The 144,179-nt window shown below is 41.1% G+C and overlaps 1 protein-coding gene across 2 annotated transcripts; it reads left to right on the top strand.

The window, feature by feature from the left end:
• The first annotated feature begins 33,465 nt into the window (after positions 1 to 33,465).
• LOC131253335 (AMP deaminase-like) lies at positions 33,466 to 97,674 on the top strand. 2 transcript variants are annotated; one of them, XM_058254303.1, is made up of 20 exons: positions 33,466 to 33,893; positions 39,507 to 39,676; positions 48,010 to 48,217; positions 51,588 to 51,766; positions 51,877 to 51,928; positions 52,046 to 52,173; positions 52,285 to 52,464; positions 52,612 to 52,679; positions 52,770 to 52,912; positions 66,110 to 66,171; positions 74,349 to 74,462; positions 92,146 to 92,286; positions 94,390 to 94,542; positions 94,742 to 94,795; positions 95,195 to 95,305; positions 95,453 to 95,626; positions 95,700 to 95,780; positions 96,621 to 96,719; positions 96,989 to 97,115; positions 97,308 to 97,674. In XM_058254303.1, the coding sequence occupies exons 1-19, from the start codon at positions 33,488 to 33,490 to the stop codon at positions 97,055 to 97,057; spliced, it is 2,592 nt and encodes an 863-aa protein (XP_058110286.1). In that variant the 5' UTR covers positions 33,466 to 33,487; the 3' UTR covers positions 97,058 to 97,115; positions 97,308 to 97,674. The 2 variants fall into 2 exon arrangements, with proteins under 2 accessions (XP_058110286.1, XP_058110287.1); XM_058254304.1 differs by lacking the exon at positions 74,349 to 74,462 and having other exon boundaries at positions 33,467 to 33,893.
• The last annotated feature ends 46,505 nt before the right edge of the window (positions 97,675 to 144,179 follow it).

The raw sequence follows: 144,179 nt of genomic DNA, 5'->3' as shown, positions 1-144,179 counted from the left end.
TCCTGATAGGCGGAGTTGTCCCACATGAGCGCATGGCACGCACAGGATTAATGCATGACTGGACTGTGTGACTCATGCATCTTGCATTGTGTGATTGTGATTACTGTTCGCCCTAGTGACATCAGGGTTGTAGCCTCCGTAGTTATAGCGTGGACGATAGAATTGAATACCACAAATTTTGTTTAAGCACGGAAGACGTGGCCTCCTAGTATTCGGCCCTCATGCACTCATACATCCACTCGATCTAAGCATTGGAGCATCCTCCATGGTACCATAAGGGTTTGGGGACTTTCACCTAGGACATCCTATGTGCCCCTGTGCTTAAACAGAATTTTTAGTATCCAATCCTGCCGTCGGAATGGGTCCGCTATCAATGAGCCGAGCCCGATATTGGCAGGCGGATAGTGAGGTCTCTTCCACTTACCTAGTTGTGCACTTGGATAAGGGCGGCAAGTTAGCGTAGAGTGTAATAGACCCTAGAGATATCCCAGAGATGAGCTGTATGATTATGTGGATTCCAATGAGGATTGGTATGCTTGAGTTGCATCTCGCATCGCATGGCCTTGGTATGGCTGATAGCATTCATGTGTTGCATCACATAGCCTCGGTATAACTGATAGCATTCATGCCTTGCATCGCATCATAGCCTTAGTATGGCCGATAACATTCATGCCTTGCATCGCATAGCCTTGGTACGACTGTTCGCATTCATGGATTCACCAGCATATTTTGAATGACGCTGATATTACATTCTGAGCATGCTTATATTGCACACACACTTTCACCACCCTCTAAGCTTTCTATAAGCTTATGCACAATAGATGTGTGCAGGTGATGTGAGGATGAAACCGTAGCTGAGTAAGAGCAGGAGCATACCGCAGAGCTTCTGGAGTTTTTGGCTATTATTATCATTGTATTTCCCTTTATGTGCCTTGTACTCAAAAGTTTTTTATCATAGTGGATTTTGTGGTGGTGTTCTTATGGTTATTGTTCGTGGGTTATGCTATGGTTATGCTTATTATGAAATGAATTCATGTTTAAAATCCTCCTTGTAAGATCCCAAGATCGGAACCTTATATAAGGGTGTTGGGAGCCAAGAATGGGGTACTATGGAGGTTGTCAGTGATCGGGAATTTTGTGAGCCTGGTTTCCGAGTTTGAGGCGTGACACTTACCTTAGTACCTACACAAGGTGACAAGTCCTACACAAGGATACAACTATGAGCCTACACAAGGCAACATATGCCTACATAAGGCAATACGTCCTTTATAAGGACAACATGTCTTACACAAGGACAACATATTCTCCCATCGGAGGCCTACAAAGAAGTCTTAGCAAGTTTGTTACTCAAACTCTAAATCCCAATCCTACACAAGGAAAGGGCATCAGACTCAATCGACTCCTTATACTTACAAATAAGTGAGTGAGCCCCTTTCTCGTACAATTTGAAAATCTTCAATGTTGACGAAGAATCTTCATCTCCCTTAAACCACAACCACTTCTAATGCTTCAATCAATGCTCCGAGTTTGTGAGGTTTAGGGTTTGGTTGTTCTTCTCTATATAGTTAATATGATTTAAACACATAGAGAAGATTCCCATGAGATATGCATTCAAGAGTTCCAACATAAAGATTTACCTATGATGAGTGTTGTTGGAAACTCGTTGAATTTTAGAGTTCATAATTCAATCCAAGCAATGAAGATGTTGAGTAAATGCTTATGCCAAAGATTGAATGATGAACTCTAATGGGAAAGAGGGAATAAGGAAAAGGGTCTAAACTCTTGCAGCAACTCTCTCAAACTCTCTTAAATTGTAGCTCATTTTGCAAGAAGCAAGCAATGTGTATTTATAAAGTTGAAATCTCAATGGTAAAAAAAAGGGAAAAAATCTAATATTGTCGATAACATCGAAGGATATTCGATGTCATCAAAATTTGAATTTTGATGTCATCGAACCTTCTTCGATTGTATCAACTTCCTACACAAGATATTCAATTTGGTATAGGATAGATTCTGTTCGATCTCATCAAGCATCCTTCGATGTCATCGACGTGCACTTCGTTGCCATCGGGATTCCTTTTTTAAAAATACACAAAGGTTACTGGACAGTTTTATCCCTTTTTCGATGCCATTGATCAAACCTTAGAGTTAGTGAGATTTGAATTTCGATGACATTGAAAGGTCTTTGATGTGCTCGAAGAAAATTAGATTACAAGCTTGCTAGACAAACTGGAGTTAATTTTGATGCAAATGAGTAGTCTTCGATGCCATCGATAACTTAATCTTGATGCCATCGAAAAGGGTTCGATACATCGAGGAGCACTAAGTGTATATTTGGTTTTTGGAAGAAGTAAGCCCAAGGTCGATGCAATCGAAAGGCGTTCGATGTCATCGAACAACATTCGATGCAATCAACAGCTCCCAGTATGTTTTCATTTTGTTGCTGGATAATATGGACATGTATTCAATGCAATCGAACGATGTTCAATGGCATCAAAGATTCCTTAATTGTAGCTCGATGTAATCGATAGGGCATATGTTTTACCTGTTTGCTTTTATACTTTCTTTAATACTCAAAGTGCTAGCAACTCAAACTAACTAGAAGTTTTCACGTAGTTTAGGGTAAGTTGGGTTCTTATGGGGGCATATACCTGTCAGGGTTTGTTTTGGGTTTCATGAGGCTTAGTTTACCTGTTAAGCACAATCATATGCCTTCATCTTGATGAGTCTTGGGCTTGATGTCTTCAACTTAGGGCTCACTTGACTGACAAACTCAATACTCACGTATATTGACAAACAAGGGCGCTTTTAATCTGTGGGTGGTATGAAGTGCTCACTTTATGAGAGATGTCATATTTCTTCAAAAGTGTAAGCCTCCATCACTAATGATGACTCGAGGTGTTCTGAACTGGGAAATGATGTTTTCTTTTAAAAATCTAATTACCATTTTATGATCATTGTTCTAGCTCAGGATCGCTTTGACCCATTTAGTGACATAGTCTACTGCCAACAATATGTAAATATTTCCAAAGGATTAGGGGAATGGCCCCATCAAATCGATGCCCCAGCAGCTGAATGCTTCAATGATAAGAATTTGGTTTAGTGACATCATATTTTGATAGGACAATCCTCCCAATTTCTAACAATGCTCACAAGCTTTGCAAAACTCATGAGCATCTTTGAACATAGTGGACCAGTAAAAGCCCCACTGTAGAATTTTAGTCGTAGTCTTTTTAGCAGAAAAGTGACGACCATATGCCTGAGAGTGATAAAAGGATATTACACTCTGATGTTCATTGTCTAGGACATCTCCTAAGAATTTGGTTTAGGCAATATTTAAACAGGTAAGGATCATCCTAGAAAAACTTACGTACCTTGGCGAATCATTTCTTTTTATCTTGTATAGTCCAATATGTCGATGGGAAATTGTTGTAAGATAGTTCGCAATGTCAGCAAACTAACATAATTGGGAGAGTTTAAACAATTGTTCATCAGGGAACATATCATTTAATGGTGTCGGCTCAAGAGAATCAAGGAGATCGAGTCTCGAAAGATGGTCAACCACTACATTCTATACTCTCCATTTTTCTCTCATATTTCTATGTTAAATTCCTGAAGTAGAAGGATCCATCTTATCAGGTGAGGCTTGGCGTCCTTCTTAGAAAGAAGGTACTTTAACGCAACATGAATAGTGTAAATGATGATCTTGGATCCGATCAAGTAGGACCTAAATTTGTCCAAAGCAAATACTACGGATAAGAGTTCCTTCTCCATAGTAGAATGGTTCACTTTAGCAGAATTTAGAGTTTTACACGCATAGTGAATCACATAGGGCTTCTTCTCTTTTCTTTGGCCTAACACCACCCCAATAGCATAGTCAGACGCATCGCACATAATCTCAAAAGATATGTTCCAGTCGGGTGGCTTCATGATAGGAGCAGTAGTCAACATGCTCTTAAGCTTAGTGAAAGCTTCATGACATTGTTCAATCCACTCGTATGGTGCATCCTTTTGAAGTAGATTACATAAAGGATGAGAGAGATGGCTTAAGTCCTTTATGAATCGTCTATAAAATTCGGCATGTCCTAAGAAGGATTGCACGTCATGTATACTCTTGGGTGGAGGTAGGTTAGAGATAAAATCAAGTTTAGCCTTATTTACCTCAATTCCCTTGGATAAAATTATATGTCCAAGCATTATTCCCTTAGGAACCATGAAATGACACTTCTCCCAATTCAAAACCAAATCTTTTCTTCGTATCACTTCAGTACATTTTTAAGATTCTCCAAACACTCACTAAAGGGTGGACTAAAGACGAAGAAGACATTCATGAAGACCTCTAAATATTGCCCACCATGTCAGAAAATATGCTCAACACGCATCACTAAAAGGTGGCAAGGGCATTACATAATCTGAATAACATCCTTCAGTAAGCAAAGGTGTCAAAGGGACGTGTGAACGTTGCATTCTCTTGATCTTCAAGGGATATCTCTATCTGATTGTAGCCCAAATATTCGTTAATGAAGCAATAGTAAGAGTGACCAACTAGCCTTTCGAAAATTTGATTGATGAAAGGCAAAGGAAAGTGGTCCTTCCTTGTGACTATATTCAACTTTCTGTAGTCAATGCATATCCTTCAACTAGAAGTGACTCTAGTTAGCACGAGTTCATTGTCGGCATTGGCTATGATAGTGATTCCGGACTTCTTAGGAACCACCTGAGTTGGACTCACCCATTGACTATTGGATATAGGGTATATGATACCCACATCCAACAACTTAAGTACCTCAGCTTTAACCACTTCTTTCATATTTGGATTTAATCGACACTGTGGTTGTCGGGAGGTTTTTGCATTATCCTCAAGATGAATACAGTGAGTACAAATCAAAGGATCAATTCCCTTGAGGTCCACAATCGACCATCCAAGGGCTCCTTTATGCTCGATGAGAGTATAAATAAGCACATTCTCTTGTTCTTTCTCAAGGTGGGAATAAATCACCACCAGGTATGTCTCATCTTAACCTAAGTAGACATATTTAAGATCAGCGGTCAACAGTTTTAAGTCAAGCTTTAGTGTTTTGAGGTTAGACGGTAGAGGCATAACATCGGTTTATGGTAAAGTCTCAAATTGTGGCCTTCACCGGTTAACTTCAAGTACCGGTGCAGCATCAAGCATGGAATCCATCTCCCTAATCATGTCATCATCCAAATCAGGGGAGTGGGCCAAGCACGTCTCTAGAGGGTATGGGAAGAGTTTCTTTATGAACTCCCTTGTCATGTCGTTCCATACCCCAATGGATCGTGGTTGTAGTGAGTGCAACTACATCTTAGCTTTCTCTTTTAAGTAGAAGAGAAAGAGTTTCAGCCTGATCGTGTCCTCGGACATATTACGGAAGTGTAGAGTGGTTATTATCTCATCAAACTCTTTCATGTGTAGATATGGACTTTCATATTCAAGTAAATGGAACTTCGGAAGGAGTTGGATCACTCCTGGCTTAATATCCATATTTCTTATATTGTCTGGAAAAACCATGTAGGAAGGTGTGCTCACCCCCGCTGGTTGTAAATAATCTCGTAGAGTACGAGGCAGGGGTGCATGGTGCACCTCATTTTCATCCTAGGCTTCCTCAACTCGGTGTTGAGGTTAATATGAAACCATCACTTCTATTGACTCGGAGGATCTCAAGTGGTGTCTAATCCAATGATGGATAGGCAACCCTTTGACTAATCCTCCTTCACTCAAAAGATGAAGAGTGTTATCACGGACCCACTTGGGCATGAAACACTCTTAGCCCTCAAATAACTTAAACAACTAAACCTTTAAAAAAAACTATAGAAAATAAGAAATCATAAAAGAAAGAGAGAATTGGAATGAAGTTACCAAATAAGAGTCACTATGTTAGGATCCTACAAAACAGAAAACAATGTTAGTTCTAAAAATAATTGCAAAAAATACTAATCTAGAAACAAAAACTTAACCCTAATCCTAAACTAATTCCAATATTAATTAATATCAAAAAAATGCAGCCATAATCCCCGGCAATGGCACTAAAAACTTGTTCATAATAGCAAGTGTAGGGTCGCAATGTAGTAATAACTTGGTGACACCGAAGTCGAATCCACATGGACTAAACTTGTACGTATTCTGAAAGTAACTAAAAGTAGAACTAGAATAGAAAACTAATCTAAAATCTGGAATAGTTGGAGTAATTATGAATAATGTCGACTTAAACTATCAATTAAAAGGTCGGAACTAGGGTGCCAAGGATCCACTTGTAGCTATCAAGATGCTACCTTACTTAATTCAAGTAACACAACTGGAATTGGAGTCCTATCCTATCCAATGGAAGATAAACTATTCAAGTACAATCTAAACTTTTATTAAGATAATTCATACATGAAAATCCATTACATTGATTGGAAGGGATTCCATCATCCTACGATGCCCAGGAGACAATGGTGAACAATAGGATTTACTAATCTCCACAACTCAAAATAAATTAGGAAGATATCAAAAGCCTTTACAGAATCTATGTAATTTGAGTCACAATAAACCATAGAAAACTAAAAATATTCCTTAATTCAAACTAGAAACCAATGAAGTACAACATAAACATGAATCAAAGCAAGATAAACATCCCAACGCAGTACAAGCTTCACCTCTTAGCTAAGAGGTTTAGTTAACCATCAACATAATTAAAACCAAATCTCTCAAACAAAACATGAAAATAAACTAAGGAAGAGGAAGAAAAACTCTTGGGAAGGTACTCCACCCTTTGGCTCTGCTCCTTGAACCATAATTCATTTCTAGAACTCCTTAAAGAACCCATATTTATAGCCTTTACTTGGACCGACTTTGAAACCGCCTCAAATTTACGCAACAGAGTTACTCATCGGTCGGACCGAAGTCACCTTCAGTCGGACCAAAGTCGAGTTCGAGTACGATCTCACTGAGCTTGGGATTGGTTAGACTAAATTATCCTTCGGTCAAACCGAATTAAGTCCTTTCAGCACTAAAATGTTTTATGCACTTTTGGCCACACCGAATCCTCCATTCGGTCAGACTGAACTTGGTTTCGGTCGAACCAAATTATCCTTCGGTCAAACCGAATTAACTCTAAATTTCATTATTGGTTGTTGGACTATTTTGTGCAATTTCAATTGAACTGAACTTGGGTTCGGTCAGACCGAACTATCCTGTCACGCCCCAAACCTGGAAACCAGGCTCACAAAATTCTCGATCGCCAAATTCAGTGCCGACAGCCTCCGTAGAACCCCATTCTTGGCTCCCAGCGAATACACGCCATATTCCGATCCTTGGATCCTGCAAGGAGGATTTTTCAACGTACATTTATCTCGTAAGAAGCATAACCACAAGTTTACCCAAATCACAAAGGCAACATCATCATCACATATCCACTAATATAAATATTTGAGTACAGTGCCAAAAGGGAAATACATATATCAAAAATCAAACTCCATAAGTCCGTTGCATGTTCCAAGCTCAATGCTGCTGCAACCTAACATCACCTGCAGGCATCTATCGTGCATAAGCTTATAGAAAGCTTAGAGGGTGGTGTACATGTATGCACAAGTGCTAAGTATTCAATACAGTGCCAAAATTATATAATATCAGCAATACTGACAGGATCATAAATCATACGATATCAGAGTAAGCGGAAATAATGACAAATCCATAAGTCATACAATTTTAGAGTACGCAATACGGATCAGCTATACAAACGAGGAGCTATAAAGAGCCAAATATCATATGCCAAGGATGCAATGCAATATACTAGACCATATAAATGCAGAAACATAGTAACCCAAAATACTATATGCCGTGGATGTAATGCAATATGTGGTGCGAATAGGATGACCATGCTGGAGTGTGAAGTCAAGATGATAGTATGTAGTATCATATACTACGGGGTCCACCACAAGGGACTTCTATCCGAACTAGTCTCATACCTAATTTGGATAGTCAGACTCAATGTGGTAAACTCTTGATCTCAGGTTAGTCCATGCTCCAACCAAAATCCTATCCATTGTGAAGGCACACGTAACAAATATTTGCACACCACCAGTCCGAGTGGATAGTGAATGAATGAATGAATGAGTATGCAATGTCTGCTCCACAAATCCATACTGTACATCTCTAAGATCATCACCGGGGTCTAGTACACTCTACATGCAAATCGCCACCCACTGACGCGCAACCATGTAAGTGGAAGAGACCTTAATATCCAACTGACCAGTAGTCAACCAATATCTACCCGACACATTGATAGTAGACCCATTCATGATCTGGTCAAACTCAGCCTAGCTATACCCCCTACTCTCAGGTGGGTAAGGCCACACCCCCTCCCAACCGACCATGACACAGTCGGAGATGCGGTCTCCTGGTATTCGGTACTCGGGTGCTCATGTATCCACTTGGTCTCGACGTTGGGGCATCTTCTGGCCACAGACGTTTAGGGACTTTCACTCACAGACATCCAAAGTGCCCAGATGCTCGAACCAAACATTTATGATGTCCCATCTAGCTATCCACGGCATGCCTGTGGAGGCTACGGCCATGATGTTGCTATGGCGTACAGTAATCACAAGACACAATGCAAGATGCATGAGTCATACAATCCTGTCATGCATCAATTTTGCGCATACTGTGCGCTCATGTGAGACAATCTCTGCCTATCAGGGTGTAAGACCCGTGTCCTAGTCCGTACCATTCCGTATGCTTCCGCGATCCTACCGGTCAAATTCCGGCAACCTTCGCACCATAACCGATGTTTGCGCGCGATCCTAAACCAAGTCCCGCACACCGACAACGGCTCGAACCGAAACTTATATCATAGCGACCGCATTGTTGCCGTGGTTCCAACGCCGTGACTTGCACACCGAATCGATACCCAGGTTAGAAGATGTCGACCTGCGTTTGTTTCGAAGAAATACCGCGCGTTGCAAATATCGAGGGAATCTCTACAATATATCCAATCAATCAATCAATCAATCAATGTCAAGTACAAGTCAAGTCACACCTTACCCAAGTACAACAACCCATCCCTCTTTCTCCACAAAGTCAACTCTCTCTCTCTCTTCACCCATTCCTCTTTTCCCAAAATTTTAACCCAACCCATACCTTTCCTTACATCACCCATCACCCATCACACCTTACCCATCCATATTACTCCCATTCTCTCTCATTTCTCAAATCTCCCAAGCAACATCCCACGTCCAAGCTTCCTCTCTCCCAAACCACAAGTGTGGCCCACCCTCTCATCTCTCATCCACACCATCAATCTCCCATCAACCTCCATCAAAAGACAAGCTAAGGAGCATTGGAGTCTAAGGGACCAAGAAGAAGGAAGATAAGGTGGGTGATCTACCGTTGTTTTCAATTTTAAGGGCCACATGTTGTGGGACCCACTTGATGTATGTGTTGTATCAATGGAGCGCCCATAGTGGCGGGGTCCCTCCTCTCTATCACCATATATCTTTCTCTCTTGTCTCTCTCTCTTTCTCTCTTTCCATTGTGATGGTGTGGACCCCACCAAAATATGTTATATCTACTCCGTCCACCAACATCAGACGGTATGACGCACCCTATTACAGGTGATGATCCACACCATCCATTATTTAGATGGACCCAATATACCATTACTTCTATATATTATATATGATATATATGATATATAATATTATATATATATACACACACACACACACACACATGCAGGTGGGCCACGTGTATGTGGGACCCACCATGAAGCTGTAGCAGTCTAGCGTCTCTGGACGCTGGGCTGGGGTGGCTAACACGGATTGTGTGTACTTACAGGGTATGTACTTTCAAGCTAACAAAAAAAGGGGGGGCTTTTGGGATGGGCCACGCATACAGGCCCCACCTTGATGTATACATTTAATCAAGCCATCCATCCTCTTCCTCAGATCATTTTAGGCGTTGAGCCAAAAAATGAGACTGATCTGGTTTCCTGGCGGGCCATGGTATAGGAAATAGTATCCCTACCATTGATATACTCCCTGATGCTCCTGTACATCAAAAAACCACCCAATATTGGACTCGATGGGATTGTATCGAGCCACAAGGACCATTGGCTGGGTTGGATTCGTCCGAGGTGGGCCCCACCTACCAAAAACCATTGATTTTCATTTTGTAAAAAAAAAAAAACAACGCAGCAGCACTGCCGCTGTCAGTATGCAGCAGGCGCTGCCTGCGGTTGACGAGCGGGCGGACGGGCTGGGGTTCACGGCCCCAGCTGTGGGCCCCACGTGATGCGTTTCGAACATCAAAACCATGCATTTGGTGGGTCCCCACGGACCAGCCGTCCACCCCAAAAATCAGTCGTAAACGAAACTCAGGCGGGCCATACTATCTAAAATCATGTAAAGACATACCTAAAACATATAAAATCATTTGGTGGGGCCTACCTGAGTTTTGGATGTGATTGAAACTTGGTTTGGACCTCTAATCTTGTGGGACACATATAATGGACGGAGTAGATCTGGTTAATGTGGGTCCCACGTAGGATAAAAGAAAAATAAATAAATAATAAATACATATGTATATACCTTGACGTCCAGAGGAGTCTGGACGTCCAACGTTAAATAAGGAGGGCCCCCTTGGCCCCAATTGTGGACCCTACCATGATGTATGTTCTACATCCATGTCGTTCATTTAATAGGTCCCCTTTTATGATGCGTTGGTTCCAAAAATCAGTCATAAACAGTTCTCGGATGGCCCACACCATCACCTTTCATGCGGTGGTATGCCAAGCTACATGGAATCAACTACTGGGGTCCACATGCAGCTTAGATCCACCTAAAACTCAGTTTGGACCCTTAAATTGGTGGGACACACATAATGAATGGGTTGGATTTGTGAACTACATCACGATGGACCCCAGGACCACATAACCGTACCAAAAGTTTGGTTGACAAATAAACATTATAGTGGCTCTGTCCACGTGACCTTTCAACAGGGTAGATGGGAAATGAACGTTTCAGTGGGCCCTTGCTCACGTGACCCTATCAACAGTTGGGTGGAAAATAAACATTATGTTGGGCCCTAAGTTGGGTGGAAAATAAACATTATATTGGGCCCTAGGCTGGGTGGAGAATAAACATTATGGTGAGTCCTACTTAGAACCCACCTATGTATGTATTGTAATCCACACCCTCCATTAGTGTGGGCTCCATCATGATGCATGTGTTTCATCCAACTGTCCAACCGTTTTGGAGATAATTTAAGGCCCATTGTTGAGGCCCATCTTAATGTATTGGTGGTCCTTGTTGAGGCCCACCTTGATTTGTATTAGGCCCATATTATGAGGCCCATTTGATGTACTGGAGGCCCATGGGTCAAGGCCCAATAGGACGTACATAAGGCCCATTGTAGTGTGATTCCACTATGATATATATATATTTATTTTATAGTGGGCTATACCTTGGGAGCAATGATGGTTTGATGTCCACATTGTGCGGATGATGTTGGTTAAATGTCCGCATTGTCACTCTGTCCCTAGGGCTCATTAATAGGCCCATACCTGTAGCATATAGTCCGTCTAGGCCCATATTCGTTTTGATCAGAACCCATCACCACATAACATGCTTAGTATAGATTCATGATTCATGATCATACGCATTATATGTATGCCTGATATGAGAAGTGATTAATCATAGCATATGCCTTCAGGCATATCGTTTATGGGCTCCCGGATAGGCGAAGTCGCCCCACATGAGCGCTCAGTATGCGCAGGATTATTGCATGTTTGGTTGGGTGATTCATGCACTTGCATTTGTATGATCATGATTATTGTATGCCCTAACAACATCAGGGTCATAGCCTCCACAGACTCATCGTGGGTGGCTAGGTTAGATACCGAAAATGTTTGGTTCTAGCATACGAGGGTCATAGATGTCCCTGGGTGAAAATCCCTAAACCCAATGGTACCAGAGGATGATTCCAACGTCGAGACCGAGTGGATATATGAGCGCACGAGGGCCGAATACCAGGAGGCCGCGTCTCCCACTGTGTCGTGGTCGGTTGGAAAGGGGTGTGGCCTTACTCGCCTGAGGGTAGGGGGCAATACTAGACTAAGTTTGACCAGCTCGTGAATAGGTCCGCTATCGACATGCCGAATAAGTATTGGCAGACTATTGGCCAGGCAGATAGTGAGGTTTCTTACGCTCATTTGGACTGTGTGGCTTGGAGAGCGGCAGTGCCTCTTGGAGTGTACTAAACCCCGGTGATTATCCAGAATGAGAACTGTACTGATACATGTTAAGTATTAGCATGCTTGAGTTGCATCTCGCATCAAATGGCTGTGTTATGGCCGATGGCATTCATATCTTGCACAGCATAGCCCTGGTACGGCTGATCACATTCATGTACTCACCACCATGACTCCGCATTACTCTGATCTTGCATTCTAAGCATGCTTATATTGCGCACACACTTACACCACCCTCTAAACTTCTATAAGCTTATGCACGATTGATACGTGCAGGTGACGCCAGGGCGCAGCCATAGCGTAGCACCAGCAGGAGTGTGAGGTCGAGCCTTGGAGTTTTTGTTATTCGCATTATCTTGTATTTCCCTTCAGACGCACTGTACTCAAAAGTTTTTGATCATAGTGGATTTTGTGGTGTTCTTGTGGTTATTGTTCGTGGGTTATGCTTTTGGTTATGCTCATTGCAATTGAATTGATGATTTGAAACCCTCCTTGTAGCATCCCAGGATCGGAACCTGGTGTATAGGTGCCGGGAGCCGAGAATGGGGTACTATGGAGGCTGTCGGCGCCAGATTCGGCGATCGGGAATTTTGTGAGCCCGGTTTCTGAGTTTGGGGCATGACACAGGGAGTCTCATAACAACCTGTCCAAGGACTTATGCAATGGTCAACCACATCTCATAATAAACACGCAGATGATGCGTATGGGCATGTACAAGATGCTACGCTGTCACATACTCATAATTGGTATTAACAATCGGAATCGGCTTTGATGAGAATGGGCCTAACAAGGCCTAAGGGAAGGTCACAATGTGGACGTTCAACCATCATTGCCGATCGATATGGACATTTAACCAACATTGCTCCCAAGGAGTGGCCCACATCGAGCCAAACATAAAGTGGGCCCATGGCCTCATACAAGGGCCTAATATATATCGCAATGGACCTCATACAAGGGCTACATACACAACAGGTGGACCCTGCACATGGGTCTCAAATACATTGCACGGGCCACAACCCATGGGCCTCAAATACAACAAGTGGGCCGCATCAATGGGCCGCACCAATGGACCTCAAATACACAACAGGTGAGCCCTGCTCATGGGCCTCAATACAACATGTGGGCCCTACAATGGGTCTCGTATGCATCAAATGGGTCATGTATCTGTGTCTCGAATACATCAAATGGGCCACGTGTCATGGGCCTAATACACATCATAATGGCCACACGATAAGGGCTTAATACACATCATAAGGGGCCTCGTGTTCTTCAAGTTGGGCCTCATATACGCCAAGTGGGCAGCATCAACGGGCTACACCAATGGGCCTCATACATCACATTGGGCCTTACCACTTAGGCCTGATATACACCACATATAGGCCTTACATATGGGCCTCAAATATACATTAAGTGGGCCACATCACATGGGCCTGATTTAAAAGCCATAAATACATCACAATGGGCCTTACACAAGGGCCTTTTCATATCGGGGTAGGCCCTGCACATTCTAAATGGGCTCCATACACATCATCTGGGCCTCACGTGGCAGCCAAAACGGATAGACGGCGTGACTATGAAGTACCTCAAAGTGGGTCCCACCATCAAATGGGCAGTGAGAATATTACGCATACATCATGGTGGGCCACACCTGTCCAGCAAATGGAATGGACAGCATGGTTGAAAATACAAAACGTCAAGGTGTGCTCCACGGCAGACGGACAGTGTGGAATACATTACATAATCAAGGTGGGTTTCAACAATGGGCCTTATACACATCAAGGTGGGCCTCAACAACGGGCCTCATATATCCCATCGGGCCTTATCAAATGGGCCCTAAGTACATCACATTGGGCCTTACCAAATGGGCCGAATCAATGGGCCAAGTCGAATGGGCCGAGTTAAATGGGCCAATTCAAATGGGTCGAACACAATTCATCTATTTTTAGAGATAAAAAAATGAATCATATCAAAAGATCAACTGGATTGCACTCCAAATAACAGTGGTGACAATGATTTCCACCATTAAAATTCTCAAGGCCCACCAAAACATTTATGTTCCATCTAATCTGATCATAAGGTCACACAGACCTGAATTAAGAGGAAAAACAATTCCCTTATTAGTCCAAAACTTCTGGAATCCAAGGGTTTCAATGGTAGATGTTCAATCCCACTGTTTCTATAGTGTGGTCCACGTGGTACTAAATCTGTCTTTTATTTTATCTCAAGCCTTAAAATGAGCTTTCAAAATGGTTGGACGATTTGGATGTAACACATGCATCATGGTGGGTCCTATAGACGGCATGGATGAAGCAGGTGGGACCCACAAACTTGGTGACGCCACTATAGCAACTATGTAGCTGGAGTGAGGTACACCAGCCGTCCCACCTCCCACACGTGGGGATGGAGTGGGTAAAACACTTACATTAGTTGGTCCCATGTGGGGCCCGCCATAACGTTTATCTGCCATCCAATCTGTTAATAAGGTAACGTAGACCCAGATGAAGAGGAAAAATAAATTTGATAATGATCCAAAAGTTCTGTGACCCTAGAAGGGTGTCAATGGCAAATGCTCAATCCCCACTACTTTTTGCTGTGTGGTCTACTTGATAGGCAGATCTGCCTCATTTTGTCTCAAGCCTTAAGGCTAGCTTGCCAACTGGATGGACGGTTTGGACGTAACCCATACATCAAGGGTGGGGTCCACTAGCCATCCAGTAGCCCAGCAAAATGGCTAGATGGCTTAGATAAAACACATCCGTCATAGAGGGTCCCACCGTCCAATAGGGTGGACGGTGTGGGTAAAACACATACACCATAATGGGGTGTGGATAAAACACATGCACCATGGTGGGTCCCAGCGCTGGGACCCACGGTCCCTGGCCCCTTTCACACCCCGCGCAGCAGGACGCTACGCATCCTTCGGACAGTAGCAGCGCCTGCTACACATCTGCCTCATTTTTTTATTTTTTATTTTCATGGTTTTCTCAAGGATTTTCATAAGTGGGGCCCGCATCGAGAGAATCCACTCCATTCACTAGCTCCTATGGCTTAAGACAAGCCAAACAAGCCCAATATTCGATGTGTTTTGGTGTATAGAAACATCAGGGTGGATTTCAACGGTAAAAACATTGTTTTCTATGCTATGGCCCGCTAGATAGTCGGATTGGCCTCATTTTTTGGCTCGATGCCTAAAATGATTAGGGGAATGGGATGGACGTCATGGATTTGATCCTTGCATCAAGGTGGGGCCTATAGGAGTGGCCCACCCAAAAAGCTTAAATTAAATATTTTATTTTCTTTTTGTTCGTACATCCATTATCTGTTCACACTTCACAACGTCCAGCGTCCAGGGACGCTGCACGTGGACGTATTTATCAAGGTGGGTCCCACATGGACGTGGCCCACTTAGATCAATCTGATATTTGTGTTTTTCCCATCTCCGTTAAGGTAGGGCCCACATGACTTGGACGGTGTAGATCCAACAGGTCCATCAAGTGAGTCCTACGAAGGTGGACGACAAGGATGAATTGCATATATCAAGGGGCCAAAATTAAGAGAAAAGGGAGAGAGAAAGAGAGGGATCGAGTGATGGAGGGACCCCGGCACTATGGGCCCTCCCTTCTGTACATCACAACATAAATCAAGTGGGTCCCATTACATGTGGGCCCACCGATCAAAATCAACGGTGGAGATCCTTTCTCCACCAAAATGAAAGGTCTAGATGACCTCTTTCAAACTTAAAAAGTAAACATCATGATGGGGTCCATGAAGATTGGCCCCATCATGGAATGATCATGAGAATCATAGTGGGCCATCGGCCACATCTAGGGTCCAAAGTGAGATCCATACCATCAATCGGTAGGCCCCACTTGGCCCATCATCAAAAGAATGAAATCTAAGCCTATAGAAGCACCCACCTTTGATCATAGACTTCTTCTTCCATCAACGCATCCTAGAGCTCCAAAGGATGCATTTCAACGGTGGAGATAGTCTTTGCATGGTGGGATTGAGTGGTAGGAAGGTGGGCGACACTAGCTTCTCCTCTCTCCCATGGACATGTTGGATGTTGGTTGCTTGGAGAATGAGGGAGAGAGATGAGAGAGAGAGGGTTGTAAGAGAGAGTGATGGGGAGTGATGGGTGGAGAGAGAGAGAGAGAGAGCATTGACTTTGGGGATGGGTAATTGTACTTAGAGATGGGTGTGAGTGATGGGAGTGATGTGTACTTGATTGAATGATTGATGGGATTAATGTGATGGATTCTCTTGAGATTTGCAACGCGCGGTGTTTTCCTCAAACTAAACGCGGGTCCACATCTCCTGGCTCGGGTATCGCCTTAGTGTGTGAGACGTGGCATTGGAACCGTGGCGACGGCGCAGTCGCAGGGATATAAGTCTCGGGTCGAGCCAACTCTGATATACGGGACACAACTCAGGATTGCACGCAAATGTCGATAACAATCGCGGGTCACCGGAATTCGACCGGGATGACTGCAGAAGCATACGGAACGGTACGGGCTAGGATATGGGTCTCACATATCTTGTTTTCTGCTACAGACTTTGAAATCTTTTCAGTCCTTTTTTCATCCTTTGTACTTGGTTTCCTTGAATCTTTGGCATGTGAATTTTCCATTCTTAGTCTCCTAAGATCCATCCTTTGCCTTGGTGATTCTTAAGCATCAAATCCATGCTTTTAACATTCTTTTCAATACAAGCTCTCAGACTTAACTCGCAATACAAACATGTGTAAAATATATCCATTAAGCACTATCATGTTCATAAAACCAAGATATAGACAGGGGGAAATATGCAATATTTGACACTTAACAGCATCAACTTGGAAAATTTTTTAGTCTTCTTAGTCAATCAAAGGGGGATAGAAGCGAACCTTGATAAGATCTGAGCTTTATTAGAAATGGGCTCCCCTAACAGGTTCATCTCTCGGGCGAAGGACAAATGCTTGCCATTTTTTAAGCAATCGAAAGGAAGTAAAAGTTGACCTAGAGGAAGAATGCAAGAAAGTGTTTCAATAGCTCAAAATACACCTGGGGTGTTCACCATTGCTCTCCAAGTCAAAGCCTAGGGAGGAGTTGTTGTATCTAGCGGTGTCGCCTATGGTGATCAGTTCAGCCCTAGTGTGAGAACAAGAAGGCAAACAACGACCGGTTTATTACATAAGTAAAGTTGTGGCTAATGTAGAGACACGGTACCCAGAAATAGAAAAGCTAGTGTTAGTATTAATCATGTCGTCCCAACATCTCCAACCTTACTTCTAAGCTCATACTATCGTTGTACTAACCAATTAGTCATTCTGTGAAGTACTGTAAAAACCTGAGTTGTTGGGGCGATTGTCCAAATGGGCAATCGAGCTAGGTGAATTTAACATCACATACCGACCTAGGGCAGTGATTAAAGGACAAGTTGTTGCTGACTTTATTGTCGAATTCACTTATTCTGCCCCTCAACAGCCAACCGAAGCCGAACAGGATGTTAGATCACAAGTGTGGACCCTCCACATAGATGGGTCGTCGAATTCATGAGGAAGTGGAGCAAGGTTGATCCACCAAACCAAGACAACATCGAATATGTTTTAAGATTCGGATTCTTGGCCTCGAACAATGAAGTTGAATATAAAGCACTCCTCACTGGTTTAAAACTAGCTAAAGTAATGGGAGCCAAAATATTTAAAATCTACAGTGATTCCCAGCTGGTGGTATACCAAATTACTACAGAATATCAGACTAGAGGAGAAAAATGATTGCCTACCTATAGAAATCTCGGGACTTGTTTGAAGAATTTGAGAAGTACGAGGTCATACTGGTTCCCAAGTCGGAAAATTCCAAAGCCGACGCTCTAACTAAACTGGCTTCAGCCGTCAAGGATGACCTCATCAAGATCGTAGCAATTGAATTCTTGCTTAAGCCAAGCATCAACCAGTTCAACCAGAAAGAAGCTTTCCTAATAGATCGATCGTAGAGCTGGATAGATCGAATCTTGCGCTATCTACAATAGGATGTGTTACCCGAGGATAAGCTAGAAGCTTGGAATATCAAGTATTGATATGCTTGGTATACGATATCAGGGGACGTCTTATATATATATAAAGGGTTCTCACTACCCTATCTGAGATGTTTATGGCATGATGAAGCTGAATACGTATTGAAGAAGGTTCACGAAGGCATTTGCGAAAACCATTCAGGTGGAAGGGACCTAGCACATAAGGGAATCCGACAAGGATACTATTGGCCCACCATACATGAAGATGTGAAACAATTCACGAAGAAGTGTGACAAGTGCGAACTCTTCGCAATAGTATCATGATAGCCACCTGAGCGAATGACACCAGTGCGTGGCCCTTAGCCCTTTGCACAGTGGGCGATCGACATCATAAGACCTTCACCGATGGGTAGGGGACAAACCAAATTCGCCATTGTTGCCATCGACTACTTTACCAAATGGATGAAGGCCTAGCCTCTGGCGAGGATCACCGAACAGAAGACTACTAACTTCATGTGGAGAAATATTGTTTGCACAAGTTCAGCATCCCACAGACCATCGTTATCGACACTGGCATGCAGTTTGATAATACTCATTTTTGGGGATTGTGTGAAAAGCTCAGCATTCATAATGATTTCAGCTCACCTCGACACCCCCAGGCCAACGGACAAGTAGAGGCAATTAATAAGATTATAAAAACCCACCTCAAAATCAAGCTCAAGAAATTCAATGGGGCTTGGGCGGAAGAGCTACTACACGTCCTGTTAGCATACCGAATCACTGCTCATTCAACAACTGGGGAAGCCCCATTCTCCCTAGCCTTTAATGCAAAAGTTGTAGTCCCCAATAAAAATTAGAATACCCTTAGGGCGAACCAAGCTATTCAATACAGAGGAAAATGATGCGCAATTGATGTTGAGTCTTGATTTGCTCGAGGAACTAAGGGAAAAAGGCACAACTAAGGGTAGCCACCTATTAGCATAAGGCTGCTTGGAATTACAACATAAGGGTCGAAGTACGAGATTCCGAGAAGGAGATTTGGTACTCTGAGAAATCTTTTAGAGCACCAAGGAGCCTGGCTCAAGGGGGGGGGAGTGGCTAGGACAATATAAAATATTTCGATATAATGTGAAATAAATAAACGAATACTCTCAATTGCTTAGAGTATTGAAATCTTGATTCCAAATAGTTCATAGGACAACCTTCACCTAAAATATTTAGGCAAGACAACCTTATTTCACGACATATTTGAGATCAAAACATCAAATTTAGCAAGAGACAATCAATCACAAGGAAAGTAATAAAGAAATAATCAATCATCACTAATGTACAAAGAGTTATAGTGGTTCAGTGCTTAACCCCACACCTACTCCACTCACTACCCACGTAATTTTGGCTTTCACTATTTCAAGGTTCTCACAGGTTCACCTTAACAACCTTTTACAGTTCTTATGATTTTCATGGGCTATTACAACAAAACCCAATTTGTGATTTTCACAGGCTCACTACAAAACAACCCGCTTAGATTTTTAAGCTATCTCAAAAAAACTTGAATGAAATAAAAGTAAATACAATACTTATCTTTAGATGCCGAATCGAAGACGTAACTATAGCTTTAGTTGCAGCAATCTTCTTTCTTGAGATATTGATGAAGACGAATATGTGTTCAACCCAAAAAGAATATAGGGATCTAATATATTTTCAAGTAATAAATAAAAACCCTAATACTGCAAATTCAATTCTCTAATTCTCAAGTAGAGTATGGATTACTCTATTGAAAATGATTAAAACTAACTTTAGATAAAGAATAGTATAAGCTAAATTAAATATCAGATTTATCACACAAATAGCTTAAGAAGGCCCTAACTTTCTCTCCTTACTTGAGTATATTGCTCACAATTTTTCATTTTTGAAATGAATGAGAGAATGCATCTATTTATAGCCAAAGGGTTTGAAAATTTGGCTGGCCTGATTTTCGGTTCGGCTAACCAAATTCCAATGATATCATTCCAACGGCACTTGGATTTCACAGGATAAGATTTTTCAAAAATTCCACTGGCTGAACCTCCAGTTCTGCTAGCTGAACACAGGGTTTGGCTGGCCAAATCTCCCTGAGATCTGAAAATCTAAAGTTGCTGGAAACTTGACCGAACACTTCGGGCTGGCTGAACTGACAGGTTCGACTAGCCGAACCCAAAGTTGGGTTGGTCGAACTCGACACGGAAAAACCATATCTTACTGTATACTTGCCCGAAATGTGTTGGGTGGGCCAAATGTAGTTAGGCTAGCCGAACTAGAAGTCTGGCTGGCCTAACTTCAGTGTATTTTACTTAGAATTATATTTATCATGTCACCATGTGAAATACACCTAACCTATGGTCTTTTTAAGATTATACCACCTGATGGTTGACGCATACAAAATGCTTCAAACTTCAAACCATGCATATTTAAAGCTTCAGATGTTGAGTCTTCCTTAAGATGTTGATCCAGTCTTTACATAGTCTTCATGAGTCATCGAAGAACATCTTCATGAGTTCTTGTGATCCATTCAGGACTATGAAATTTGACAATCCTAAATGTGCTTTAAGTATAAGCACTTATAGAAGGATCCTATAGGGTCACCGGTGTGGTCCGCCTAGGGACATACTAACTGAAAAACGTGCAAGTGCCACCCTTACCCCATCCATGGAATGTTGAGCACCTAAAGATCTACTATCAATAGAAGGGACCTGAGGAAACCTATATCTTAGTGTGATGAACCAACTCTTCGCCTTAGATATTAGCTATTGACCAACAATTGATTGCTACCTATAAAAACCTTCCTTTACGAATGAAAGGAAAAAAAAATTCATGCTCGACCATATTCTACTAAGTCTCCGTGCTCGACAATCAATCTACTAAGGTTATTTACTAAGACGATTAAGTCTACATGCTAGACTATCAACAAATGAAAATATGTAAACTACACCACACACCAAACGTAGGATAACAAGCTGAGAAAATATTCCTTTTCATCAATAGAGAAAAACAAGACTACTGAATAAAATACATTGATACAAAGATAAAATATATATGGGAGTTCGCCGTCCTTAGGAGCAGCGAGATTAGAAGCCTTAATGGAATCCTCATCTAGACACCAAAATCAAGCTCAGGATATCGACGTCAAAGACCTTCTTGGCAATTCTAAAAGTCAGCACTGAACGTCTCCTCCAATTTAGCCGCATGTTCTTCAGACGCCTTAAAGGCCTCCACCACGACCACCTCTCTTCCATGAATCATGCCCTTGACCTCCGCCAACTTGGCTTTAGCATCCGCAAAGTGCACCTTCGCCTCAATTGCCTGAACTCCCATCTCAGCTAGACGGGACTTTACTTTGAAGGCCCTTGCTTCCAGTTCGGCGGCCTTGGTTATCAGGTTAGCTTTCTCTCTCTACTCAGCAGCTAGGGGAGAAGTGATGGCCACACGATCCTCTAGGGAAACCCTTAAGGCCTCCTAGAGAACCTCCACCTCAGTCACTTCCAGCTCTGCAGCCTTCGCCCGTAGCTTGGTCGTAACAAACCCAAGCCTCTGGTTAACTTCTTCCAACCAGGCCTTCAGATCGGTCGAAAGGTGGTGGAGGGTGAGGGCCTCAAGAGCACCCTGGAAAAAATTAAAAACAAAAGGGATGGAAGTTAGTACATATAAAAATATATATATACCAAAAAAAAGACCGATGACAACCTCTGTAACGCCCTGAAAATTGGGGGTCGAGCATAGACTTAACTCTCGAGTTCCAACGCATCACTTATGCAACATAGATAATGATGATTAATGTTGTCCACGTTAGTGCCTTAAACATGAATGAGATTATACCAAAACAACATATCATACTCTAGAGGTAATTAAAGTGCGTTAGCAGAAGATTGTGATGTGTATATAAACTGTACAAAAGTAATAGCAAGCCCTCAGAGTATGAATGTCACTAGGTTAAATATTTACAAGTTTGATTCAAAATATACAAAATCAAAATGTGTAATGCTCTCTATCTAAAACCCTGTAGCCCCGACAGCACAACTCTAGGCCTACATAGACCCACCAGAGAGTTACATATAGGAGAACTTCTCCTCGTCATCGTAATAGTCCAGTTCTACCTCATAAGCATCACCATCACCTGCAGCTAAGACAGAGTCTGGTTGGTGTGTATAACACTGTCCCAGAACGTGGGAGTGAGTGATCAACTCAGTGGAGCTATAAGGCAAAGGTTAACATGTTCTCAATTCAATCAAGCAGTAATGATAAAGCAATACAATCAAGCATCCCTAAGTACTCTGGTTAATGTAAAAATGATATGTATTAATGATGCATGCCCTCGCCTACACTCCCTCTGCGATCTTCCTCTTACGGTCGTGGCATGCACCCCTTCCTCTATGCTTAACACCAACGCCAAAGGCACATGCAATGCAGTGCATGAGCGTAATTACCGAGTTCTTATTAGACCTTTTCATACAACAAGATTGGGAAGCTACGGCACCTCCCTTTATATCATAACCCAAACATTGATCCATCTAGGGTCGTCAATCCTAGTAGTCACATACGATAGATGGTTGCCAGGTCACTTCGGAGAGGCTCGTCACCATCAGTGTAGGCCTGGTTTATACTCTAGTTTACTACAGAAAGGCTCGCCACCTCAATGTAATTTCTAGTGTATGCTCGAGGTCACTACGGGCTCGTCACCTGATCATAGGCCAACAGCTCGAATACAGTGTCTCATACCGTCGTATTCGGCTCACAAGTTTGGGTTGCTCACTGGTCACTACGGGGAGGCTCGTCACCCCAACGTAGGCTGACAGCATGACCACGGTGTCCCATACCACCATGCCCGGCTCATGAGTCTTAGCGGATCAAGGTACCAAGGTTAAATGGGTTTTGGCACTGGTAAGTTGGTACCTTAGATTCAAACAGTAGTGTCCATACATGGTGAACATACATCGGGTCAACTGGGTTACTTGATAAGCTTGACTGGTATGAACGTACGTCGAGCTAATCGACATAGAGCGCATAAGCACTCCGTGTGGCCTAACCAATGCCAACAAGCAGCGTACGACTCAAATTCATCCGGTGTGTCTATCATGACTAAGTAGCATGGCCACCTATCGTAAACCATTACCGATTGCCTGGACTACCTCGTAGCCCCAATCACATTCCAAACAATAGTATTCACATATAGTAAGCCAAAACAGCATGTGGCAACTGAAATCAAAAACAGATCTCACATGAGCATTTCAACAAACACATAGGGTACATGTTAGCATACATAGGCATTTCAACCATAAAGCACGTAGTAGCGATATAGGTCACATAAAGGAAACTATAGCTATAGTTAAGGGAATTGAGAATCCTATCTCAACACCCTCATTACATGCATTTCAACAAGTATTTCCTCATTGAGGCATTTTATCAAACACTTAGACTACAAATATTACATACATGTAATAACTTAGTTAAAACACATATTATAATAAATCCTTTCACAAAGGAGATGCCCCGTATACAACGATCATGCATTTACAATCAATAATCATGGCAAGCATGAATCATAATTCCATATTCCTTCAAACATATCAACAAACACATGGATTTCACTATATTCAACATAGTTCATATATATGTGTAAAGTGCGGGAAACACCGTATCTAAGCATATGACAGCATTCAAGTCAATCATAAATCATTAACTGACATTGAAAGCCTTGAAAGCCATAACCTAAACTTTCATAGTCCGCGCCTTTCGCCGATAGACTCGTAACGAACTCAGTTTAAAAGCTAAGTCTTTGTCTATAGCACCACAACAACCTATAATAGGGAATAGGTTAGCTATTCCACCACTTACACTATTGGAAACCCTAAAACAGATTAGGGTTAGGTTTCCTTACCTAAGAACGGAATCGGAATCGCTAGAATAACGACACGGGAAGGGTGGTTGAGCACGTGGAGCGGCGGGATTAAATCCCAGGAACAAACTCCAGCTTTCCTTTTCACTTTCTCTCTTTCCTTCTCTTTTCTCTCTCTTCTCTCTCCTAGGGTTAAGAATTCGTATGGAATGAGAGAGGGGTGGGTTTAGGCCCTTATATAGGCCCAGAAGTGATGAGAATGGCCCCAGGGCCATGGTATACTTAGGTTATAACCAAATGCGGACCGTTTCAATCCAACGGAGCACATATGGGCAGCCCTTTTCTATATGCGGTTGGACTTAAGCTCCTTGACATTGGATCTAAGTCGAGTTAAGTTTTTGATCCGATCGGATTTAAAGATCGGCTGTGGCGGACCAATTTCAGTTCAACGGTCACCGGTACTCGATCAGGGCCACAAGTGCACTGACATGTGTTGAATACTTTTTCTAATCCGAGGGTGTAATTGGGTCAGATTCCGACGGTCTGAATCATTAGATTTGGCCTGCAAGTGAACGACTCAATTCACTTAAGTTTCAATTCATTTCCTAAAGATATTCGCATTTCTCACACACTTCGCTCCAGGCTCAAGTTGTGCGTTTCTGGGTACTATTAGGACTTGATTTCTAAGATGGTAGTCAAGCCTAGCAAGGCGGTCATAACCATATGGTTTCATAGTATTTGAATTTTTGATGTGCGGTATAGGTCCGATATGAAGTTTCGGTGTGCTCCCGAGAGCAATCGGGTTTAGAGATGGGTCCCAAGTTTTAGGGTAATGCAACGTTAACGATTCTACACGTTTTGAGTCTTGCAGTTCGTGTTGACAGTGATCAGTGCTAATTTCAAAGGTAATCTGGTTCAGCACTAGATAATTCTCATCTAATTTCTAAAAGGATTTGGTCCTTAGTGATTTCTGTCTGAGGTGGTACTCGGGTCTTTGTGCGGATTTTTCCAAGACGTTACAACCTCACCTTAATGTGTATGGATGTCAGGCTGTTGAGAAGGAGGTCAGGATGCAAGGAGAGCATCTTAGTCACTTCCTTCTCAAGGGCATGGTCCCGTCCCTAGTTAGCCAGCACGACCATTGCCTTGGGAGGGGTGCAGATGATGATGCCCCCACTGTAGTGCCCCTCTTGGGAGCCGAACTTTGGTGCTCAAACATACCCTCATGATCTTGAGCAGCCTCAACTTTGCCTTCCTTAACACAGGCAAGGGAAGACTCCAATTCAACCACCTCCCTTGGGGGCATGCTCAAGGGAGGTTGGCCCTATGCCATTGGAGCAGGAGACACCCCTTGATACTCCATAAGGGTTGTTGTAGTGCGCTCGACAGGCTAAAGCTCTCCCCCTAGACCTACCTGCACGATCGGAGGATGCAACTCCACCCTTAGCCTCGCCTACATGATCAGAGGACCTCGGGAGCGACCTCACTCACCGCCCTTTCTACCATATGCTCAACAGAACCACCTGCAGGGGCGACCACGGGCGTACGCCTAGCAAGTGGTGGTAGGGCATTCTTCTTTGCAATGGCTTTCAACCGCTTTATCTTCGCCATGAAGGGGAGTCTCATCTTCTTTGGCTGAGGGCGATTAGACATCTTTGTAAAATAAAAACAGACAGTCAAACTTGATCAACATTACTGCACATGAGCATTACTGTATATGTATAAAAAAATCGCAGTAAAGAGAGAATCTCAATCACCTGATAGGTTGACCATAGACTGATCGACTTGTTGCAAGGCTTCTGAAATGATTAGCCTCCTAAAGTCCCACAAGCGATAGCTCATTCTCGTGCGATCCTGACCTGGCGAAGGAGCGAGGCAGAGAGTTTGGGTTGAGATCTGGTAAAGCTACAAAAAAAAAAGAGTCAGATGGCCATGTATTGTAAAACAGAATAAGATAAGTATAACACAGTGGCTCGAGTTTTGACCTAGGAGGGCGAAGGAGGTAGGGACTCTGGCTTGCAGTCTGCCCAGCTCTTACACAGAAGCCTTCCACTCTACCGATACGAAGAACCACCCATCCTTTTAGCCCTTGTTGGAGGATGGGTTATTTGTTATGATGACCTAGCCATTGCTCGGCCATGAGGAAAAGTAATACCAGCCTCAAGAACTAGGGCTACTCTTAGCTTGGTACAGGTAAAGGAGCTCATTGACAGAGAGCTCAGAGTTGCCGACCTACTGTCATGAAGTGTAACATCCGAAGATAGCTCACCATACATTAGGGTTGAGTTGTCCTGGAGTAAGCTTCAAATGGTGGAGCATGTCTCTTACCAATGAATGGAAAGGCAGCCGCATGCCCCAAGAAAAGAAAATGTGATACAAGGCCACCTCCCCCATGGAAGGGTGGCCTAAGAGCTCCCTAACTTGTGGAAGTCGTAGCCCCACTGAGCTCGGGATCTCGAACTCCGATCGTAAACAAGAGAAAAATATTGACCGATAAGGTCACCTCCTTGAGAAGACGTGGAGGTCGCCTCTGCCTGAGGCAAAGAGGCTTCCTTAACATGAGGTGCCATCATCGGCGATGGTTCACCTTGAGATGAAGCTAACAGAGAGTCTGTGTTATCATGTACATACTCCCCATAGAAGGCCCCTGAAATGGAGCCTCCCCTCGAAATTTTTCCTAGAAGACATAAAAAAATGTAGAGAAGGGAGAGAGCAAAAGGAAGAAGACACTACAAAGGACATGCATACCAGGAATTTTAAGCTCCGAGTGCTGTGAGATGATTGAGATGAGATGCATAAGGTATGAAGGAAAGACGAAGACAGGTAAGGAATCAGGTCGGCAGAGCTTGAGTCTCACAAAATCTAATAGGCGCACAATGAAGGGGGAAGCCTCTATTTATACAAACTCAAGTAGATGGCCATTTAATGTTTATGGCATCCATGGAAGCACGATGAGGTACCTCGATTGATGTCACGCCCCAAACTCAGAAACCGGGCTCACAAAATTCTCGATCACTGAATCCAGTATCGACAGCCTCCGTAGTACCCTATTCTTGGCTCCCAGCGCCCATACGCTAGATTCCAATCCTGGGATCCTACAAGGAGGATTTTTCTAATGTATGTTTATCTCGTAAGAAGCATAACCACAAGTTTACCCAAATCACAAAGGCAACAACATCATCACATATCCACTAATATAAACAGTTGAATACATTGCTAAAATGAAAATATACATATATCGAAAATCAAAGCTCCAGAAGACCGCTGCACGCTTCAAGCTCAACGTTGCTGCGACCTAACGCCACCTGCATGCATCTATCATGCATAAGCTTATAGAAAGCTTAGAGGGTGGTGTAAGTGTGTGCACAAGATAAGTGCCAAGTATGCAATATTAGAGCAATGCGGAAACATACTGGTAAGTCAAATATCATATACTGAGGATGCAATGTAATATGTTAACCCTGACGAGTCCACGAATACCGTCAGCCATATCTAAGCCATATAAATGTAGAAACATAGTAACCCGAAATGTCATATTCTGCAGATGTAATGCAATATGCAGATCCTGGCAAGTCCATAATACCATCAACCTTATTCAGGCTATGCAATACAGAAGCATAGTAAACTAAATGTTGTGTGCCGAGAATGTGATGCAAACGTGGTGTGAATAAAATGACCAAGCTGGAGTGTGAAGTCGGGATGATAGTACATAGTATCGCAGGCTACGGGGTCCATCACAAGGGACTTCTATCCAAACCAGTCCCATACCTAAATTTGGATAGATAGACTCAATGTAGTAAACTCCTGATCTCAGGTTAGTCGCGCACCCCAACCGAAATCCTAACCATTACGAAGGTACACATAATAATTAGTTGCACACCACTAGCCCGAGTGGATAGTGAATAAATGAATGAATGAGTATAATGTTAAGTACGCAACTCCTGCTCAGTAAGTCCACATATCAGTACTGTACATCTCTGGGATCATCACCGGGGTTTAATACACTTTACACGTGATCGCCGCCCACTAAACGCGCAACCATGCAAGTAGAAGAGACCTCACTATCTTCCCAGTAATCAGCCAATATCTACCCTGCACGTTGATAGCAGACCCATTTATGAGCTGGTCAAACTCAGCCTAGCTATGCCCCTACCCTCTGTCGGGTAAGGCCACACCCCCTTCTAACCAACCACGACAAAGTGGAAGACGTGGCCGATTAATATTCGGCACTCGGGGCTCATGTATCCACTCGATCTAGACATTGGAGCATCTCCTGGCCACGGAGGTTTAGGGACTTTCACCCAGGGACAACTATGGCACCCCATATCAAAAAAGATTTTCGATGTCCCATCTGGCCATTCACAATATGCTTACGAAGGCTACGGCCCTAATGTCGCTAGAGCGTACAATAGTCATATCCCAAAATGCGAGATGCATGAGTCACACAATCCAATCATGCATCAATCTTATGCATACCGTGCGCTTATGTGGGATGACTCCACCTATCAAAGAGTCCTATAAACAACCTGCCCTGTGGCATATGCAATAGTCATCCACATCTCATAACAAACATGCAGATGATGCGTATGGGCATGTATCATGATGTTATGCTATCATATACTCATAACCGGCATCGATAATGGCATTAATAATCGGCATCAACAATCGGCCTCAATAATCGGCCTAACAAAGGGCTTAAGGGAAGGTCACAATGTGGACATTTAACCATTATTACCCATCAATGTGGACATTTAACCAACATTGCTCCCAAGGAGTGGCCTTCATAGGGCCAAACATATAGTGGGCCCATGGCCTCATACAAGGGCCTTATACACAACATAATGGGCCACATAAAATCTCAATAGGCCTCAAACAATCATAATGGGCCTTACTATATGGGCCTCACATATCACAATGGGCCGCATCACATGGGCTTCATATACAACACATCAGGCCTCATCATATGGGCCTCATACACATCAAGTGGGCCGCATCAACGGGCCACACCAATGGGCCTCATAAACGTCAAGTGGGCCGCATCAACAAGCCGCACCAATGGGCCTCATAAACATCAAGTGGGCTTCATTAACGGGCTGCACCAATGGGCCTCATAAATATCAAGTGTGTCACATCAACGAGCTGCACCAATGGGCCTCATAAACATCAAGTGCGCCGCATCAATGGGCCACACCAATGGACCTCATATACATCAAGTGGGCCGCATCAACGGTCCACGCCAATGGGCCTCATATACATCAAGTGGGCCGCATTAACGGGCAACACCAATGGGCCTCACCATCTACATCATTCATCTATTTAGGGATCTATTTAGAGCATTACCCAAAAATGAATCACATCAGAAGATCATCTGGACTATACCACAAATAATAGTGAAGATAATGATTTCCATTATTAAACAATTCACAGGGCCCACCATAGCGTTTATTTTCCATCCAATCTGTTCATATGGTCACAAAGACCTGAATTAAGAGGAAAAACAAATATCATTTTGATCCAGAACTTTTGTGATCCCTAAAGGGTTTCAATGGTTGGCGTTCAACTCTCCACTGTTTCCTGCAGTGTGGTCCACCTGATAGATCTGCCTCATTTTTAGTCTCAGAGCTTAAGACGAGCTCACAGATGGATGGACGGTGTAGATATAATACATCATCAAGGTGGATCCCACCGTCCACGAGGCTGGACGGTGTGGACATGAATGTTCATCAAGGTGGGTCCCATGTCTAGGCCTGCTGGACGATGCGGACACCACCCACACATACATCAGAGGGTTCCCACCGTCCCATCTGGATGGTGGGAGGAAACAGATACATCATGGTGGTCCATCACCGTCCCAAACATCTGGACGGTGTGGGCAAAACACATACATCACATAGGGGTCCCACCGTCTAGGGTCTGGACAATGCGGATACAATACATACAGCACGTGGGTCCCACGTGGTGGCCCACCATGGTATATAATATATTATATTATTATAATATTCACATATATATATATATATATATATATATATTAAACTGCTCCAGCGTCCAGGCCTACTGGACGGCCTGGACACAAAATGTCCTTAAGGTGGGGTCCACGTGCTGAATGCACATGTCATTAAGGTGGGCCCCACATCCAATGGGCCACACGTGCCGCTATGCAGCATGAAAGAAATACATATATCATGGTGTGGCCCATCAGACGGACGGCGTGGATGCGATAGATGGGCAGTGTGGGATGGAATACATACATCAGGTGGGCCATGTCCACATATCTTACTGACGTCATGCAATGGGACCCACTGCTGGACGGTTTAGATAAAATATATAAATCATGGTGGTCTAAGGTTGCTGGACGTCAATCCAACACGTCTATTTGATGGATGGTTAAGATATAACACACACCTCACGATCAGACCCACTGCTGACGTCAATACAGCAAGTGGGGTCCACGTCCAGATAAATGGACGATCAGGATATAACGCAAACCTCATGATTGGATCCACTGCTAACGTCAATACAACAGGTGTATAGTTGCATGAGTCCCCACCGTCCAGATGGAAGGTGGGATACGATACATATGTCATGGTGGTCCACAACCACGTCCAGACCGCTGGACGGTCTGGATTTAAATATATACATCAACGGTGGGTCCCACAGAATTTGGTGACGTCACAACAACAGGTATATAACTGGTGTGTGGTAGTCCAGCCAATCCACCTCCATGCTAGGTGGGTCCCACATGGGGCCCACCAGATATACATATGTATATTATATATATATATATGTATTATATCATATAATATTATATCTTATAAATTCAGCCCAACATCCAGCATCCTGGATGAAAGGCACATACATCGAGGTGGGTCACACCATCCAGGAGGCTGGACGGTGTGGATAAAATCACATGCATCATGGTGGCGCCATGTGGGTGGGCCACCAGATTTGAATCAAGCTGATATTTTTGTTTTCCCTCATCCGAGCCGGCCCAAAAACAGGCAGGAAGTGGGTTCCGTTGCTGGACGTCCACAAAATTTGGATAGCCCAGATTTGATCACATCGGGTGGTCCACACACACATCATCAAAAGAAAAGGGGAGAGAGAGAGAGAGAGAGAGAGAGAGAGAGAGAGAGAGAGAGTAGTTGAGGGACCACGCCACTATGGGCCCCTCTTAGATCACAACACATACATCAAAGTGGATCCCATCATAAGTGGACCCTAAATCAAAATCACTATCTAGAGCTACGAACACCCACCAATTTTGTTTCTTGTAGGCTCCATGGACTCCTTAGCTCTTAGGCTTTCCCTTTGATGGTGGAAGATGAAGATTGAAGGGTGGAGATGGAAGATCTTGGGGTAGGAAGGTGGGCCACACTCTAAGCTCTCTCATGGGAAGCTTGGACGTTGGCTCACTCTCTTGGTGCTTGGGACAATGGGCGGAGAATGAGAGAGAGAGAGAGAGGGGATGTAAGGAGAAAGGGATGGGTTGTTGTAAAGAAGGTTGACTTAGGGGATGGGAGAGAGAGGGTTGCCATGCTTTGTTGGTAAGAAAGACATGGGTGATGTACTTGATTGATTGATGGGATCTTTGGTAGAGATTCTCTTGGATTTTATAAATGCATGGCGTTTTTTCAAAATAAACATGGGCCCACAACTCTTAACCTGGGTATTGCATTGGCGTACAAGTCACGGCGTTGGAACCGCGGCAACAGCGGGGTCGCTAGAGTACAAGTTTCAAGTCAAGTCGACTCAGATATACGGGATACGGCTTAGGGTCGCGCACAAACGCCGATTATAGGTTGCGGGTCGCCGGAATTCGACCAGTAAACTAGGATACAAGCCTTACAACTGACATGCTCTTCCATGTGGCATCACAAGGTTCATAAGAGCAAAGCCATAATGGCTCGAGCAAAAGGTGTTCGTCTATAAATCGCTCAGAAGGCAAATGGCGCTCACTACTTAATAAGCGTCCTCTCGTATGACACAATTACCATTATATCATTTTCGATTCCTGTGACAAGCACCATCTTTTTCGATTCCGGCTCTAATCACTAAACGACAAATTTAAAAAAGAAAAGATTGGGCTACTCACTATTTGAAATTCAGGTCCCGCGTCTTGAGATCAGCTCAGGCTCTTACTTCTTGATCTCACACACATCGAGCTCGGAAGTAGAGGGCAATTGTGATGAGGAAACTGAACTGACTTGTTATATAAAATATGCGAGTAATCACAAGTGTTGCATAAGAATTGAACCAACTAAGAGTTACCTGAATGAACTCCTTAAAGCTATCGAGGCATCAAATTGCGAGGTGAGCTGACCTTGAATGACCAACACCAAGCTGAACTATTCAAAGGCAGAGCTCAACAGTGTGACTTACTTGGCGAGCCGATATAATCGATCCCGACCTGAGAAATGAGATATCCGGAGAGAATCCCACCTTGTACCAAGGAAGGAGAGATCTGGCAAAATACTAGCCAAAGATCACGTCAACCGAGGTGAGCTTGACAATACTTTCGGAAGCAGATCCACATCCAAATAAGGACCTTTCACTGTACATGCCGTATCCTATCTAGATACGTGAGATTACTATATCTCTGTGAGATATGTAAGCTCAAGAGCCGCTTAAGCACCCTATAAATACATCTTATTAATAATGTAAGGAAGTACGCCAAAAAATAAAAAATTTCCTAACTCGAGTCCCATTTCTACTTCAATTCAACTTACTTGACTTGGCTATGGGAGGGTCTCCGGCCACAACCATCACCCGGTTGTCCTTCATATACTCTTGGTACAAGTACTCACGTAGCCAGTATGTGCGTCACCTGTACATCCAAATTCCAGCAACAAGAGCTGCCCTCCTGGCTTATTATAAACCCTACCTGCAGTCCTGACCCCCGCCCTTTTCTACCGAAAAAAACGTCCCCGCCTTTTCCTCATCTTCTCGAAGAGAATGTATTGTTTTACTTGATATTGAAACCGCACTCACCTTGCGCGTGCAGAAAGTGACACAAGTGTGCAAGATCGGACACAATCTTCACCGTGCAGATTCCATGCATAAAAGAGATTGGACAAGTATGATAATCAGGTGGGCCATATGTGTGGGAAGATTTAAATCATTAATTGGTTTATCTTAATTATTCATTTCCTTTTTACTGCCTGCTCTCGTCTAATGGATTAGACGTGGAAACCAGAATATATTCCCTCTTTCCCTCCTATAAATATGCTACAAAACCTCTCCCTCTAATTAAAACCCCGCACGGTTGTTCTTTCGTCTCTCAATACAATCTCTCCCAAGAAAGAGAAGAAAAAAATCCCTCTTTCTACTCTCAATACAATCTCTCCACAGAGAGAGAGAGAGAGAGAGAGAGATGGACTCGTATGCTCTGCATCTAGCCATGGCGGCATTAGTAGGCGCCTCTTTCGTAGCCGTCTCCGCCTACTACATGCACCGCAAAACCCTAACTCAGCTCCTCGAATTTGCGCGGGCCGTCGAGCGGGACCGTGACAGTAACGCAGACGAAGAGGAGACAGACAGAGCTGATTCTTCACATCAGCAGCAGCATTCTGGCAAGTCTTCAAGGAGGAACCACCACCACTACCGCCGGAAAGGGGCGGCGACGGCCGGGTACTACCGCCGGGCTTCGGCTTCCATGCCTGACGTGTCAGCAATTGCTGCTGCTGTGGAAGGGGTGGAGAAGCAGCCGAATGGGCCGCTTGATGATCGGAGCCTGCTGATCCCAGCTGGCCTCCCGAGGCTTCACACGCTTCCGGAAGGTATGCACTTGTCAGACTTCTCCCCGGAGTGAAAGGTTTCCAGAGTTTTATCTGCTCGTGGAAGTGGGGGTGATTCTTGTATTGGGTTTTTGAATTCTGGATTGCATTCTTGTGGGTGAATATGAGCTGTGAATTGATGCTATTTGATCTTTTCATTATCGGGAAATTGTGGGTGGTTAAAGAACTTCAAAAGGTTGGAGCTAATAAATTCTGGGTTTTGTAGTAACACTATTTATCAGTTTGAGAAATTATACGAAGCAAACAATTTGGATGCAGTACAATCTCACTTTCTATCTCCACACACACACACATCTGAGAAGTCCTGCTAAGTGCACTTGAGCGAGTGTGCTTGCCCGGTGCTTGGTGCTCGGACATGTCAACTTGATGGGAAGAAACTTGACCTCATCGCTTCTTTCATCATTTCCCATGAATTAATTGGTTCTAGAATTTGTCTCTTTGGTGATAAGTTTGTTGCTAAAAATATTCTTGACACATGTTATGTGATCAAGTAAAAGTTTCGGGATGAAGCTTACCATCGAATTCTTGGACCTCCACTTTTATTCCTAGGTCTTGGTCAGTGTAATTTTTGTGCCAAGTACTCTTCCACGTGCTATGTTTGGAGCACCTCTAGAGTCAAGTAGAGGAGTGCAGACTTCTAAGACAAAGAGTCAACTTGTTGGGTGAATTAAGCAAACCCCTCTAGAGACACATTCCTCTTAGTCAGGGTTTTCAACCTGATTCACCTACCCAAGTATCGAATTGGTTTGTAAGTATTATCTGGACAGAATTGAGTGGACGGGTATCGGACATGTTTGGTGCCACAATTCAATGCAGATTCTAGCGCAGGATTTTAGGATTGTTTATCGGATGTCACTAGGGTTGAATTAGAGCTAGGCTAAGGGGGGGCTGGGATTAAGACGGAGTTTTAGGCAATACTTGGGGATATTAGATGCAGGTTTTATGACTGATTTGTGGGGACAGCTGAAGGTTTGTTTGGAGTTTTGGGGACAGTTCAGGAGCTGGAATTTTGGAACTGACAGGTTGTGGACAGATTCTGAAGAATGTTGGGGAAAAAAACATAAAAACGAAATGGAACTTGCTAACCAGCAAAGATACAATGCAGCTACTGTAGATTTGTATAGAAGTATTGCAGCATGCTATTGTAACATTACCTAATCAATGAAAGAGCTATTATTTTCTTCTCTGACAGCATGCAACTGTGTCATGTTATAGTAGCTGATTGCATTACTGGACTGCCAAATGACCAACCATTCTACTTATTTAACCAGGGAAGCTACATAATAGTGTCCGTTTGATGAGCAGCTTGGATCTTGCACACATGTTCCACATGTGTGTGAGCAGAGAGGGCTGGAGAAGTTCACTTGCTCTAGAGAAAATTGCATTTCTCATACCAAAGAAGAATTATGTTGGGATCCTGCATTTAAGAAGCTTAAGACTAATCTCTAACACTAGACAGCAACTTGCAATGCTTGTTCTTTTTTCATGCTGATTGACTGTCAACTCCTTGCACGTAAAAGCAAATTGAGGCAAAGCTAGGGTACAAGGACTCTCTCTTTATTTGCAGAGGAATTAGAGGACTGGAGCACTTCCATTCTTTGGAGAAATATCAAATGTGCATATTGCTTGTTTTATTGTGTGATGTCATCCATTAGCTATGGTTGAAGGATTAAGAATTCCTCTTGAGCATGGCTGGCTAGGTATTCATGCATTTGAGAGCTCAAATAGGATATCATTGATGAATGCCGAGTGATCTCCAACATGATGGTCAGGGTGTTAACCACAAGTGGCATGTGCAAAGACATGGAGGAACTGATGTGATCTTACTATTGTAGAATCTTTCCAAAGAATCTTATGGTTGTTGTCAATTTAAAGCTAATGTTAGAAAGTAGACAAGATTTGTTGGTAGATCTCTAGATATTCCACATGGCACACTTGCACATCATAGGGCCCTAGTATTAATTCAATGAGATTTTGCAAACCATCCAAAAACCTTTCCTAAAGAAACCACTTCCAACAATGGTCCATCCATCAAGAGTATATATCCATCAATTGTAAGGTCCTTTCATTATTATTATTATTATTATTATTATTATTATTATTATTATTATTATTATTATTTATGAACAGGATTGTAAGGTCTCTAGCTCCTTAGATGAGCTACCAGAGACAGTGTGGTGTGTGTGAGTGATCCGGGATTCAATCCCTGGTAGTGTTACCTTTAAAAAAAATAAAAATGGTAAGGTCCTTTCTAATCTTGCAGAAATGCCATAAGCATAGCCCTTGTGTGGAACTCATGCTTGTCTGGAGGAAATACTTTAAGGCCCTGTTTGATTTTTTATTTTCATTGGAAATGTGTGGTAAATGGGTCATTATTACTCCCTACGCATGTTTGATTTTTGTAAGTAGTTTCATCTTGAAAATCGGTCCAAAAAGGTTTGACTGAAATTTGTGGGCCCCACCATGATGTATGTGAGATATCCACACTGTTAATCTGTTTTACCAGAACATTTTAGGGTATGATTCCAAAAATGAGGTAGATCCAAAGCTCAATTGGTCCACACTACAAGAAACAGTAGTCGCGAAACTTCTATTGTTGAAATGTTTTTTCTTCCTTGGGCCCAGAAGACTGTTTATTTGTCATCTACCTGTTCATAAGGTCACACGAACATGGATAAGGGGAAAACAAAAATATCAGTTTGATCCAAAACTTTTGGGCTCTCAAAAGGTTTTTAACAGTAGGCCTTCCATTCCCACTATTTCCTATGATGCGCCCAAAAGACTGTTTATTTGTCATCTAACTTGTTCATAAGGTCACACGAACATGGATAAGGGGAAAACAAAAATATCAGTTTGATCCAAAACTTCTAGGCCTACAAAAGGTTTTTAACGGTAGGCCTTCAATTCCCACTGTTTCCTTTGATGTGGTCCACTCGAGCTTTAGATCTGCCTCATTTTTGGGCTCATGCCCTAAAATCAGCTAGCAGAATGGATGGATGGCATGGATAAGCCATATACATCACAGTGGGCCCCACATGAAATTCACATTCCACCTCGATTTTAGCATTCAAAAAGCAAAATGTCAACTTTTCCTTGAGAATGGTGTTGGAATTAGGGTGGGAAATAATTATACCTACTTCCAAGTATTTCCCATAGTGAATTAGAAAACAAACAACCCATAAAGACTTAGCTTACTAAACTTCTCAATTCTCTTTATAATTGTTTCCACTCACTTCCATGAGAGCAAACCTTGGAACCTTAATCATGATGTGAGATTGTCATTCATTTATCCCTTTCATTCATTGCTCATCCGGCATGTCTTGAGGCAATATAGACCTGGGTTCCTTGACACAACCCAATTGAAGGAGGAAATTCAAATTTATTAGCATACCTTTTGCAAGGGTCAAATCAACAAAAACCTCCTTTGAAGGCTGAAATTGATCCCATATCACATATAATGCAAGACATGCATTAGAACCCCGTAACTAATGTGATGGGAAGAGTGGCACATGCTAAAGAGAGAAGCAACTCATGTTATCACCATAAAAAACATCCAGTGGAGTATCATTTGTAAAATCTCTTGATAATTGATATGTATGGCCAGCATGTCTATTTAAAGGTTTAAGTACATAGAATTCCTTATAGTGCTAAAACTAATGCCTATTGGTTCAAACATAATCAATCCTAGGTGCTAAAACTAACGCCTATTGGTTCAAACATAATCAATCCTAATTGCACTCAACTACTAATAAAAGAACATGGATGGACTAGAACTGATCTCATTAGTAGGAACTGTAGCATCCTACTGTATCTACTGTAGCATGTTCTTGTGGAGTTGGGAAAGAGATGCGAGGGATCTTGATATCCATTGAATAAGATGTGGCAAAATACTGTTAGGTACAGTGTAGTAGCGGGAATACACTCTTTCGCACTTGTTTTCATTATGCAAGTTAAAAGTAGTAGAGCACAAAATACTCAACTGGTGATGCCAATTTGGGTCCAGCTCTAAGCAAGGTGTTCCGTATCCATTACGATACACCCGTAAAAGCCGATATGTATAGGTAACGGCCATGACCGTTACACGATACTGGGGTGAAACGGGACAGTTGGTTTTTTGAGATTGTATCGGTGATGGTTGTAAAGGCCGTTACGAGGCATACCGGCCATTACCCCCGTAATGATTGAAAAACGACCACTTTTTTTCTATTTAAATTCATTTTATCCTCAATTTTTCACTTTTCTCATTCCAAAAACTCTTCTAGATCATTTTACAATAGATTTCAACCATTCTTACTATAGTTTTTAAGATTAAAACCTAGATTGAAGTAATTTAAGCGAATAGAAGCTCTGAGGGCCATTTTTTCAAAAAATTGAAAAATTTAGTATTTATCCCCCCCTTTTTTTTTTTCTTCTAGTTCTAGTGTTTGATTATGATGTGTAACTATTAGAGACATAATCATGTTCGCAAATTTACTAGACAGCCCAATACAACACTCTCACCACAGAGTTTACCGTTACACTACCATAAACATGTTTAAAAAAATAAAAATAAAAATGAATACATATTTGGAATATTTACATTATTCTGGATTTTCTAGATATTTTATTAGAAATTTTTAGGCAAAAGAAAATTTCCAACCGTTACGGGGGTCGTAACGGTTGCTACGCTCCCGTATTAGTTTTTACGGCCAATACCCGTATTGGTAATGGTGGTGACCGTTAGGGCCACTCACCGATACAGAATACATTGGCTCTAAGCAATTTTTTAAATAAGACCCATAGCGTAGCACTAGCGTACGCTACATAGCGTAGTTTGGTTGTAGCGCTACGTAGTGTCTTAAATAGCGCAATTCCCCTATAGCGTATGATATAGGGGTTGTAGCGTACGCCACAATGTATTTTTTTTAATTATTTTTCATGTTTTCTTTGTATCTAATGTTGAGGAATGTGACACTTGTATAATTGTATTGTACTTGATACTTTTAACCTATGGGATTTTTATTTCTTTTCATAAATGTGGCCTATGGTTTCAATTAGACATTATTAATTAAAATGGTTTGCTTAGAAAGTTGTTGATGTGATAATTATTTGATTTGGTTTATATATGTGGATTGGCTTTTGATAAATGATAACTAATGACTTGTTTGAATATGCTTATAATTGATAAAATGAATAATCTTTTAGACATTTTTATATACAATTTTCCTTTTTTCCACTATTTATTATATTTGTTCTATTTTTAAATTAAAAAAATAGAAGTATCATGTAGCTTATGCTACACGCTATAGAGGGTTGAGCGCTACACATCACGCTACCGCTATTTAAAACACTGGCTTTGAGTTACAATATGACTACTTGTTTTGCTAGTCACTGCCAGGTGGTACTTTGTTTAGTAATGACTTGTTTTTAATTTATTAACTTTGAACGTACATAGGTAATACATGCTTCGTTTTCCTTGAGAGCACATGCCTAAAAATAATCAATTATTCTATTGTTGATGACTTGTTTATAGAGAAATTTGTTACAGATTATGTAGTCTTCTTCAGTGTCTTGAACCAACAATGCAGATTTATGATTCTATTTTTAGCGTTTCAGGTCGCGCAAGTTCAACTAAGAGAGCTGGACACGTAATTCGACCACCTTCTCCAAAGTCACCTGTTGCCAGTGCTAGTGCATTTGAGAGCATTGAAGGATCAGATGAAGAAGATAATTTGCCTGATAACTCTAAACTAGACATGACCTATTTGCATGTTAATGGAAATGCTGTGAGTTCTTCATTTCTTTTTTGTTTGATTTGAAATGCAGCTGTGAAGCATGCTCGTGGTCATGCATATTTGCATATTTCAATTGATGGTTTCTTTTATTTTTATTTTTATTTTTATTTATAATGATAACTACTGTTTGCCATTCTATGTTTGTAAGTCTGATGAACTTCTACTTAACATTAGGGTACTTAGTAGAGCAATTTGGCCTAGTTGGGTCCTGGTGTTTCTTTTAGAAGATAAATTGTTATGTCTGATATTTACTTTTAGTCTCTAGAAGTATTACAAAGCAAAACATCCATAATAATTCAAGATTTGTACATTTACAAGTGTACATTGTTTCCCATCTCTTGTTCTGTTTTATCATAATCATCATAGCCTTGTCCCAACTATTCAGGGTCGCCTTTACAAATCCTCTTTCACTGAAGATTTGAAACCGTTACTCTACTTTTTAGAACTTCTTTCGAGAATAACTGTACCAGATCTCTGATGTGTACTCCATCTGATTAGTAACAACATGTTTACTTTAAGTATTTTCCATTACTAAGTTTTCGAAGATTTCGGGTGCTTGAAGCTTGGACTAAGGAAAGCAAATCAACATTTAGTGGTGAAAGTTCTATTTTTTTAGATTATAAAAACATTCTGATAGAACTAATGGATAGAATTGAGCTGCAACTAGAAGGATGAAAATATTCACCCATTAGGGCTTCAAGTTCAGACCTTTAGATCCACAAACTTCATAATTTCCTCAATTGCAGCAGAGAATTAGAGAAATATAGAAGAATGATAAATATTTGGAGTCTCACCACAAACCCAAAGAAAACCTAGAAGAGTCTTACTCTAGGGTTTTACAAGTCTCACTAGTCACTTCTAAAGTTCAATCGAATCATAGGATCCATATAGAATGGCTTAATCAGTCCGTTGTTGTATAATGGTTCATATGTACGCTATTTATGTGTGGTTTCATTTTATTGTTGTGTAATAGTTCCATATGTAGGCCATTTGTTGGGAAGTTAAGGAACAAGATGCTCGTAGGATAGGATGAGCGCAGCTGAAATGAGGTTGTTGAGATGGATGAGTGGTAAGACAAGGAAGGATAGAATTAGAAATGAATGCATTTGAGAGAACTTAGGCATAGGACCAATGTGTAATAAGATGAGGGAAAGTAAACTTAGATGGTTTGGCCATGTCAGTGCATCTAAGACCAAAAACTGCACCAGCTAGGAGCAAGGTATTCCAAAATAGTTACGTAACCGCCGTAATGGCCGTTATGTAAGTCGTAATGGTAACTGTGGTAGCTGTTACGCATTTCGGGGTCGTGATGACCATTATGGAAAAAATGACCCATAACAACTTCATAACGGGGCCAAAATAAGGTTTAAAAAAGAAGATATAATGTTGTTTATGGCCCATATTGTAATGGTAATGGCGGTGGCACATTGCTTGATTCAACTTTGTGAACTTTAAGGACCGCATTGTGTAAAACCTTTCAAACAATTTTCCTTGAATTTAGAAAGCCTTTCTAGTCAGGACGATGCCACATTGCTTGATTCAACTTTGTGAACTTTAAGGACCATATCGTATAAAACTTGTGTTGTATATTCCATTAAAGAAACCGAGAGAGAGAGAGAGAGAGAGAGAGAGAGAGAGAGAGAGAGCCTAATTAGATAAGAATGCTCCCCAAAAACTCAAGGTGGTATAGGAGAAGAACAACTCGAGTCTAGAAGGCATGAATGAATTTATTCAAAATACTCAAAAAGCAAATCATGGAGATGGTTTTTGAGGGAGTCCTAAGTAGCAACGAGTAATGACAGGTAGCATGAGTAGGTTTGGTAATCCAATGATAACCGAATATCAGATCAGAATACATATGCCTGTAGTTAGCAGTTCAAGTGCATGTTGATGTGAATGCACATTGAAATTGCACGTGGTGTAGGATACCACAGCTACGAGCGGAAGCTTGAGAGAGCGAAGGAATAAAGCTCTTTTGAGGGGGGGTGGGGGATTAGGACCAAATAAATTTTTTGCCATTTAACGTACAACTACTTAAACTAATATGTCAATTTAAACTAAGTGAGACAATTAACTCTAAAGCTTCCAAGCCAATAGAGGGTCCAATCACATAGACTACAATAGATATACCATTCAAGCTAAGCAACTTGTTTATAAATGATAGTGTACATGCGTGTGAGATGTGCTAACTATTAACTCCTAACATTCATATAATCATGCATACATATAATTCACTAATCAAACACATAAGCATGATTAAACAATTACTCTCAAATGGCAATTTCAAACACAAGCATGCATAGTGGTTTGGTTTCCCTACTTCACTCCCAACGGACGCACTCAACCCATGAGTGTATCGGATTTTATTATTGGAAATTTTAAATCAGGTTCACATCTAAGCTTTCCAACCTTACACAAGGACTGTAGTCCTACACAAGAACTGATGCAGGACACATGATTTAATGTTAACATGCAACGTGGAGATTATGAAAGAGTCCATAAAGTAATTCAATTAACAAAAGATGCTAACCTACCAAGTAATTAAGAGTAAACAATAGGTAATAAAATCTGATTTAACCTAAATCATATGCCCGCATGCTAAGAAATCACATAAATCAATTAAAACTAGGACCGATGGAAGGATAGAACTTCCAATTTAGCATAGGCGTGTTCCACACTCAATGGACAGATTTGTAGGTTTTATGATTAGGGTTAGGAAATGGGAAAACTGAAAATAGGAAAATTAGGGTTAGTGGGAATTGGGGATTTTGGAATTAGGGTTTTTTTTTAAATTAGGAAAAATAGGAAATTGAAGATTGAGGTTTTAAAAGGTTGTAATGGGAAGGAAAATGGGAAGAGAAGAGAAGAAGAAAAATACTAATGCAGGACAATTAACCACTTACTTTAAAAGCTCGAACTGTTAAAGCATGGCGAATTAATCCCCTTATCTCATAGCCCAGGCCCCATATCTCATGGGTTAGGACCTCGACCAAACCCCCCTCGTGGCTCCCAAATCACATGGGTACCGCCTCACACGAGCCACCCGAATCACACCGGTGGGGCCCGCCTCTCACGAGCCACCCGCCCCACACGGCCCACCCACCTCAAGTGTGTCCCTGCATCCCACAGGCAACCCCACACGAGCCCGATGTGAAAATGCCCCTGCATTAATCACTCCTGGTGCGGAGTCTCGAACACGAGACCTCCCGCTATGATACTAATTTGACGCAAGACAATTAACCACTTTCTCTAAAAGCTCAAACTGTTAGATCATGCCGAATTAATCCATTTATCTCATAGCCTAGGCCTCACATCGCATGGGTTAGGACCTCAGTCGAACCCCCTTGTGGGCCATAAATCACATGGGTACTGCCTCACACGGGCCGCCCACCCTGAGTGTGCCCCTACATCTCACAGGCAACCCCACTCGAGCCCGGTGTGAAAATGCCCCTGTATTAAATACCTTTCGAAGAAGAGAGATGAATGGTGTAAGAAGAAGAATACCTTTCGAAGAAGAGGAAGAAGATGTACCTTTGGGAATCCACCAGCAAACAAGTTTGTACCCTTCTACAATTCAATTGGAAGGGAGAGTTTTTTTTTTTTGAAAAAAAAATCCTAAAAAATAATGAGGAAAATTCCTTCACACAAGAGAGTTTTTTTTTTTTTTTCCTTCTCAAATCTCCACTAGGGTTGGAACTCCACCCACCATGTGCTTTTATAATTAAAATCCAGCATAATTACAACTATGCCACTCACTTAAGTAAAATGGCCCATCACCCAAAATAAGAAAACTAAAACATATATTATCAATCTCAACTATTAAATAACTCCTAAAAATAACAAATAACATAAAGAAAGCAAGATCAAAGTCCAAGGGGCAATGATCTAAAAGATCTAGTGGCCCGATGGCCTGATTGACAAGATCCAACAGTCGGATTGATGCGAAATAGAAATCCTATGACTAACATGATCTCCTAAGCAGCCCTCATGCATCATCCCAAGGTGGGGTCTTCCTGATGCACGTCTAATGCATGTGGGGTCTTCAAAATGGCCTGGCGGGCCCCATCTGAAACTCATTTCCTATCCACAAAGAAAGCTGCGCTGATGTGGATGGTCGTCGCCGTCTCTAGTACACCCGAGTTGGTCCTCTGATGTCCCCATCAAGAACCTATCTAGCATATACTCCCGCCGAATTCTCCTGCAAGAGACTTTAGTTGGTTTTCAATCGGCTAACCAACAACCGCAATCCTAGTTCAAGGACCTATGTTTACTCCTGCCAAAGGCTCCCACGAAGAGTAACACGTATACACCCGTGGTCAGTGAATTCGGCCCTACACAAGAGCCTAGGTACTACACAAGAACCCATCGAGTTTGTATTACAAACTCTTACACTCAATCCTATGCAAGGAAAGATAGTATTGACTCATAACACGTACACACCTGTGTCTGGTGAGTTCGGCCTTATACAAGAGCCTAGGTCTTACACAAGAACCTATCGAATTTGGGTTACAAACTCTTACTCTTAATCCTACGCAAAAAGAAGAAGAAGATAGTATTAACTTATACATGACACTTGTTGAATTAAGCCCATTTGATGTGTTGTGCTTGAGTTGCTTCTTCAAAGCTCTTCTGTGCTTGATTTTGCTCCTCAATTGCTCCCTCGATTGTTGATGCCGATGCGTTGCCAATGCTTCAACTCCAAGATTAAACACCTTGCATACGATGCTCCATAGAGGTAACCAAGGTGATAGGGAGGTGAGTAAAATCTTCTGCAACTAATGGAAAGTTGAACTCTTAGGGGATTCTCCTTGATGAACACTCTAGAGGTTGATAGACACTAGGATTCGCCAATAGAATCAGTATCTAAACTCTAGAGAATGCTTGAGATCATGATCTTCTTGTAAAGGAGCTTAGAATGCTCATTAAAGTAAAGAATTACTAAGAAGAGAGCATGAATCTCATTGGGATAGAGCCTAAGAGGTTAGTAAAGCTTAGGATACACTAGGGTCTCTAAAATGCCAAAATCTGTCTAAAGATCTGAATGCAATATATATAACAAAGAGGCTCCAACGGATCTCTAACGGCTAGGCTCGATCAATATATATAACAAAGAGGCTCCAACGGATCTCTAACCGCTAGGCTCAAGCTTGGCCCTCGATCGATCGAGCTAGGTCGAAAATGGTCTAGTGAACTCATTGGACTGTTTTGGCCATGTTCGATCAATCAAGCTAGGTTGAAAATGGTCCAGTGAATTCATTGGACTGTTTTGGCCATGTTCGATCGATCGAGCTTGATCGCTCAAGAGGAATTGAAGATTCCTTGAGTGTTCGAACTAAGTCATATTTAGGCCAGTGCTTGCTAGACGTTTTTGGCCATGTTCGGTCGATCAACTCGATCGATCGAGCTTTGCTTAAGCATACCAATGAGTCTGCTGGTTTGGGTAGTTTAATTTCTAACAACTTAAGACCTCTATACTCTATAGCCTATCTTATCATGTTCCAATTAGGCTCCTAAGGCTAAGGGATGATTACACAAGGTTTCCTTATTAAGGCAAGGATTATCTAGAGGTTCAAGGGTTGTTTTGAGTTAATTTTAGAGCCATCGAGATACCTCATTTACACGTTCTTCACTTCCTTAATGCTTTAGTCTTTATTTGTCTTCGGTCTTCAGCTTCCAAGGGCTCAACCGACTTCCTGACACACAGACACACATGATTGGCAAACAAGGTGCACAAATAAGTGCACTAACATGCATCGGTTCATATTTCGAAATCACGATCCTTGGGTATCAGAGCTGATCATAGAATGGCGATGCAGAGGGAACAACTCTGGTCGGGAGGCTTGACATAGTGATGAGTACAGTTAGAAGGCCTGTCACAATTAAAAGGTCTAGTCAGAAGGCGTCGACATGGTGTCCATTGCGATTTGGGCTGAGTGATTAGATCGAGCAATGCTAACAAATGGTCGGAGATGATGAAGATCCAGTGGCACCGTGTATGGAGATTGGAGGTAGTAGCAAAATGAGGCCCAAATGGTAGTTCAAATGGTAGTAGGAATAGAGAGCCTGGTTCCAAGGATGTGTGTAGGTGGATGATTGGGACAATCACCTATTTGTTGCAACACAATGCAAGTAGAGATAACAAGCCAGAGATGGCACATATGCTAGGTGGACAATGGAGCACGTGTGCACGCAGTTCAGTGCACTCATGGAGCACTAAGTACAAAAAAAAAAAAAAAAATGCAATGCTCCTTTTATCAATCTTCACAAGAAAGAGAGCAAGGAGATGATCTTTCACAAGAGGCTTTGATTTGCTGATAGGTCTTGTTCAGTAGATTGATGGTTGGAGATGATGTGAGGTTGCAGAGAGCACGATGAGTGGTTGGAGGTGGTGAATCGGGGGCTGAAAGTTTGGCAAATCGAAGCTTAGATTTGGGCAGAGAAGGGTTCTGGTGTGGGTTTGCGGAAATGGTGGAGACGGGCGATGTGGTTTGGAGAGATGCTGGAAGCGGTAGTGGTGAACAGAGATTTGTGGCGATGGCAATGGGGTTGAAAGGCAAACGAGTTAGATCCAGTGTTGAGATAGCATCAGAGCAACAGGTTCAGATTCTGATGGGGACTGAGCTGTGGGATCCAATCGATACATGCACAATGGCTAAGGTCTGAAGCGATACTGGTGACACCGAATGCTAATTCTGATGGTGGTACTGGACGATGAGACTTGGGTAGTAGATGGGGTGCTAAAAATAATGCAAGATTCAGTGGTTGTGTGCCTGCGGCTACAATCTACGACGTGCAATGGGTTGGGTCACAGAAGACGACTGACATCTAGTGATGTTGGCTGACGATGGCAATTAAATCTGGACACAGACCTGTAAACAGATACAAAGGTCATCGGAGACAAGGATGGAATCCGAACACCGAGATCTGGATATCAGAGATGGTTTTGGGATAGGTACAGATCATGTTGCAATGAGTTGTAGCAAGGTGCAGATCTGGTTGGACTTGTGTCGGTTTGGGATGAGGGCGATGGCCTGAGATGAGGGTTTGGTAAACAATCTAGTTGTCGGGTAGATGGTGTTGGATCTGATATGTAGTGGTGTTGGGTCGTTGAAGATAGTGAAGATGGACACAACCCTCCCAGAAGGGATTTGGTGATGGTCATATCCTAGCAATGACTGGAGCAAAGATGATGGAGAGGGGTGAACTGCGGAAGGCAGCGGGTGCTTGTAGCCTGTAGGTTGTGGATAGATGGCAATCATGGTGCTGGTAGACATCAGATTTGGTGCAAAACAGGTGACGATGATCATGTTGTTGAAGGTCGGAGCAAATGGAGGTGGTGGTGGATTTGATGGATGACCCTTGATGGGTTCTGATTGTACGACAACAGTGATTGTTCGATTGGAGTTTTCTGGAGATGATGGGTTTGCAGGATTTGCACCAAAAACAATAGGATTGCTAGATTGGGGTGATGGGGTTGGGCTGATACAGGACAGAGCATGGGATCGAGCTGCAGGATCATGATGATGAATGGCTCGGATAGACTTGGCAGTGCAGGTTGGTGGGGACTTAGTTGATGAACGAAGAGGATCCAGGGCCCAGATCAGGGCTCTGATACCATGTAAACTTCAAGGACTACATGGCGTAAGGCTTGTGTTGTATATTCCATTGAAAAAACTCAATGCATGTACTAGAGAGAGTATCCAAATATACATGAGAAGAAATCTTCATAATCTAAATCTACTCATATTATCCTAATCTACTGTAACAAACTTTGTCAAGTTTTTGGTGCTGGTGCATGTTGTATGTGTAGTAGGGAAAGGATCGAAGTTAGCACCATTGCCTACAAGTTAGGGCTTAGGGGGCCTCTTTCAAGTTGTAAATGGGCTTGGTGTAATTTATGAAATTAAACAATTTGATTATGTGAATTAGTATTCCATGTCATGGTTTTGAATATTTGATATTGTGCCTACAAATTGTATCAGTCTTTGATTGTTCGTTTCTCCTATTGTTTATATGGAATTAGGTACATTTCTTTTAGAAAACTAAACTTTGTGTTGTATATAACCCTCTCTTAGTGTGGTGGCAGTTAGGAAAGATACATGCAACTAAGAAGTGGTTATCAATTCCTTCAAATAATGTTGATTTTTCTGATTTGGATGCTTTAATAGAGAGAGACAGGTCTCTGTGGTTCTGTTTTGTATTCTGGATATATTCTTGTTTTAGTGTGTCGACTGGAATTGCTTTTTTTTTTTTTGTTTTGTGTGTGTGTGTTCTCTATATTCCTCAAAACAACTAGAGAATCTCAAGAAACCTGTGGTGAACAGGGACCAGACTGTAACAGCTTATTTCAAACATTACCGGATTATATGAACGCTAACGGGGAGCAAAAGCCGATTGCTGCAGCTAGCATGATCCGATCTCATAGTGTATCTGGTGACCTGCATGGCGTCCCACCTGACCCAGTGGCAGCTGATATTCTTCGGAAAGAGCCAGAACAAGAAACTTTTGTGAGACTGAAGATCACACCAACTGGTGAGAAGCACATGCCATTTCTCTTGGGAGTACAATGTGTATATATGTTCTCTTTCTAGATTTAGAACTTTCGACTTTATGATTGGGAACGATGGCTCATTTTCCAATGAATATCAGGGATAATATCCAAGTCCTTTCTTTTGATTGATACATGGTAATGGCATGGTCTGAGACCAGACCTATAGCTATCATCTCATCACTGCCACCAAAGCAAACATGCAATTGTTACCTAAGTTGCTAGTAATTTATAAGAATACCTCCAAAATCTTGAAATATATAGAGGATCTATGGAAATGACAGAAGCACACTTATCTCACTCATTAAGAAGGTAAACTAACCCCAGAAATGTGTGCGCCATTATGGTAAAGTATGCATTTGAGGGAACTTAGGGAGTATTACCAATAGATAATAATCTGAGGGAAAGTAGACTTAGATGGTTTAGTCATGTGCAATAGAGACCAGAAGTGCATTGGTTAGGAGTGAGTCGGTTCAAGTTGAAGGCTCTAAGAGGGCAAGGGCAAGGCCCAAAAGGACGTGAGTGGAGGTATTAATAAAAGACTTTTTTAAAAAATAAATAAAAAATAAAAGAATGTAAGACGAGACTTGACGACTTGTGGTTTAACTCAGGATATGGTCCTTGATGGATTGCAATGGTGGACACAATTTGTGTCGCTTAGATGATGATGATGGTGAACTAAAATAATTTTGAGCCACACCAACCAAAAGTTTTTTTTTTTTTTTTGCTAAAAAAGATTATTCCTTGGGCAATAATAGCTCCATATACATATTCAAAAAAAGAAAAGAAAAAGAAGCTCCATATCTATTCTACTTGTTCTCAAATTTGCAATCATTGCCTCTATTTTACTCTTTCAGGTTGCTAAGTTCCTTAGAGTGAAAGGTGCAATAGCTGAAAGTAGAAGATTTATTAGATGGAGAGGCTGCTCACTTGATACCTAGCTATGTAGAAACATGTAGATGAGAACCATATGGTAAGAATCCCACTAGGAGAGGACTTACAGACTACAAGATCCTGCACATGGCCTGGAAGTGATGCACAGGAGGGGCATGCCTGAATTGGTTTGCAATAGCATGTGATATATCGGGCCTCATGAACACTCCACATTAGGCACACCCTCCAAAAGACAATATATGCTTGTCCACATTGATATCTGGCATCCCACAACCACTTCTTGTTTTTCCACATGTAGAGATAAACCAAGAGAAGATGGGGGAAGATTGCCAACCGTACACCTAAATTCATTGGGTAGAATCTTCACTCCTTCCTCCTCGAATTGCATGCCCAACATCTTACTTTTCTGCAAATTAACTAACCTGATATGGCTTCACAACTCCTTTGTATTCTTCTGAGTTTTACTACCTAATCCATTTTCACATCGGAAAACACCGATGTATCATCTGCAAATGGAGGCGGGCCTGATTGAGGTTGTCTTGATTGATTTGTAGCCCTCTGGAAAACCTTTCTTATTCTCCTTTTCAATAGTCTTAGTAAGCAATTCTGCCATGATAACAAATAGCAATGGTGAGATAGGATCACCCTGTTAAATTCCTCTTAAACCTCAAAAGAAAGCCTTCAGAGTCCCATTAATGAGAGTTGTTTAGTGGACCCAAAGAAATGCACGTGTACATCTATTGTCTCCATTTAACACCAAACCCAATCCTTAAGAGGATATGCTGCAAAAACTCCTAGTTCATATGGTCATAAGCTTTCTTCAAATTTAATTTACAAATAAGGCCTAGCAAATCGGCTCCTTAATGAGAATTGATGCGGTCATGAGCAGTAAGAACCCTGTAAAAAAGTTGTCTACCATGGTGAAAAGCTCCTCCTTATTTAGAAGTGAACACTCCCAAAACCGACCTTAGCCTACCCACAAGAACTTTAGCTAATATTTTGCATTGGCTTCCAATCAAGATAATAGGCCTAAAGTCTTGTTGACTCTCTGCTCCATCCTTCTTAGGAATCAGCACAATGAGTGAAGCACCCCGTGTCTTTGAAATTCTGCGTCTTAGATAAAACTCTGAAGTGAACTCCATGATATCTCATCTTCCCCCAAAAAAACATGGAAAAAACTCATGGGGTATTCATCTGGGTCAGAAGCCTTATTTCTACATGGATCATCCATGGCATTAATAATGAAAAAAAAAAAAAGTGTAATGGCTCCGTGGCGCGTATTGGTTCCCACTGTTACTGTTATGTCACTGTCTTGGAATACCTTGTTAACCTCACTTACCCTGTGTGTGTTAAAATTAATTAGATACCCATTAGGCACCCAATCAGGTGCTTGAACTAGACCTGATTTTTAAATGGGTAAATGGATCCATATTCTATACCCATTTTAATCAGGCCTGGTACCTTGGGTATACACGGATCTGCATACTCGTTGACAGCTCTAGGAAACTGAGAACAAGTTACAAACGAGGAGACTTCCCCTTCAACCATCTCTAATAGTTTTAGCATGTCGCTTTGAACCAAATGTCATTGGTCTACCTTGAGGAATTTGATTCCATTTCCGTCAGCGAAGACCTTGACTTCAATAAAAAAATTGATTCTCTAAGACAAAAAAGCAGTTGGGGCTTTACACTATTCCCTCATGTTGCATCAATGAAATCGTTCCCAAAGCTTGCTTGCCTGGTCGCCTGTGCTAACATTGAGCAATTTTGATGGTGATCGCGTCAAGCATCTCCTGATCTGTTAATAGGAGAGAACTTGATAAACCCCATGCAATCCTTTGAAACTTGTACAAAGGGAACGCATAATTGCATTGCTTAGCATAGGGTACTTTCTAAACCTTTAAATTTGTTTCTTTGAACAAATTCACATTCTTCAGGTCCACAACATGTCAACAACCCTATTGAAAATATTTTGGCTCTCCTCACATGCTTGGTGCTCTGCAAAATTTAACAGAGAAGGGGGTGCTCATTTTCGACCAGTGGATGCCATGTGTTTTATAAATCAGACGAGGATACTCAACAAATATATAGAAAGATGGTAATAGAACTTAAGAAGACATGCTGTACTTGATGTTGCCGAGGGCATTAAACAAAATTATGGGCAATATATCTTCATTTAGATGGTCTAAAAGTAATCTTCATTTACATCACAAAAGAAACTACTATCTGCACAAAATCTCAAGTGTTTATATTATAATTGAAGGTCAGCTTCAGCTATTTCATATTGCGAAGCCCACAATTTTCTACTTACCAAGCCATATATACTGGCCTCTTATCCCAAAACTTTCAAGTCTTTATGTTCATTTACACATGATGACTGTTCAAATTGTTAGATTTTGTCAAGCACCTAGGTGGTTGAGACCTAAATGTTGATCATTATTTTCTTTGTATTCACTCTTAGAGGCACCATCTGCCGATGAAGCAGAGGTTTATCTGGTTCTCCAAGAATGCCTTGAGTTGCGTGAAAGTTATGTGTTCAGAGAAGAGGTTGCTCCTTGGGAGAAAGAAGTTATAACTGACCCCAGTACGCCAAAGCCTAATCCAAACCCATTTGCATATGCTGCTGAGCAGAAAACTGATGTGAGTTTGTTCTCTCTTTACATTTTTTTAAAAAAAATTGGGCCACCCACATAAGTCCTATCTCCGTTGGTATTTCTGATGTTGTTATGTGCGTTTCAATTTCTTTTCAGCATTATTTTCAGATGGAAGATGGAGTTGTTCATGTCTACGCAAATAAAGACTGTAAGAATGCCAAATTGCAAATATAATTTGTTTCTGAGATTTAGGTCAGCTACTATTTGGTCTGGACTAGTTCATCTATGAGAAAGTTTATGCTGTGTTTGCTTGTATATGGTTCAGCGACAGAAAAACTTTTTCCCGTTGCTGATGCTACAACCTTTTTTACTGATCTTCATCGCATCCTCCGAGTTATAGCAGCAGGGAATATCCGAACTTTGTGCCATCATCGGTTGGTTCTTCTGGAACAAGTAATTGTTTTACTTTTATCATGCTACATTAGTTGAAATTCGTGTAGGTTTCATCAACCATAAGCTTATGCTAAACTGAGATTTGGGTGGTTCTTTTGGGGCTCCAATCAGAAATTCAATCTTCACTTGATGCTAAATGCCGACAGAGAATTTCTTGCTCAGAAAAGTGCACCACACCGTGACTTTTATAATGTCAGGAAAGTTGATACTCACGTCCATCACTCAGCATGCATGAACCAGAAACATCTTCTGAGGTTTATTAAGTCGAAGTTGAGGAAAGAACCTGATGAGGTATAGAAGTTGATGTACAGTGCAATGCCATACTATCTGTCCTTATTCTTGTTCAGCAAGAAACTTTTGCTAATTGGAGCCTTCTTTCCAATGTGAGTTGGATTGTGTGTTCGCTGAAGCAATCTATTTCGACATGCTTTTATTTAGGTTGTGATATTCCGAGATGGGACATATCTAACATTGAAAGAAGTTTTTGAGAGCTTGGATTTGACGGGGTGAGCTGAAATTAAGCTTTACAAGTAATTCTATTCTTTCTTTTCTTTTAGATGTTACAAATGATTTGTTTCGATGTTTCTTTGGAGCAGGTACGACCTTAATGTTGATCTCTTAGATGTTCATGCAGACAAGAGTACATTTCACCGTTTTGACAAGTTCAATCTCAAGTATAATCCTTGTGGTCAAAGTAGGCTCAGGGAAATTTTCCTTAAGCAAGACAATCTTATCCAGGGTAAGCTGCATTATTTGGAGACCATCTTTCATTTAATGATTTCCTTATATATTGGCTCCAATTCCATTTATGCTTTGGTTATCAGATTTAGTTTTATTACGTGGCTCCTGCTTTCATAAATTTCTGAAGTGGATGGTTTAATGTGACCTTGTATTATTTGCAAAGCTAAATGTTCTAATCTAGAGTGCATCCAAGAAAAAAATAATTCTAACCCAGAGTATCCATGGATGTTATAATTATAAAAGAAATTTCATATTTAGCTTAACCAATTTTGTTTTCCAATGCTTCAGGCTGGAGTTCAACTTTGTTAAATGTTGGGTGAAGCATATCAACAAGCTTGAAGCCATGTGTTTTAAATTCCAAGGCCATTTCAACCATATCCTAACTTCTATGCTCAATTCAACATCACTATTGTGATTCCTTGTGAAACCGATCCTTTCAAAAATCAACATCATAGTTCATAACCAATCAAACAGTCATGTCCATCATATTTTCCATCCTTTAGAACCTATATCCTGGTAAATCTTGGCTCTTCGGAAAGGTTTGCAACAGTCTGGCTCTCCCAGCTCAGCCATGAGTATGAGCAACGTCTCGTCTAACTATCTCACTAGAAACCTTCTCCTGATAACAAGGTTACTCTAATCAAGATCCTCACAGCCTGTCATGCAGGTACGAATGACCGTCTTGAGTGACTCTACAAGGAAATCCAAGATGAGGTGCATAGGTTGACTTGAGTTGGTAGAACTGCAGGTGAAAGAGATTGACAGCCTGACCATGGAAACACTATCAATATCATCACAATGTCTTGTCATTGTATGTCGGCAATTCAGTAATTTAAGGAGACTAGCAACTCTATCAATGAACTTCCTCTTTGACTCCAGGCCCTTGAAAGTTAGCTTTATTGTAGTGAGATATGGGCCTCTCGTTGGAATGGGAGTAGTTCTTTTCTTTAGTTTTGAGGATTGTAAATGGGATTTTCGATGCTCTTGCAACAGATGGAGCGACAAATGATGAGAAAGTTGCTTGCTGTAGGATCCTCAATGCCTCTCCCATTGTCTTTTTTATTTGAAAGGTGGTTAGATTTTATTAGAAGAAAAGGCCACAAGGACAAAAAAAACCTATACAAAAGCTCAAGCCGGAGCAAGAGAAAGCAAAAACCGAAAAAATAAGAAACCCACTCCATTACATCATATTTCACCCTTCTAAAAACTTCCAAAGATGCCTCACCCCGGTTTCGAAAGCAGTGGTTATTCCATTCTCCCCAAAGGGCCCAAAGACGGACCAATGTAGCTAACCTCCACATCGCCCTTTTTTTTTTCCAGACCTCCATGCATGTGAGGAAAAAGATCTTGATAATCCTCAGCATCACCCACGGAACTTTGAAGAAGTAAAAGAAACCTTCCCATAACTTTAGTAAGGACAATGAATCAATGATCTACTGACTCGGTGTCATGCATGCACATAATGTAAATGTTAGGGAGAACCGTCAACCTCTTCTAGAGATTATCTATCATGAGCTCCATTTTCCTTCCCACCCATCATTTTGAGTCTTGGTGATATTGCCGATAATATCGCCAATATTCTGGTGATACCAATGACAATGGTAGTATCAGAAGTTCCAGCTATCGGTGATATATTGTTGATATATAGTTAAGTATCGCCAATGTATTGATATCGATGTATTGTGATATTTTTGAATGTATAAATTCTAGATGTCGCTTGTATTGCCAATGTATCGGTGATATTATTGATAATATTGCCAAAAATCTATTTATTAAAGAATATTTCTATTTCAATTTTTATAGGTGTGTGGTTGTATGGTGAAATGTATGTATGTGTGTGTGTATATGTATGCATGCATGTGTATTGATGGATGGTTTGATAGATGAATGGATGTATGTATGTGTGTATGCATGCATGGATGGATGGATCATGTATGCATGTGCATGCATGGATGGATGTTTGGATCCACCATTTCCCCCATGTTTCGTCAATGTTTTCCTAAGTCAACGATACATGCTCTTAGGTCCCCATTAAAGGAAACTTTTTGCGTTTGCATCTTCTTTTTGCTATCATTTGATTCTTAAATATGCGTATTTTAGCATTTGTTGAAGTATTATTGAAAAATCCCATTGTTTTCTCCATGTTTCCTCAATATTTCCCTTGTTTTCAAGTATCGACGATAATATCAGCTATATCAATCTGCATTTCCGTATCCACAACCAACGATACATGTAACGATACTGATACTACGAACATTGTTCTCACTAACCAAGCAATAATTGCAACCTTGGGAGCGACAATGTAATGCCACATGAATTTGGTATGACAACAACATGCACCCACCGAAGCTTGGGAAATCATACCATAGGAGTGGATAGAAAACCTCCCTGACTTGTCTTTACTCCACATCGATGCATCCTTCTCTCTCGGTGAAGGGTGAAATCCTTGGAGATGAGACAATAGTTGAGTGAATTCACCTTGTCTGTGAAGTTCCTTCTACAAGGACGGAGAAGCAACGAGCGACTAAGATGCCCCCAACAGTAGATAGCCTAAAAAGCCTAGGGAACTCAACATGAAGCGGGCCCTCCCCAAGCCACACATCATCTTAAAACGAAACCCTCTCCCCATCCCCAATGGAGAAGCAAACTCCCTTCATGACCTTACTCATCATGCAAGCAACCGCCTTCCATAGGTTAGACACCCTGTATAGAGATGATACCCTATCCCACCGCCCTACTTTGTTGATGCCATGACTTGATTGGGATCACAAATTTCCATAAACTCCCCTCTTTCTACCTAACCCTTCAGACCCATTTGCCTAGCAATGTGAAGTTAAGGCCCACACATGGTTCTGAATGATTGTATTGGCTGCTATATCAGCCCCATGGAAAAATGATATGATATGGCGTTACGTATTGGAATCGGGCCCGTATCGATCAAAAAAATTTTTTGAAGAAAAAAAATTTGAAAAAAATTATCAAAAAAATACATGTTCACGAATCTATCATTTATTATTATTATTATTATTGTATTTCGACAACATATTCAATAGTATATCGGACCATTCTTTAGTAAGAATGTTGTCCTGGGGGGTTGACCTTCCGTAAGTTCTAGTGTTGATTTTTTCCTTTTTATAAACTGTTGACATGTCATAAATTGATATCATCTATTGCTTATAGTCTAATATGTCCAAGGAGTATTACTACTCAGTATTCACTAGTCTATTCACTACTACGTACGTGCTTACTTGGAGAATGTAGTCCATTCAACTAAGAAACTAAGTATATGAAATCGAAATTGAAGCAATCAAGAAATTTGCGTCCCCCTAGCATTACACTTCAAGTTTCAACATGTATATATATATATATATATATATATATATATATATATATAATAAAATAATTAACAAAAAATAAAAACTAGACATAATATTTGAAAAATGGTGACCAAACTACTCATATTTGATAAAGAAACAACCCAAAAATCCCAAAACAACAAACTTAGCCCCCCAAAAGCAATATATTTGAAAAAAAAAAAAAAAAACATTTTTTGGAATTTCTAGAAATCTCGAAATTCCAAAAAAAAAACAACTTTTTTTTTTTTAATTAGATATGATAAAACATGCATTGCCTCTCCAGATCTATGATCATAATCATCAGATTTTAAAAAATATCTGGAATTTACATATTTTTAGATAGGTTTAATAATAAATAAATAAATAAACTTTTTTCTTTTTTCGAACAGATCTGCATAGATCTGATCCGAAATGGCTAGAGAGTATAGATCTGAGACTAGTTTTTTTTTTTAAAAACGATTTTGAAGAATATGCAAAAATCAGGTGTGAATGCCCCGAAAAAAAAATAAAAAATCCCAAAAAAGCTCAAATCAATCTTCAAAACTAGTAGTTTTTTGGTAGATCTAGGGGTATAATAAACATACATATGGATTAGAAGAAGGATTGACAACAAAAAATGGATTTTTTTTAATACCTATGTTCCGATTTTTTTTCAAAACCGACCTCAAATGGTTTTGATCCTTCAAATCGGCTGAAATCCGATGTTTTGATCTTCCAAGTTGTTGTTAATGGCGCTGAAAATCACTTACGATTGATGTATTCGAGGTATTTTAAAGATTGGAGGAGAAATTAGGGAGAGATCGAAAAGGGGAAAGAAAAGGGGTTGGTTTTGCCCTTTTATACACTGATACGGGTACATAATATCGGACCCAATACGGGCCGTATCGGCTGACACGGCCCGATAAATGCCAACGGTTATTGATACAACCGATATAGGGCCGTATCGCATATTGTATCGAGCCGATATGGATACGATACACCCGTATCGGCCAATACGTTAACGATATTTTGAACCATGGGCCCCACACCATAAACGCCCCTCTCTCTTTGTTTATGTTTTGTTTGTTTCATCTTGCTTCTTCAACAAAATGGTGGTTATCATTCCAAAAGGAAGAAATCTAGATCTTCCTAAATCCAATAACTAGTTTCTTTTTGTCATTATTGTAAAACAATTGTAGATTTTGATGGATGTGCTACACAATAAACAAGCTTCTACATTGTTGTCCCAAAAATTACCTGTATCTTTTTGTATGTACATGTATTGCCACTCTTTTTTTCCTTAACGTATTAGTTCTCTACCATCTTTCTGAGTGATTTTCTTCCCATCAGTGGTCTCATCCCTGTAAAAAAATCCTACTCCTTATCTTGCAAGGATTATTGCTCTTGATTGGCAAAGAGCCATTGGTGCATGCAAACCTGGGTAATTTCAACGAAAATCTATTGTAGAATAAACATATAACCCTAGTTTTTGCATAGTCCTAAACTAAGTGTCACTGTAGTGCCACCATAGCACTAAAATAAACATGCTACATACTATGGTGCAATTAAAAAAAAAAAAAGGTATTTTGATTGGGTTTGGCCTAACTTGGCCTATGACATGGGTTGCAACCAGCCCTTGCGCGACATCATCAAATGGGCAGAAGATTAGTGTGTAATACTTATTTTTTATCAACAACTATTTTTTCCTAGAAGGCGAATGAAAACAGAAAGGATGCAACCATCCAATAAGGTAATGGATAGACATCACCCACAAGTAGGTAAAACCTTAAAAGGCCATCCTTGCCTAACAATTTTGCAGGGAGTCAGTTCTCTAGAGAATTGTTCGAAAGAGATTTGTAGCATAAACAATACTTTGATTTCATTGACAAGACAGCTACATCTCCAAGGTACAAAGTGATGGCTGGAGACCCAAGCAATGTCACTCTTGTAGTTGCTTTCCACCATTGCCAACTCAAGAGTGTTGAAATAGTTTCTAAACAGAATCAACCTTGTTTTAATCGTTATAAACTCTGCTAGCGTTTCCCTAGCATGGTGTGCCATAAAGGCCATTATGGGGCCGTAAAGGCCGTCACGTAAAGGTAACGGTGGCAACCGTTATGCGTTACGGGGTCGTAACGGCCGTAACAGCCGTTATGGAAAAAAATGACCCGTAATTGCCATTAACGGCACGTTACGTCCCCTATAAGGCCATAACAGCCTCGTAATTATGGGGCAGATACAGGTTTTCCATACTTTTTAATCAACATTACGGGGCAAATACAGGTTTTTTAGGATTTTTTTTTAAATAAAAAATGAGACTCTAACGGCCGTTACGGGGGCCTTAACAGTCGTTACGACCCGTATCGTAAAGGTAACGGTGGTGGCCATTATGGCCACCGTTATCGTTACAGAACACCTTGCTCCCTAGTCCCTATCCTATTAGGCCAGATTACACAAACTCACTAGGCCTGATATAAAAGGCTTAACCATTTGGGTTTTCTCTGTGGAAAAACCATAGCCGTTAGGTTCCACCACCCCACTGTGGCAGGACTTCAATACAAGTTTGAAGGGACAAACCCATTGAATTATTTAGCAACTCCAAACACATGAGTTTCTTCTTGATTGTTCTCCTTTACTTGAGAAATGGGAGATTAGAGGTTTTTACATATTATTCTGTTTCTTTCCAAATGCTCACAAGGGAGCATTTGCCAAAGGATTTTACCTCTAGGCTTTAAGGGCATGGGCAGGGTGTCCCAAAACGGTTACGTATCGGCCGTAACGACCGATACACTTTTTAATATGTGTGCGACATGAGACCTGTCCAATACGTTGGTCTTACATCAGTTCACCTTGGAAAAAAATTAAAAAAATATATCTACTCATCTAGTATACCAAGCCTCTTATTTTTTACTTCTTCCTCTTCTCGGCCTGCTACGGCCCTGCTGCGGCTGCGGCTGCGGCCTCCTCCTCCTCCTCTCTCTCCCCCTCTCTCTCTCTCTCTCTCTCTCTCTCTGTTCTTTCCCTCTTTTTTCTTCTCTTCTTTCCCTCTTCTTTCTTTTCGGTTTCCCTCTCCTTTTTTTTTTTTTTTTTTTTTTGCGGGATATAGCTGATGTCGGTATGTGTCCTGCGAAGACGAGCGCTGACACTCCTCGAGCTTCGAGTTGTACGAACGGTTCAAAGGAGATCAAAGTTTTATGGGCTCCACAGTGATGTATTTATTATATCTACACCGTTCATCTATTTTTAAATATTATTTTAGAGCATTACCTAAAAAATGAATCGTATCCAAAGATCGTCTGGACCACACCAAAAATAGCAGCGGAGATGATGATTTTCACCGTTAAACAATTCGTAGGCCCACCGTAACATTTATTTTCCATCTAATCTGTTCATGAGGTCAAAAAGACCTGAATGAAGTGGAAAAACAAATTTCATATTGATCTAAAAGTTCTGTGATCCCAAAAAAGTTTTCAATGGTAGACGTTCAATCCCTCACTGCTTTTTGCAGTGTGGTCCCCTTGATAATTAGATCAGTATTATTTTTCGTGTCAAGCCTTAAGACGATCTCGTCAAATGAATGGACGGTTTAGATATAACACATTCATCATGGGTGGGGCCTAAAAAACTTTGACATGCGTGCTACACTTAACAATCCGAGTCCCGCCTAATTTGAGCCCTTAAAAAATTGTAAAAAAGACATATATTAACTTAAAATTTACCAATTAAATAATAAACTGCAATTGCTAACTCACAATGCCAAAATCAAATTATTTGAATAGTTTTAATTGTTATTTTGTGTACTCTTATTTTTTAAAATAGGGCCTTTTGATTTTTTTCATGATTCACTATCCAATAAATGTCCACTAATACATAAGTGGGATAATGACAATAAATTGCATGAATTTGAGGCTAATTTGGGGCATAGATTGGTCCTCCAAGTCAGCCCAAAATTGGCAACGCCATCTACCTGAATTTAATTTCATTTTTTTAAAGAACTACTTGGAGAAAGATATTAAATTGTTAAGTATATAAATTAGATATTTAGAAAATTAAATATATATACATTTTGTAGTCAAATTCAGGTTACCTGGTTAAAAAATTAATCAGACAGTCCAATACAGCTTCTCACCAAAGAGTGGACCGTTACACCACCATAAACATGTTTCAATTTATAAATGAATGCATATTTGGAATGCTTAGAATATTCCAGATTTAGTACATTATTTTATATTTTTTTGGCAAAAAAAAATAATTTACGCCGTTACGGGCCGTTACGCTCCCGTATCGCCGTTACGACCCCGTATCCGTATCGATTTTGGAGGTCACCGTTACGCCAACTGATACCGATACGGGACACCTTGGGCATGGGATAACCTTTGAAACACTCCCCCATTCATCTTGAAAGGATCCACAAGATCTCGAACAAGCTGATAAGAAGGCCAAATGTCCAAGCTCCCTTATAATAAATGAAAAGATGATCGACTATCTCATCCTCTTTTGAAAGAAGAAAACATTCATTTGGAAGAGTCATGTTCCTTTTGTAAGAGTTTTCTAGCTTAATTCATGAAACTACGAAAGCCGCCCAACAAAAGGCCCATGGTGATACATACTCTAGATGAGTGATGCCGCCACCCTAATTCTGGTGATATGCCTTCCAAATGACAAGAATTCATTTTTCTGTAGCAAAGATTCTCTCAACTCTCTCAATAATGAGATCCCAAGGTTTCCACACAAATAGCAAAAGCCCAAGGTAAGTAGACTTCCCTACCTTGCATCCAGAGTAGCCTTATGCACTTATTAACCCAACACTTTTCAGCAGGTTTTTCTTCAAACCCTACACCTCTTCAAAAGCACTGCCATATCACATAGGAGAATCATGTCATCCACGAATTGGAGCTGATTTAATTGAAGCACTATGCTACACACCTTAAAGCCTTGAATAAGGCCTTCTTATTTGGTTCTCTAACATTCTGCTTTGGGCTTCTGCCCCCCCTTGAAAAAAGAAAGAGAGCAGGTCATATTGTCGTAAGCTGTGGGACATTTGAAGTATTGATTTTGGGAGGAGTTTGCTAGAACCGAAATCCAGCAAGAGTTCTCTCTTCATCTATCCATCCACCTCAATCCAAAACCTGTTCTTCTCAGTGCTCATTCATGAAGTTCTAAGCACCATTGTCATAGGATTTTTCTAGTTCAGTCTTTGTGCACTATCCGTAGTTTTGTGCGCAATGAATGTTGTATCCAGAATACAATGATCTGCAATAAAGGTTTTTCTTTTTCAGAATGTTCAATGAAAGCTCCTTGGGTGGCAAAATAACAAATGACAACATCTTTGCTAAGATTTTGTAAGGCTGTCTTACAAACTCCATTTTAAGAAAAGTTAGTCAAAATGCCCCATTATGTGACCTGCACATAGGTCATCACTTAAATCTATTGATTCGATAAGTCTCTCCTTGAAGTTGAGGGCATGAAAGGAGTTTCTGTGTTTGAGTTATTGTTCAAATCTTAGGATTATAATGCTTCTATACTTCAGCTTGTTTTATTTCTTTATTTTGTTTTTAGTTTGATGGTGGACCGGTCTGGATTTGTGCCAGAGCGCGTTCATGGTGGCCCCACCTATCCTGGATCCACAATGACAATCACATTTGTGCTACAAATTCCCACTTTAATTTCACGTGCCCTAGCGCCTCTCTGTTTATCGTAGGTCATCTATCTAGTGCTCGGTATTCAGGTTGGCGAGGAGGAACTCTCAGGCTCAGCATGATGCAGGACATGAAATTTAAGTATGAGACGCAAGAATTCAGGCTTATATCATACCAATTTAGAAACAGTTACACAAATTCCACATCCCACATGACAATCCAAATCATTCAATTAAAAAGGGGAATCTATGCGGGTCCAGGCCAACATAGGCTAGGACTGGACCAATAAAAATTATAAACTAAACGATGTCAAAGGGAAATAGAAATCAACCACACATGCATAAAAATCAGTCCCTAATCCGGGGGATTCCCCAATTTCAATTCAAAGAACCTTAGGGTGATAAAAAGGGGCAAATGAATTAGGGCTAATGCAAAGGCTAGGGTTTAGGAAATATGAATGAAAAGAGGAAAACCTGACTCGGAGAAAGCTCCTCCGTGCAGATGGTGACCCGGGGCTGACGCACGTGCGCGGGTGGGCTGGCCGCACGTGTGATGGAAGCCCGCCTCCCCAAAGTGACACCTAGGCCTTGGTTGGCCAGGGGAGACCTCCAATCCCTCCAAGTTTGACGATGATCCAACTTAAGGTCGAGGCGTAGTGCTCCGCCGAAGTTTCAGCCCTCCTACAGGTCCAGATTTTGGAAACTGGCTGTAGGGAGATGAATAGCTGCAAAAGCTGAGAAATTCAAAGCAATAATAATGATAGAAGATGAGAGATATGGATGGAAGATGGTAGGGGTGGATGGGGATAGATGTGGCTTCGCACCACGGTAGTTAGCCTTTCGAAGAAGGGAGGGCTTCGCACCCACTTTTGAATTCTTCCACAACTCACGAAGAGAGCACAAAAATAAAGCAGAAATTTTTATTAAACTTGAATGAATGAAAAGAACTACAAGGGGTGCTTATTTATAGGGAAGACCCTATACCTAAAAACTCACACCATGTACGCAACCTATTATTTGGCGATTAATGCAGGGGCATTTTCACACTGGGCTCGAGTGGGGTCGCTTGTGGGATGGAGGAGTGCACTCGGGGTGGGTGCGGCCCACGGAGAAGGTCTCATGTTCGAGACTCCTTACCAGGGGTGATTAATGCGCATTTCACACCGGCCTCGAGTTGGGTAGCCCATGAGATGCGGGGACACACTCGGGGTAGGCGGCTCATGTGATTTGGGTCCTAGGAAGGGGGTTTGGCCGAGGTCCTAACCCATGCGATGTGGGGCCTGGGCTATGAGATAAAGGGGTTAATTCGCCATACTCTAATAGTTCGAGCTTTTAGAGCAAGTGGTTAATTGTCCTGCATCAAATTGGTATCAGAGCAGGAGGTCTCGTGTTCGAGACTCCTCACTGGGGGTGATTAATGCATGGGCATTTTCACACTGGGCGCAAGTGGGGTCACTTGCGGGATGCAGGGGCATACTCGGGGTGGGTGCAGCCCACGGAGAAGGTCTCGTGTTCGAAACTCCTTACCAGGGGTGATTAATGCGCATTTCACACCGGGCTCGAGTGGGGTAGCCCGTGAGATGCGGGGACACACTCGGGGTGGGCGGCCCATGTGATTTGGGGCCCACGAAGGGGGTTCGGCCGAGGTCCTAACCCATGCGATGTGGGGCCTGGGCTATGAGATAAAGGGATTAATTCGCCATACTCTAACAGTTTGAGCTTTTAGAGCAAGTGGTTAATTGTCCTGCATCAGCGATGAAGTAAACTAAAATAAAAACCAAACAAAGAAATCTAAAGCATTCATGATGTTCTAAATAATAACAATAAGCAAAACCTAAAATATGAAATCAATCTGACGAGTGGGCCACGATCACGAGATCCCATGATGGGCTTTTCTTGACTATCGGGCCCACTTTTTTTAACCAAAATTTGTCTTCTAGCTAGGAGGCCCTCCCTGGACGTCGTCATCGAGCCAGATCGATGGTCGGGTCCTCCTTCTGCGTACGTACGTGCGTAGGGGTGGTGATGTGCGTGTGCGTATGATGTCCCCATCACAGCACCTTTGGGATAAGGTGATAGAGAGAATTGAAATGAAGTTGTCTAGTTGGAAGAGTAGGTATTTGTCTTTATTCAAATGCCTATAGTCGGTGCTTCAAAGGTTGTAGAAGTTGAGTTGCGATTTTTTGTGGCAAGGTTCAAAAGATAAAAAGAAGTTTCATCTTCTTAGTTGGAAAGAGGTTTGCAAATTAATTGCAGAGGGAGGAGCAGGTATTAAGAACCTTGATTCTATGAATATGGCTTTTATTGGGAAATGGCTTTGGAGGTTTGAATCCAAGGACGGAAGACTTTGGATAGAAATAGTAGTCACAAAATTATGTATTGACAGATGGAGGGTGAAATATTCATCTTTATATCGAGCTTTTGGCTTGTGAAAGGCGGTCTCCTCTGTTGAACATCAGTTCCAGGAAGGTATCTCCTTTTCTTTGGGGAATGGAAGCCAAATTCTCATTTGGTCTACTGCTTGGTGTGGAGACGAGGCTCTCATTCAGTCTTTTCCTGGTTTAACTCGTATTGCTTTGGATAGAGATGTTTTGGTGAAGGATTGCTATTTGTTTTGTGGCGGGTCGGTGGTGTGGTCCCCTCCTTGCAGGAGGAATTTGTCAGATGATGAGATTGTGGAGATGGCGGAGCTTCTTGGCCTATTGAAGGATAAAATCCTTGCGGTTCAGGAAGTAGAGTCTTTGATTTGGCATGTCCACAGCTCGGGTTTGTTATAGGTTAGATCCTTTTATTGTTTGTTGCATGATGCACCTCATATTCATTCCTTCCTGGATCATTGTTGGTTTTATGGTGCCCCTCCTTGGGCGGCAGCGTTTAGGTGGTTAGTGGGCAAAGTGGTTGCTTACTATTGATAACTTGCAAAGAAGATCTCTTATTTCGCCCAACACTTGCCTTGTGTGTATGGAAGTGGTGGAATTGGTGGACAACCTCTTTATGCATTGCTCTTTTGTTCGTAAGGTTCGGGAGCATTTTCTGGGTTTGTTCCATATTGATTGGCTAATTTCCATGTCAATTGTGGAGCTGATGTGGGCTTGATATCAAGGGGGAGTTGGGGAAGTAGGCAAGTGTTGTGGGGGATATGCTCATGTTGGGATTTCTTTTGGGTTATTTGGGGTCACCAGAATAGGAGGGCGTTTCAAGAGAGAAATTTTCCTATCCAAGAGGTTATTAGGGAGTTTAAATGGAATTTGGTGGACTAGGCTTCTTTTGTTAAAGAAGTAAATTTTGTACATCTTTTCTCCTTTTTCAAGTCGTAGTTCGCTTGTATTTTTTTGCTCCCGGTGTGCTTCTTCAATAAATTGGTGCGTCTCTCTCTTTAAAAAAAGGGTCTATCCATGCTAATTGTTTTCCTTTTTTTAAAGCGTGATTTTCTAACAAAAATAAGTAAAAAGAAGAAAAGTAAACAATTATGAATAGCCTGTCTTAATCCCTTGTGTTGATGATCATGTAATATTTGGGTGGGTGGTCGATAGTTGGTGGGACCTTGCTGCCATTTGAGTGGAGCCGTTCTGATCCTTTTCCATGGCCGGTTCTAAGCCCCAGGTAAAAGAGTAAGGTTGATGTTTGGTGGGCAGACGATTGTTAAACTTTTGCTGATCTAACATTTAAAAGCCAACCCCAAATCATAGGGAGAAAGGCTAAGGATGTGTTTGGATCCAGCCAGTTTTCTCTTTGCAAAATTTTCAAAGGACTCATTTGTCAGGAGAGCTGCTTCCTCGCTTTTTATTTTTTATTTTTATGAAAGCACGTTTGGCAAGGCATTGATTGACTTCCTACCCATTTGGCATTGATTGACTTCCTACCCATTCGACTTGTGATCAAAATTATTCTGGTGAAAAGTTAGGCCTGTTGGATACTTGATTGGGACAGTCTTTGATTGAAATCCAGCTGTTAATATGATTCCAATAGCTGCTGAGCCTCTCGGGAGAAAAACACTTTAAAATCCTTTTTTACTGTCAACCATACTAGCCCCTGTTGATGATTATTATTTTAGTTTTATTACACATGACACTGGTTTCTTTTTTCAGACAAACCTATGCTTAATATTGTTTTAGGATGCTTTTATGTTCTTAGTGGGATTTCTGAGTATCTTTCTTAGATCTTTTTTGGAGAAGCTGTGTTATTGAGAAATAAATTTCACTTCTCATCTTCTGTCTAACAGGTCGTTTCCTTGCTGAGCTCACAATGCAGGTGTTTTCTGATCTTGCTGCAAGTAAATATCAGGTGCGCTTTCTTTTTTCTTATTTCACTCTTAAAATTTCAAGCATTTTTTAGTCAATTCCTTTGACTCTATATCCAGCCAAGTAACTACCTCAGGTCTTTGGGAATGTTCCAAATGGAGTACGAATTTTAACACCACCTCACTAACAAGTTGTCTGATTTTAAGAAAATCAAAGAATGAAATTTTTTCATCCAATGTTATTGTTGTTAAATTTCCAAACATTGTTGCAAAGGAAGCAACTTCAAGTGATCAGGGCAACTTGATGCTTTTAATGCACTAGCTACAACACCATTAATGTACATTATAGCATAGGCAATTCTCAATTCTATAACCATCATGGTGGGTTGGGCACGATCGAGTTATTTGATTCTTAAGTCAAGGCTAAGTTAGTAATATCAAGCTCATCTGCACTGGTTGCATTGAGGAATTTCTTTTGGGTTCCATTATTCATGACACAATCACGTTACTGACAACTTATGTTAACCCAAGTGCTGAGCTATTTCCAAGTTTTAGGGGCCTGTTTAGTGTTGCTAAATTTATGATAATAGAGAAGAAATGAGAAGAAAATGGCAAATTAACAAACGAGAGAGCTTGAGATCCTCTCACTTAATTTGTTATTTATAAGCAGGGGGAGCATGGGGTGCCATAATGGCGGTAAAGTGACAGTAATGTTGGCAACTGTTACACATCACGGGGTCGTAATGTTTTTTACGGGAAAAATGCCTCGTAGCGATCTGTTATGAGGCTGATAGGTTTTCTTCTTCTTCTTCAAAAAAAAAAAAGAGGCTATTATGGGGATTGTAGTCGCATCGTAACAGTAACGGTAGTGGCCATTACGACTATTGTTACCGTTACAAAATTCCTTGACGGGGAGATGAGAACAATTACATGGAGATAAGAATAGTTACAAAATATAGATATAAGCGTCTGGTGCTTTATAGGAGTATTGAAGATGGTGTATATAATCTAGTGTTTCTAACACCCCCTCAAGCTAGAGTATGGATATCACACATGACCACCTTGCATAAGATCTTCTTGATTTGATGACGATTGGTAGCATTTGTATGGATGTCACCAATTGACTATCAAAGTGAATGAATGACACAGTGAGTAATTTCTTTATCACTTTCTCCTGAACGATCCAATTCGACATGTTTGGTCCTTTCATGAAAGACTAGATTTATTTATTTATTTATTTTTTTGAGAGAGAACTGAATTTTATTAAAGAGCACACTAAAAGGTGAGAAAAGGATACAACCAGACTCTACAACTCAAAAAAAGAGAGGAGAATTTGGTAGATTTGATTGCCTTTACATAACTTGCCCAACCCAAAACACTATACTTGACTTCATTAATAATCCCTTCCACCAAAGAGCCCTATTCTGAAGGCAATGGCTCTTCCAATCTTATAGCGAGGTGACCGTATACAACCTTTTTTTAGTATCTAGCAAGTATAATATGTTGTTTTCACAAAAAAAAAAAAAACAAAAAAAAACCCCAATCCGCTTTCTCATTCTCAGGTCCTGAATAACACACCAAGATGGAATAATGTGGCATTGTGGGCTATTGTTTTGTAAGAGAAGTAATAGACAATAGATTTAATGGAAATGATGGAATGCCACAATCGATGGTAAAGAAAAAGATGGAGTAAATCGGAACACCCACTACCTACTGGCATTAGAAAAGGGTCCATTGGCAAACCTTATGCCGCTAGAGAGGGGTGATTACAAAATGAAATTATTTCTCTTACCCACTATGTGATAAGTATCTCCTAAATCATAGATTCAATATGTGAAAGGATGAGACTGCGAAGCAAGGGCATATTTGGGTACTCCATTACATATATCAATGCAAGGAATGAATGATGCTTTGAGGGCTGCTAGTTGTCGTTGTAACTCACTTATAGTGTGGTCTCTTGGGGTTGGCACTAAATTTCTTAAATTAAGAGAAATCTCATCCCCAACATCAAGTAGCGTTAACGACAATATTCTTTGATTTAGGGCGTATGTGAGGATGCAGATCCTAGCAATATTCCTTCTTATGTCATCTTTTTTCCACAATGAATGCATTCGAGTTTGTCTCTTTTAGTAGACGACATTTGTACTCGAGTTGATCCTCCTCTTCCAAAGTGACTTAGACGTTTTGGAATTTGTAATTAGGGTAAACTTTTCATGAGCAGATCTAGAATTCTAACTGATTGTTGATGCTTGTTAACTTCCTTTTCCTCAAATAGATCATACACAGATTCTAGCAAAGGCATTGATTCCCTGATGTGAACTTGCAACATTTGTAATTGGAAGTCTAAGTGAAGTCCAGCCAACAACTCAAACATTCTACTTTGTCTGCTTCTTTATTTCTTCAATAGTTTGAGGCTATGAGCTAGCCACAAATAGTGGTCAACTCTTTCCACTTCTGTACCATGGAAGCAAAGTATTCCTCTACCAACATTACCTCAAAAAGAGTTCGGGAGAGTGTTTTGTTGCCAACCCACACACTATTAGCGCATTGCTCATTTATGGGATCCTTGTAAGAGCGCCTGCTAGCATAGGGGGAAACACTGAGGAGCCTGAACAACGAGCAAATCAAGAATCTACTGGAGCTATTTAGGGACCAAGACAACAAATCTTCAACTCGCGAGGAGGGCCAAGCACCTTGCAAGAGCTTCAAAAGGCTGAGGAAGTCCTCCATCTCCAATTCCGATGAATTTCTTCTACTAGGAGGGCACCAAATACTAGAGCCTACATTGGAGAAATAGTTGACAATAGAAATGTGTGTGTGTGTGTGTGTGTGTGTGTGTGATGGATCTATCCACTGTGAATCGAGCCAAGTTGTGGAAGAGAGAGGAGAGGCCTATCTAAGATCCGACAATTGAACTAGAAACGGATACGAGATCCATTACCAAGAGAGGATAGCCCTTCCTACACTTGAGGCTTGAAGATAGCAATAGCCTTCTACACGCTAGAGGCTCTATAGAGGTTGGATGGTTTGGAAAACCAACCACCATCACCAGTTCTGTACTTACTGGTAATAATCTCTCTTCAGCAACTTTCGGCCTCTAAACAAAAGTTCCAAGTCCATTCACCAAGAAGGGTTGAGTTTATCATAACCAAATCCTAGATAGCGACTCCCCCTTTTGAGATAGGCTTACAAAACTCGAACCAACTCAAAATGTGGAACTTGTGCTTATTAGAGGTTCTGTTCCACAAAATCTCTCCTAAGCTTGCCTAACTTGATCAGAACAGACTTCGGACAATAAAAGAGGGAGAGAATTTAGAAAGGGAGATTTGAGAGAGCAGCTATGATAAGGTTAGCTGGTCCCCAAGGGATAGGGTTTGGCACTTCTAGTGGGCCAACTTCCTCTCGACATACTCAATAACAACATCCCACAAGTGCTTGGTAGGCTTCCTAATGCAAAGAGGAAGACCAAGGGTACAAGGGGGGCAAGGAGCCTATCTTGCAACAAAAAAATATCTGCTAAACAGGATAGGGCAGAGAGAGATGAATTGATACCGAGTGTCTCACTTTTGGAAAGGTTGATCTTAAGGTAGAGATAGCTTCAAAGCATTGGACAATTTTCCTAAAGTTTTCGACAAACTCGGTTCGCAAAAGAGAAAAGTATCATTAACAAAAGGGCCAAAATTCACCACCTCGAACCCACTAAAAGGGATGGCCCACTCGCCTTTACCCAACATCTTGCTAAGACCCTTTAGTGGTGATGATGAACAAGAATGGGGAAAGTGGGTCACCCTGCCTAAAACCTTTGGAAGAAAGAAAAAACAAAAGCCTTTGGGGAAGCCATTAACTAGAATAGAGAACTTAATAGAGGAGATGCGAATAGGAATCCAACTACACCATCTCGACCTAAAGCCAAGACGACCCAACATATAGTCCAAATAATCCCAGTCAATATGGTCGAAGGCTTTCTTCATGTCAGGCTTATAGACAACTTCGCTCTTGTTCGCCCAATTGTGAGAGTCAATGCATTTGTGGGCTATAAGAGCACAATCAGGGATTTGCTAACTGCCAATGAACACACCCTGAGCTTCAAAGACGACCCTCGAGAGAGTAGGATGAAGCCTGAAGCCTGAAACCAAAACTTTATTCGTATCTTATAAGGGGCCCCTAAAGGGCTTATTGGCCGGAATTCCTTGAAATGGATTACACTTTCAATTTTCGGAATGAGGGCTATGTGGGAAGTTACCATCAAGGTATACCAAATTGGTTACAATACAGGTGTGATAGTTGAAATGTATCAGTGACGGCCATGACCATTATGCGATACGGGGATGAAACAGGGCAAGGTGGAATCTTTGGACCATAACGGACGTTATGCCCCCAAAATGAAGATCAATATATAATGATATTCCTACATTTTAAAAGTTTTTTTTTTTTTTTTTTTTTTTAATACTTTGGTGGTGAATGACACTCAACGCACTTGCATTGTTTCCTAGACCGTGGGGTCCACATTGATGTATGTGTTGTATATCCATGCCATCCGTTAGTTTTTCCAACTCATTTTAGGGATCATATTTTGGGGCATGATCCCTAAAATGAAGTAGATCCAAATCTCAAGTGGGATTTCCACCATTAAAAACTCCTTAGGGGCCACAGTTTTGGATCAAGCTGTTATTTGTGTTTTCCCTTTCATCTAGGTTATATAACCTTATCAACTTATCAACAGGTTGGATGAACATTACGTTGGACCCTAGGAAGTTTTTTGTGGTGGGCGTTCAATGACCACCTTTTCCCGTGGTGTGGTCCACTTGAGATTTGTATGGGCTTCATTTTTTGGATCGTGCCCTAAAATGAGCTGGCAAAACGAATTGATGGCATGGATATACAACACATACATCGAGGTGGACCCCGTGGTCAAGGCCTCACCCACTAAGCTGTTACCCTTACCTCACCCAATCTACGCCCTAAAAAAATTATACATTTGGCATATATTAACTCAAAATTAACCAATTTAATTATGGGACCCATCATAATCCCAAAATCAAATTGTTTGAATGATTTAAATCATTGATTTATGTACACTCATTTTTTGAAATGGGACCATTAAATATTTTGCACACTTCTCTATCCAATAAATGTCCATCGATTTGGGGCCAATTGTATTAGTGGGATGAGTGCCAATAGATTGCATGAATTCGAGACTGATTTGAGGCTTCAAGTGGTCCCCCAAATTAGCCCCAAATCGGCGAAATTATTCATCTATGTTTAATTTCAATTTTTTCTTAAAATTTATTGGGGGAAATGATATCAAATGGTTGGGGATATGCATTAGTGGAATGGGTGCTCTAGCTTGCATGAATTTTGGGCTGATTTGGGGGCATTTGAGTGGCCCCCCAAATCGGCACCACTATTCGTTCGAATTTAATTTAATTTTTTATTTTTATAGTTACTTCGGAGGAGTGATGTCAAATTCTTAGGGTTATGCATTAGTAGGATGAATGCCATTTATTACATGAATTTTAGGACTATTTGTAGGCATTTACATGGCCCCCTAAATTGGCAACAATATTCATCCGAATTGAATTTTAATTTTTTCTTAAAATTTTTCAATGTGAGATATTTTGGTATTGCATTCATTCTAATATATTTAGCATTTATATTCGATAGTTAGAAAATTAAATAAAAGTTTTGCAGTCAATCCCAGTTTGTTAGGTTCATAAATTCATCAGACAGCTCGATACAACACTGATACCAAAGAGTGGACCATTACACAACCATAAACATGTTTAAAATTTTTTTTTTTTTTTTTTTTTTAAAAACAGATGCATATTTGGAATATTTACATTATTTGGGATTTTTCGGATACTTTTTCAGATTTTTTGGGCAAAAAAAAAAAATTCGAATGATGCGTTGGCCATTATGCCCCTGTATCGGCCGTAACAACCGATACGGAATATGTTGGTTCCCATAGCTTGAGCCAACCGGCCATAAGAGAAAACATTAGAAAAGAAACCAATTGAGTCCAACTTTAACACATCCCAGAAGACCTGGAAGAATGCCAAAGGGAACCTGTCCAAGCTGGGAGCTTGGTCTTTGTCGAGCATGAACACACTAGCCTTGATTTCGTCCTCAGAGATTAGGGGATTCAAGGGTCACAACTTCCTCGGTAGAGATTTGAGGAAGAGTAAGGTTATGCAATTTAGGCTGATTCCAACCTTTAGAGAATAGCTAGTTGCTATGGAAAGAAACGATATGATCGCAAACTTATTGTAACACAATAGCTTTTTTTTTTTTTTTTTTTTAGAAGGCTCTTTGCTACAAAAGCGTATCGTAAATTTTTTACTTATCATGTCCGAAGACATGAGAGTTACCTTTCGGCACATAATTAGTGAAAACATGGAGAAATACCTCCTTTTTTTAATTTTTATTTATTTTTAATGATGAACATGGAGAGTACCATTTTGGAAGCCCACTTTGGATACATTTATTTATTTATTTCAAAAGTAAGGCAGCATTTATTATAAAACGAAAAAAAATACAAGGCAAAGGGGAAGTTTTGGTGAGATCATCCCATGGTTGAACAAGCAACAATTACAAGAACATGCGTGGAAGTTGGAGCATCTAAGAGCTCCTCTTTCTTTTAACCCTTGAAAAGGTGGATCTTCAGGGTCCAAAATAAAATCCTGACCTCATTCTTCATAAATACCACCTCGGGTGTAACATACCTATTTCCAGTTGTTCCTTTCCTCCCACATGGAACAGATAATGGTAAACGAGGAGAGGCGCCAAAATCACTGTACTTAATACAATTATCAATCGATATTCGACTGACTGCATCTCAGCAGTCATTTCAAATATATGTAGAAAACTTAAACCAGTAACTTGATTTGATTTACTTACAAAGTTTCACCTGTACATCCCTTTTTTGGAAGGGAGTGAAGTTCTACACATTATAGTCAGCCACCATCAAATCACAACCACCATATATATCAAAAAGAAGAAAATTTTTTACCTCAACATTTTATACAGATGGAGTTGTATGTCATAGACTTTGAGGTTTTCATCATTATCATTATTTTATATGTTGTGTATTTGTCACAACTCTACTTGGTAGCAACATGCGGGTCAATCCCCAGGCTGGGTAGAGGGTTTTGATCCCGGGTGAAAAGCCGGTTGTCAAACCTTTGCCAAGCAAGTCATGAGAAACCGGCCCCAAATAGCTGGGATGAGGCTACAAAGATGATGATGGTGACATCTATTTATCCACGCTCCCATGTGTTTGTTTTTTTTTTTTTTTTAAATTATTATTATTATTATTATTATTATTACACGCACCCACCCACACCACATAGAACCCATGATCTCAGTGTCGAAATGCAGCTTGTCTACCACTAAGCCATGGAACTGGGCCCTGCTCCTTGTGCTTGCCTATCATCATTATCTTATTCTTTCTCACTCACAGACATTTGGGACTGGCTTTTATATTGTAGATAGGCAAAAGTTAATAGAACTCCCCGCCAGACATGCTCACATTGACACCACTCACATACCAGCATGCTCCTACCCAGTGTTGATACTCAAGCCCAACTATTAAAGATGCAAACTGAGATTTTGGATTATATATCAGCTGTTATCATGAATATCAACCAATATATTTGAAAAAGAATTTTATACACACACACACACACACACACACACACACATATACAGAGAGAGAGAGAGAGAGGAATGTGCACCTTTTTACGTGAGCACCTTTGCATACGTGTCATGGGCATGGAATCTAAACGGTCCACGTGATGCGGCACCCCTTGAAACCTCACAACCCAACTTTCAGCCTGATACAAAACTCTGGTGGGTCATGGCAAAAGGAAACAATTTCCTCCCTTGATTTGCATCTCTTTGCTATGGCCCACTGGAGTTTTGGATCAGGCTGGAAATTGGGCCCATAGAGTTTTAAGGGGTGCTGCATCACATGGACCATTCAGATTCTGTGCCTACGACACGTGTGCAAAGGTGCTCACGTAAAAAGGTGTGCAGGTGAGCATTCCTCTCTCTCTCTCTCTCTCTCTCTCTCTCTCTCTCTCTCTCTCTCTATATATATATATATATATATATATATATATATATATATAGATTATCGGAAGTTACTATTATTTAAACAGTAGTAACTTAATTATGTTTTATAAGCTCCATTGCTCACTGTTGTTCAATATTATTTTGGCAGATGGCTGAATATAGGGTATCAATATATGGTAGAAAACAGAGTGAGTGGGACCAACTTGCAAGTTGGATAGTGAATAATGAATTATACAGTGATAATGTCGTTTGGTTAATTCAGGTATTTTCTGTACCTACCCTTGGATTTATTTGTAGACCATACGCATTTATGGGTTAAATGTTAGAATTTCAGTTTATATGCTGTGCAATTTAGTGCCCATCTCTACCTTCCTACATTTACGAGATGCTTTTCTTTTTTGGGCTATGCATGCTTATGTTCCATAGAGCATGATGAATTGAAGCTCTCCATACTTCCATCATTTCATAATCATATGTGCAGATAAGGACAATACTATGCTGGTTGGCTAGTACATTATAGCTGTTTGTTACTTAATGCTATTAACATTATATTATCTAGGCTTGCAACTTTTTTCTCCTGGAAATACCTAGCTTGGGGGCGGACAAAATTGAACATTTTGGAGTGGTTGGAAGTTTGCAAATTAAAGGTGGCATCAGTACTGGTAGTTTTAGACAAATAAAGCACATTTAAGATACTGGGCTGTGGAAGTTTGGAGAAGTGTGTCATGGAGGACATGGGATGGGTCGGAGGCAAGTGGGTAGAGGTGGAGGTTTTAGAGCTTGGTTGGACATCTCCATATTTCTTAGTGATTTTGAGAAAGGTATTTGGTTTAGCATGGGTGTGGGGGTTAGGCGAGGCTTTGGTAAGGCTTCCCATGGGGTAATCAGTAATGCATTGTCATTTTCTATTCCCAGTTTTAATAAGATCACTAATCCTGAGTGGTTCTTAGAGCCCTTGACACAATGGGTTGTCAACATGCCAATCTCTGGGTTGCATTTTTGCGTAGATTTAGATCTGCAAGTGTTATGAAATTACTATGAGATATGGAACCTAGACTGTGCGAAGGATTCCCAACAGCCCACTAGTCTAGAACTAGTGATCACACACCCCTCTTATACCATAGGTAAAACCCAAGAATATGAAATTTTACTCAGATGACCATGATGCCTGTTACACGAAAACCTTTGGCAATTTAAGGAAAACCCTAATATAATAGGAAATGACCAGAATGCCCTTGAACCCCATCACAACCATATAGGAATTCTATAAATTGGCCATAACGTATTCAAGCGACATCAGAATCGCATGATCTTGGGCTCATTTGAAAGCTATAAATCAATAGGCTTTCAAACAGGACTAGTTTCGTGTTGTTTTGACATTGCTTAATACCCCATTAAGATGGCATTTTCAAAAGGTAGCAATTTAATGAGTGAATTTTATGACATCTATGAGAACCACTTAACAGCCTTTTCACATGGTCTTCACCATAGGTTTGCTCCCTATAGGTGAGGTTTCGATTCCCCTCCTTGGCTTTACCCGATACACGTGGTTGTGGGTGATTGCGTGTATCCGCAGGGATTAGTCTCACTTTAAAAAAGAGGTGGGGACACCTGTGTCTTCAAAAAAAAAAAAAAAACCATATCAATAGAGAGGTGAAGTTGGATATGCAGATAGGTTGGAGAAACGGGAGTCTCAGGAGGTGAGCTTATTTTTATGATGACTCCTTGAAAAATGAGTGGGTTCCTATCTTGTTTAGGTTTGATGGTTGTTGCCTCGTGCAGTTGCTTTCTTAGTGGAGTCTTGTTGTTTTTTCCTATCAACTGTTGTTTGCTTTATCACTTTAATAAAATTTCGATGATATTCATAAAAAAATGCCCACCAATAAAGTGATGTAAATATAAGTAGAAACTTATTAAGTCATGACTCAATCTAACTCTAACAAGTAATTAATATAAATAAATCCTACAAATTTGAGGACTTTTCGATTGATCTTGGGGGCCCCACAATATACTTGTTGATCTCATCAAATTTATTGAGTTGAAACTTGTTAAGTCATGACTCACTTTAACCTTATAATTAAAATAAATAACTCCTATGAATTTGAGGACCATTGATGCAGGACATGAAATTGAAATATGATATACAAGAATTTAGGCGTAGATCAAACTAATGCAGAACTATTACATAATAATTACCATCTCACACAAAAGCTCAAACATTCAAGTAAAGGGGAATCTGCACGGGTCCAGGCCTACACAGGTTAGGACTGGATCAATAAAATTATGGACCAAACAATGCTCAAAGGGAAATAGAATTCAACCACACATGCACAACAATCAGTCCCTAATCCAAGGGATTCACCAATTCCAATTCAGAGAACCCTAGGGTAAGAAAATGGGCAAATAAATTGAAAGTAATGTAATTTACGGTTAGGGTTAGGGAGAATAGGTATGAGAGAAGTAAAATAGGCGGAAATCTGAACCTGGAGATAGTTCGCGCGGTCCGCGACCTATCACACTGCGCAGGGGCGTGACCGCATGTGCGAGGGGGCGCCGAACAAGGAAAGCGCTTCCTTGGCCCTAGTCGGCCAAGGGAGGGCTTCAAAACCCCAAGTTTCGTGTCAATCGGATGCGCGGTCTGTGCGTGGTGCTCTGTCGAAGTTTCAGCCCTCCTGCAGGGTTAGAATTTGGAATTTTGCTGTAAAGAGGAAAATTGTTGCAATAAAAGACAGATTTGATGTGTGGATGGTGGTAGGAGATGAGAAATAGAGATGGTAGATGATGGGGGCGAATCGGGATCGATGTGGCTTCGCACCACGGTAACTAGCCCTTCGATGAAGGGAGGGCTTCGCACCCAATTGGATTTCCACAACTCGAGAACTCGGAGGAGTAGGAAAACGCAGAATTTTTATTAAGCATCAATAAAAAAAACAAAAAAAAAAACTACAAGGGGTGCCTATTTATAAGAAAACCCTATACCCCAAAACTCATGCCATGTGCGCAACCTATTACTTAGCGATGAAGTAAAACAAAATAAAAAATAATCAAAGAAATCTAAAGTGTCCATGATACTCTAAATAACATTAATAAGCAAAACCTAAAATATGAGATTAATCTGACTAGTGGGCCAAGATCATGAGATCCCATGATGGGTTTTACTTGACTACCGGGCCCACTCCAACCCGTGTTCAAATTGTCGGCGATATTATCGAAATATCGCCGATAATTTCGGTGTCGCTGCACTGGCGACACCGAAACCCCAATATTTCGTTTCGTTTCCAGATTTCGCCGAAATCTCGCCGATATTATCGATATTTTCAAGATCAGGACGACATATCACTGTTCCCACCAACCACGGGTGGGAACTGTAGCCACCAACCCACTTTTATCGATAAAAGAGGGGGTTGTCAGCGAAAAAATCACAAAAAACATAAGAAATACCTGTTTTTTCGCCCGGATTTGGAGGAAGACGCGAGTTCAGCTGCTCTTGAGTGCAGATCGACATTTCCGGTAAGATTCAACCCTAAAAATATCTTCTTTTTTCATCGAAAAACCCTCTGCAAGTTGCGGAAACCGCTTGCAGGCCGAGATCTTGTACCAAAATAGAGGTTTTGTTTGATTTGGGATGAGGGAGAGAAACTTTCGGGTAGAAAATCTCGGAGTAATCGGTGGGAAGGAATGAAATTTCAAAATTTTCGGAAGGGGAGAGGGATTTTGGGGTTTTTATCGCGATTTGGGGATCGGGAGGGCCGCGGGCAGATGCGTACTCGGTTACGCGGTACGCTCTTATCGTACTGACTAACGCTGTGGGGCCCACCGAGAATGCATCTCGTCTATCCATGCGGTCCATTCGTTTTTCCATATTGTTTTAACGGTTGAGACAAAAATTTAATGGCACCAAAAGATCAAGTGGACCACACCATTGGAAACAGTTTGAATAATGACTTCCACCGTTAAAACTTTTCTAGGGCCCACAGTGATGTTTATTTCTCATCCAACCGTTCATAAGTTCACACAGACATGGATGAAGGGAAAAAAAAAATAGAAGTTTGATCCAAAACTTCTGTGGCCCCCAAGATATTTTCAACGGTAAATGTTCAATTTATATTGTTTCCTATGGTGTGGTCCACTTGAGGTTTGTATATACTTATTTTTTAGGTTCAAGACCTAAAATTATCTGTTACAATGGATGGACGGAGTGGATAAAATACATAAATCATGATGGACCCCACAGGTGGGCTTGGACGGTGCAACCTCACTTGGTTGCACACCACCCCACCACGAGCTTCGGCGGCATGGGCTCTGGGTGCATGCTGATGCTATATGGGCCCCACCACGATGCATCTGTTGTATCCATTCAGTCCATTAATTTTTAAATATTATTTTAGAGCTTTAACCAAAAAATGAGGTAGATCTAAAACTTAGGTGGGCCACACCATGGGAAAATAGTAGTGATTGGATATCCACCATTTAAATCCTCCTAAGGCCCACTGTACTGTTTATTTGACATCCAATCCGTTAATTAGCTCATAAAAACTCAGATGAAGGGAAAAAACAAAGATCAGATTGTTCCAAAATCTTTATGGCCCCCAAAAAGTTTCTAATGGTCATAGTTCATTCAACACTGTTTCTTGTAATGTGGTCCAACTGAGATTGGGATATACCTTTTTTTTTTGTCTAAATATCATAAAATTATCTATATAAATAGATGGACGGCATGGATGAAACACATACCTCATGGTGGGGCCCACAGAACACGGCAGGGGAGTAGCCAAATCCCTCTCCGCGGCGTGCGGACCAGGGACGCGGATTTTCTACAGAAGACCGTCTGCTAGCTCAGGTGGGGCAGGTGGGGCCCACTGTGATGTTTGTAAGAAATCCTCTCCGTCCATCGATTTTGTGATTTCATTTTAGGACTTCTTGTAAAAAATGAAAGATATCCAAAGCTCAAGTGAGCCGTACTAAAGGAAAATGTGGTTTGGAAAATTCCTACCGTTGAAACCTTTCAACAGTGATGTTTAGATGCAAACCATACTGTATACTCTGTTGGACCCACCGTAAATGCATGTGGTTCATCCACGCCGTTCATACGTTTTTAAAGATCATTGTAGGCGTTGAGACCAAAATTGAAGTATGTCCACACCTCAACTGGACCATACCACGTGAAACAGTGGAAATATTTATTTCCACCGTTGAAACGTTTCTAAGGCACCTGGTAATGTTTATTTTTCATCCAACCTGTTCATAGGATCTAACAGATATGGATGAAGGGAAACAAACAAATATCATCTTGATCTAAAACTTCTGTAGCCCTCAAGAACTTTTCAACGGTAGAAGTTCAATTCACACTGTTTACTTTGGTGTGGTCCACAAGATATTTTTATAGGCTTCTTGTTTTGGCTAAAGCCCTAAAATTATCTGGTAAAATGGACGAACGGATTGGATAAAATGCATGAATGAAGGTGGGCCCCACAGAGTTTACTCAATACGCTTAGGGCCTGTTTGGCCGGACCGATCCCACGGTATTAGGTGGGATGGGATTCAAAAAACATCTTCATTGCCTATGGCCGGGACTCTTCCCTGTTACCATGGGATTAGCGTAATTCCCTTTTTTGTTTGTAATACGGTGGTACATTGAAAGGATGTACCCACCATCATTTGAAACTATTGGCAGTAACATACGTGTTATATCTAAACCATTTATTTGTTTTTTAACCTCATTTTATAGCATGGGCCTAAAAATGAGGCAGATCCAAAACTTATGTGGTCCCAAAGAAGTTTTCAACGGTAAGTATTCAATCCCCATTGCTTTCTATGGTGGGGTTCACTTGAGCTTTAAATCTACCTGATTTTTTGGCCCATGCTCTAAAATGATCTCGAAAAATGGGTGGACGATGTGGATATAGCCCACACATCATGCTGGGACCTACACAACTTGCTAACATTGAGTGATATTAGCACGGGACCCAATACGATGCCATCTGGCCTACTTCCAAGCTTTTCCACTCTTCCCAAACATGGCGCGGAATTGGCACAGGACCAGATGCAATTCCATCCCACCTAAGCCCATCTAATCCAGCCGGCCAAACAGGCCCGTGGCTACTGGGAACGGATTGGCTACTCCCCCTGACACCAGCACCGTGGCTGGTGGTCGGTGCTTTGTGGGCCCCAACATGATGTATGTTTTTCATCCATTCCGTTCATCCATTCTTACAGATCATTTTAGGGCTTGATACAAGAAATGATTGGAATATAAATCTTAGGTGGGCCACACCACAGGACAAAAATAATGAATTGATATTCACAATTAAAATCCTCCTAAGGCCCACTGTACTGTTTATTTGACATCCAATCTGTTGGTTTGGTCATAAAGACCCAGCTGAAGGGAAACAATAAATATCAGCTTCATCCAAAACTTTTATGGCCCCCAAAATGTTTTTAATGGTCAAAATTCATTCAACACTATTTCCTATAATGTGGTCCCCTTGAGATAGAGATATACTTCATTTTTTTTTATCATGTATAAAATGATATATAAAAATATATGGACAGCATGGATGACACACATACATCATGGTGGGCCCCATAGAGCACCGACCACCAGCTAATGGTTGGTTTCAGGGGGAGTAGCCAATCCGTCCCAGGGCGTTACTGAAGTGACGTCACCAAGCTTTGTGGACCCCGCCATGATGCATGTGTTGAATTCATACCGTCCATCCATTCAGAGAGAGAGTTTTATGGCATGAGAAAAATAATGAGATAGATTTAAAGTTCAAGTGGACCCCACCATAGAAAACAGTGGGGACAGTGATCCACCGTTCAAAACTTCCCCAGGGCCAAAGAAGTTTCCCATCAAGCTGATATTTTTGTTTTCACTTCATCTATTTCTATGTTAACTTATGAATAGGTTGGATCTAAAAAATACATAATGGTGGGCCTTATAAATGTTTCAACGGTGGGACCCGATTAGGGAAAAAGTGTTAAGCATCTATTGGTAGTATGGTGCACTTTAGCTATATAGTACCTGATTAAATGCTTTTATCTTTGCCATCAAGCACCTCTCATCTCTTTACACGTGTGCACGTTTAGAAAATCTGGACCGTTCATGTGTTGGGACCTGTTATTGATGGTCCATGGCCCATTTTCGATACTTGTCGGATATTCTCAGTATTTGATCAGAGAACTTGTTATTGCCATTGAATTTGTGGACGCTCCCTCTAATTGGCCTGGATCATCCATCCATTCAGTTACCAATGTTCTAGATCTAATGCTCCATCAATAGCTTTGAAGGATGAAGCAATATGCTTGATTTAGGAACCTGACTTGTTCAGGTTACAGTTGGTACTTGTACAAGTAAGGCCCATGATTCAGTGATCTAAGCCATTGATATGGTGAGCCAAATGTGAATGCTCCATGCATCAAACTTGCGATGGAAGAATAAATACATCAAGGTGGACCCCATAATCAGGACCGCACTGTCGTAGATGAGGCTGGGGCTGCACATGCACATGCATTCATAAAGTAAAATTCAATCCATCCGCACTTTTTTTTTTTTGTCGATTATTGCAAATTTGTATACTACTAGGGAGCACAATGTCGTCTGGATCGGGAAAAGGAGGAGCAAGGGACATAGGGTGGAAACATGGACGGCCAGTGGAGGGGAATAAATATGGAGCCATATGCAACTATTGCGGCCAAGTGATACGGAGTGGGGGAGTGTCTAGGCTAAAAGAACATTTAGCAGGGGGATACAAGAACGTGAAAGACTGTCCAAGTGTAACAAGGCTAGTGAGAGAGGAGATGAGAAGAGTGTTGACTGAAGCGAAGTCACGTAAGCTGCAACAAAATGATTGGGAGAGGGATATGAGGGAAGAACTACGAGGCACTAGACGGGGCGTAGGTGCTATCGACGAGCATGATGACGACGATGATGAGGTGATCGCATACCCCAATGATTGTGTTATGGCTCGAGAAAGGAGTGATTTTAGACAAGTGATTCATGAGTCTCGGGCTTCAGAGTGGGAGAGGGAGCAAAGAAGACGGATTGATGAGAGTAGGCCGTCGTTTGGGACGTCCCGACATGAGACTGGTGGGACCAGCAGACGTTTTGAGGGAGGCAGCGGGCATGTCATACAACGGACGCAAAGCGCTCGTGTCCCAGATGCATCCATCGCAGGTGTTAATCAAAAAAGATTAAAAAATATGTGGAGCAAGGGGCTTAGGGAGAAAGTAGGTGGTGCTATATCTAGGTGGTTCATCTCGAGCCATATACCAGCAAATGCAGCAGCCAGTCCTCACTTTAAAAATATGATTGAGGAGGTGCAGCGTGCCGGGCCCGGCGTGAAGCCTCCCACGCCACAAGAGATTCTTGGCGTCTACCTCGATCGGGAGCACGAGGAGATGCAAGCTTGGGTACGTGGACTCAAGCCAAACTGGAAGCAGTACGGGGTGACAATCATGTGTGACGGGTGGACGGGACCCACGAAATTGTCCATTATCAATTTCATGGTGTACTGTAGAGGACAACCAGTTTTTCTCAAATCTATTGATGCATCGGCCAAAATAAAAGAGCACGAATACATATATGCTCTCATAAAAAGAGTGATTAGAGAGGTTGGGTCCCATAATGTTGTCCAAGTTGTGACGGACAATGGTAGTGCGTTTGTTAAGGCGAGGAAGAAATTGATGAAGAAGTTCAATCTCTATTGGACCCTGTGTGCAGCACACTGCATTGATTTAATGCTCGAGGAGATAGGCCAGAGGGATTTGTCAAGAAGACTATCCAGGATGCGAGGAGAGTGACAAACTTTATATACAATCACTCATGGTTGTTGGCTGCAATGCGTGAGTGTTGTGGAGGGGACATTGTTCGACCAGGCACGACACGGTTCGCCACGAACTTCATTGCACTCGACAGCTTATATAGGCACCGCATGGGTCTGAGAAATTTGTTCAGATCCGAGAAATACATGGAGTGGAATCAGAGGAAGACCGATGGTGCAAAGACATGTTCGAAGATAGTGCTTTCCGATTCCTTCTGGGAAAAAGTTCACAACGTCGTTTCCTTTCTGCATCCGATGTACAAGGTCCTACGAGTCGTAGATAATGAGATGTGGCCTTCGATGGGGTCAATGTATGAGCTTATGAGAATTACGAGAGAAGGAATAATGACTGCAATCCCCAGTTCGTATCAATGGGTGATCAATATCATCGATCATCGATGGACTAGGACCCTCCAGCATCCACTCCACCAAGCTGGTAAGTTTCTTAATACAACTGAGTACCTTAAGCATCACTTCTGTTTGCATGTTAATACAACTGAGCAACTAATATTTGGGTTTCAGCATACTATTTGAATCCCAAATTTCATTACAAACGTCGGCTCCATGAGAATCAAAATTTGACGATGGCTGTCCACGAGGTGTTTGAACGATTGTTCCCAGAATCAACAGCGCATGCAGATTTCAGTAACCAGGTAATGCAATAAATTTTCTTCCTTATAGCCTTTAGAATGATGGGTGATTAAAAATAATGACCTGTGTATCCTTGTTTACATTTATTGCTGTTTAGGGATGCGAGGGGTACGTTCTCATCTGCATTAGCAAAAGCATCGACTGAAACGATGATGCCATGTAAGTATGGTAACAAAATTAGGTAATTGCATTTTTCGTTTAAACTTCATACTAAACTAAGCTCCTTATGGATATATAGGTGAGTGGTGGGCGATGTACGGAGTCGACACTGCACTGCAGTTATTAGCAGTCCGTGTTCTCGCACAGATTGTATCCTCCTCACCGTGTGAGAGGAATTGGAGCACATGGTCACTCATACACACCAGCAAGAGGAACAGGTTGGCATATGAGAAGCTGCAAAAGCTCGTTTACTGCCACTACAATATGAAGTTAAGAGAGAGGCAGTTGAGGGTAGATCGAGACATGGAGGAAAATCAGGACCCACTAGACCTGTTGTCTATAGGTAACATGGCACAGATAGGTGATGATAATGATGACCCACTTTATGAGTGGGTCAAATCAGCTGATTTAGATGATGCGGAGGGAGGCCCTGCTCCACAGGTAGCCGAGGGAGCAGCGTCTCTAGGTATTGATGTCGATCAAGTAGTGAGCCAACAGAAGGCAGATACAGACTCCTTTGATCTTTTGGTGAGGAGTTCAGCACGTTCCAATGAAGATGAGGAAGCATCTTCACGGCCCCCTCCCCATCATCAAGTCGTAGTGAGTGATGATGATGATGAGACTCAACCCCCACTCAACACTGATCCTGGGGATGACGACGACAGCGATGATGATGACCACGGCGATGACGACGGTGATGAGAGAGGGGACGGAGGCACCGACACTAGTATAGGTGGTACTAGTGGGGGTAGGGGTGGCAGTGGTGGGGGATATACGACGGCTCAGAGCCAACGATCCGTTGGCCAGTTCACTGAGGAGCAAAGCTTTGACCATGCCACTCAGGACATGGACCATGGATCTCGTCCACCATCCAGAGCGAGAGCATCGGAGCCCACATATATGTTCGAACGTCGTTCGAAGAAGAAAGCCGGACGCGCCGCGGCTGATGCCCTCACACGCAGCTTGTCATCTATGGACATAAGTTCAGATCGAGGGAGCTCCACCTCTGTCCCACCTTATGCTCATGGGGGATATCATGGGTATGGCCGTGACAGCTCTGACATTCAGTCACGCTCATCTATCCATGAGTACAGGCAGCCAGAAGATAGTTCTTCGAGTCATGACCCTTTGACAGGTGGATATTCGGGATACCCGTACGACTGGCAGCAATACTATCAAGGAGTAGGGGTTAGACTTGATCTGTTCCCTCAGTACCATACTCAGAAAATACCATCGATGTATGTCACGCAATTGCCACGTCTAGGCGTACTCGTACAGTTTGGGGAGGATGACTATCAGAGGTACATAAGAGAGTTCCTCAATTGGTACGAGCAGAGGATGACTTGGGAACAGTACTGCCAATATGTTGGGCAACAGTACTACTCTCAACTGCCACGGGATCCAGACAATGATTACGAGCCACCTCGTCACTCTATGTGGAGATGAAAAATGGCCAGAAATGTGTATTTTTTTAATTTATTTACTTTTGCATGTCTTAATTGTTGTAAGCTTGCATTTGTATTATATAAACTCATTTTGATTACTATTTGAGTGATTTCTTACAACAACGCATGCTTTTTGGCCCCCATTAAATGAAAACTTTTAATTTAATATATTCTTTTTGCAAATTTTTTATTCCTGAATATGTAAATATATGTATTTAGGCATGTCCTGAAGTTTCACTGAAAAATTCCACCATTTTCTCCATGTTTCCCCCTTTTTCCCTGCATTTCCGGTTATCAGCGATATTATCGGCGATAACGATATTATATCTTTATCTCCGGCCAGCGAAACTTGTAGCGACACCGACAACTCGAACACTGACTCCAACGAACCAAAACTCAGTCGTCTAGCTAGGAGGCCCTCCCTGGATGTCATCATTGATCCAGATCGACGGTGGAGCCCTCCTTGCGTATGTATGTAGGGGGGCGGCGTGCGTGTGCGTGCGCGCATGATGTCCGCATCAATCATTCAATTGAATCGGGGCCTTACAATATAGTATGATTGTTGATCTCATCAGATGTATTATTAGACCATATATTTGGTCGAGATCATCAATCACTTAAAATATAGACGGTTGGATAGCCATGCTTGACGTCATTACGTGATTTACGCATAGCGATGAAGTGGAAGGGGAAATTTTATAAAATAGCTATAAGACCAGCCATGCTTTATGGGATAGAATGTTGGGCAGTCTAGGAACAATATTTTCATAGAATGAGAGTAGCTGAAATGAGGATGTTGAGATTGATGAGTGGAAAAAACAAGGATAAAATTATAAGTGAATGCATTCAAGGGAACATAGAGTAGCACAACGGTCATAAGATGCAGGAAAGTAGCTTAAATGGTTTGGCCATGTGCAATGGTGACCAAGAATTGCAAAAGTTGGGAACGAGTTCAAGTTGAAGGCTCTAAAAGGGTAAGGGGAAGACCTAAAGGTTGTGGGTGTAGGAAGCAAAGACTTGAGGACACATGGTTTAACTAAGGATATGGTCAACGACAGAGTGGATGGAGAAACATCATTCATGTAACTAGCCCCAATTAGTTGGGATAAGGCTTAGATAATGATGATGATTTATCAGATCTTTGATCAGCCTGCTTATGTGGCCTTCTTATTTATCAATTGCACCTGATTTAGAAAACAATTCCTTGAAGTCAATATAGCATGAATCTTCTACCAAGATCCTTGTTTTTATTGCGTCTTCTTCAACTTCAATGTCAATTGGTGGTGAGGGCCTACACATCTAACTAACAACTTGTGCAGTGTGGTGTTGAAGGACGTGACATCTCTTCTTTTGCTTGCAGTTCCTCCTATCCTCCTTGTTCTAAGTGTTGACTTCCACCCGTTTTGCGATAGTGGAATGGATTGCCTTAGCTGTTCGATTGTGGGTATTGGCATCTTCCATTGTCCTCAGCTGGCTCCTTCTCACTGCGAAGTTGCCCTTGTCATCATTGGGATCTAATATGTGACATTTGAGTGGCGTTGAGACAGTCCTAGGTGGTTGATATCCATAGAGCTTGTCAGTATACTCATGAAGCTATCTCCTTGACTGTCAAGTTGTCCACATCGGTCTATCCACTGATCTCTTCTACGAGGCCATCCATCAATTGATCTTCTGATTTGTTTGGAACTTCATCTAATATGGTTGTTGATCCATCAAAAAATCCATTTGTGGATCCATTGAGCAATCCGATAGTGGATTCCTCTTGGATTAAGGTGTTGTTTCCATGTAAGCCATTCACTTCTTCAAATAGTTTGAGGTCATTTTTAGTTCATCCTATGTTTTGCATGTACTCAGTGTTCGAGTTGTTGGTGTCGCTACAAGTTTCGCTGGCCGGAGATAAAGATATAATATCGTTGTCGCCGATAATATCGCCGATAACCAGAAATTCGGGAAAATGGTAGAATTTTTCAGTGAAACTTCAGGACATGCCTAAAAATACATATTCGTATATTCATGAATGAAAAAATTGCAAAAAGAATGGATTAGCATGTGCTGGCGTAAGAAATCACTCCGACATTAACCAAAATGAGATTATCTATTACAAATGTAGCTAGTTTACAATAATTAAGACATGTAAAAGTAAATGAATTAAAAAGGTACACATTTCTAGCCATATTTCATCCCCACATGGAGTGACGAGTTGGACTGTAGTCACCATTTGGATCTCGTTGCAGTTGGGTGTAGTACTGTTGCCCAACATGTTGGTAGTACTATTCCCAGGTCATCCTTTGCTCGTACCAATTGAGGAACTCTCTTATGTACCTCTGATAGTTGTCCTCCCCAAACAGTACGAGTACGCCCAGATGTGGGTACACTGCGTGACATACATCAACGACATTTACTAAGTAGGGTCCTAAGGAAACAGATCAAGTCGAACCTCGACTCCTTGATGGTATTACTATCAGTCATACGGGTATCCTGAATATCCTCCTGTCAAAGGGTCATAACATGAAGAACTATCTGGCAATTGCCCGTATTTATGGGTAGACGAGTGTGACTAAATGTCCAAGCGGTTATGCTCATACCCATGATATCCCCCATGCTCATAAGGTGGGACGAAAGTGGAGCTCCCTTGCTCTGAATTAATGTCCATAGATGACAAGCAGCGTGAGAGAGCATTAGCCGCGACGCGTCCGACTTTCTTCTTCGAACGACGCTTAAACATATATGTGAGCTCTGATGCTCTTAACCTGGCTGGTGGACAAGATCCATGGTCATCGTCTTGAGTAGCATGGTCAAAGTATTGCTTCTTAGTGAACTAGCCAACGGATCGCTAGCTCCAACCTGTTGTGTACCCACCACCACTGTCACCTCCGCCACCACTAGTACCACCTACATTAGTGTCGGTGCCTTCATCCCCTAACTCATCACCACTATCGTCGTCATTGTCGTCCCCATGACCAATGTCAAGTGGGGGTGGAGTCTCATCATCATCACTCACTATGATTTGATGATGGGGAGGTGGTTGTGAAGATGCTTCCTCACCCTCATTGGAACATGCCGAACTCCTCACCAAAGGATCAAAAGAGTCTGTATCTGCCCTTTGTTGGCTCACTACCTGATCGACATTGATACCAAGAGACTTGCTCCCTCAGCTACCTGTGGAGCAGGGCCTCCTTCCGCATGATCTAAATCAGTTGACTTAACCCACTCATAAAGTGGATCATCATCATTGTCACCTATCTATGCCATAGTACCTATAAACAACAGGTCAAGCGGATCCAGATTTTCCTCCATGTCTCGGTCTGCCTGCAAGTGCCTCTCTCTTAACTTCATATTGTAATGGCAGTAAATGAGCTTCTGCAACTTCTCATATGCCAGCTTGTTCCTCTTGCTGGTGTGTATGAGTGACCATGTGCTCCAATTCCTCTTGCACAGTGAAAAAGATACAGTCTATGCGAGGACATGGACTGCCAATAACTGCAGTGCGAGCGTGTTGACTCCGTACATCGCCCACCACTCACCTATATATCCCATGAGGAGCTTATTTTAGTTTAAAGTTTAAACGAAAATTGCAGTTACGTAATTATGTTATAATACTCACACAACAATATCGTTTCCGTCGATGCTTTTGCTAGTGCGGATGAGAACGTACCCCTAACATCCCTAAACCACAGCAATTGTAGACACGGACTCACATATCATTATTTTTAATCACCTATATTTCTAGAGGCTACAAGGTAGAAAATTTATTTTATCAATTACCATTAGCGAAATCTGCTCAAATTGTATTATCTGATTATCGAATTCTGCTTGTGTTGTCGATTATGGGAACAGTCGTTCGAACACCTTGTGGACGGCTATTGTCAAAGCATTATTCTCATGGATCCGGCCTTTGTGATGGAATTTGGGATTCAGGTAGTATGTTAAAACCCAAATATTATTTACTCAGTTGCATTAACGTGCAAACAGAAGTGATTCTTAAAGTGCAAGTGCAAGTGATAAAAATACAAGTAAATGTAACAACTTATCAGCTTGGTAGAGTGGATGCTTGAGGGTCCTGGTCTATCATCCATTGATGATATCGATCACCCACTTATGTGAATAGGGGATTGCATTCATTATCCCATCTCTCATAATTCTCATAAGCTCATTCATTGACCCCATCGAAGGCAACATCTCATTATTTACGACTCATATGACCCTATAGATCGGATGCAGGATGGAAACGACAATGTGAACTCTATCCCAAGAAAGTTTCGAATAAGTTCTTGAGAGCTACACGGTGCCTGTATAAGTTATCGAATGTAATGAAGTTCGTGGCGAACCGTGTCGCTCCTAGTCTAACGATGTCCCCTCCACAACACTCACGCATTGCAACCAACAACCATGAGTGATTGTATATAACATTTGTCACTCTCCTCGTATCTTGGATGGTCTTTCGGACAAAATCCCTCCGGCCTATCCCCTCAAGCATTAAATCAATGCAGTGTGCCGCACATAGGGTCCAATAGAGATTGTACCTCATCAATTTTTTCCCCACCTTAACGAACGCACTGCCATTGTCTGTCACAATTTAGACAACATTCTGGGACTCAGCATCTTTAATCACTTCTTTTAGGAGGTCATATATGTATTTGTGATCTTTTATTTTGGTCGATACATCAATGGATTTAAGGAAAACGGGTTGCCTCTACAGTACACCATGAAAATGATAATAAACAATTTCGTGGGTCTTGTACAATCATCACACATGATTGTCATCCCATACTGCTTTTTAGTTCTACTTGAGTCCACGTACCCAAGCCTTCTTCCAGTTCGGCTTGAGTCCAAGTACTAAAGCCTGCATTTCCTTGTACTCCCAATCGAGGTAGACTCTAAGAATCTCCTGTGGCGTCAGAGGCTTCACGCCGAGCCCAGCACGCTACATCTCCTCAATCATATTTTTAAAGTGAGGATCGGCTGCTGCATTTGCTGATACATGGCTCGAGATGAACCACTTAGATATAGTGGCCCCCACTTTCTCCCTGAGCCCCTTGTTCCACATATTTTTAAATCTCTTTTGATTAACACCTGCAATGGATGCATTTGTGACACAAGCGCTTTGTGTGCGTTGTAGGCCATGCCCACCAAAACCACTACCATCCATATTGCCTCCCTTAAACCGTCTGTTGTTCCCACCAGCCTCATGTCGGGACATCCCAAATGACGGCCTACTCTCATCAAACCATCTTCATTGCTCCCCCTCTTACTTTGACGTGTGAGACTCACGAATCACTCGTCTGAACTCCCTCCTATCCCGAGCCGTAACACAAGAAGCTAATGATGTAGTTGTTTCTTTAGTTAAGGGCCGATTTGGGTGCATGTTAAAGAGGATTGGGGATTTGAGAACCTGAAAAATTGACTTCAACTCGACTTAGTAATCCATCAGGTCAAGTTGACTCCTAGACTTGATTGTAAACTTCGAAAAAAAAAAAAAAAAAAACTCCAAAGTTAAAACATCAATAATTAATAATTATTGTTTAAAGTATAGAAAATGATTAGAAGATGCTACAGTAATAGTATTATGAAACCTAGAAAAAACAATATAAACATTTCTCTAGTTGACTCAGGATCAATCGAGTTTTGAGTTGACCCAACAGGTTTCTAAATTATGGTTTCAAGTTGTTAGCAAGTATAACCATCTAGGAAGTGAGAGTGGAGAGTACAAGTTTGAAGGGGAAGCGTCATCTGGATGGAAGATTCCCGCAACTAAAGCTCAAAAAAATGTCTATGCCCCACATTTCAAGTGAGATAAGAACATCATTGAGACCCAAAGTAGGGACTAGCCCAACATTCCCTAAAGGGGTGAATTGCCCTACTATGACTGAAAAAATTATGCCTTTGTGCATCGCTCTTATGGATGAAGTTTGTGACGAAAGAGAAGAAAAAGGAAATCAGAAAGCACTTCGTAGAACACGGTAACATGCAGATAAATATTTGTGTATATAAGACAAGCTTTGCTGAAGAACAAGACGATCATGCTTTACAGCACATTTTCAAGGAATCTATTTGTTCCAACATTTCAGACCCTATCTCTTACATACTGTTGTATCGGGATTCTGATTTCAGACTTGCAGAATTTAGGGATGTGTCTTCTTCATTTTAATACTAATGTTTAGATAATGAAGCAATATATTTAAAAATCTTTGCACTTCATGCAGAAAAGAGATCCACATTTTTCTTTTTGTTTTTGTTTCACACGTTTTGGTTCAACAATTTTGCCTTTAGAACAGCAAAGCAATGTAGCTGCAGAATCATGCATGATTTTTGTAACCACTGTTTTGTATTCAAGACAAATTTAGCATAGAAGCAATGTGCTAGCCAGTCTCATGTCCAGTAGAGTAGGATTGGTGCCAAGTGGGCAATCAGTCATTGAGCTTTTACCAAGCAATCATGATTCATAAGAATGTGTTTGAATATGTTGGCAAAATAGGAAATGAGAAGCCAAACACAAATATTTGGAAAAAGGCTATGACAAGATGGGTGATAACCTCTTCTTCTTTTTTTTTTTTTTAAAAAAAATTATTTATTTTTTTATTTTATAAATATTCAAGATAGGAAACCATATCTGTGAAATGCAGTGCAAAGTAAATGAATCCCCTGCTCATGCACAAAAGTCAGTACACTGGAATAATAGACTATTTCTGGATGCACAGTTTCATTTGTGTATCAAATGCTATCTTGCGTTTGAAGTAGTCAAAGACCATTCTAAATGTGGATTACTTAAATGTAGCTTCTTTATTTATTTGCTTGGTTTTGTGGTATTTACTGATATGTAGGGATGTTTATTATATACAATCTGATTCTCATATTTTTCATGTTTCAGCTTCCACGATTATACAATATATACAAGGAGATGGGAATCGTTACATCTTTCCAGAACATTCTTGACAATATATTTCTTCCCCTTTTTGAGGTCACCGTCAATCCGGATTCACATCCCCAGTTGCATGTTTTCTTGAAACAGGTTTGCCCCATGTCTGATACCATCCTGCCATCCAGTTTTATTATTCAAGTGCGGGAAACTAATGTTTAGCTTTAAATGACTAATGCCCCCTTTTCTAGTTCCATAATCTATATGTTTACTGTGACACCCACGCACATACACAGGCACACGCACATCATGATCGAAATTTTAGCTTTTTAGCTTTCAGAAGTTGCATTTTAGTGGTGGTGGTCTTGCAAATTTGCATCCAGCTGCAGTTCTATAGTCCAGAAATCTCAGCCTGTTACATGTCTGTAATTTCTGAAATTGCATGATTCCAAATAGAAGTTGACGAGTTGAGATTTTCTGATGTTGAGGGAGTGAGAAGATTTTCAGTGGCAGTAAAGTATTTTCAGAATTTAGACTTTGGCAGCAGCTTTGTAATTTTTGGTAGTTGCACCCATTGTTCTGAGTATTGGCAATATTATCAATAATATCACCAATATTATAGGTATCACCAGCTCGGTGATGCCAATAACATTGGTAGTATTAGAAATTCCAGGTATCAATGATATAGTGCCAATATATCGCAAAGTATCGCCAATCTATGGTGATATTTTCGGCTGTATAAATTCCAGCTATTGCTTCTATTGCCAATGTATCAGCGATATTAACCATAATATCGTTGATGCATTGATAGCGCCAAAAATCTATTTATTAAAAAATTTTCCATTTCAATTTTTTTATGGGTGCATGGTTGTATGATGAAATGCATGTATGTATGTGTATACGTATACATGCATGGATGGATGGATGGTCGGTTGGTTGGATGGGTATGCATGTATATGTGCATGTGTGTATGTACACACATGGATGGATGGATGGTTGGATGGGTATGCATGTATATGTGCATGCACATGGATGGATGGATGGTTGGATGGAATGGATATATGGATGTGTGTGTGCATGATGGATGGATGAATCATGCATGCATGTATGTGTCGTTATATGTATGTATGTATGTCTGCATTACAAGTATGGATGGATCATGCATGCGTGTCTGTATGTATGTATGTGCGTGCATGCATGATGGACGGATGAATTGATGGATCCACCATTTCCCCTTGTTTCCCAAATGTTTTCCAGAGTCAGCAATACATGCTTTTAGGGCCTCATTAAAGGAAAATTATTATATATGCATCTTTTTTGCTATTATTTGATTCCTAAATATAAATGTGTATTTTTAGTGTTTTCTAAAGTATGTTTGAGAAGTTCCACCATTTTCCTCATGTTTCCCCCAATATTTCCCTGAGTCAGTGTTACATGCATTTAAGGCCCCCATTAAAGGAAAACTTAGTGTATGTCTTCTTCTTTTTTTTGCAATTATTTGATCCCTAAATATGCAAATATATGTATTTTAGCATCTCCTGAAGTTTCATTGAACAATTCCACCCCATGTATGCATTTCCGGTTATCGGCGATCAAGAGATATGGATACATGTTTTTATATCCCTAGCGAACGATGCATGTAATGGTATCATGAATACTTGCACCTCAGAACTCTCTCTCTCTCCTGGTGCTCTTAATCTTCTCAGATCTCTTTGTTTCTGAAGCATTTTCTAACGTTGTTGCACTTCAATTTCCAATGGTTTCTATCTGAAAATGTGGGACTCTTCCTGAATCTTCTTTTACGATTGAATTGAATCATGCAATTGGAGATTCGATTGTATTATTTGAAAAAGGAAATATAAGATTTGGATGTGATTCAATCTAACAACTGAATCTCCTTTTGTATATTTTACTGCTCGAGTTATAATTGTACAATTTTGACAGCAATGTCGAAGTACATATTTTGATATTTTGTTCGAAGCGACTCCAGCATTACTTGGGTAGTCCTGCTCCTGATTCATTCAATTAAATTGCATGACATACCAAAGCTCCTGCTCCTGATTCATGCAATTAAATTGTGTGATATACCTAAGTAAAGTGACAGAATTTCTTGAACTGCTTTTATAGGTCCTTTCTACTTTTAGTTCTAAAAGGCAACAGATCATCTTGCAGATGTTAAATACAAGCAACTGTTACTTCTATTTGTAGTTTTGTACCTAGTAGCATCATCTGTGACCTCGTCTTTTGACTTTTCAGGTTGTTGGGTTAGATTTGGTGGATGATGAAAGTAAGCCTGAAAGACGGCCAACAAAACACATGCCTACACCAGCTCAATGGACCAATATATTTAATCCCGCATTCTCGTACTATGTGTACTACTGTTATGCTAACCTGTACACATTAAATAAGGTTCTTATCGTTCTTCTCGGTGCAGCTTTAATTCCAGTTCCATACCTACTTGCTTGAAATACTGTTACTTCTAATTCCTTGTAAAGTTCTTTTGGAACAACACCAGCTCATTACAAGTAAATGTTTTTGTTATATCGATATGTTTGTGCACAGCTATAAAATGGGAGAATATTCTGAACTATTTACTGTTTTCTCTCAGCTCCGTGAGTCAAAGGGCATGACAACAATCAAATTCCGTCCGCATTCAGGGGAGGTAAGAATTTATTTTCTTCTTAGTTCTCTGTTTTAAGAGGTTTTCTAATCTTACTTCCATGCCCAATGGCACACGTGCAAGATTTGAGCCGCTCATCAGGAGGGCGTCCGCTGTGGATTTCACAATTTCCAAAACTCAGTAGTCTGGTAATCCTAACTGGTGGGTTTGATGAAAAATAGATGGTTTAAAAAGGTTGCTGAGCTTTTCTAGCCATCTTTTTTTCCCAGATGATTTCTTGGTTGGTCTGATTTTTGGCTATCATGACATCCTGATGGGGCCCTCTCGATGAGCAACTCAGATTTCACATGCACGTGTCTGTGAATAAAAGAGGATGTGAGTAAGATAAACAAATTTTCTTGTTTTTTGTACTTCGTTTCTCATGAGCTGTACTGTTTGAAGGCTGGTGACATAGACCATCTTGCAGCAACATTCCTTACGGCTCACAATATTGCTCACGGAATCAATCTGAGAAAATCACCTGTCCTCCAATACCTGTATTACCTTGCACAGGTAATCAAACTTTTATTTATTTTTTTCCCTTTCATAGCTAGTACTGGTCGGTTTGGCACAGTTTGTTCTCTTGATATTTTATGCTTGATACTTGTGGCGGGGTTTATCTACCAAAACTTAACCACATGATTATATTTTTGTTCCCAGATCGGTCTGGCCATGTCACCTCTAAGCAATAACTCCTTATTTCTAGATTATCATCGGAATCCTTTTCCAATGTTTTTCCTACGGGGCCTCAATGTTTCTCTCTCAACGGATGATCCTTTACAAATCCACTTGACAAAAGAGCCTCTTGTTGAAGAATATAGTATAGCTGCTTCAGTGAGTTTGCTCTCTGCATCCTTGTAGAATTCTCCTAATTTGTGGAACAGGAAGCTAACCAATTCAGTTGCAGGTTTGGAAGCTAAGCTCATGTGATCTTTGTGAAATTGCCCGGAATTCAGTTTTACAGTCAGGATTTTCACATGCTCTCAAGGTATATAAACTTAGTCTTTTAAGTTGCAAAATGATGCTGATGTTTAAGGAAATTACCAGTACCTCTAGTTATGTTAAGGTGGCTAAATTCTCTAGATCTATAAGAAGGGTGCACAAAAATTTTATCCATTCCAATGAGAATGCCATCAAACCTGTTTATGCTAATGAGTTGTAAAATTTAGGAGTTAATGTATTGAGGAATTATATGATTCTCAACCCAAGGATATGCATGTCATCTTTGGATTTTCAGTTTGTATTAGTGTGGCCTATGGTTCAGTGATCCATGTTGTTGATCTGATGAAGCCTATCAAATGGACCATACACCAAAATCTCCGAGAATGGAAGATCGTATCCACCTAATCTTTGGCCTTTTCAGTTGAATGTGGGTGATAGCTGCATTTCGTTTCCTAACTATATATTCTATCAAGGCCTTTTGCGGCTTGATCCCTCCGCTGTGAGGCGGCCCATCGTATCAACATTTTAGATCACACAACCATGGCCCCATTTCTGCAAATGGACTATCCAATGATGCTAAACATATCCTTTGGTTGAGGATCATATAATTCAGCCTTTTGAGTATCACACCACATCTCTATTACCTAATCTCCATTGTGTTTGCAGTGCTTTTTAGGAGCCTTTTTTCTGAATATTCTCCCCCGCTCCCCTTCCCCCCTCATCAATCACCTACAAAGCAATGCAATATTTTATCAATGAAAACCCACTAGCAAAGCATCTGTTCTGTTCTCCTTAGTGATCAGAGCATCTTCAATGTCGCAAATTGTCTGTAAGCTTTGATTATTATTGAAGTTTTAACTGAAGCTCGACTATTATTCATTGCCAGTCTCATTGGATCGGAAAGATGTATTACAAGAGAGGTCCAGATGGGAATGATATTCATAAGACAAATGTGCCTCATATCCGAATTGAATTCCGTGACACGGTATGTGATCATTTTACTTCTTCTTTTTTCTTTTTTCTTCACATTTGCTGCTAGCCATTTTAGGTATGTTTTACAAGAAACCACTGAACCTGAGAATGGACTCCCATTTAGCTCAATCACCTGTGTTGTCTCCTGTTTCCAAAGATTGTAATTACTCTCTTATTGTTTTGGTAGCATCTCCTTCTACCCATGTCCACTCTCCTTAGGTTTTTGGTTTGAGAATTTACTTCTGGAAGGAAAATTTGTTGAGAGGAACTGCAATTTTGTAGATATGGAGAGAAGAGATGCAGCAAGTTTTTTTGGGCAAAGCTAATATCCCTGAAGAAGTGGACATGTGAGGCGTGCAAGGTGCATGATGTACTAATCTATTCTTGATTATCGGCAATCTGTTCCCTGGTAAGCTTTTCAAGGTTCATGTCTCTATCTTTTAGACAGCTGTTTCTTCTCTGTTTTTCATCAGAACATTGTACAAAAAGATGAACGGTATGTTTGTTCCGAACAAAAAAGAGGTAGAAAAAAAAAAAGATGAACTGTATGACCTTTGTACCACCTTGATCAGTTTTTATTATTTATTTTTCATATGTGCAGAAGGCAAAAGACCCAATATTCCAATTTCATCTGGCATATGTGATTGCAGCGCTGTGGGGATCTTTTACCCAAAGAGTTTCGAGCTGAAAATTTGGTTCACACAGGCAAAAGGGGAAGCCAAGAGGTGTGAAGTGGTTGAAGCATACCCAATAATTGTAAGATAGAGAGGTCTCTAGTACTCAAAAGAGACAGTTGATGAGTTATCATTACATACACTGGGAGAAGAATGTTCTCGCAGCCAGTGTAGTTTGACCCTTTTAATCTGAAGGGTGTACTTATGAAATATAATTGCCTGTATTGAATTTTCTAGTGAAGCTCTTCTTCAAAAACCCTAGTAATTAATATATGCTCTCTACATGGTGGCTGATTTTTTATTTTTTTTTAGCTTGGACTTAAATTAGGTCTTTTTCATTTGGTCTCATCCAAGTTGCACCCATGTTACTGTTTTATGGTTTTTATCCCAAACTTTTGTTGGATGATTGGAGCCATCTGATCAGTGAACTTCTTGGTGGGGTTGTGCACATTGAAGTCATGCCCTTGATAGAGGCTGCTTCTAATCCAGAACACAAAAAGCTGTTGTGCATCCGGTTGAGATTTTGAAGCCTGGCAATGGCCTGGGCGAGGCTTGGATTTTGAGCTGGTCGGGCTGGGCCTTTGGGTTGGCCATGTTCAAAATTTTGTTTCCATGTACCCATGCAGGGCCCATTGTTAGCCTTATTTTTAAGGGCATGTTTTGAGCTGATATGACCATGTGAATCTGATACAAATAGAGGGAGCAGATAATGATTAGGAGTATAAATGGACTTTGCTGGCCCGTCAAGTCAGCCTACACGTCATGCCTTTTGAGCGACAGCCCAGGTTCTAAATTCAAGGCCTAATAGAGTGGGCTTGAAGATGTAGGGTTGACATTTCTAAGGTCCAACCAAGTTACCTGGAGCCACATTTAGCCGTCAATGGCTCGTAGTTGCATATTCATTGAGGAAATGTCTACAGGAGAAGAAATCGGTGCGATACTCTGGACGCTTGATTTCTTGCAGGTATACCAGATCTTTTAACACGGACTCCATGTGGTAATGCAGGACTAGGCACCGTGGGTTTCTTTTTTGTAGAAGATTCATGGGTTCATCGGGAAATAATGATCACATACTTGACAGTGTGTTAGCTTACCATGTAGTCGTGATGTGTGCATGTTCCATGCCGTCTGTCAGGTGCATCCCTGATAGTTGGGTTTGTATGGCACCACCACGATGTGCATGGTATCTCCATGACTGTCTGCAAATATACTTCTTTATAGTATAATTGCGATCTGATTGATGAAGTTTCAGGCAACCGCCAGGAAGTTCCTGTAGGTGGAAGCCATGTGGGGCCCACCATCTGCTTGTTCATCAGTTTTGCTGGCTCATGGTAGGACATGATCCCAAAAAATGAAGCAGATCCAAAACTCAAATGGGCCACACGACACGAAATCCACCACTGGAACCTTCGTTGGGCTATAGTAGTTTTGGATCAGGCGAATGTTTTTGTTTTCAATTCATCCCAGTGGCCTCAGGAAGGTTTCAACGGTGGGCATTATCCACCCCCCACTTGATCTGCCTCATTTTTTGGGATTGTCCTACTGTGAGCTGGCAACACTGATAGATGGAGTGGATTTCTCATGGACATTGTGGTGGACCCTAAATAGCTTCCGTATAGCCATACAACCTTAAACTTTTGCTGCTATATATATATATATATATATATATATATATATATATATATATATATATATATATATATAAAATGAAAGTCACTAACTTAACTAATGTCTGTTGAAAAGCCAATTGGTGGAATTTTGTATTGTTTGGGAACCACCATAGGTGGATTGTAATTCAAAAATTACAATGCATGATCCCGTAACGTTGATTGGGGAACATTTGTTGCGACCCAATACACTGAAAGTATGACTGTATGAAGGTTGGTGGACATAAGATCAACATTGGAGTTTTCTCCTTTCTTTTTCTGTCTTTCTCTCTTCTTTTTTTTTTAAAAAAAAATTATTTATTTATTTTTAACTTGTTGATTTTAGTCCACCTGTTTAATTGACTATTAGACAGTGTTTTATTATAATCAACTTATGTAATTAACTATTAGATAGCGTATGATTATAATCAACTTATATAATAATCTATTATATTGCACATGTAGTAGCTTTGTGCTCTCATTACTTATCCTTTTCCTAGGTAAAGGAGGGTTGTGTCAGGTAGGTAGCTAGCATAAACTTATACCATAACTTCCATTATGAGTTCAAACAATATGACATTCTAAACTCATATGTTCCTCATAAGTGAGCTGCTACATTGAAACCTGGATGCAGTGAAAAATGGGTAAGGGCTAGCTTGGGCATCCCTTGAAAGCAATGTGTTGCAACAATATCTAGTTGCTTTGATGAGAGTAGAGAAGGGTTCTTGTGTCATCATGCTGATGTACACGGGTAAAGAGGTTAATTTAAGAAAATAGGATTCGTCTTGCCACATGAAATATAGGAGCATTCACAGGTAAGAGTATGGAGTTGGTAAAAAAAAAAATGAAACCAATGACAGTTAACAAAACTTAGATCAAGTAGAAATGAGTCAAAACTAGAGAAATTGATGAATATAAATTTTTGTATATGAGAAAGGACAATAATAGAAATGGGTAAGGAGAGTGATAAATAAATATTTAAAGGATAAAATTATAAATGTTAGCAGAATAAGTGATGTGGTTTTATTATTGAAACTTGCATTATAAAGGAGATGATCAATGTTATTAGTGCATATGCGTTGCAGGTAAGGTTAGTGGATAGATTCAAGAGAACTCTCAAAGCATATAGACTAAGTAATGCAAGTAATTCTGAACGAAAAAACGATATGATAAGGGGCGACATACATGGTCATGTAAGAAAAGAAAGTAGACGATATGAGAGGATACATGGAGGATATGATTTTGGAAGAGGATATGAGAGCATACATGGAGGATATGATTTTGGAAGAGGAAATGAGATGGGAGATGCTATCCTTGATTTCACCATGCATACAATCTCTTGCTAGCAAAGACATACTTTAAAAAGATAGATAAGCGTTTAATAACTTTCAAAAGTGGATCATATACAAGCCAAATAGATTTCTTTCCTCTTGGAAGATAGAATAATCAATATACAAGGTTTGCTAGGTTAAACCAAGAGAGAGTCTAACTACGCAACATATGTTAATAGTTATGAATGTTTACATTAAGAGATGGAAAAAAAAAAAGTGTAAAAAAACTAGATTATGAAAATTAAAAGGAGAGAAAATAATGTTATTCACAAATAAATTGAAAGAAGAATGAAAGTAAAATATTGATAAAGAAGCAAATGTTGTGTGGTATGAGATGGCTGAGCAATTTAGAAAAATGGCAAAACATGTTTTATAACTATTTAAAGGGAAAATTCAATCATATAAAGAAACTTGGTAGTGCAATGACGATGTATAAAAAGCTATTCATTCAAATGTTTATGTTTTAAAGCCTGGTAAGGAACTGTAAATGAATAAAAATTTGAAGTACATATCAATGCTAAGAATAGTGAGGCAAAACTTCATAATTATGATGATCTTCATAATATATTCACAAAAAGAGATAGGGAGAAATGTTTCAAACTTACCAAGATTATGTTAGATGCATTAAGTTCGGCAACCATAGGTTATAATAAAATACAATGAGATCAATGAAAGGTAGAGAAGTTATTTTCAAAATTTTTCTCCATATGGTCTTTATTAACTTAGAGAAAGCATATGGTAAAAGTGTTTTGCAAATGACATTTGTAAATGACATGGTTAATTAAACATACAAGACAACGAGATATTCGCAGAAATAGATCCAATGGTGGATGTTGTTTCAAATGACATAGTTTCGATTGACAAGACAAAGGAAAGCATATACATAAAGCTAGGTTTACAGAGGGGCGTTATAGAATCTAAAGGATTTAAAATTATTCGGACTAAACAAAGTATAAGAAGTGCAATTTTAATAATAATAAGAGTGAAAATAATTAATTAGGTAAGATTGTTGAAGAAAAAGTTTCCAAAATGACTACTTTTGAAATCTTGAATTGATAATTCACAAAAGTCAAAAGATTGAGAAGGACGTTGCTCATAGAATTTAAGTTAGGTGAAAGAAATGGAGATGTGCGCATGTAGTTTTATGTGATCATCATGTACTATTCAAACTAAAAGGAAATTTTTATATGATATTTATAAAACCAACCATAATATATGAGACAAAATATTAGGCAATTAAGGAACATATGCTTATAAGATGAGTGTAGTTGAAGTGAGGATGTTGAGATGGATGAGAAAAAATAAGATTAGAAATAAATGCATTGGAGGGAATAGAGGAGTAACATCAATAAGAAATAATAACATGAGGAAAAGCAGCATAGATGGATTGGCCATGTACAACAAAGACCAATAACCATTGTAACGCCCTGAAATTCGGGGGTCGAGCATAACTCAGCTCCCGAGTTTCAAAACATCACTCATGCAACAGATTGAATGATGGATGTATGTTGTCTGTATGAGTACATAAAACATAGAATAGATTAAGCCAAACTGCAAACATAATTCAGGGATAAGTGAAGAACGCAAGCGGAAGACTTAAAGAAATATATGTGTACATGTGCAAATCCCTGAAATACATATACATACCAGGTCATACTTACAAGTGTTACTATCAAATTTACAAGTATCAAATGACATCATCTATTCCCAAAAAGAAATCCTAGAATTTCCGCGCATCAGAACAAGGCTCACTAGAACCCGCCTGAAAACTGCATGAAAGAAAATGCAGCCTCATCATCCTCGAACTCCTGCTCTGCCTCAGGGGTCGCATCAACATCTGCAACTAAGACAGAGTCTGGTGGGTGTTTAAGCACCGCCCCATAACGTGAGAGTGAGTGATCAACTCAGTGGAACAATATAGCAAAGGTTAACATGTTATCAATTCAATCAAGCAGTAATGACAAAGCAGAACAATCAAACATGTCCTAAGTACTCTTATTAGTACAAGGATGTATGCAGAATGATGCGTGCCCTCGCCTATACACCCTCAGCGTCTTCCTCTTACGTTACGCATGACATCACCTCAAGTGCTCCACCTCTTCCAGGCACATGCAATGCGGTACATGAATATGATTACCAAGTTGTTATTAGTTCTTTTCATACAGTAAGATTTGGAAGCTAAGGTACCTTCCTCATATCAATTTCCACACAGTGATCCATTCTAGGGTCGTCAGTCCTAGGTAATCTCAGACGATCATATGGTTTTAGGTCGTTGCAAAGGGCTCGTCACCAATCAATGCACGCCTATCATACCTTCGTTATACAATAAGGCTCGTCACCTCAATGCGGTATCCAGGTATGCTCGAGGTCACTACAAAGGGCTCGTCACCAATCAATGTAGGTCGCAGCACGAATATAGTGTCCCATACCACCATAATCGGCTCACGAGTTTGGTTGCTCACTGGTCACTACGGGGAGGCTCGTCACCCCAGAGTAGGCCGACAGCTCGACCACAGTGTCCCATACCACCATGTCCAACTCATGAGTCTTAGCGGATCAAGGTACAACGGTTAACGGGATTTCATCGGTAAGTTTGGTACCCTATATTCAAACTATAGCGTCCATATATGCCGAACATACATCGGACAATCGAGTTACTTGACGAACTTGACTAGCACGAGCGCACGTTGGGTTGAACGACATAGAGTGCGCAAACACTCCGTGTGGCCAAACCACTGCCGACAACTCTAATACGACTCGGGTTCGTCAAATCACGTCCTTCGTGGCAAAAGCAACCTCAGCCACGAACTCAAGGCCGATTACTGATTTCCTGGACTATTTCCTAGTCCTAAACATATTCCACTACAACAGATATTCATATCAACAATTTAGAATAGTAATGGAACAACAATTCAAATCATGTAATAAGTGAGCATTTGCAGAATATCAACTTAACATGGATTTAAACATAAATAATACTTGACATTAACAACAAGGAATAACTAGCATATGGGTAATCAATCATACACACCAATAGGAGAGTTGAGGATCGCTTCTCAACGCCCGCAAATAGGATAGTATGCTACCCTTTAGACCATACAGACATTTCTACAAACACTTAGAATACATATTTCAACATACATGACGCATGTTGAAGTACACGCAATTGGACAATTCCTTTTGCCAAGGAGTTAACACACATACAATTAGCACAAGTACACGATAAATAATCATGGCAAACACATGTTCATACTTTATACGTATACGGTACTTCCTACATATACATAGAATATGCAAATCTCAATATAACACATACATATCAGGAACGCAAGATAAACATAGCATTTGACATGTAAAATTTCATCCATAACAAGAATAAACCATTAACTAACATTGAAAGCCTTGAAAACCATAACCTATACGAATATAGTCCGCACCTTAAACCAGAAAAGAACACCGAACTGATTCAGACAATATGTCTTCGTCAACGGCGACAAGATAACCTAAAGCAAGAATAGAAATGAGCTATAACAACACATAGACTCTTCGAAACTCTAAAACAGATTAGGGTTAGGTTAACTTACCCAAGAAGGAACTTAGAATCGCCAAAATAATTATTCAAAGGTGATGGTTAAAGGATGTAGAGCAACAGGAAAGAATCTAAGATGATTCACCAACTTCTCTCTCACTTTCTCTCTCTTTTTTAGCTAGGGTTAGGAAATTCGTATGGAAAAGAGAGTGAGGGTTTTAAGGTCTTTATATAGGCTTAACATTGATGAAAATAACCCCAGGGCCAAGGTATACTTAGGTTATAACTAAATCAGGCCTCTCTCGATCTAACGGAGCACTTCCGGTGGTCCTTTTTCCACGTCGGTCGGACTTAAGCTCACTAACCATGGATCTAAGTCAGGCTGAGTTTTCGTACCGATCGGCTTTACAGATCAACCGTGGCAGACCACACTCAATTCAACGGGCACCGAAACTTGATCAGGTCCACAAGTATAATGACATGCCTGGGCCATCTTCCCTGATCCGAGGGTGAAATTGGGTCAAAATCCAACGTCAGATTGCTTAAAATCGTCGCGCAAGCGACACGACTCAGATTTTATAAAATCACATTTAATTTCTCACCGTTCTCACACTCTTCACTCCGGACTCAATTAAATTGACCTAGAACATCATCTGGACTTGATTTTTGAGGTGATGGCCAAGTCCAACATGATGACCATAAAAGCCTAAGATCATCGCTATCGGACTTTCGACGCGTGATCCAGGTCCGATCCAAAGCTTCTAAAAATTTCCAAGAGCAACTGGATTTAGCGATGAATCCCAGATTTCAGAGTAATATAGCGCTAACTATTCTACAGGTTTTGAGTCATGCAGATCAAATTTAAAGTGATTGATGCAAATTTCACAAGCAATCGAGTTTAGCGCTAATTACCCCAAAACTAGCTTCTAAGGAAAAAAAAATAGAGGTAGTACTCGGGTCTTGGCATTAAATTTTTCGGGTCATTACAATCTACCCCCCTTAAAGAAAATTTCATCCTCAAAATTCGTACCTTCTCATATTCTTCAAGGATCTGAGGGTAGCTCTTTCTGACCTCAGCTTCAGTTTCCCAAGTAGCCTCTTTTTCACTATGATGCGTCCATAGAACTTTCACAAGAGGGATGACCTTGCTACGCAATAACTGCTCCTTCCTGACTCGCAGAATAAATCAAAATGTCATCGATAAAGACAATGACGAATCGGAACAAGAATGGCCGAAACACCCTGTTCATCAGATCCATGAACATGGCCGGTGCGTTCGTAAGACCGAACGACATCAGAAGGAACTCATAATGGCCAAAACTAGTCCTGAAAGCGGTCTTCTGCACGTCCTTATTCTTAACGCGCAACTGGTGATACCCTGACTGCAGATCAACCTTCGAAAAGTACCGTGCCCCCTTCAACTGATCAAACAGATCATCAATCCTGGGCAAAGGATACTTATTCTTCATAGTCACCAGATTCAACCTGTGATAATCAATACATAATCACAAGGAACCATCTTTCTTCTTCACAAACAGGACAGGTGCTCCCCAAGGAGACACACTAGGCTGAATAAAGCCCAAATTCAACAAACCATCTATTTGCTTCCTCAATTCCTCCATTTCACTTGGAGGCATACGATATATGGGCAAAGAAATGGGCGCTGCACCAGGCATGAGATCGATAGTAAAATCAATCTCGCGCTGAGGGGGTAATCCAGGAATCGACTCAAACACATCTTCAAACTCCCGAACTACAGGCATGCTTTCAAATGCCGATCCAGCCATACTTTCCAACAGAGAAGTATAATAACCAAGACGAAAAGGGCAACTGACCTGAACTGGGAAAGTAACTGCCTCGCCCTCAGGTCTATGAATTGTCACCGACCTTACTTCACAATCAATCTCTGCCCGCATCTTCGTGAGCCAATCCATACCCATAATAACATCGTAATGGAAAAGAGGTGCGACAAAAAGATCAACAAGAATAGATCCACTCCCTAGATCAATTAAACAATCCATACAATGCTTGCTCATAGCAGAGGAGATCCCTGCAGCGGTAGTAAGTGTCACTCCTTGCATAGAAACAGTGCTCAAACTCAGACGCCTAACTGCCGCATATGATATAAGAGAGGTAGTGGACCCTGTATCCACCAACATAGAAACGGGAATACCTTCAATGCGCGCTGTAACCTCAAAGGATCTCAGCACCAAGTCAGCCACAGCCGCTTCAGCTGAGAGCGCATGAACTCGAGCCTGCTGCTGGCGATTCGGCGGAGGAACCATGGGCCGCTGAGGTGGCTTGAAGCTAGGTACTGAAGGTCTGAAGGATGGATGAGCTGGCGCTGAACGAAGAGGTGGAAGTGAAATAACCTGAGGCATCGGACGACTAATCCTCTGCGGTGGAGTAAAACCACTGTCCCGCATACGCGAAATGCAAGAACAATCCAAATGCCCCATCTTCCCACAGTACGAACAGCGAAGATCAGCTCGCACCTGCTGAGCGGGCGACACTGAACGCCTAGGAGGAGAATCTGCTCGCGGCCTCTTGCCGAGAAAAGGTGCAGGTCTGGGAACCATAGGTACTCGCATATGGGACGACCTGTCCTCGTCCTACTCTACTCGCAAGGACATGCTCACCAACTCCGCATAGGAAGAAATGCTAGCATAGCACATCTTCGATCGGATCTCAGGCCTCAATCCCTCAGTGAAACGCCGCATCCTTATCGGCTGATCGCTCAGAATCAAGGGAGCATAGCGACCTAGCTCAGTGAACCGGTTCTCATACTCCGTCACCGACATCCCTCCTTGGCGGAGGCGAAGGAACCACTCTCCTTCTCGTGTCGGTACGTAACCAAAAAATACTTCTCGTGGAAGCGTGCCTCAAACGCCTGCCATGACCACTGATACCCTTCCTCAACAGTGTGAAGAACACTGTCCCACCATAAACTGGCCTCCTTCTCAAACATGAAGGAGGCAAGCTCGACCTGCTCAACCTCTGAACAGTGCAGCGGTCTCAGCATCTTAGAGATGCAATCAATCCAGTACTCAGCCTCCTCGGGTCTATGAGAACCCACAAATATGGGAGGTCGTAAGCGTTGAAATCTCTCAAAGGTGCCGCTCGCACTAGCGCTCCCAGATGGGTGCATAAGTGAAGCAGGTGGAGTCGCCCCCACCGACTGAGCAAAGATGCCAGCCATGGAAGACAGAAACTGCTGCTGCTGCTGTTGCTGCTGAATCTGTTGCTGCTGCATCAACAACATCATCTGCTCAAATCTATCAGGAGGCGGAGCAGATGAAGATGCACGGTTCGGCTCAGGAACCGAAGGCGTGACTGGAGGAGCCATAGGTGGAATCACAGGTGTCGGCCCAACACCAGAATGAGACGGGCCCGACTGTGGATCCGTCTGGCTATCGCTTAGGGGAGAAACCCCAACAAGCGACTCGACCAAGGAGAGATGGGCCGAAGTCTTCGAACTCTTAGGGGGCATACCCTACATTCAATAGAGGATGCAACCTGCAAGATTCAACAACCACATAATCCACCCACCAGCATTCACAACACAACTTCAACAATAACCACATGCATTTCATTAAACAAAATTGTCATAATACAAGAAGTGCAGCATTACATGAATCACGACAGGGAAAGCATGTGAACTACACAATCTAAAACTTCAAACAACAAACAACTATGCCAACAACGACAAACACAAACAAAGCAAAGGACGACTACAACTGCAGCTACTCACCGGAATCAGGAGATGGAGGTGGGGCACCCTTATCCTGCAAACAACACAGGATAGACTTCAGAGTTCGAGTCACCTTCTTAAACTTATGCTTCAAAAGGCCTCGAAGATCCATGATATCCTGGCACAAAACAGCCTGCCCTTCCTCAAGCCGAGTGATACGGGCATCCCTGGCAGCCTGATCTGCGCTCTGCTTTGGTGCCACAGGAGGAGACTTCTCACTCATATCCTGTGCCTCGACCTCTTCCTCGTCCTGCTCTGTTTCTTCTTCAATGGGGCCCACCACTTACATACAGATATATATATATATGTGTGTGTGTGTGTGTGTGTGTCGACGACGAGGCCCAATTTTCATCTGATTCAGGGTCGTCTCATTAATATAGCGAACAAGTACTAGCTTTTCTGCCCCAAGCCTATAGCCAAACTCATGTGCAAGCTTACAAATGAGTCGGCCAAATGGGAGCAATTCGGTCCTCCTGTTCGAAAGAGCGATAAGGATAATCTGACGCAAGATGTACGTCGGCACACATAATTTCTCTCCTTGCCCCACCTGATACAGAAAATCTACCATCAGGCGCGTACATTCGTTGCGATTGCTCCACCTTGGATATACATTGAACGTACATATGTGGTGAAGCAAGCGAAAGTCGTCTGTCATGTTGGTAGCTAGAAGACTTCTATTCAGCTGCCATTCGACCAGACGACCACACAAGAGCCGGGTGCGACGATCCCTCTCGCGCATACTGCTCAAATTCTTCTCACTGGCATGCACCTCACCAAGCGGCATATTCAAGAGTTGGGATATCAAAGCGACATTGACCGTGGCCTCTCGACCACTTCCACAAGGAATCTTGAACTGCAGAGGCTCCAGCGAAGGATCACGAATGCTGGCATAAAAAGCTCGAACAGTGCTTGCATTGGTGCAAGACTCGCCCTTAAACAAGGGATACCAACCAGCCCCTTTTAGGCGCTCCAACAACAGAAACTTGCCAAATAGTCACGGATCTACATGAGCCTCAAAAAGGACGCTACGGCCTTCACAGACTCCATAAGATAACTCCGCCAACAAGGTTCTTCCAATGGGAGCTTGAGGATCAAGGTCCCGCTTGGTCTGAAATTCATGGGTAGCGGTCGTGCTCGCGGCGGTACCTCTCGGCCTCCGTGCACGGTTTGGGCGGCTAGGCCTGGCTTCATCCACGGGTGCTCTCTTCTTCCCCATCAAAGAAAGAAGGGTGGAGATGAAAAATATGACCGTGATAAACTCAAAGAAGGCCATGGAAAATGAGAGAAAAAGGAGAAATGAGAAGATTGGTGAAGCTTCCACACACTTGAGATTCCAAAGAAGGATTTGGGAGCTCAAATGAGAAGAAAAGAGAGTGAAATCAGCAATAGGGGTGAGGTTTTGAGATGGGTTGGTGGGTGTGCATGAAAAAATGGAAGAAGAAGGAGATTAGGGAGAGATTTGGTGGAGTTTTGAGAGAAACTTGAAGAAAAGGAGAGCTTGGGAGGGTGTTTTGTGAAGGGAATAGGGTTTAGGGGGGGATTTAATCAGCCAACCGGGGAGGGGTGGGCCACACTAGGCCTCAAATGCATCGGCTAAAGCCGGCTTGCCCGGCCTGGCCCGCTGAGCGACGAGGGCTCGCCGAACCGACGAGGTCATCGCCAGTCTCTGGACCGTCCGGCAATGACTCGCCATTTGGGCGAGGTTCTCCTAGCCCCTTATGTGGAAAATGATGTGGGTCCCCCCTGGGCCCCCCTGAAAATGCCCTGATCGGCCCCTTTGCTTGATTCGACGCCTATCGGGCCACTCAGGTTGAAATCTGATGCAAACTGAGGTTTACTAACAATTGAAGGGTTGAGATGGGAAGATAAACCATCTAGACTCATCAAAGGACTGTCTAGAAGAGATTTTGGGTCGCTGTGTGTGATCAGGAGTGAGCACAGACTCGATCTCGGTGATCGTTTTCAGTAAACTTTCGCCAATAGAAGCAACGGGACACAAACACAAATTCTACGATAAACTCACACCCAAATACACTAAGGTGGCGACAGCGTACGGTGTGTGACCATAATCCAGGTCCGAGTTAATCTAATTCGTGCTCTGATACCAACTTGTAACACCCTGAAATTCGGGGGTCGAGCATAACTCAGCTCCCGAGTTTCAAAACATCACTTATGCAACATATTGAATGATGGATGTATGTTGTCTGTATGAGTACATAAAACATAGAATGGATTAAGCCAAACTGCAAGCATAATTTAGGGATAAGTGAAGAATACAAGCGGAAGACTTAAAGAAATATGTGTACATGTGCAAATCCCTGAAATACATATACATACCAAGTCATACTTACAAGTGTTACTATCAAATTTACAAGTATCAAATGACATCATCTATTCCCAAAAAGAAATCCCAGAATTCCCGCGCATCAGAACAAGGCTCACTAGAACCTGCTTGAAAACTGTATGAAAGAAAATGCAGCCTCATCATCCTCGAACTCTTGCTCTGCCTCAGGGGTCGCATCAACATCTGTAACTAAGACAGAGTCTGGTGGGTGTTTAAGCACCGCCCCAGAACGTGGGAGTGAGTGATCAACTCAGTGGAATAATATAGCAAAGGTTAACATGTTATCAATTCAATCAAGTAGTAATGATAAAGCAGAACAATCAAACATGTCCTAAGTACTCTTGTTAGTGCAAGGATGTATGCAGAATAATGCGTGCCCTCGCCTATACACCCTCAGCGTCTTCCTCTTACGTTACGCATGACATCACCTCAAGTGCTCCACCTCTTCCAGGCACATGCAATGCGGTGCATGAACATGATTACCAAGTTATTATTAGTTCTTTTCATACAGCAGGATTGGGAAGCTAAGGTACCTTCCTCATATCAATTTCCACACAATGATCCATTCTAGGGTCGTCAGTCCTAGGTAATCTCAGACGATCATATGGTTTTAGGTCGTTGCAAAGGGCTCGTCACTAATCAATGCACGCCTATCATACCTTCGTTACTACAATAAGGCTCGTCACCTCAATGCAGTATCCAGGTATGCTCGAGGTCACTACAAATGGCTCGTCACCAATCAATATAGGCCGACAACATGAATATAGTGTCCCATACCACCATAATCGGCTCACAAGTTTGGTTGCTCACTGGTCACTACGGGGAGGCTCGTCACCCCAGCGTAGGCCGACAGCTCGACCACGGTGTCCCATACCACCATGTCCGGCTCATGAGTCTCAGCGGATCAAGGTACAATGGTTAACGGGATTTCATCGGTAAGTTTGGTACCCTAGATTCAAACAATAGCGTCCATATATGGTGAACATACATCAAAAAATTGGGTTACTTGATGAACTCGACTAGCACGAGTGCACGTTGGGTTGAACGACATAGAGTGCGCAAACACTCCGTGTGACCAAACCACTGCCGACAACTCTAATACGACTCGGGTTCGTCAAATCACGTCCTTCGTGGTGAAAGCAACCTCAGCCACGAACTCAAGGCCGATTACCGATTTCCTGGACTATTTTCTAGTCCCAAACATATTCCACTACAACAGATATTCATATCAACAATTTAGAATAGTAATGGAACAACAATTCAAATCATGTAATAAGTGAGCATTTGTAGAATATCAACTTAGCATGGATTTAAACATAAATAATACTTGACATTAACAACAAGGAATGACTAGCATATGGGTAATCATACACACCAATAGGAGAGTTGAGGATCACTTCTCAACGCCCGCAAATAGGATGGTATGCTACCCTTTAGACCATACAGACATTTCTACAAACACTTAGAAGACATAGTTCAACATACATGACGCATGTTGAAGTACATGCAATTGGACAATTCCTTTTGCCAAGGAGTTGACACACATACAATTAGCACAAGTACATGACAAATAATCATGGCAAACACATGTTCATACTTTATACGTATGCGGTACTTCCTACATATACATAGAATACACAAATCTCAATATAATACATATATATCAGGAACGCAAGATAAACATAGCATTTGACATGTGAAATTCATCCATAACAAAAATAAACCATTAGCTAACATTGAAAGCCTTGAAAACCATAACCTATACGAATATAGTCCGCACCTTAAACCAGAAAAGAACACCGAACTAATTCAGACGATATGTCTTCGTCAACGGCGACAAGATAACCTAAAGCAAGAATAGAAATAAGCTATAACAACACATAGACTCTTCGAAGCTCTAAAACAGATTAGGGTTAGGTTAACTTATCCAAGAAGGAACTTAGAATCACCTGATTAATGATTCAAAGGTGATGGTTAAAGGATGTAGAGCAACAGGAAAGAATCTAAGATGATTCACCAACTTCTCTCTCACTTTCTCTCTCTTTTCCTCTCTCTTTCTTAGCTAGGTTTAGGAAATTCGTATGGAAAAGAGAGTGAGGGTTTTAAGGTCTTTATATAGGCTTAACATTGATGAAAATAACCCCAGGGCCAAGGTATACTTAGGTTATAACCAAAACAGGCCTCTCTTGATCCAACGGAGCACTTCCGGTGATCCTTTTTCCACGTGCGGTCGGACTTAAGCTCACTGACCATGGATCTAGGTCAGGCTGAGTTTTCATACCGATCGGCTTTACAGATCAACCGTGGTGGATCACACTCAATTCAACGGTCACCGGAACTCGATCAGGTCCACAAGCATAATGACATGCCTGGGCCATCTTCCCTAATCTGAGGGTGAATTGGTTCAAAATCCAATGGTTAGATAGCTTAAAATCGTCGCGCAAGCGACACGACTCAGATTTCATAAAATCACATTTAATTTCTCACCGTTCTCACACTCTTCACTCCGGACTAAATCAAATCGACCCAGAACATCATCTGGACTTGATTTTTGAGCTGATGGCCAAGTCCAACATGGTGACCATAAAAGCCTAAGATCATCGCTATCGGACTTTCGACGCGCGGTCCAGGTCCGATCCAAAGCTTCTAAAAATTCCCAAGAGCAACTGGATTTAGTGATGAATTCCAGATTTCAGAGTAACATAGCTCTAACTATTCTACAGGTTTTGAGTCATGCAGATTAAATTTAAAGTGATTGATGCAAATTTCACAAGCAATCGAGTTTAGCGCTAATTACCCCACAACTAGCTTCTAAGGAAAAAAATAGAGGTAGTACTCGGGTCTTGGCACAAAATTTTTCGGGTCATTACAACCATTTGGTTAGGAGTGAGTGCAAGTCGAAGGTACTGAAAGGGGAAGGGGAAGGCTTAAAAGGACGTGGATGGAGGTATTAAGAAAACATATGGTGACATGTGGTCTAATTGAAGGCATGGCCCTTGATGGAGTGGAATGGCGAAACAGGATTCATGTAGTAGAAGAATGCGGGCTTTTTAATGTGCCTCAACCATACTTGTACATCGAGTACTAATATAACATTGCAGGGTGAACCAAAGCACACAATACTAGAAACAAAAAGTCCTAACACTACCTCAGGTCTAAGAATTAGTCAAAGCTAGTGCATGATCAAGTCAATCTGATTTACGCATTTTGGGTCTCCTAGAGGAAGACATCTTATAAGAATTTCATACCTTGCCATCGTTTGTCCATTCAAGTTACCTTTGTACATAAAAAAAGATATCCCAAAATCTATATTGAAAATGCATGAAGAAGGACATCAAGAGGTTTGTAGCCAAATGAACAATTTAATAGGGTTGATTAGGCTCTGGTTAAATTTCCATTACTATCAGACTCCTTCAAGTAGGTTTTCTGAATAATTGTGTCGAATAGGAACACGTACACTATATATATAAAAAAAACTTTAGACAATTCATGGTATGTATGTAACCATTGGATTTAGACTTTAATGATATAAGACATTACTTAGCATATTGGGATTATGATGAAAAGTTTAGAATCAAAGATGACTGGATGTAAATAACTTAAATCAGATCATCATTTATTTCATGATGATGTGATAGTCAAAATTAAAATCAAACCTTATTCTCAACAGTTGAATTGATGATTGATCACACAGGCTATGAGACATAAGCTCGGAATGTGTAGATGTATACCTATAAGTACACATAAGAAAAGTCCTTATATCATGATTTCAACATTAGGTTAAGTATTTGCAGGCGTGACAAATAAGATGAACAGATCTAATTCGTGAATGTATGTGTGTATGAGCGGATAAGAAGATCTCATAGTTGATTTACTATGATCGAGTGATCAAAAAGCAATGTGGACAATCGAATATCTTAATCAAGTGATGAATAGTTCCTTTAATAGTGGATTTGATAAACGATCGAGATACTAGGATATATGAGAGCCCAAAGCTTATTATGGTACATCAAGATTGGGTGGCACATCTGCAGAGGCGTAACATTGTTCTGGTGCTTCTTCAAGCTACGGTTCTCCTTCAGGTGGCGGTTTTGCATAGTCATATGCTAGAGCTAGTTGTTCTTCAGGCAGGGTTACAACATAAACCTGACTTGAAGCTAGCTGGCGAGATAGTTAACCTCATAAGTGCACAATTTCCTTAACATGCGGTTGTACTAAATCATCTGTGGAAGTGGATATGTGTATCGGTAGGAAACATGTTGTCTTCGTCTGACGATCGACAATTACCTAAATCAAATAGTGATTCTTCCGTGTCTTTGGGAGTATAAAGATAAAATCCATAGATATATAGTCATATTTCCATTTTGCTACTGACGATAGTTGCAGAAGTCCCGGAGATTTACGATGCTCTGTTTTTACCTGCTGATACATGAGACACTTCATAACATAATCATTATATCTATCTTCATATTGCTTCACCAATATTATCATTTTACATCCTGATACATCTTAGTACTACCTGGGTGAATCGCGAGCCTAGACTAATGTGCTTCATCCATGATAGCCTTATTCAAGTCAGGAATATCGGGTATGAATAAGCATTCACGATATCTAAATCTGTCATCTGTGCTGATACGTCATTTTGCCGCTTCTTCCTTCTCGCATTTTTCTTTAATCTCCTAAAGCCATTCATCCTTGTCATGTGCAACGATGACTCGACATACCAGCATCGGTTCCACAAGAATGTGGGCTAAATACACATGTGGCTTTTCTAAAGAGAGCTAGAAGTCGAGGTCCTAGATAAACTCCAACATTTCCTACTCTTTAATCAAGAGGGAGGTCAAAATTTCGTGAGTTCTTTTTCAACTCGGGGAATATGCTACCAAGTTGGCCTTTCTTGGATTGTAGGATGCTTTAAAGTTGAAGTCCTTTAAAATTTTCATTCACCTGCGTTGCCACATATTTAAGTCCTTCTGAGTGAATATATACTTCAGGCTTTTGTGATCACAGTACAGCTTGAACTCCTCCCTATAAGTAATGTCTTCAAATTTTTAGTATGAATACCACTGTTGCGAGTTTCAAATCATGCATAGGATAATTCTCTTCGTGCTTCTTTAACTATCTCGAGGCGTAACCAATCACTTTCTTATTCTATATAAGCAAGCACGCATCTTACTCCAATTCGTAACGCATCGCTATAAACCGCATATTTTGCTCCTTCAGTAAAGTAAGCATCGGGGTCGACATCAGTCTCACCTTAAGCTCTTAAAAAGCCTTCTCTGCGTCCTCATTCCAAACAAAATGAGTATTCTTATTAGTTAACTGCATCAAGGGTCACACGATTTTTTTTAAATTCATTAATGAATTGTAGATAATATCTTGTCATTCCCAGAAAGCTCCTAACTTTTGTAACCGTAGTGGGTTACTCTCACTTTAGAACTTTTTATACTTTAAAATAGTCAACCGCAATGCCTTTGCATTTCACCACATGCCCCAAAAACTTAACTTTCTTTTTTCATAAATCATGCTTGGATAACTTAGCATATAACTAGTGTTCATTTAATGTCTTCAGTGCCGCCTTAAGTGTTCTTCATGTTCCTCCTGAGTTTTTGAGTAGATCTGATTGTCATCTATAAAGACAATGACAAACCTATCTAAATATAGCCAAAAGACCCAATTCATAAGGTCTATGACAACTGAATGGGCATTCGTAAGTCCAAAGGGAATTACCAGGAATATATAGTGCCTGTGCCTTGTCATGAACCCTGTCTTCGTTACGTCCTTATCTCTCACCCTCAATTGATGGTATCCAAACCTTAAATCATTCTTCAAAAACAATTGTACATCCTTAAGCTGATCGAAGAGATCATTAATACGAGGAAAATGATACATGTTCTTTATAGTCACCTTATTCAATCTTCTATAATCAATACATAGGAGTAGCAACTCATCATTCTTTTTTACAAAGAGGACTGGTGCACCCCATGGGAACACACTAGGCCGAATAAATCATTGCTCGAGAAGTTCATCTATTTGAGCTCTAAGTTCTTACATGTCACATGGGGCCATCCTATACTGAGGCAGAGAGATTGGTGCAATCTTGGGCATAAAATCGATACGAAAATCTACTTCACGTCTTTAGGGTAATCCTGATATCTCTTGGAAGACCTCAAGGAATTCTCTTACTATGGGTATTTGATCTACTATAACTTCAGTTGTCTTCATCTCTTCCAAAGTGACTAGAAGTTCGAATACCTTATATCTACACCTACCTTATACAGTGAAAGGGGCTTGCTCAGGTATGTTTATAGTAACTGCTTTAGAAAGGCAATTCAATTTAGCATCAATGTGGGAGAGCCAGTCCATCCCAAGTATAACATCAAATTGTCGTAGGTGCATAACTACCAAGCCAACATGTATTACATGATTGGTTAAGGAAATGTGGCATGCTCGACATACTCTGCTTGACTTGACAAACTTTCCTACAGGAGAGGCTATAGTGAGGTGTGTATTTATACAACTTGTTTCCAATTCTAACTTTTCTACCATAGATCATGTAATAAAAGATAGCGTAACACCAGTATTAAATAATACAAAAACATATACACCCTTAATGAAAGTTGTACCTTCCACTATTTTTATCTCAGTTTCTTCATATCCATGTGCTGTTAAGGTGTAGACTCGTGCTTGAGGGTTCTTATTTGGGGCTTGGACTCCATGTTTTTGTACTTGGGATCTCACAGCCTGTAAGGGTCTTGCAACTATCGGATTCTGTAGCAGACGATTTCTTAATTGTGGAGGAAGAATACCCTCAGTTCTCATCTTCTTATACTATTGTTTGATCTAATGACCCTACATTTCGTAATACTCACAAATGATGGCCCGATCTGAAGTGGGGGCTGCTAAAAGTGTAAACCTCACTCTCTTCTCTGACATTGGTGGTGTGGGAGGTGCAGGCCTGACTCTGCTTTCAAATTCTTTAAATGGGATATACGCTTTGGCCAAGTGCTCATAGTCTTTTCCACCCTCGGGGCATTATCCACGACTTTAAAATATTTAGTAAAATCTACACAACACATCTTCATAGATATGCCTGGTCGTAGCCCATCTTTAAACTTTTCTAACTTGTTCATGTCATGCCCCAAATTCGATTTTCGGCGCTCATTCGTCATAAATTGAATCCGGTGCTAACATCCTTCGTGGCACCCTAATTTCGCTTCCTAGCTTACGCCAAGTTTCGTGATCAGAATTCCATAAGGAGGATTTTCAGGGTGATTTTTTTAAAGCATAACCATGAATGTACCATAAGCCAAACATCATCACATACATCCATTATAAAAGGATTTGAGTAGAGTACTGGAAGGGAAATACAATACATATATAAAATCTCCAAAAGGTCAAGCATGTGCTCCTGCCTCATTACTATGGTTGTCTAGCATAATCTGCATGTAAACAACATGCATAATCTTACTACGAAGCTTAGTGAGTGCGTGTGTGCGTGTACAATAGGTATGACAAGTATAACAATATCAAAGTACGCAGAAATGATGGAGAGCTATGCTATCACGTCCAGGAATGCTAGTGGTCATACCAATATTATACAAAGTAAAGGCCTATCGAGTAAAATGTCATATACAACAATGCAATAGAAAAACGCATGATGAATGAACGAGTTGTAGTGCATAGTGTCGTATGCCAATAGGAGCCTAGCACGCAAGATTACAACACATGTTAGTCCTATAGCAAACATGTAATGTAATTCTAGAATAGACTCCTGATCCCAAATAGTCCCATACCTATTGGGGATCGGGCCCACGATTGTATAACACTGAATTATATTTACGCATCTATAATCTCAAGTGTTACATGAATGTATGGTTACCATATGTCACATGCTAATCCTAATGTCTAGTTCCCATCTCATAGCAGTTCACAATTGGATCATCCCTAGGGTCTAATACACTTCCGACACTAGTTGTGACACATCGCACGCAAGACCAAGTGAGTGCAAGAGACCTCACTATTCGCCTCGTCAGTGGTATACGAAAACCCACCCGGCTCGCCGATAGCAAACCCATTTCACGAGCGGTCAGATGATCATCAATCTTCCACGTTCAAATCACTTTTAGAAAAAAGTCTTTTGTGCAATCAGGTATGAATCAGTACAATTTAAAGAAGCGAGAGTGCAATTTTGAAAACCTAGAGTTGAATCACATGAGCAATCAATTAAAAAGTTTCTTTATCAATAAGTTTATATATCAAAATTTTCTAATGTGTTCAGTGAATTCTATTTACTTTCCATAACATACTACTATTTCATAATGTTAGCCATGCTTATCATCACCTTAAGTTTTTTTAAATAATCAAGTACTGATTCCGAACTTATCACATTTTTCTTCTTTTTACAGTTTTTTATTTTATATCAACGGTCCCTTTTATTTATTCATTCTTTTCAGACTTTTCATTCATTTCTAGTCTTTTCATCATACATGACCTTTTTGTCGATCTCTCTATTTTTTTAACTGGTTCTTTTCATCTTTTTAAGGTGGATAAAATTCTCTAGACTTAATTATCAATATCTATCAATGATACACAAACTAACAATGAAAAATTCTAGTACAATTCACATAAAATAATTTGAATGTGGCTTGTGACTTAGATTAAGATGATATTTAAACTTCCTCTTAATCGATTAAATGAAAGGACTTAAGCGATAGTCTTACTCAGTTGATCAAACTCCAACAATTTTAAATTCAATCTCTTGTCTTTTCATCATACTTAAAGCATTCTTAATTCCATAAATTATCATTTCCCAAACATGTTTTTAGCTTGAAAAATTAAAAAATTTCACAATTTTTGCTCAAAACTATGAAAACGTTGATTAGTTTACCTAATCCACACCCCCAACCTAGAACCTACATTGTCCTCAATGTAAAAGATATGAGCATGTATTGCACATGAGATAATGAAAAGAAATGGGAAGTGATGGGAAGATAATACCTGAAGAAGGAGAATTGAAGTATTTTCAAAGTTCTTAAAATGTAAATGGGTTAGCATGAAGATTAAACAAACTGAAATCAAACTATCCTGATCCTAAATCCTATGAAAGCCATAAACCTAACTACACCTCTGTCAAACTAGGAGGTCAATCCTAGTGCACAGGATCAATCAGACGCATGGACATGTCCTTTGAATCAAACTTCTCAACAAATGGCTTGAGACGATATCCATTCACTTTGAAAACATTGTCATTCGTCAAATTCTTTATCTCGACGGCCCCATGAGGATAGACATTAGTAACAATGAAGGGACCGGTCCAATGAGATCAAAGTTTACCCGAAAAAATGTAACTGAGAATTGCACAGAAGGACTTTTTGACTGGTTATGAATGATTTTCGAAGGATGTTCCTGTCATGGAATACATTCATCCTGTCCTTGTAAATTCTCGAGTTCTCATAAGCATCGTTCTGGATTTCTTCAAGTTTATTTAGTTGAAGTTTGCGCAGGGAGCCAACGTTGTCCAAATTAAAGTTCAAATTTTTTATAGCTCAATAGGCTCTATGCTCCAGCTCCACAGGTAGGCGACAAGCTTTCCCATATACGAGTCTAAAGGGAAACATTCCAATGGGGGTATTAAAAGTTGTACTGTAAACCCATAAGGCATCAGTCAAGTGAATTGACCAATCATAACAGTCAGGGTTAACCATTTTTTTCAGAATTTATTTAATTTTCCTGTTGGAAATTTTGGCTTGCCCGTTTGTCTACAGGTGGTATAGAGTGCTCACTTTATGAGAGATGACATATTTCTTCATTAAGTTCTCAAAATGGCCTATTACAAAAGTATGAACCTCCATCACTAATGATGGTCCGAAGCTTCCAAACAAGAAAATGATATTTTCTTTTAAGAATCGAATGGCCATTTTATGATCATTATTCCGACACAGGATCACTTCGACCCACTTAATGACATAGTCTACTGCTAACAAAATATAAATATTCCCAAAAGATTGGGAGAATGGTCCCATGAAATCGATGCCCCAGCAATTAAATGCTTCAATGATAAGAATGAAGTTCAGAGGCATATTTCGACGGGACAACCCTCCCAATTTTTGACAACACTCACAAGCTTTGTAAAACTCATGAGTATCTCTGAACATCATGGGCTAATAAAAGCCGCACTGTAAAATTTTGGTCATGGTCTTTTTGGCAGAAAAGTGACCACCACATGCCTAAGAATGACAAAAGGGGATGACACTCTGATGTTCATTGTCTGGCACGTATCTCCTTAGAATTTGGTCTGAGCAATATTTAAATAAATAAGGATCATCCCGAAAAAACTTATGTACCTCGATGAAGAATTTTTTCTTATCTTGTGCAGTCCAATATGTTGCATGAAACTTGTAGCACGATAATTTGCAATGTTAGCAAACCCAGGTAATTGGGAGAGTTTAAACAATTGTTCACCAGGGAACATATTGTTTATCAGTGTCAACTCAAGGGAATTAGGGAGGTCAAGTCGAGAAAGGTGGTTGGCCTCTATGTTTTCTATTCTTTTTTTGCTTCATATTTCAATATCAAATTCTTGGAGTAAGAGGATCCATTTTATTTGGCGGGGCTTGACATCCGTCTTAGAAAGAAGATACTTTAGCGCCACATAGTTCATGTAGATGATGATCTTGGATCCAATCAGGTAGGACCTAAATTTGTCCAAAGCAAACACTACGGCTAAGAGTTCCTTCTCCGTGGTGAGTAGTTTACTTGGGCAGAATTTAGAGTTCTACTTGCATAATGAATAACATAGGGCTTCTTTTCTTTTCTCTGGCCTAACACCGCCCCAATAGCATAGTCAGATGCATCGCACATAATCTCAAAAGGGATGCTCTAATCGAGTGGCTACATGATAAGTGTGGTAGTTAACATGCCCTTGAGCTTCGTGAAAGCTTCTTGGCATTGTTTAGTTCACTCGTATGGTACATCCTTTTGAAGTAAATTGCATAAAGGATGAGAGATATGACTACAATCCTTTATGAATCGTCTATAAAATCAAGCGTGTTATAGGAAGGATTGCACATCACGTATGCTCTTGGGTAGAGGTAGGTTAGAGATAAGATCAATTTTTGTCTTGTTTACCTCAATTCCCTTGGATGAAATTATGTGTCCAAGCACAATTTCCTTGGGAACCATGAAATGGCATTTCTCCCAATTCAGAACCAAGTTTTTTTCCTCACATCGCTTTAACACACATTTAAGATTTTTCAAACACTCGCTGAAGGATGGACTAAAGACAGAGAAGTCGTCCATGAAGACCTCTAAATATTGCCCCACCATGTCAGAAAAAATACTCAACACGTATTGCTGAAAAGTGGCGGGGGCATTATACAGTCCGAATGGCATCCTTTGGTAAGCAAAGGTGTGAACGTTGTCTTTTCTTGATCTTCAAGAGCTATCTCCATCTGGTTGTAGCCTAAATATCCGTCAAAGAAGCAATAGTAAGAGTGACCAGCTAACCTTTCTAAAATTTGATCAATGAAGGGCAAAGAAAAGTGGTCCTTGTGACAGTATTCAACTTCCTGCAGTTAATGTACATTCTCCAACCAGTAGTAACTCTAGTTGGCACGAGTTCATTGTCAGCATTGGCTACGATGGTGATTCCGGACTTCTTAAGAACCATCTAAGTTGGAGTCACCCATTGACTGTCGGATATAGGGTATATGATACGTGCATCCAACAACTTAAGTACCTTAGCCTTAACCACTTCTTTCATATTTGGATTGAGTGGATGTGTGGTTGTCGGGAGGTTTTCACATTATCTTCAAAATGAATGCAGTGAGTATAAATCAAATGATCAATTCCCTTGAGGTCCGCAATTGACCATCAAAGGGCTCCTTCATGCTTAATGAGAGTAGAAATAAGCATACTCTCTTGTTCTTTCTCTAGGTGGGAAAACATCACCACTGGGTATGTCTCATCTTGACCTAAGTAGAAATATTTAAGATCAGGGGGCAAAGGTTTTATGTCAAGCTTCAATGCTTTGAGTCTAGACATTAGAGGCACTACATCGGTTTGGGGCAATTTCTCAAATTGTAGCCTCCACCGGTTAACTTCAAGTACCGGCGTGACATCAAGCAAGGCATCCATCTCCCTAATCATATCATATATATATATATATATATATATATATATATATATATATATATATATATATATATATCAAGGAGTGGGTCAAGCATGTCTCTAGAGTGTCAAAGTATAGAGTCAAAAGTACTCTATCTTCCACGAAAGAATAGATCATGTTAATGCCGTGGGTATCGTCATCATCCCCTGACTGTTTGTTCATATTGAAAAAGATGTTGAGTTTCAATGTCATATTTTTAAAAGATAAATTTATAATTCCATTCTTACAATTAATAATAGCATTTGATGTAGCAAGGAACGGGCGACTAAGAATGACGGGTATTTGAGTGCTCGTATCTATGATGGGTTGAGTATCCAAGACAATAAAATCTACTGGATAGTCGAATTTATCAACTTAGACCAACACATCCTCAATCATCCCTCTCAGTATACGAACTAAGCGATCGGCAAGTTGTAATGTGGTCTGGGTGGGTTTTAATTCTCCTAAATCCAATTGTTCGTAAACCGAGTAAGGGATCAAGTTAACACTCGCCCCCAAGTCAAGAAGTGCGTGCTCAATCCAGTGGTTCCCAATTACACAAGTGATGGTTGAGCTACTAGGATCTTTGTATTTTTGTACCACATCTTTCTTGAGAATGACACTCACTTTTTCTATCAAAAAGATTTTCTTTTGTATGTTTTGTCATCTTTTGGTAGTGCATAGATCTTTTAGAAATTTGGTATATGAAGGTATTTGTTTAATGACATCCAAAAGAGGAATAATGACCTTCACTTGCTTAAGCACCTCTAGAATATCCTAAAAGTTAGAGAGAGGTTTTGGTGCAATCAATCGTTGAGGGAATGACACAATCGGCTTACTTTGAGGTTTCAGTTCTAACCCATGTGGAGTATTGCTAGGTCTATTATTCTTAATTTCTTCCGGGTCCTTAGGTTTTTCAGCCCTCACTGGAATGATTTTGTCAATAATCTTCCCACTCCCAAGAGTGGTGATATACTTAGCTTGTTCCATTTGATTTGAAGAGCTTAAGTCACTTATTTCATATTGCGGTTTTGGATTGGGGAGGGGTTGGGCTACAAGCATCCCTTTCTCCCCATTTGCTAAGTGTGACTCAATCTTTTTAATTGATGATGCAAATATTTCTATTATTGTTTTGAGATTTTAGAATGCTTGCACCGCATTTTGATTGAATAGCTCTTAGTTTTGCATGAACTTTTGAACTGTATCCTCTTGAGGCTTCTTTTAATTTAAGAATTGCATAAGGGCCTCTTGTGGGTTAGCTGTTTGTCCATTCCTCCAACCGAAATTTGGGTGGTTCCTTCAGTTGGAGTTGTATGTATTTGAGGTGGGTCCTTTGAAAGGTCTTTGGTAATTATTTATGGCATTTAATTACTCATTCAATATCTCTTAAAAAGTAGAAATTGTTAGGTAATTCTCAGTTGTATGTAGTTACAAGCATAAATATCACAAACAACTTCCGTAGCCTTTTCGGGTTCTACCTTCTTAAGTTCCATATCCTCGACTTTTCTTGTGAGTTTGGTGTAAGACCCCGTCCATTCCATACCATTTTTATGCCTATGTGCATGATGATTGACGCCCTTAGTGAGACCTGAACTAGCCGTGCATAGTACACACCTGACTGACTGGAACCCCAAGACTTTAAAACCTATTTCATATCAACCGCCCCATCGCCGCGATCGCGGAGGTACCACCCGTGCATTTGTACGACGCTTCGTTAATAAGATACGCCATGAAGAATCGTTGGTGTATCATGTGCGCATGTCGCCATATACTCCATTCCACACATGTGCACAACACATGCCATGCACACATGCACCATGCCACACATGGGTGAGAGAATCTCTACCCATATGTGAGATGTCACACACCCATACCCCCCTCTCTCATGTGTGTCCAAAGTCAACTCTTCTCCATACCATATCCTATGCATGACCTCATCACACCATAATACCCCGTGTCCCTTTACTACACCATTAAGTCCTAATCATGCACAAATTTCCATAATCCTAGCCTAAGCTAACTATAATCACATTAACCTAAACTAACCACATTTTTATCCATTTCTCTATAAATACTCCTCCATCCCTTAACATTTTCACCATTTTCCTACAATAAGAGAGAGAGAGAGAGGAGTGATCTTGGTGGGCCATCAATCCCATCCCTTCCATCCATCTCAACCATCCATGTAGTCCATCAAGATGAGTACACCCCCCTCACTCATTCTTATTTTATTTTCCTTGTGTTTACGGATGGTGAAGATGATATTCTAATGGTGGAGATGATGATGATGATGATGATGATGAAAATAATTGTAATGATGTTGATGATGTGATTAATGGTGTAGATGCATGGGAGAAAACATACAAAACCAACTTGGTCTAGACTTCATGTGAGACCCACTGACTGTGGGCTCCACCATGATGATCATCGGCTATCCAACCTATTTACATGGTCATAATGACCTAGATGGAGAGGTCCTACATATGTCAGATTGATTAGGCCCATTGTGTAAATGTGATGTACCTATTTCATCCAAACCGTCTAGTCTGTGGACCACACTAAGGAGTAAACCCACAAACACCACACCCTATAAAAATATATAATAATAATAATAATAATAATAATAATAATAAATGGGCTGGACGCTGATTGTTGCCAGCGTCCCTGCTGCTTGAGACCAAGAGAGGGCAGGGCTGTGGGACCACAACACCCCCCTCCCATGATATATGTATTTGATCCACATCGTCTATCCAATTTCCCTACTCATTTTAGGCCTTGAGCCGAAAAATGAAACCAATCTAAATCTCTGGTATGCCACACCATCAAAAAGATTATTTTAATAGTGATATTTATTATCAAAACTGTTATGGCCCGTGTGATGTTTCTGTGCGCCTAAATATATTAAATATTAGGCTCACTGGGTTTACCGCGAGCCAAGGAACCCAACAGACGAAGTGGATTGTCCTGATGTGGGTCTCACCTATGAAAAACCACAAAAAACAAAATAATAAAAAAAGTAACAACAAAGGGCTGGACGCCACTTGCTGTCAGCATCCAGAGGACGCTGCAGCAAGCAGCGTCCTACTACTTGGACGTAGGCAGGGACGATGGGTCCCACCATGATGTATGTTGAGCATCTACACTGTGCATTTGATGGGTCCCCTTTAGAAATTGGGATACCCAAAAATCAGCCGCACATGGAACTCAGGTGGCCCACATCATCGAAAATCATGTGAAGATCACTTAAAATATATAAAAGCACTGTCCAGCTGAAATTTTAATGCATCTGAAACTTGGACTGACCCCTCAACCAAGTGGGGCACACAAAATGGATGGGCTCGATTTATGAACCACGTCTTGGTGGGCCCAACAAATGATTATTAATGTTTAATGGAGGGTAACCCTCTCAACTTTTATGTGTGGTGTGGCCCACACAAGTCACAGATTGACTTGATTTCAAGACCAGGCCCACCATGGACTGGTGCATCTAACTAATGGTGTTGAGGGTCGACACGTATCATGGTGGGCCCTACACAACTCAATCTCATGGGAGGTCCCCATGGGCTCCACCATAATATATATGTTATATACTAACCGTTCAGTCATTTCTCCATACCAATTTAGCGTGGATCCCAAGATCTGGAGACCCACTGTTATATATTTTACCACCCAAACTCTTGGGCCACTTTGCCGTGAGAATGTACCATTCTAGTGCGTGGCGAGATCCATCTCAGTGTATATATCTTATCCATGCTACTCGTTGCCATAGAATCCACCCTACATGTATGCGGCCATGTGTAGGCGTGATGGATTAGTGGCCCATTAATTATGCAAATTGGATTGTTTGCAAATGTGATATGTGAATGGTTCGGATCTTTGTTAAAATTACTATATATTGATGGTGTACAATCATGTGACCATGTGGTGTGTGGACAGCCTGAAATTAACACAAGTATGATGAATGCATAGCCCAAATCCTATGATTATGTAGTGCTTAGGTGATCACTAACATGTGAACTTACGGTCCCTAACCATGAAATTCAGTGATGCTCGGGCAACCTCTAAGCCATATGAACTTGTAATGTATATGATGTCTTAAACGACGTGAAATTGTGCGGCATGAGTGGTCTACCACCACATGATCATGTGATGTGCTATCTGCCCTAAATTGTGTGGGATTGGGTTGCTGCCCTAAATTACCTAATTATATAGCGAGTGCACAGCCCTTCACCACTTGATACTTTGGTTAGAGTGCGGCCCTAAGCAGTAGGATCATATGACATGTGTTTAAACCCTTAAACATGTTCAATTATAATAATGCGTGGACTCTAATGGTGAGAGGGTGTCATATACGTGTTTGGCCCCTTAATCATGTGGGCATGTGACGTATGTATGGCCACCTAATCATATGTAATTGTAGAGTATATGTAGTCGTCTAACCGTATGATTATGAAATGCACACAAGGCCAACCAACTATATGAAATCAGGGGGCATTGGTGGCCACCCAATGATATGACCACGTGCTTATGGTCATAGCCATGGTCACCTAAACCATGAACAATCGGGTTGTACGTGCAGATTTTGTTAGTCATGAGAATTATGATATAGGTTGGATTATACAACTTGATAATAGAGTAGTCCTCAACTCGGTATTATGTGACACGAATATGATCCCTACATTCAACTCATTAGTAAAGCAGAAGTAAGGACCGCTAAACTATATGTGATGTGATTAAATGTGGCCCTAGGTCCGTTCATCATGTGACGCTAAACCCGGATTATTAACCATGTGAAGTGTGAGGCGGTTGTTGCCTAAGACTTAACATAATTAGTGTAGCCTTGTATTCGTGTGTAGGATTATGATTGTTCAATTATGTTTGGATATTTTGAAATATGGACACTAGATCATGATAGTAATCATATATATACTAAACTATGTGAAATTATGGTACTGGCCGCTTGACCATGTGAAAGTTTAATAAAGTGGTTGCCCCATTATGCGAGCTATGGTGTAGTAAAAATAAGTAACCATCTGACCTTAAATCCTTTATTATGGCAAGTAGAGTGACATTTGTGTGGCCACTCAACCATATGAACTTCTGATAATGGAATGGCCACAAGACCATGTGGGCATATAGAATTGTGTGGTCACTTCAGACTCGTGGAATATGCCGACGGTGTAATCTCTTGGGGATGTGAACTTAGGATGTGTGTCAGATTAATTGTTGGACCCATCTTGTAATGACCCGAAAAATTTCGTGCAAAAACCCGAGTACTACCTCAAATTTCTTAGAAGTTATTTGTGGGTTAATTAGCGCTAAACTCAATTGCTTGTGAAATTAGCATCAATCACTTTAAATTTGATCTGCAGGACTCAAAACCTGTAGAATCGTTAGCGCTATGTTACCCTGAAATCTAGGATTCAACGCTATATCCAGTTGCTCTTGGGAGTATTTGAAAACTTTGGATCGGACCTGGACCGCACGTCGAAAGTCCAATAGCGATGATCTTAGACATTATGGTCACCTTGTTGGGCTTGACTATCACCTCAAAAATCAAGTCCAGATGATGTCTTGGGTCGATTTATTTGAGTCCGGAGTAAAGAGTGTAAGAAAGCTGAGAAATTAAATATGATTTTATTAAATCTGAGTCGTGTCGCTTGCGCGATGATTTTAAGCAATCTGACCGTTGGATTCTGACCCAATTTCACCCTCGGATCAGGGAAGATAGCCCAGGCATGTCATAGTGCTTGTGGACCTGATCGAGTTTCAGTGACCGTTGAATTAAGATTGGTCCGCCATGGCTGATCTGTAAATTCGATCGGTACAAAAACTCAGTCTGACCTAGATCCATAGTCAGTGAGCTTAAGTCCGACCGCACGTGGAAAAAGGACCACCGGAAGCGCTCCGTTGGATCGAGAGAGACCTGTTTTGGTTATAACCTAAGTATACCTTGGCCCTGGGGCTATTTTCATCAATGTTAGGCCTATATAAAGACCTTAAAACCCTCACTCTCTATTCCATACGAATTTCCTAAACCCTAGCTAAGAGAGAGAGAAGAAAAGAGAGAGAAAGTGAGAGAGAAGTTGGTGAATCATCGTGAGATTCTTCCTTGTTACTCTGCATCCCTAAACCGTCACTTCTGAATCGTTATTCCGGCAATTCTCAGTTCATTCTTGGGTAAGTCAATCAAACCCTAGTCTATTTTAGAGCTTAGAATAGTCTATGTGCTGATGTAGCTTATTTCGATTCATGCCTTAGGTTATCTAGTCGCCGTTAATGAAGACTTATCGTCTGAATCAGATCAGTGTGCTTTTTCTGGTTTAAGGTGTGGACTATATTCGTATAGGTTATGGTTTTCAAGGCTTTCAATGTCAGATAATGGTTTAGTATTGTTGTGGGTGTAATTTCACATGCCAAATGCGTGTTTATATTGCGTTCCTGATATATTTGAGTTATATTGAGATTTGTGTATTCCTTGTGTATGTAGAAAGTATCGTATACATATGAAATACGAACATGTGTTTGCCATGATTAATTGTCATGTACGTGTACTAGTTGTATGTGTGTCAACTCCTTGGCAAAAGGAATTGTTCAAATGTATGTTATCACCAACATACGTCATGTATGTTGGAATATGTAGTCTAAGTGTTTGTAAAAATATCTGAATGATCTAATGTGTAATATATTATCCTATTTATGGGCATTAAGAAGAGATCCTTAACTCTCCTATTGGTGTGTATGATTTCCTACATGCAATTTACATTCCTTGTTGGTTAAATTCAAGCATGTCTTATATGTACATTCATGTTAAGTTGATATTCTTCAAATGCTCACATATTGTATGATTTGAATTGTTGTTCCATTACTGTTCTAAATTGTTAATATGAATATCTGTTATAATTGAATGTGTTTGGGACTATGGAATAGTCCAGGAAATCGGTAACAGACCTTGAGTTCGTGGCTGAGATTGTTTTCGCCATGTAGGACGTGTTTGACGAACCTGAGTCGTATTAGGGTTATCAGCAGTGGTTTGGCCACATGGAGTGTTTGCGCACTCTATGTCGTTCAAGTCAACGTGCGCTCGTGCTAGTCGAGTTCATCAAGTAACCCGATTGTCCCGATGTATATTCACCATGTATGGACGTTATTGTTTGAATCTAGGGTACCAAACTTACCGATGCAATCTCGTTAACCATTGTACCTTGATCCGCTAAGACTCATGAGCCGAACATGGTGGTATGGGACACCATGGTCGAGCTGTCGGCCTACGCTAGGGTGACGAGCCTCCCCGTAGTGACCAGTGAGCACACCAGACTCGTGAGCCGATTATGGTGGTATGGGACACTATATTCGTGTTGTCGGCCTACATTGATTGGTGACGAGCCCTTTGTAGTGACTCGAGCATACCTTGATACTGCATTAAGGTGACGAGCCTTAGAGTAGTAATTAAGGTATGATGGGCATGCATTGATTGGTGACGAGCCCTTTGCAGTGACCTAGAACCATATGATCGTATGAGATTGTCTAGGACTGACGACCCTAGAATGGATCACTGTGTGGAAATTGATATGAGAAAGGTACCTTAGCTTCTCAATCCTATTGTATGAAAAGGACTAATAACAACTTGGTAATCATGTTCATGCACGCATTGCATGTGCGTAGGAGTTGTTGGCACTGCGGGAGGTTGTCATGCGTACCGTAAGATGAAGACGCTGAGGGAGTGCAGGCGAGGGCATGCATCATTTCTTCATACATCCTTACATTAACAAGAGTACTTAGGACGTGTTGATTGTATTGCCTTATCATTACTGCTTGATTGATTTGATATCATGTTAACTTTTACTGTATAGTTCCACTGAGTTGATCACTTACTCCCACATTCTGGGAAGGTGTTTCAACACCAACCAGACTCTGTCTTAGATGTAGATGATGATGCGACCCCTGATGTAGAGCAGGAGTACGAGGATGATGAGGACGCATTTTCTTTTATGCAGTTCTCAAGCGGGTTCATGTGAGCCGTGTCCTGATCGACGGGGATTCTGGGTTTTCTTTTGGAATAGATAATTTCATCTTGATACTTATATTTTGAAAGCAACACTTGTAATTATGACCTGGCTGAGCATACATATCCCAGGGACTTGCACATGTACACATTTATTTCTTTAAGTCTTTCGCTTGCGACTTCCACTTATCCCTGGATTATGTTTGTAGATTGGCTTAATCTATTCCATGTTTTATGCACTATATAGACAACATACACCCATCATTACATATGTTGCATAAGTGATGTTTTGAAACTCGGGAGCTGAGTTATGCTCGACCCCTAAATTTCAGGGCGTTACACATCTCGTTAATAGTATTGGGCTGTAATGCCCTGAAAATTGGGGGTCGAGTAAACGTCCAACTCTCGAGTTCCAACGCATCACTTATGCAACATATTTAATGATGTTTAAATGTTGTCTATATTAGTCGAAAAACATGAATAAGATTAAGCCAAATCAGCAAAACATAATCCAGGGACAATTGTAATACGCAAGTGGAAGAGTGACTCAATTATGTATAACTCTACAAATCAGTATAAGTCCCCAAAGTATGTATGCATTACAAAGTCAATAATTACATGTATTGTTTCAAAATACAAAATGTCAAAAATGTAATAGTCCACTACAAGTATAACCCTGAAGCCTCGTCGATCAGAACGGTCTACGATAACCCACTTGAATACTGCATATATGAGAATGCCTCCTCATCATCCTCAAAGTCTGACTCCACCTCGCAGGCTACGCCGTCATCTGAACCTACAACAGGGTCTGGTTGGTGTTTAAGACACCGTCCCGTAACGTGGGAGTGAGTGATCAACTCAATGGAACAATAAAGCAAAGGTTAACATGTTCTCAATTCAGTCAAGCAGTAATGATAAAGCAATACAATCGAACATCCCTAAGTACTCTGATTAATGCAGGAATGGTATGAATAAATAATGCATGCCCTTGCCTGCACTCCCTCAGCGATCTTCATCTAACGGTCGCGCATGTCAGTCACTTGTGCTCTCTACACATCGCCAAACGACACATGCAATGTGGTGCATGAATATGATTACCAAGTTCTTATTAGTCCTTTTCATACAGCAAGATTGGGAAGCTAAGGTACCTCCTTATATCAATTCCCAAACAATGATCCATTCTAGGGTCGTCAGTCCTAGCAATTCTCATACGATGTTGCGGTTCTAGGTCGCTGCAAGGGCTCGTCACCTTATCAGTGCAGGCCTAGTTTGTACTCTGATTGCTACGGAAAGACTCGTCGCCTCAATGCAGTCTCGGAGTACACTCGAGGTCACTACCACTCACATCCTACCAACTGGCAGTCTATTTTCGAAGGCTCGTCACTAACCTGACTGGGGATCACAGCCAGGCTGCGCAAGGGTAGGCCGACAGCTCGAATACAGTGTCCCATACCACCGTATTCCGCTCACGAGTTTGGATTGCTCACTGGTCACTACAGGGAGGCTTGTCACCCCAGCGTAGGCCGACAGCTCGACCACGGTGTCCCATACCACCATGTCCAGCTCATGAGTCTTAGCGGATCGAGGTACCAAGGTTAAAGGGGTTTCCACTGGTAACTTTGGTACCTTAGGTTCAAGCAGTAGCGTCCATACATGGTGACCATACATCGGGTCAATCGGGTTACTTGACGATCTCGACTAGCACGAGCGCACATCGAATTGATCGACATGAAGTGCATGAGCACTCCGTGTGGCCTAACCACTGTCAACAACCGAAGTACGACTTAGGCTCATCGAACACGTCCTGTGGGTGAAAACAACCTCAGCCACCAAATTAGATCCTGTTACCAATTGCTTGGACTATTTCATAGTCCTAACCACACTCAGTACCAACAAGAGTTCATGTGAGATAATCAGGCAGTAAGTAATTCAAATCCTACAACCATTTAGGCATTTTATGAAATACAATATAAACATGAATTCACACATATGCATTTCATAAGTAATCAGACAATATAATATAAGGTACATAGAGGGATTTATGCACATAGTTAAGGTAGTTGAGAACCTTATCTCAATGCCCATATACAATACAATTCACTAATTACTTACTCATACAGACAATTTATCAAACACTTATACTACACCTATCGACATACATGACATATGTTGATTTTTAACATATACTTGGAAAAATCCTTCCGACAAGGAGTTGTCACATTCACCATCATCATGCACATGCATCCCATAGCTACGGTAGGCACAAATCATGAGTTCATATTCATTCAGTCATTCCAACAAACACTTAAACTACACCCTTCAACATACATGACTTACATCAGTCATAACATGTATTTGGGCGGATCCTTTCGCCAAGGAGTTGTTACAAATGCAACTATCCCCTATCCATGACAGATAATCATGGCAAATACGAATCCCAATTCTACACGCATTCAATCATTTCAACAAATTCCTAGAATACACTATAGTCAATATAGTTCATATATATCTGAAACGTGAAACAAATGACGCATTTGGCATGTGAAATAACACTCACATCAGTAATAAACCGTTAACCGACATTGAAAGACTTGAAAACCACAACCTATACGTTTATAGTCTGCACCTTACGCCGGTAAATGCATAACGAATTTGTTTTAAACACTTAGCCTTTGTCAATCGCGTATTGGCAACTTATAGCATGAATTAGGTTAGCTATTTCACAACTTACACTATTTGAAACCCTAAAATAGGTTAGGGTTAGGTTTTCTTACCTAAAAATGGAATCGGAATCGCCTGTATCGCGATACAGGAAAGGTGGTTGAGTGCGTAGAATAGCGGGATCGAATCTAAGGAAGAATCTCCAACTCTCACTCTCACTTTCTCTCTTTTCCCTTCTCTTTTCTCTCCTCTCTCCCCTAGGGTTTCTCAAATTCGTATGGGGTAAGAGAGAGAGGGTTTAAGGTCCTTATATAGGCCCAGGATTGATGGAAATGGCCCCAGGGCCAAGGTATACTTAGGTTATATCCAAATACGGACTGTTCTGGTCCAACGGAGCACTTCTGGTGGCCCATTTTCCATGTACGGTCGGACTTAAGCTCCCTTACCATGGATCTAGGTCAGGCTGAGTTTTTGTTCTGATCAGATTTACAGACCAGCCGTGGCGGACCAGTTTCAGTTTAACGGTCACTGGCACTCAATCAGGGCCACAAGTTCACCGACATGTGTGGGACATTTCTCCTGATCTGAGGGTGTATTTGGGTTAGATTCTGACGGTTTGAATCGTTATATTTGGCCTGCGAATGACACGACTCAGATTACTTAAATTCGATATTTACTTCTTAATATATTCACGTTTCTCACATACTTTGCTCCAGGCTCAAGTTGTGCATTTCTAGACACAATTAGGGCTTGATTTTTGAGGGGGTGGTCAAGTCTAGTAATGTGGTCATATCCGTATAGTTTCGGGGTAATCGGACTTTCAACGTACGGTTCAGGTCCGATACGGAGTTTCAGTGTGCTCCCGAGAGCAACTAGGTTTAGGGATGGATTCTAGATTTCAGGGTAATGTAGTGTCAATGATACTGCATGGTTTGGGTCTTGCAGATCATATTTAAAATGATTAGTACTAATTTCATAAGTACTCTAGTTTAGCACTTGCTAATATTGACCTAATTCCTAAAGGTTTTAGTCCTGGGTGATTTCTGCCTGAGGTGGTACTTGGGCCTTTGTAGTTTGTATAGAAAGTGATACAACCTATTAACACTTAACTAAATATGCCCTAATTACAACAGAATAAGGTCCTAAGGCAGTTCTATGTTCAAGGACGTCCATTGCCAAATTGGAAAAAATCCGGGATGTTACAATCTACCCCCCTTAAAAACCAATTTCATCCCCGAAATTACCTAAGAGGAATAAATAACGATTTGATTATTTCTTTTGCTGAGTCTTGTTGGTTTCAGGTTTATACACGTGTTAGGGTATATAATAACTATATCAGCTTAGCTCATATTGATTTACCCCCCCTAAAAGTTTCTACCTTTAAGGTTTGGAAATAAGTATCCAAATCATTATTATTGTGCTAAGCATTTGATGATAAAGTTTATCTAAGGGTGGTATAATCTACTCTTTACGATTGGGCTAATACAGAAAGTCAGTTGTGGTAGGCTCGAACCCAATACGTCGATTGCCCACCTAACCAGGGTAGACAACTCTTTGTATCCCTTCCTAATCCTGATGGATCCTGGTCTTCTGCTCGGTTAAAGCAGTGAGTCCTTTGGTAATCACCCAGGATTGAGAATTGAGTTAAGCCGCGAATGTCTCGTAGGGATATGGTTCTGAAATTTCGAGATCTGATAATCCTAATTATTTAAGGAGTATTATAATTCATTAGGAGGTTTAAGCCTCATGTTTATAAGGTTGTCCTTCGAGTCTTGTCCAACGAGAATTCTTGTCTAACCTACGCTTAACGTGGTGAATAATAAGTTCTTCTATGGTGCTCATAGTCAAAAGACTATATTAGAAGGGTTTTCAATCTCCTAAAATTATATTTGTATGTCACTATTTCGATCATACAGTTAGGGGGTTATGGGCAGATTGCACTTCGGTTTTATTAACTTCGAGAGGGAAGGAAGAGTCGAGAGTTCTAAAATATTTTAGAAGTTTGGAATGTTAACAGCATAAGGCTGCGGGAAAGGAAAGGAGAGGGACATCTCCTCGATGCGGTATGAATCTTGAATTTACAAGGGAATAAGAAACTTATAATATTTTACTGTAGTTTGCCACTAACATGAGCTTATGGAGTATTAAACTATGAAACTCAATCCTACTCAATGGTCCTAATTTAATTGCACAAAAACAATTAAAATAAATATATGGATAATTTAAATTTTATCACAGGATGATTCCTAGTATGATTACAATTAATTCCTAAATAGACACCAAATACTAGACGTTAATATGAAAAGGTATGACCAGTCTATTGGTAACTCGAAGTTATAGATTTTTTTTTTATATATAATTTTTATAGTAATCCATTGTTAGGCCTATTCTTTCATATGAATTGGTTTAATAGACCCAATGTCTACCAATAGGAATACAGGTGTACCTTGAATGTGAGGAAGTGACCTCAAAGGTCAAAGGCGCTGCAGTTACTGACTCGGATGTCTTAGCTGCAAGTGCAAGCACACAGGCTTGTTGAGGATGATTTGGTTACGCTGATGGTACGGATTGCGGAGGTGGAGTTGCTATAACACGCGGTGGCTGACGGACGATCTTCTGAGGTGGCATGACACCACTGTCTTTCATCTTGGTAAAACAGAATGGGTCAGTGTGTCCACCTTTGTTGCAATATGTACACTAACGCTTCGGTCGCCTTTGCTGGGTCGGCGGAGCCATGACCCTGGGAGGCGAGCCTACATGTGGCCTCTTACCTACGACTGGCCGTTACTGGGATTCGGGCCGAGGCCTAAGGCCCATTGGGGTACTTGTCTGAGAAACTCCGTCACCACGTTGTTCAGCTTGTAGAGACATGTTGACTAGCTTAATATAGTTGGAGATGCTAGTGCAACACATCTTAGTATGAATTTCAGGCCGCAGACCATCTGAAAAATGCAGCATCTTCATCGGCTCATCTGCTAGGATTAAAGGAGCGTACCTACCCAACTCCATAAATCTGTTCTCATACTCAGCCACTGTCATCCCTCCCTTTCGGAGGTGAAGGAACTCACTCTCCTTTTCGTAGCGATAGATGACGGGATAGTATTTCTTGTGGAAGTGGGTCTCAAAATCTGCCCACGTCCATATGTGTCCGACCGCAACAGTACGGAGGACACTATCCCACCATAAGCTGGCCTCCTTCTCGAACATGAAGGTGACCAACTCCACCTGCTCGGGCTCTGTGCAGTGCAACGACTTTAGCATCTTAGAGATGAGTTCAAGCCAATACTCGGCCTCCTCGGGTCTGTGAGTACCCGCAAAGGTAGGGGGCCGTAAGCGCTGAAATCGCTCAAGGTGGCCGCTAACACCTGCATTCCCAGTAGGGGGTATAAATGGAGCAGGCGAAGCCACACCCATGCCCTGGGCAAAAATTCCCACCATGGTGGCCAAAAACTGATGCTGCTGTTGTGTCTGCTGCTGCTGCTGTACCTGCTGCTGCTGCATCAATAACATCATCTGCTCCAACCTATCTAGAACCGGTGGTACAACAGGTGTAGGCCCATTGGTGGGGCCAGTGGCCGGCTGAGAGTCCGACATGGTGTCAGAGGGAGATGGGCTCGAATTGGGGTCCGTATGGCTATCGCTTAGGGGAGGTGCCCCGTCAAACGAATCGCCAAGAGTGAGACGTGTCGTACTCCGTGTGGCCTTAGTTGGCATTTCTTATATATAACATAGGGTGCAACCCAGGTCAGATTTAGCATGCCCACAAACTCAACCACATAGTTTTTACACACAGCTTAAAGAAACTTCATGCATTTCATTTACTAAAATTGTCACAATTACATGAGATACATCATAACATGAATCATGACAAGAAACACATATGAGCTATTACAAGTAAAGCTGCAAACGTTAAAACAAGTCAACCAGCACAACATACTTTCCACCAACACTACTACTAAGCTTTCCAACATTAAAACACACACGTTTTAAGACAACAATAAAATAAACTACAGGGCGACGACATGGATGACTAGACATCCAAGTCTTGTGATGGAGGAGGGGCGCCCTTATCCTGCAGGCAACACAGGATAGCTTTCAAGGTGCGGGTCACCTTCTTAAACTTGTGCTTCACGAGGGCCCAGACATCGATGATCTCCTGTCACAGGGCAGCCTGGCCCTCCTTAAGTCGAGCTAAACGGGCTTCCCTAGCAGCCCAATCAGTGTCATGCCCCAGTGCCATAGGAGCGAAGCTCTCCTCCGTGTCCTGAGCCTCCTCTTCTTCTTCCTGTTCCTCCTCTATCTCTTTACCACTTCCTCCCTTGCTTTCTTCCTCTAGATCAATACTTTCCTCCCCCTCACTATTAGACTCCTCCCCATATTCGTCGAGTCGGGCTTGACGTTATCGAGGGCCGATCCCCATGTTGTTAAGTGTAGCGTCGTTTATGTACCAGATCGGCGCAATAGCATCCATGTTGAGTCTATAACCGACCTCTCGAGCAATCTTACATACCAGCCGGCCGAACGGGAGTGAGATGTCATTCCTGACAGAGCGTACGGTCTGAATTATCTGAAGTAGGGTGAACGTGGGTAGACACAACTTGTCCCCATGTCCAACCTTGTACAAGAAGTCTACCATCAAACGAGTGCACTCAATGCAGTTGCCCCACCGTGGATACACATTATACTTGAAAATGTGGTGAAGCAAACAGAAGTCATCTGTCAATCTCGTCGATGGGAGGCAATTTCCTCCCGTCCAGGGAGCCAGTCAGCCATAAAGGTACCGCGTCCGGCGATCTCTTTCTCACGCACTCTTAAAAAAAGTTCTCATTGGCGTGTACCTCACCACGTGGAATCCCCATAATCCAGGCTACCAGATCCACATTGACTGTATGCTCCTGCCTCCCTACATGAATAGTGAACTGGAGAGGCTCCAGTGATGGGTTTGAGATATGGGCGTAGAAAGCACGAACCGTATTCTCACATGCGGGAGACTTACCTTCAAACATGGGACCTCACTCGACGTCCACCAAGCGGTCCATAATTAGGTGTAGCCCAAACAACCTCTCATCTACGTGAGCTTCAAGTACAACCCTACGGCCACTAAACTAACCATATTCGAAGCCTATCGGTAGCGCTCTCTCGATCGGGGTTTGGGGCTCTAGGTCCCGCTTTGACCTGTGCTCACGGGCGGCGCTTGTGCTTGCCTCTACGCCCGCTCTCCTCTTTGGACGGGTTGGGCGACTAGGCCCAGCTTCATCTGTAGGAGCTCGCTTCCTTCCCATGAGAGAAAAGAAGGTGAAAATGGAGAAGATGGCCATAACAAGCTCAAATAGAGCCATTGGAGTGGAATGATAGGTGGAAAAAGGATGGGTTGTTGAACTTGAAGGTATGTGAGACACAAATGAGGGATTTATGCACTCAAATCTAAGGAAAAGAGAGAGATAGGAGAGGGTTTTGATGGGAAACGGTGGAGGGGTGTGTGTGTTGAAGGAAAATAATGAAATGGGTGGAAGGAGGGAAGATTTGAGAGAGAAACAATGACTTTTAAAGGAAAGGGAGAGCTTGGAAGGGTGTAGAGAAGGAAAAGAAGGAAAAAGAGAAAGAAATAGGGGTCCCCATGTGATTTGGTGGGCCCCACATAAGTTTAGGGGTCAGCCCGACGCCAGCCCGCAGCGGCCCGACAGGCCCGGCCGAACCCGACCGCGGTCCGCCGCAGTCCTCTAGACCCGGCGCGGTGCCGCCCTGGTGGGTCGGTGGCCACCCCCCTCCCAGGGTGTTGATGGTGTACAAGGTCCACTGTGGGTACCCCTGAACTGTGCCGATTTGGCCCCGACTTTGTTTTGAGTCGTTTCGGGTCATTTCGAGTGTTTTCTGATATAACTTCGCATTTTCTCAATTGTTGAAGGCTAGGATTAGGTAAATCATGGTCTAAACCCGTTGATTGACATTCTAGAAGTGGTCCGAGGTCGACTCAAGCAATCACGGATGTGTACAGACCCGATCTCAACGATCATTTTCGGTAAATTTCGCCAATTGGCGAAACTGGACAACCTAGCTTGTTTCTATATTTTTCTCACACCCACCTAGGTCTAAATGCGTCAACGTACATCATGTGACCATAACCCAGGTCCAATTTAATCCAAATCATGCTTTGATACCAACTTGTAACGCCCTGAAAATCGGGGGTCGAGTAAACGTCCAACTCCCGAGTTCCAACGCATCACTTATGTAACATATTTAATGATGATTAAATTTTTTCTGTATTAGTGCAAAAAATATGAATAAGATTAAGCCAAATCAGTAAAACATAATCCAGGGACAGTTGTAATACGCAAGTGGAAGAGTGACTCAAATATGTATAACTCTACAAATCAATATAAGTCCCCAAAATATGTATGCATTACAAAGTCAATAATTACATGTATTATTTCAAAATACAAAATGTCAAAAATATAATAGTCCACTACAAGTATAACCCTGAAGCCCCATCGATCAGAACAGTCTACGAGAACCCACCTGAATACTGCATATATGAGAATGCCTCCTCATCATCCTCAAAGTCTGACTCCACCTCGTAGGCTACGCTATCATCTGAACCTACAACAGGGTCTGGTTGGTGTTTAAGACACCATCCCGTAACGTGGGAGTGACTGATCAACTCAGTGGAATAATAAAGCAAAGGTTAACATGTTCTCAATTCAGTAAAGCAGTAATGATAAAGCAATACAATCGAACATCCCTAAGTACTCTGATTAATCCAGGAATGGTATGAATAAATAATGCATGCCCTCGCCTGCACTCCCTCAACGATCTTCATCTAACGGTCGCACATGTCAATCACTTCCTCGTGCTCTCTACATATCGTCAAACGGCACATGCAATGTGGTGCATGAATATGATTACCAAGTTCTTATTAGTCCTTTTCATATAGCAAGATTGGGAAGCTAAGGTACTTCCTTATATTAATTCCCAAACAATGATCCATTCTAGGGTCATCAATCCTAGCAATTCACATACGATGTTGCGGTTCTAAGTCGCTGCAAGGGCTCGTCACCTTATCAGTGCAGGCCTAGTTTGTACTCTGGTTGCTACAGAAAGACTCATCGCCTCAACGCAGTCTCAGAGTACACTCGAGGTCACTACCACCCACACCCTACCAACTGGCAGTATATTTTCGAAGGCTCATCACCAACCCGACTGGGGATCACAGCCAGGCTGCGCAAGGGTAGGCCGACAGCTCAAATACAGTGTCTCATACCACCGTATTCGGCTCACGAGTTTGGGTTGCTCAATGGTCACTACGGGGAGGCTTGTCACCCCACCGTAGGCCGACAACTCAACCACGGTGTCCCAACCACCATGTCCGGCTCATGAGTCTTAGCGGATCGAGGTACCAAGGTTAAAGGGGTTTCCACTGGTAAGTTTGGTACCTTAGGTTCAAGCAGTAGCGTCCATACATGGTGACCATACATCGGGTCAATCGAGTTACTTGACAATCTCTACTAGCACGAGCGCACATCGAATTGATCGACATGAAGTGCATGAGCACTCTGTGTGGCCTAACCACTGTCAACAACCGAAGTACGACTTGGGCTCATCGAACACGTCCTGTGGGCAAAAACAACCTCAGCCACCAAATCAGAACCTGTTACCAATTGCCTGGACTATTTCATAATCCCAACCACACTCAGTACCAACAAGAGTTCATGTGAGATAATCAGGCAGTAAGTAATTCAAATCCTACAACCATTTAGGCATTTTATGAAATACAATATAAACATGAATTCACACATATGCATTTCATAAGTAATCAGACAATATAATATAAGGTACATAGAGGGATTTATGCACATAGTTAAGGTAGTTGAGAACCTTATCTCAACGCCCATATACAATACAATTCACCAATTACTTACTCATACAGACAATTTATCAAACACTTATACTACACCTATCGACATACATGACATATGTTGATTTTTAACATATACTTGGACAAATCCTTCCGACAAGGAGTTGTCACATTCACCATCATCATGCACATGCATCCCATAGCTACGGTAGGCACAAATCATGAGTTCATATTCATTCAGTCATTCCAACAAACACTTAAACTACACCCTTCAACATACATGACGTACATCGGTCATAACATGTATTTGGGCGGATCCTTTCGCCAAGGAGTTGTTACAAATGCAACTATCCCCTATCCATGACAGATAATCATGGCAAATACGAATCCCAATTCTACACGCATTCAATCATTTCAACAAATTCCTAGAATACACTATAGTCAATATAGTTCATATATATCTGAAACGTGAAACAAATGACGCATTTGGCATGTGAAATAACACTCACATCAGTAATAAACCGTTAACCGACATTGAAAGACTTGAAAACCACAACCTATACGTTTATAGTCTGCACCTTACGCCGGTAAATGCATAACGGATTTGTTTTAAACACTTAGCCTTTGTCAATCGCGTATTGGCAACTTATAGCATGAATTAGGTTAGCTATTTCACAACTTACACTATTTGAAACCCTAAAATAGGTTAGGGTTAGGTTTTCTTACCTAAAAATGGAATCGGAATCGCCTGTATCGCGATATAGGAAAGGTGGTTGAGTGCGTAGAATAGCGGGATCGAATCTAAGGAAGAATCTCCAACTCTCACTCTCACTTTCTCTCTTTTCCCTTCTCTTTTCTCTCCTCTCTCCCCTAGGGTTTCTCAAATTCGTATGGGGTAAGAGAGAGAGGGTTTAAGGTCCTTATATAGGCCCAGGATTGATGGAAATGGCCCTAGGGCCAAGGTATACTTAGGTTATATCCAAATACGGACTGTTCTGGTCCAATGGAGCACTTCTGGTGGCCCTTTTTTTATATGTGGTCGGACTTAAGCTCTCTAACCATAGATCTAGGTCAGGCTGAGTTTTCGTTCCGATCGAATTTACAGATCAGTCATGGCGGACCAGTTTCAGTTTAACGGTCACCGGCACTCGATCAGGGCCACGAGTACACCGACATGTGTGGGACATTTCTCCTGATCCAAGGGTGTATTTGGGTCAGATTCTGATGATCTGAATTCTTATATTTGGCCCGCGAACGACATGACTCAGATTACTTAAATTTGTAATTTACTTCTAAATATATTCACGTTTCTCACACACTTTGCTCCAAGCTCAAGTTGTGCATTTCTAGACATAATTAGACTTGATTTTTGAGGGGGTGGTCAAGTCTAGTAATGTGGTCATATCCGTATAGTTTCGGGGTAATCAGACTTTCGACGTGAGGTCCAGGTCCGATACGGAGTTTCAGTGTGCTCCCGAGAGCAACTGGGTTTAGGGATGGATTCTAGATTTCAGGGTAATGTAGTGTCAATGATACTACATGGTTTGGGTCTTGCAGATCATATTTAAGATGATTAGTGCTAATTTCATAAGTACTCTAGTTTAACACTTGTTAATATTGACCTAATTCCTAAAGGTTTTGGTCCTGGTTGATTTCTGCCTGAGGTGGTACTTGGGCCTTTGTAGTTTGTATAGAAAGTGATCCAACCTATTAACACTTAAGTAAATTATGCCCTAATTACAACAGAATAAGGTCCTAGGGCAGTTCTACGTCCAGGGACGTTCATTGCCAAATTGGGAAAAATCCCAGATGTTACATGGGCTAAATTTGTGGACTCCACTAATATGTTCACAATGGCTTTAGAGTGGTGGGCCTATTAGCCTTAAAGCCCACCTTGAGTGGATGCCTTGTGGGCCCATTAGCAATAAACCTATCGGGCCCATAGGTTACTTCCTCTTATTGAGAACGTAAGACTCCATGAGAAGTGCGTATTGGGCCTATGTTTGGGCTTCTTGGTAAGTGCATGAGACTCCTTGTGATGTATGTATGTCATGTCCCATTTGGGCCTTGTGAATGAGTTATGATTGAGTCATCGAATGAACCATTTGTGGTAATCAAATGGACCAGTCAACAAGCTAGAAGATTAGGATGTAGCGACCCACTAACTGGCCCATTCAAGTGTGGTAATGAATTGGGCCTTAGTCCACTTGAAATGATAGCTAGACATGTTGAGGTGTTGGATTGAAATCTAATTATGCATGTGGTGATGGCACGTGTGCAGTGATTGTGTAATGTGATACTTTTGGTGATGATAATGCGTGTATGGTTAGATGTGATGATTGTATTATAAGATAATGCTAATTTATGTTTATATGCTTGGATGGTGTTCAATTGGACGTAAGGACTAAGTGGACCACCGTATGTATTACTTCAAGTCATAAATAGTGCACCTAGAGCCATATAATGACGTGATACTTATACACCCACTTCCTATGGAACCGATGAGGTGAACCACTTAACTCTTAACTGTGAATGAGTATGTTGGTGATTCGAACTAGCTTTTGAATGGCTAGGGATCTTTACATGTGAAATTGAGACATGTTATGGTATGTGTGCATCACTTGCATGTGTTTGATATATAACTTGTTCTGGTGCCACTGTATGAGGTTTCGGTCATGCGATTGGTGTCGAGTGATGGATTGATCCTAGTTGTTCTATTGTGTAGTTGGTGCACACTTGTGACATGGAAGTGTGGACACTCACATAGCCCCATGATCATGAGGAAGAGTGCACATTATATCACTATTTTGCCATGTTGGTACCGTGATCATTTTGATTGGTCTGATGATATTTGTGCATATTGCCTCTGCATGCATGCATACATGTACATACATCATGGATGAGGAGTGCATGGTGTGCATAGTTTGATCATGAGGAGATCATATACATGTGGTAAAGGATGTTGATGCGGGATGCACATGATGGAGTATGTGGTAAAGGATGTTGGTGTGGGGTGCACATGATGGAGTTTGTGCAGATGTTATCTGGTCCGAGAGATCGTGGGCTTGGTCCCTAGGTTGAAGTCCCTAAGCAAATATATCGGGCACAGTCCTTAGATTGAAGTCCCTAAGTGAATATATTGGGCACGGTCCCTAGGTTGAAGTCTCTAAAGCTCACTTGATGCTACATTGTAATTTATGTTTATGTCGATGTTGATATTACAAGTATATCCTTTCGACAATGAGCGTGGGTTATAGATCGGATGTGGTTGGCAAAGGAGCCCGATTGGTATTAGGGTTGCCTCGTATGCATATGTGGCTTACATGCATAGCATTGCTTGAGTGTTACACTCGTACTGCATAGCGTGCTTGTGGATTATCATTACATTGTGCATAGCTCCTCATGAGATGGATTGAACACCACAACAACACCGTGGTTATACTGATGAGACCACCACAGCGGCATCCTGTTTGGTATTTGTGGGCACCGAAAATTTGGGTTTCTTATATTGGGTCCTAAATCCCTG

Source organism: Magnolia sinica, chromosome 8 (assembly GCF_029962835.1).
Source record: "Magnolia sinica isolate HGM2019 chromosome 8, MsV1, whole genome shotgun sequence".
NCBI classification, from domain to species: Eukaryota; Viridiplantae; Streptophyta; class Magnoliopsida; order Magnoliales; family Magnoliaceae; genus Magnolia; species Magnolia sinica.
Note: the sequence above shows the minus strand (reverse complement) of the source record. Positions and strands in the feature narration are given on the sequence as shown.

Bases quoted from the DNA above. Each gene is read 5' to 3' on its own strand.
- LOC131253335 (XM_058254303.1), top strand. From the start codon at position 33,488: ATGGACTCGTATGCTCTGCATCTAGCCATGGCGGCATTAGTAGGCGCC. The intron at 52,174-52,284 runs GTAATTGTTTTA...GGCTCCAATCAG, and splicing joins GGTTGGTTCTTCTGGAACAA to AAATTCAATCTTCACTTGAT. The intron at 94,543-94,741 runs GTTCTTATCGTT...GTTTTCTCTCAG, and splicing joins ACCTGTACACATTAAATAAG to CTCCGTGAGTCAAAGGGCAT.